At 47.2% G+C, this 137,949-nt stretch overlaps 38 protein-coding genes across 38 annotated transcripts; 22 read left to right on the top strand and 16 right to left on the bottom strand.

Moving 5' to 3' along the window:
* Nucleotides 1–14,617: 14,617 nt before the first annotated feature.
* Nucleotides 14,618–15,522, top strand: INS49_004709 (uncharacterized protein; the record flags this gene model as incomplete). The annotated part of the gene is made up of 3 exons (XM_043165497.1): nt 14,618–15,002; nt 15,067–15,276; nt 15,356–15,522. The coding sequence occupies 3 exons, from the start codon at nt 14,618–14,620 to the stop codon at nt 15,520–15,522; spliced, it is 762 nt and encodes a 253-aa protein (XP_043018212.1).
* A 379-nt stretch (nt 15,523–15,901) lies between these two features.
* Nucleotides 15,902–19,088, top strand: INS49_004708 (uncharacterized protein; the record flags this gene model as incomplete). Its single annotated transcript, XM_043165496.1, has 4 exons — nt 15,902–16,379; nt 16,554–16,829; nt 18,041–18,171; nt 18,357–19,088. 4 exons carry the CDS (start codon nt 15,902–15,904, stop codon nt 19,086–19,088), a joined length of 1,617 nt encoding a protein of 538 aa, XP_043018211.1.
* Nucleotides 19,089–20,037: 949 nt separating this feature from the next.
* INS49_004707 (uncharacterized protein) lies at nt 20,038–20,984 on the top strand (the record flags this gene model as incomplete). The annotated part of the gene is made up of 2 exons (XM_043165495.1): nt 20,038–20,281; nt 20,347–20,984. The coding sequence occupies 2 exons, from the start codon at nt 20,038–20,040 to the stop codon at nt 20,982–20,984; spliced, it is 882 nt and encodes a 293-aa protein (XP_043018210.1).
* Nucleotides 20,985–21,389: 405 nt separating this feature from the next.
* On the top strand, nt 21,390–22,669 carry INS49_004706 (uncharacterized protein; the record flags this gene model as incomplete). The annotated part of the gene is made up of 2 exons (XM_043165494.1): nt 21,390–21,702; nt 21,762–22,669. The coding sequence occupies 2 exons, from the start codon at nt 21,390–21,392 to the stop codon at nt 22,667–22,669; spliced, it is 1,221 nt and encodes a 406-aa protein (XP_043018209.1).
* An 843-nt stretch (nt 22,670–23,512) lies between these two features.
* On the bottom strand, nt 23,513–24,144 carry INS49_004705 (uncharacterized protein; the record flags this gene model as incomplete). Its single annotated transcript, XM_043165493.1, has 2 exons — nt 23,513–23,746; nt 23,827–24,144. The coding sequence occupies 2 exons, from the start codon at nt 24,142–24,144 to the stop codon at nt 23,513–23,515; spliced, it is 552 nt and encodes a 183-aa protein (XP_043018208.1).
* An 884-nt stretch (nt 24,145–25,028) lies between these two features.
* Nucleotides 25,029–26,003, bottom strand: INS49_004704 (uncharacterized protein; the record flags this gene model as incomplete). The annotated part of the gene is made up of 1 exon (XM_043165492.1): nt 25,029–26,003. The coding sequence occupies one exon, from the start codon at nt 26,001–26,003 to the stop codon at nt 25,029–25,031; it is 975 nt and encodes a 324-aa protein (XP_043018207.1).
* Nucleotides 26,004–27,175: 1,172 nt separating this feature from the next.
* INS49_004703 (uncharacterized protein) lies at nt 27,176–28,267 on the top strand (the record flags this gene model as incomplete). Its single annotated transcript, XM_043165491.1, has 1 exon — nt 27,176–28,267. One exon carries the CDS (start codon nt 27,176–27,178, stop codon nt 28,265–28,267), a length of 1,092 nt encoding a protein of 363 aa, XP_043018206.1.
* A 606-nt stretch (nt 28,268–28,873) lies between these two features.
* INS49_004702 (uncharacterized protein) lies at nt 28,874–30,189 on the bottom strand (the record flags this gene model as incomplete). Its single annotated transcript, XM_043165490.1, has 2 exons — nt 28,874–29,727; nt 29,811–30,189. The coding sequence occupies 2 exons, from the start codon at nt 30,187–30,189 to the stop codon at nt 28,874–28,876; spliced, it is 1,233 nt and encodes a 410-aa protein (XP_043018205.1).
* A 600-nt stretch (nt 30,190–30,789) lies between these two features.
* Nucleotides 30,790–33,514, top strand: INS49_004701 (uncharacterized protein; the record flags this gene model as incomplete). Its single annotated transcript, XM_043165489.1, has 6 exons — nt 30,790–30,929; nt 31,024–31,413; nt 31,601–31,866; nt 32,110–32,584; nt 32,659–32,818; nt 32,927–33,514. The coding sequence occupies 6 exons, from the start codon at nt 30,790–30,792 to the stop codon at nt 33,512–33,514; spliced, it is 2,019 nt and encodes a 672-aa protein (XP_043018204.1).
* Nucleotides 33,515–35,606: 2,092 nt separating this feature from the next.
* On the top strand, nt 35,607–36,976 carry INS49_004700 (uncharacterized protein; the record flags this gene model as incomplete). Its single annotated transcript, XM_043165488.1, has 3 exons — nt 35,607–35,718; nt 35,781–36,099; nt 36,214–36,976. The coding sequence occupies 3 exons, from the start codon at nt 35,607–35,609 to the stop codon at nt 36,974–36,976; spliced, it is 1,194 nt and encodes a 397-aa protein (XP_043018203.1).
* A 677-nt stretch (nt 36,977–37,653) lies between these two features.
* INS49_004699 (uncharacterized protein) lies at nt 37,654–37,994 on the top strand (the record flags this gene model as incomplete). Its single annotated transcript, XM_043165487.1, has 2 exons — nt 37,654–37,892; nt 37,991–37,994. The coding sequence occupies 2 exons, from the start codon at nt 37,654–37,656 to the stop codon at nt 37,992–37,994; spliced, it is 243 nt and encodes an 80-aa protein (XP_043018202.1).
* Nucleotides 37,995–38,635: 641 nt separating this feature from the next.
* On the bottom strand, nt 38,636–42,558 carry INS49_004698 (uncharacterized protein; the record flags this gene model as incomplete). The annotated part of the gene is made up of 3 exons (XM_043165486.1): nt 38,636–42,024; nt 42,093–42,391; nt 42,479–42,558. 3 exons carry the CDS (start codon nt 42,556–42,558, stop codon nt 38,636–38,638), a joined length of 3,768 nt encoding a protein of 1,255 aa, XP_043018201.1.
* A 670-nt stretch (nt 42,559–43,228) lies between these two features.
* Nucleotides 43,229–44,271, top strand: INS49_004697 (uncharacterized protein; the record flags this gene model as incomplete). The annotated part of the gene is made up of 2 exons (XM_043165485.1): nt 43,229–43,334; nt 44,105–44,271. The coding sequence occupies 2 exons, from the start codon at nt 43,229–43,231 to the stop codon at nt 44,269–44,271; spliced, it is 273 nt and encodes a 90-aa protein (XP_043018200.1).
* A 661-nt stretch (nt 44,272–44,932) lies between these two features.
* INS49_004696 (uncharacterized protein) lies at nt 44,933–46,232 on the top strand (the record flags this gene model as incomplete). Its single annotated transcript, XM_043165484.1, has 2 exons — nt 44,933–45,035; nt 45,109–46,232. The coding sequence occupies 2 exons, from the start codon at nt 44,933–44,935 to the stop codon at nt 46,230–46,232; spliced, it is 1,227 nt and encodes a 408-aa protein (XP_043018199.1).
* A 2,873-nt stretch (nt 46,233–49,105) lies between these two features.
* INS49_004695 (uncharacterized protein) lies at nt 49,106–49,369 on the bottom strand (the record flags this gene model as incomplete). The annotated part of the gene is made up of 1 exon (XM_043165483.1): nt 49,106–49,369. The coding sequence occupies one exon, from the start codon at nt 49,367–49,369 to the stop codon at nt 49,106–49,108; it is 264 nt and encodes an 87-aa protein (XP_043018198.1).
* A 2,513-nt stretch (nt 49,370–51,882) lies between these two features.
* Nucleotides 51,883–53,114, bottom strand: INS49_004694 (uncharacterized protein; the record flags this gene model as incomplete). Its single annotated transcript, XM_043165482.1, has 4 exons — nt 51,883–52,107; nt 52,188–52,313; nt 52,382–52,626; nt 53,036–53,114. 4 exons carry the CDS (start codon nt 53,112–53,114, stop codon nt 51,883–51,885), a joined length of 675 nt encoding a protein of 224 aa, XP_043018197.1.
* Nucleotides 53,115–54,236: 1,122 nt separating this feature from the next.
* Nucleotides 54,237–55,430, bottom strand: INS49_004693 (uncharacterized protein; the record flags this gene model as incomplete). Its single annotated transcript, XM_043165481.1, has 1 exon — nt 54,237–55,430. One exon carries the CDS (start codon nt 55,428–55,430, stop codon nt 54,237–54,239), a length of 1,194 nt encoding a protein of 397 aa, XP_043018196.1.
* Nucleotides 55,431–56,950: 1,520 nt separating this feature from the next.
* INS49_004692 (uncharacterized protein) lies at nt 56,951–57,615 on the top strand (the record flags this gene model as incomplete). The annotated part of the gene is made up of 3 exons (XM_043165480.1): nt 56,951–57,206; nt 57,264–57,479; nt 57,554–57,615. 3 exons carry the CDS (start codon nt 56,951–56,953, stop codon nt 57,613–57,615), a joined length of 534 nt encoding a protein of 177 aa, XP_043018195.1.
* Nucleotides 57,616–59,792: 2,177 nt separating this feature from the next.
* Nucleotides 59,793–63,025, bottom strand: INS49_004691 (uncharacterized protein; the record flags this gene model as incomplete). Its single annotated transcript, XM_043165479.1, has 6 exons — nt 59,793–60,169; nt 60,251–60,328; nt 60,530–61,291; nt 61,368–61,797; nt 61,851–62,405; nt 62,504–63,025. The coding sequence occupies 6 exons, from the start codon at nt 63,023–63,025 to the stop codon at nt 59,793–59,795; spliced, it is 2,724 nt and encodes a 907-aa protein (XP_043018194.1).
* A 4,370-nt stretch (nt 63,026–67,395) lies between these two features.
* Nucleotides 67,396–68,477, bottom strand: INS49_004690 (uncharacterized protein; the record flags this gene model as incomplete). The annotated part of the gene is made up of 3 exons (XM_043165478.1): nt 67,396–67,810; nt 67,920–67,936; nt 68,094–68,477. The coding sequence occupies 3 exons, from the start codon at nt 68,475–68,477 to the stop codon at nt 67,396–67,398; spliced, it is 816 nt and encodes a 271-aa protein (XP_043018193.1).
* A 3,132-nt stretch (nt 68,478–71,609) lies between these two features.
* Nucleotides 71,610–72,650, bottom strand: INS49_004689 (uncharacterized protein; the record flags this gene model as incomplete). Its single annotated transcript, XM_043165477.1, has 2 exons — nt 71,610–72,240; nt 72,355–72,650. The coding sequence occupies 2 exons, from the start codon at nt 72,648–72,650 to the stop codon at nt 71,610–71,612; spliced, it is 927 nt and encodes a 308-aa protein (XP_043018192.1).
* Nucleotides 72,651–76,455: 3,805 nt separating this feature from the next.
* Nucleotides 76,456–79,595, top strand: INS49_004688 (uncharacterized protein; the record flags this gene model as incomplete). The annotated part of the gene is made up of 2 exons (XM_043165476.1): nt 76,456–76,648; nt 76,753–79,595. The coding sequence occupies 2 exons, from the start codon at nt 76,456–76,458 to the stop codon at nt 79,593–79,595; spliced, it is 3,036 nt and encodes a 1,011-aa protein (XP_043018191.1).
* Nucleotides 79,596–80,559: 964 nt separating this feature from the next.
* On the bottom strand, nt 80,560–81,210 carry INS49_004687 (uncharacterized protein; the record flags this gene model as incomplete). The annotated part of the gene is made up of 1 exon (XM_043165475.1): nt 80,560–81,210. One exon carries the CDS (start codon nt 81,208–81,210, stop codon nt 80,560–80,562), a length of 651 nt encoding a protein of 216 aa, XP_043018190.1.
* A 1,491-nt stretch (nt 81,211–82,701) lies between these two features.
* Nucleotides 82,702–83,349, top strand: INS49_004686 (uncharacterized protein; the record flags this gene model as incomplete). Its single annotated transcript, XM_043165474.1, has 3 exons — nt 82,702–83,009; nt 83,118–83,276; nt 83,343–83,349. 3 exons carry the CDS (start codon nt 82,702–82,704, stop codon nt 83,347–83,349), a joined length of 474 nt encoding a protein of 157 aa, XP_043018189.1.
* Nucleotides 83,350–84,005: 656 nt separating this feature from the next.
* On the bottom strand, nt 84,006–85,315 carry INS49_004685 (uncharacterized protein; the record flags this gene model as incomplete). Its single annotated transcript, XM_043165473.1, has 3 exons — nt 84,006–84,188; nt 84,246–84,306; nt 84,357–85,315. The coding sequence occupies 3 exons, from the start codon at nt 85,313–85,315 to the stop codon at nt 84,006–84,008; spliced, it is 1,203 nt and encodes a 400-aa protein (XP_043018188.1).
* A 3,079-nt stretch (nt 85,316–88,394) lies between these two features.
* INS49_004684 (uncharacterized protein) lies at nt 88,395–88,820 on the top strand (the record flags this gene model as incomplete). The annotated part of the gene is made up of 1 exon (XM_043165472.1): nt 88,395–88,820. One exon carries the CDS (start codon nt 88,395–88,397, stop codon nt 88,818–88,820), a length of 426 nt encoding a protein of 141 aa, XP_043018187.1.
* Nucleotides 88,821–89,132: 312 nt separating this feature from the next.
* On the top strand, nt 89,133–89,957 carry INS49_004683 (uncharacterized protein; the record flags this gene model as incomplete). The annotated part of the gene is made up of 1 exon (XM_043165471.1): nt 89,133–89,957. The coding sequence occupies one exon, from the start codon at nt 89,133–89,135 to the stop codon at nt 89,955–89,957; it is 825 nt and encodes a 274-aa protein (XP_043018186.1).
* Nucleotides 89,958–91,318: 1,361 nt separating this feature from the next.
* On the top strand, nt 91,319–92,991 carry INS49_004682 (uncharacterized protein; the record flags this gene model as incomplete). The annotated part of the gene is made up of 2 exons (XM_043165470.1): nt 91,319–91,454; nt 91,502–92,991. The coding sequence occupies 2 exons, from the start codon at nt 91,319–91,321 to the stop codon at nt 92,989–92,991; spliced, it is 1,626 nt and encodes a 541-aa protein (XP_043018185.1).
* Nucleotides 92,992–93,508: 517 nt separating this feature from the next.
* On the bottom strand, nt 93,509–95,301 carry INS49_004681 (uncharacterized protein; the record flags this gene model as incomplete). Its single annotated transcript, XM_043165469.1, has 3 exons — nt 93,509–94,651; nt 94,727–95,012; nt 95,090–95,301. The coding sequence occupies 3 exons, from the start codon at nt 95,299–95,301 to the stop codon at nt 93,509–93,511; spliced, it is 1,641 nt and encodes a 546-aa protein (XP_043018184.1).
* Nucleotides 95,302–96,768: 1,467 nt separating this feature from the next.
* INS49_004680 (uncharacterized protein) lies at nt 96,769–97,980 on the bottom strand (the record flags this gene model as incomplete). The annotated part of the gene is made up of 3 exons (XM_043165468.1): nt 96,769–97,131; nt 97,205–97,861; nt 97,933–97,980. The coding sequence occupies 3 exons, from the start codon at nt 97,978–97,980 to the stop codon at nt 96,769–96,771; spliced, it is 1,068 nt and encodes a 355-aa protein (XP_043018183.1).
* A 562-nt stretch (nt 97,981–98,542) lies between these two features.
* Nucleotides 98,543–100,960, top strand: INS49_004679 (uncharacterized protein; the record flags this gene model as incomplete). The annotated part of the gene is made up of 7 exons (XM_043165467.1): nt 98,543–98,595; nt 98,683–98,702; nt 98,779–98,937; nt 99,002–99,573; nt 99,656–100,331; nt 100,405–100,600; nt 100,702–100,960. The coding sequence occupies 7 exons, from the start codon at nt 98,543–98,545 to the stop codon at nt 100,958–100,960; spliced, it is 1,935 nt and encodes a 644-aa protein (XP_043018182.1).
* A 508-nt stretch (nt 100,961–101,468) lies between these two features.
* Nucleotides 101,469–103,258, top strand: INS49_004678 (uncharacterized protein; the record flags this gene model as incomplete). The annotated part of the gene is made up of 2 exons (XM_043165466.1): nt 101,469–102,035; nt 102,164–103,258. The coding sequence occupies 2 exons, from the start codon at nt 101,469–101,471 to the stop codon at nt 103,256–103,258; spliced, it is 1,662 nt and encodes a 553-aa protein (XP_043018181.1).
* A 1,021-nt stretch (nt 103,259–104,279) lies between these two features.
* Nucleotides 104,280–104,825, top strand: INS49_004677 (uncharacterized protein; the record flags this gene model as incomplete). Its single annotated transcript, XM_043165465.1, has 2 exons — nt 104,280–104,438; nt 104,496–104,825. The coding sequence occupies 2 exons, from the start codon at nt 104,280–104,282 to the stop codon at nt 104,823–104,825; spliced, it is 489 nt and encodes a 162-aa protein (XP_043018180.1).
* A 263-nt stretch (nt 104,826–105,088) lies between these two features.
* Nucleotides 105,089–106,672, bottom strand: INS49_004676 (uncharacterized protein; the record flags this gene model as incomplete). Its single annotated transcript, XM_043165464.1, has 1 exon — nt 105,089–106,672. One exon carries the CDS (start codon nt 106,670–106,672, stop codon nt 105,089–105,091), a length of 1,584 nt encoding a protein of 527 aa, XP_043018179.1.
* A 647-nt stretch (nt 106,673–107,319) lies between these two features.
* On the bottom strand, nt 107,320–108,369 carry INS49_004675 (uncharacterized protein; the record flags this gene model as incomplete). Its single annotated transcript, XM_043165463.1, has 1 exon — nt 107,320–108,369. One exon carries the CDS (start codon nt 108,367–108,369, stop codon nt 107,320–107,322), a length of 1,050 nt encoding a protein of 349 aa, XP_043018178.1.
* Nucleotides 108,370–123,465: 15,096 nt separating this feature from the next.
* On the top strand, nt 123,466–126,355 carry INS49_004674 (uncharacterized protein; the record flags this gene model as incomplete). The annotated part of the gene is made up of 2 exons (XM_043165462.1): nt 123,466–124,549; nt 124,722–126,355. 2 exons carry the CDS (start codon nt 123,466–123,468, stop codon nt 126,353–126,355), a joined length of 2,718 nt encoding a protein of 905 aa, XP_043018177.1.
* Nucleotides 126,356–126,655: 300 nt separating this feature from the next.
* Nucleotides 126,656–127,363, top strand: INS49_004673 (uncharacterized protein; the record flags this gene model as incomplete). Its single annotated transcript, XM_043165461.1, has 3 exons — nt 126,656–126,952; nt 127,014–127,177; nt 127,237–127,363. 3 exons carry the CDS (start codon nt 126,656–126,658, stop codon nt 127,361–127,363), a joined length of 588 nt encoding a protein of 195 aa, XP_043018176.1.
* A 965-nt stretch (nt 127,364–128,328) lies between these two features.
* On the top strand, nt 128,329–128,913 carry INS49_004672 (uncharacterized protein; the record flags this gene model as incomplete). Its single annotated transcript, XM_043165460.1, has 1 exon — nt 128,329–128,913. The coding sequence occupies one exon, from the start codon at nt 128,329–128,331 to the stop codon at nt 128,911–128,913; it is 585 nt and encodes a 194-aa protein (XP_043018175.1).
* Nucleotides 128,914–137,949: the final 9,036 nt, after the last annotated feature.

Raw genomic sequence — 137,949 nt, 5'->3', positions numbered from 1 at the left:
ATTTTATATTAAATAATGCTAATTATATTATTAAAAATATAATTTATTATAAATTATTAAAATAAATATATTTATATTATTTAATATTAATTAAGCTAGATTTATTATAATATAATTAAAATTTAATTAATTTAATTTTTCTTTATCTTTCTTATAAGTTTTTACATTATATTTAATCTTATTATAATTGCTATATTATTATTTAATTAATTTATTATAAATTGCCTCCTTAGCATTACTATTTATTTTATTAATTAATTGCTTCCCCTTTTATTTTTCTTAAATAAAAGCTTAAGATTCCTTAATAATAAGTACTTTTTTAAGCTATACTTAAGTTTTTTTTAGCTTTTTAGCATTTAATAAATATTATATTAATATTCTTAAAAATATAAACTTAATCTTTTAAAATACTAAGTTTATATATTATTATTTATATATTCTTTATTATTTAATTAATAGCCTTTATAATTAATATAAGAAAGCTTTCTTAATAAATAAAAATTTTACCTTTAATAAAGCTTAATTACTTAATAATTTATTAAGCATTAAATAATATTTAAAACTTTTAATGCTAAGGAGAAATAAAAAGGATTTATATAAAAGTTTATAGGCATACATTAAGCTTAAAAATAATAAAATTTAAGTTTTAAGGCAAGATTCCAGCTTTTTTAAATACTACCTTAATATTATCCTTTATAAAAATCTTATTATAAGCTATTATAAATATAAAAAAGAACTTAAATTTAATAATATAATTAATAAATGCTTAAATAAAGAGGTTAATTTAATTATTATATATATACTTTAAAGGCAAGTATAATATAATATTTAATAGCTAAAGTAAATAAAAAGAATATTGCAATATGCTAATAAAAATAATATTATTATTTTTATAATATTAATTAAACTTAGCTAATATATAATTATTAAGCCCATAGCACACCACCATAATATAGTGGTCCACCATAGTATGGTAAATAGCTAGTTTGGAGAAAGCATGGAGATTTCCCCATTATACTTTAATAATATAAATTACCATATCATAATAATACTTTCTTTAATACCTTTTTAAAAAGAAAGCAACTTTTTACTCTTAACTTATAATAAATATTAATAATTAATAGCTATAACTTATTTACGCTTTATATAAATAACTTTTAATAAAAGATTTTCTTTATAATTAAAAAATGCTCTTTATAATTAAAAAATAAGCTTTATAATTAAAGTAATAAGCAATTAAAATAGCTTTTATACTTATAAATTACTATTATATTATATATTAATAATTTTTACTTATTAATAGCCACCTTAAAATCTTTTATAAAACTATTATTATTATATAAAATAACGCAATTATTTTAAATTAAATAAGCACTTTAAAACTATTTTAATATCTTTTAGCTATATTTAAGCATATAAGAAACCTTATTATTATAAGCTGCTTATTTATTTATTAAGCATTAAGTTTATATAAAGAAACTTTTTAAAATATAATAATAGCTTTAATTTAAAAATGCTATATATACTTAAAATAAATAAATTTTATACTTAATTAAAAATTATATATTTAAATTTAATCTTATTAATTATAAAGTAAAGAAAGCTATTAAAAAATATTAAAACATATATTATATTTCCTTATTTTAATTATAATATCTTAAATGCATTAAAACTATTATTAACTTTTAATTAAACTTTAATGCTCTTTAAATTTAACTTTAAAACTAAGCATTATTAATAATATTATAATAAATATAAATAAAAGCTAAAGCAACTTATAATATTTTACTTAATAAAATATTAAAAAAACTTAAAATAAAGAAGCTATTAAAGTTTAATGGCTTTAAAGGAAAGGAATAAAATATTAAGAATATTAAAATTATTCTTTAATTATAATATAAGAATTCCCTAAATAATAAAGAAAAACCATTAGCATAAAAATTAAAGTTTATAAGCTATTAAGCTAAAAATGCTTTTTAAGCATAATAAGTATAAGCTTAATATTACGCTAAATATTTATTAAGGTTATTAAAATAAGCTTAAAATAATAATTTATTAAATAATAATAATTTAAATAATAATAATAATAATTATAAAAGTTTAAACTTATATTATAAATATAGCAACCTTTTTTAATATAATAAAAGTTATAAAAAAAGAGCATTAAATATTATATTATTCTTTTATAATCTTTATATATTATTAAATTTAACTAATTATAATAAGTTTAATATTAAAGAAATAAAGTATTTTAACTTATTATTAAGATAATAACTTTATTTAATAAAGAAAGAAGTTAATAAAAATAATATTTAAATTTAAAAAAATATATTCTTATTTATATATACTTATATTATATAAATAAAGAATAATAAGGAATAAGTAAATTTATTAATTAAATAAATGCATTTATTTTTATAAGAATTAACTTAAGATTATTAAAGCTTAAGCCTTAATAAAAAATAATAAGATAGCTTATAAATACTTAATATTAAATAGCTAGTATAATAAATAGCCTTAAAGAAAACCTTTTATATGCCTTATAAGGTAGCTTTAAATTAACTTAATAAGTAATATTATAATATTAAGCAACTTTTAAAATAATATAATATAGGCCATTTTTATAAAAATATATAAAAATATGCTTAAAATGCAAACTTTTATAAAGATTAAGTAGCTGCATTAATATATAATTAAATTAATTTATTATTTATAATGTATAAGTTTAATTATTTTAGCTTAAAAATTATATTTAAGGACTTTAAATAAAAACTTAAATTTGTTATTTTAAAATAATATAAACTTATAGCTAATAATTTTTTATTATATGCTTAATAAATTAAGGCTAATTATTTAAATTAAAATACTACTTTTATAAAAAGATTCCCTTTTAATATACCTTAATTATTATAAGCTTATAAATAATAAACTAAAAGAGATATTTAATAACGTTTTAAATAATAATTTATACCTTTATAATAAGTTCTTTTATTAGCTTTTAAAGGTAATTTAATTTAGCCTTATTATAAAGTAATTAAATATAATAAACTATAAATCCTTAAAGCTAAGTTTTAATAATAATTAAAAGAATAATATAATGTTAATATATTAAATTTATAGCTAATTAATAAGGTTTTCCTTTATTATTAAGGCCATAGCAAGGTATTAATATAATATAAAATACTTTATAATTAAAAATAAAAGGTATAAATACTTACCTTACTTCCTACTTTTTATATAAGTAAGGAATTAAAAAATAGCAATATTATATACTTAGAAATATTAATTATTACATTATAAAAAATAAAATCTATTACTTTTATATAAAAAATAATACTTAAGAAAGAAATTAAAAATACTTTTAATTCCTTATTAATAAGGAATATACTCTTATAAATAAAGAAATAATTATAATAAGTAATTAAGTAATACTTGCTTTAAAGATAAGAAATAGCTAAGAAACTTTAAAAATTATCACATCCTTAAAATAAATAAAAAAACTTTTTCCTTTTTTATTATTTATTAATAGCTTAAATAATAAAAGCTATCTTTATTTCTTTAATATTATATTATTATATAAGAAAAATCCCTTATTTATAAATACTTAATATTAAGATATTTACTTTATAATAAATAAGTACTTAAGTTATAATATAATAATATAAATTATTAATTAATTAAGAAAGCATAAATATTTAATGCTTAATAAGAAACCCTTAAATTATAAAGATTTATTATTAAATAAGGTATTATTAATAATAAATTTTAACTTAAATATGCTTAATATATATATATATATATAAGTATTAATAATACTTACTTTTAAAGAATTAATTATATTAACTTGTTTTAATATAAGAGCTAATTATTTTATAATTTCCTTAATATTATTAAATTATTTTTTAAGCATAAAAGTTAATTAATATATTTAAAATTACCTTAAGGATATAGAAATAATAATAGCTAAAGGATAGGCTATATTTTCCCTATATTTTTATAATATAATAAATAAAAATTAACATTTTCTTAAAATTTAAATTAAAGCTTAAGTTTTTAAAAGTTTAAATATTAAAATCCTTATTAAATAAGAAATTATAATTTTATATAAAATAAATATCTTAAATTTAAAGAAGGCTATTAAAATTATATTTCTTTAAAATATAATAATCCCTATTAAAATTTATTTCAAAGGACTTATAATTAACTATTATATTAAGATAATAGTTATTATTATTATTTTACTTAAATTACATTATTTTATCCTTATATATATAAAGGTATACTTAAATAAGCTACCTTTTTATTTAAGCTTAAGCTAAAGGGGTATATTTATAATTTAATAAAGTTAATTATTTATTATATCTTAATTATTAATAAAATCTTTATACTTAAATGCTATTAAAAAGAATTATAAATTAAAACCCTTATATATTTAAAATATAATAAATAAGCTAAAGTAAATTAAAATTTTATAATATAAGTAATATAAAATACTTATTCTTAATTTTTTAGTAAACTATTTAATATTTTAATAGAGTTTTTAATAAATAATCTTATTAAAAACTTTAATGCCTTTCTTTTTTTAATTATTAACTTTATAAGAATTACTTAAACTAATAATATTTAAGAAAAGGCAATATATTTTAATAAAGATAATATAAATTCCTTAAAAACTAAGCCATTTTTACTTTATAAATACATTATATTAAAAATAAAACTTAATATTAATAAATTATTAAATATACTTAAAATAAAACTTCCTTATAAAGTTATAACTTATAATAAATCTTTATCTTTTATTTAATAAGTTTAAAGGTTAATAAAGATATATTCAACCTTATAAATAAATATTAATTTAATTAATATCTTAAAAAAAATATATATTTTATTAACAAATAGTTAATAAAACCAAAAGGTAGCGTAATAATTATACTTAATAAGTATAAAAGAGTAAGTAATTATTAATAAAGTATTAAATAAATTATATTATAAGGGTTAAGCTAAATGGGTTATTATTTAATTTCCTTTTAACTTATTAATATTTATAATATAATAAGTAATAAATAATAAGTAAAAAAAATAAATAATTATAAACCTAAGGGTACTTAATAAAATTATAATACTTAATGCTTACTCTTTATTACTTTAATTTAAAATTATTTATAAAATATATAAAAAAGGCTTCCTTATAATTATAAATGCCCAATCCTTTTTTTATTAGTTTTTAATTTACCCATTATATTATAATTAATTTATAATAATTACTTTAAGAAAATAAAAACATTTAAATATTACCATTATAAAATATTAAAATTTATTATAATATGCTTAATATTTCGTAAATAAACTCTTAAAAAATTATTAAAGCATAGCTTTTACTTTTATAAATAATATTATTATTTACTTAAATATAGCTAATTAACATATTAAAAACCTTAATATTATTATAACATTACTTTAAGAATATAATATTATAATCTTAAGCTTAAAATCCTTTATAAAATACTTATTTATTAAGCTACTTAACTTTAAAGTAAATAATTTAACCCTTTATATAATTAATATAAAGATATAAGCTTTATAAAATATAAGATTCTTAAAAACGCTAATAGCCTTAGAAAAGTTTATTAGCATAACTAACTTTTTATAATACCTTATATTATAATTTAATAAATGCATTAACTCATTATAGCATTATAAAATTAAAATGCTAATATATATATAAATATAAAGCAAATTATTATTAAAAAGTAATTAAAAACAATTTATTAAATATTTAAGCTTTAACTTAACTCCTTAAGAAATTACAGCTTTTAAAGATATATAATATACCCTTACTTAATTAAACGCTTTCTTTTATTATAATCCATATAAAATGCTATTCCTATAAATTAACGCTTTTAAGGTAAATAAATTCTTTAAACTTATATTTTAACTTAAGAACTTTATAAAATAAAATCTTAAATAATTAATTTTATAAATAGCTATATAACCTTTTATATATTTTAGCAAAATGCTTATAATAATAAAAATAAAATACTAGCTTATAAAGTTAAAAGTAATATACTTAATTTAGCTTATTAAAAAGGCAAGAATTATCATTTAATTTAATATAATAAAACCAATCTATATCCTTATAAATTACTTAGCAATAATAAGCATTATTAATTAAATAAACCTTAATAAAATAAACAAAACTAAGATAAATATAAAACTTATATTAGCATTTAAGTTTTTTAGCTAATATTAATTAAATATTTAATATATCTTAAAATATATTAATATAATTATAAATACACTCTTAAGAATTCCATCTTATTAATGCAACTTAAGAAAATAAGGAATGTTAAAAAAGCTATAAAAAAAAGGTACATTTTATATTATTTTAAAAATACATATTAATTAAGCATATATTAAAGAAATAAAAAAAATATATATATAAACTTTAAAGTAAAGGAATATTATTAATTAAATTATAATAAACCCATTATTATAAATATAAATTCCTTTTACCCTTATAATTAGCTTGCTATATTTAAAGAACTTAAGTAATTATAATAAATTAATAATGCTATTATTAATAAATAAAAATATTATAGCTTAAATATATAATAATTATCATTACTTTAATATTTAAAAAATTTAATATAATTTATTTAATAAATTTATTATTTATAAACTTTAAAAAAAAATTAAAGAATATATTAAATATTACTTAATATGCATTATAAATTAATATAATAATTAAGCCTTATTAAGTAAACTTAAGTTAATTATTATACTTAATATACCCTTTTATATATATATTATAAACTTTATTATAATATTATTAAATATATTATTAGTTAGAATATTATAATAATTAAATATTATATTATTCTTTAATACTCTCTTAATTATTATAAATAAATACATTAAATTATCATTACTTATATTAAAAATAATACTTTATATAACTTAAGATTAAGTAAAAGCTATACTTATATAGCTATATTTAATTAATTAAAGCATATTTATTTAAATAATCTTAAATAAAGATTTAAAATTTACATTAAATATATAAAAATCTTTATAAGAATAATTAAGTATTAAACTCTTATTTTTAATAATATATTACTTATAAATAAATAAATTATTAAAGCATAAAAATATAATAATAAAACTAGCTATTTAAATATTTATATAAAAAAACCCCATTAAACTATAAATAAAAGTAATCTTATTATTTTAATTTAACCTTAATAATGCATATAACGTTATTATTAAATGCTTAGCTAATAAAATAATATATAGCATAAATACCATCATTATATCATAAGCCAGCTTATAATACAAAGCTATTTATAAAGATATATTTTAAAAGAAAGCAAACCTTAATATTATAATAATTTAAATATAAATAAAGCAAAGATATAACTAATAATATAAGCTTATTACCTTTAAGATAAGAAATTAAATATAGGTTTAAATTAATTATAGCTATTATTTACTAAGCAATCCATTAAAGAAATACTCTTAAAGGTAAATAAAACCTTTTAAGGTTTAAAAAAAAGTAAGCAACTTAGTATATAAACTTAAACTATTATTAAATATAAATATACATTTAATAATATTAATTATTTAACTTATATTAATATATAAATTAAGAAGCAATTTATATAAATATAACTTTTTATTAATTAAATTAATAAAGATAGAAAAGGAAGAAAATAAAGAATAGAAATACTTAAAGAACTATTATTATTATAAATTAAAAAGAATTTTAAATAAAAGAATAATATAAAGAAGGAAGGCAAAGAAAACTTAATATTTTATAAAATAAAAAAATTATTTATATTATTATAATATTTAAATATTAAAAGTTTATTAAATGCTTTAAAACTTATATAAGAGTTTAATTATTAAAAGAACCTTATAAATAACTTATATAGAAAAATATATAAGCAATGTTAACTAAAGCTAACTTTATTAAAACCTAGCAAGGTATAAAAGCAATTGCAATGATAATTAAGCAAATTAAGGTAAAATCATTAAATAATAGCTAAGCAGCTTTATAAAAGTAAATTAGCTATTATAAAGCATAAATTAAAAAGATTAATAGCTTAATATAAGGAAGCTTAGCTATAACTTACTTAATTATTATAAATTAATAATTAAATAAATAAACTATTATGCTTATATATTCCTTATATAAACCACCTTTATAACTATTACTTTATTATAAATAATACTTATTAATTATATTTATATATATTATATCTTTAAAAATATTGCTATAAATACCCTTATTACATTTTATATTAATAAATTATCTTAACTTAATTATTATTATTTTATTATTTAATATATATTAAATATTATTATATATTAATAGCTTAAAATTACTTTTTTAAATAAATATAATAATATTATATATACTCCTCTTTTTAATAAAAACTATTATTAACTCCCTTATCTTATTCTTATATTATAATAAATTAGCTTAAAATACTTTATTTTAATTATTATTAATAATTATAAATATATTGCTATTATAATAATCTTTATTAAGCCCTTTATATTAGCTTCCTTTCTTAATATTATAATTTCCATAATATTATTATTTTATATAAAGGCTTTATTAACCTTATTTATAAAATTAACTTAATTAAGCTTAAAATTAAAAGATTTTAAGAAACTTATTATAATATAATTAAGTATTAACTTTCTTTTTTTTAAAAAAAAGGGTATTTTTAATGTTAAAAAATGCATTTAAGAGTTTATTATTTAAGTTTTTAAAATAAAGCTTCTTAAGATTAATAACTTTATAGCTATTAATAAGAAAAAAGCTTAATACCTTTTAACTAAATACTTATAATTACCTTAAATTTATTATAAATAATATAAAAATATTATAAGCTTTTACTTATATTTAATAATTTAAATAAATAACTTAAAAATTAATAAAAAGGCTATAAAAAGCATAAATATTATAAATCTACTTAATTCCTTTATTAACTCTTAATATATACTATTAATATACTTAATATATAATTAAAATAATAAACTTTTATTATCCCCCATACCTTTTAATATTATAAGCAATTACTCCTTAAATAATAATGCCTAAGCTATATATACTTATTATAAAAATAAAGCCTTACTTTTAATTACTTTTATATACTTTAATAATAATAATAATAATTATCTTATTAAAACCTTATTATACTTTTATTATAAAGATATTTACTACTTTATAATAAAAAGTTTACTTAATATTAATTTTAATAAATAGCTTAATTTAAAGGTTCTTAATTGCATTAAAAACAATTTATATAACTTTAGCAATAATATTATATTATTAAGCTGCAAATTTACCTTAAATTAAAGCTATAATATTATTAATTAATTTATTTAAGAAAAAAAAACCTTAAGTAATAACTTAAAAGTTATAATTAATAATATTAAGCTTAACTAAATTAAGATAATAGCTATTAATTATAATATATTGCTTTTTATTAAAAACTACTTACTTTATTTAAAAGAGCATGCTAGCTAATCCTTATTTATATAAAAGAACTCCCTTTTTAATTATGCTATTAATTTCCTACTTATAATATATAATTACTTTCCTTATATTAAGGTACTTTAAGTTAAGCTTAAGTTTCTTATAAAATTACTAAATCTTATTATTAATATTAACTTAATTATTTTAAATAAGAATAAATTGCATTAAGCTAAGAGCATTTATTATTATAAGCTATTAAAGGTTAATTATAATTAATTAATTAAAAACCTTATTAAGTATAAAAAGCTTATTAATTATTAAGTTATTTAAATCTTTAAATTAAAGAAAGCTTAAAATAAGTATAAATAGCTTATTTATATTTTTTATAGCTTAAAAAATAAAAATATCCTTATTAAGGTAAAAATTATTTATAATATTATAAATAAAATAATAAATATATAATATATATTTAGCTATCTTATTAACTTTTTAATTACTTAATTTATTTTATTTATATTTATCCTTATTATTTAAATTATTTTTAATAAGCTTCTTTTAAATATTAATTAAGAAAAGTTTTGCATTATTAACTTTAATTTTATTATTATTATATTAAGCATTTATAACTAATTCCACCCCTTTATTTATAACCTTATTATAATAAATAAAATTATTATTAAGAAATAAATAATTAAGGCAAAAGATATTTATTACTAGCTAATTAATATAACTACCTTTTAACTTACTATTATATATTATACCATTAAGAAGCAATTAATTCATTACTTTATAACAATAAGAATTAATAATTATCTTATTAAATAAAACTTAATTATTATAAAAATATAATTTATTATTAATAATATATAAATTTAAATAATTAATAATAAGTTTAATATAGCTAAGTATTTCCTTTATTATAAAGGCTCCTTTAATAATAATTATAATCTTACTTATATCTTATTAAAGTAATAATATTTATTAATTAATAATAGTAATATTGCTAATAATAATAAAGAAAAGGAATAGTTTAATAATTATAATAAGGAGGAAAGCATTATATTGCTATTTAATTTAATAAAATAAATAAGCATTAAAAAGCATGCTAAGAAAGAAAAGGCTAAGTAATATAAAAAGCATTAATATAATAACTATTAAATAATAAGCTAAGCATAAATATTATTATTATATTATATTAATAAAACTATAAACTTTAAATGCATTAATATTATATAACTTTTTTATTATATAAATAAAATAATACTTATATTTAAGCAACTTAATGCAATCCACCATTAATATACTTAATATAATTTATATTATCATTCCTTATATTACTATATTATAAATTATTACTATAATATAAAAAACTTTTCATAAATTCCCTAGTTTTTATTAATGCATATATATAAAAATAAACCTTATTATTAACTTACTTAAATTATATTTATATTATAATTAATATAATGCATATTTAAAATATATAAACTTAATAACTTTATTATTATAAGCATATTGCATTAACGCGCCTCCATTAAATGCAAATAGCAACACCTTACTAAGCTTCTCTTATTATAATAAACATAATGCATAGCTACTTATATATTATAAATATATTTAATATATAATATTACATTTTAATATTAATTATATAAGGTATTTAACTACCTTAGCATAATAAATGCACTTTTCTTTAATTTCTTAAAGGAAAATACTTTTATTTAAAGGAGGAATTATTAAGCTTATAATACACCATTATAATATAATAATCCACTATAACATAATAAATAGCTAGTTTAGAGAAAGCATAAAGATTTCCCCATCATACTTTAATAATATAAACTATTATATCATAGTAGTAATTTCTCCAATACCTCTTTAAAAAGAAAGCAACTTTTTACTCTTAACCTATAGCAAGTATTAATAATAACTCTTATAACCATTTAATATTAATATTTAATATATACTTTTTATTTATTATTTAATATACTTATTAAAATGCTAAATTTATTTTAAACTTATTTTATTATTTATTTATTTATTTAAAGTAAGTTTAATAACTTAATTAATTAAGAAACTTAACTTTATAACTTAACTTATAAGGTAATAAATGCTTTAAATAATTATAAATAATAAGATATATTAACCCTTTATATTAATATATTTAACAATTATAGCTTATTTTTAATTATTAAGCTAAATTAATTTAGCTTTTTTATGCTTATTAATGCATATAATTATTATTAATGTAGTAATTATACTTATTATAAAACTAATTTTATTAAAGTTATAAAGATTATTATTTATAATTTTATACTTAGCTATTATATTATAAAGCAGCTTAAATTAATTGTTAATAATCTTTAAATCTTTATAAAAAGCCCTTTAATAATTATAAAAATAATTAAACTTAATTTTAAGGATAGGTTATAAATTTATAAAATATTAAGCTTAATACTTATTAATAAGTTTAGTATTATATAATGTTAATAAAAAATTAATTATATTTTTTATATTAAAAAGTTATAAGGAAAATTTTTAAATATTTTGCTTAATAATATATTAAATAAATATTTACTCTTTAATTTAATTAAATTTATATATATTAATATATAATTCTTTATAAAAATATTATTAATTTATTTTATAATAAAGTATAGTTTTAAGAATATAAAAAATCTTAGCAGCTTAAGTTATAAGCAAGGGTTTTGCGTTATTTTTTTAAATTTTTAAATTACTTAAATAATTAAAAGGATTTTATCTTTTTTAAATAAAGAATATATTAATAATTGCTAATTTTTAATATATTAAATACTTAAGTAAGTGGATTAAAGCAAGATTAATGTAAAAAACTAAAATATAATTAACATTAAAATAAAACCTTTTTATTAAAAGTTAATTACTTTAAACTTTAATATAATTACTCTTAATTACTTTAAATTAATTAAATTAATTAAAAATAAGGAATTAAAAGTAGTTAGCATTAATTAATGCTAACGTTTTATTTATTTATTAGCCTTAAGGTAATATTAATATTGGCTAAAGTTAAGTAAAGTTATAAAGATCCGCTACTTATTAATATTTATTACTTATTAATAAATTATATTAATATATTATAATAATAATTATAAATTACTTATAAATTATTAATAAATTATTAATAAATTATTGTGTATGGTAAATTCATGATGAATTGACCGTAAATTCGTTAAGGAGCCATTATTTATAATATATTTACCGCTCATAAGATCTAACAGGTTCCTTTGATTCCTACCTCGATTCGACCAAGCACCCCTCTCCTTCTAGTAAGGCGTCGCACGGGTGGCTTAGGTCTGAATTTAGACTTACCGGGCAACCCGACTTCCCCAACTCCAACTGCATCGGGACGATCACGTGGGGGCCCTCCAGACGACGACACAGGGTTCACTCGCGCAAGACATTTGCAACCTGATGGAGGGGGTTCAATCCTTCTCACCACCTGCCTAAGCCAACAGTGCTCCAAATGCCTCTTTATTCGCGGCCTCTGCGAAAACGACCCCGGGTCTCTCTAGCCTGTACAAATTGCAGAAAGAGGAAAAGCCGCGTGAGGATTGCTCTCGATCGGCAATTGAAATACGGTGGCTGACCAATGTCGCGCAAACGCAGTGTGATGGCAACAGACCGGACTGTTCTCCGTGCCAGGAGCTTCACGTTCAATGCGTCTACGAGTCGCTTTCAGGAGGCGACAAACAAGCGTAAATTACTACTTCATGTTGACTTACCCATTCACCGAGTCTCCATGGAACTGACAACTTGAAGGCCAAGAGAAGCATTCCTTCGAAAAATAGCAGAGCTGGAAGCTCAGCTTAAAGCACAGCGCTCTGAAGGCACCGAGAGCACGACACATGATTCTGAATTCAGTTCTTCCTCGATACATGTCGGCAGCCACTCAAAGAGGGGTCAAAGCGGCACGGCGATAACTGAAGGTGATCCCATCGGTGTGGATGCGCTGGCGTCCGGCGCATTTGATGAAGCACCGGCCTCTGACATAGGCTTCTTCGGTACGCCATCCATCGCAGTCATTTTGCCTTCCAAGTTTTGACCGAGATACAGGCTCGAGCTCAAACCACGCCCTTTTTCGAAACGTATCCCACGCCTTTTCGCAGCTTGCTCGGCGCTCACGGATGACTGACCCCGGTCAGCCTAGGGATACCGTCGAAGACTCTAGGTCGGAACAAGCGACCTCTGAGCGCCACAGGCCATCACCAGCACCACACGCCTACTTACTACCAGCTGAGGATGAGCTCATGAGGCTGTTGGAAAGATTCTTCAGCACCGTTGGCGCCGTCATTCCCTGTGTCAACGAAGCGGCCATCCTCGATACTTGGAGGGGGTTATCTAAAGACAAAGCCAGATTCATCCCCCGCATAGCATATGCTCTCGTAGATATTATCATGGCTCATGCTTGTGCAACTATGCCTGATGGGAACCCGATGCTATACTATCGCCGATCTTTAGATCTTTTGGATATGCAAACTGTGCAAAGGACAGATATATACACAGGCAAGCTGCTGGTCCAAGCCAGATTGCAGCGTTAAGCTTATGGCTAACAGTATTAGCAGTCCAGACTTTGTTACTTCTTTCAATTTTTCAGCAAAACCATCAGCGGTCTATAGAGAGCTGGACTACACACAGTTTGGTCGTCAAAACCGCTCTTCAACTTGGAATACACTCGCCAGCGTATTATGAAGGCGCTGGAGAGCGCCAGGCACAAAAAAAGTTATGGTATTGCATAATCAATCAAGACAGGTAAGAGGTTGCCCATCTAGTGTCTCACAACTAGCTAAGCGTAGATCAAGACTACTTGCAGCTCTTCTAGGTCGACCTTTCCTGATACCGCCGCAATGTATTCGACTTGGCTCGCCAGAAAACTTGGTCACTACTTTGAACCTAGTTTCTCGGAGTTCATCAGCGCGCATTTCAAGTCAAAGCGAGTTTTTCAAGAATTCAATGTCAGTCTGAAAGTCAAGTCTTCACAAGTGTTCCTACTTACAGCCAGTCAGCTCTATACATACAATCCAAGGCTTGGCAGTGGAGATATTGTACGATTACAACATCGATGGACCAAGCCGCGGTTCCCCCAGAGAAGCCATGACCGCCAGGCTAGATCTTGCAATGCAACTGGATGAGTGGTGCCAAAACCTCGATCACTCGATGCAAGTTCTGCACCACTTCAACACCATAGCGTGGCCGCCGGAAACACTGGATTCGATGCGCTGGAGCATCATTCTCTCCATACATTACTACTTCACTTTCCTCCTGATCAATGCTCCTGTCTTAACAATAGCTCTGGCCGAATCCAAAAAGCACTGGCCATTGGATGCTCCATCTTCGACGTTCCAGGATGCCACCAAACACGTTCTACGGAGCGACTTCGAGGCTGCCAAGAAGCTACAAACCCTCATCCACGGATTGCATTCATTCGGGGGACCTTTCATCGACAGTAACGCCATTTGGTTCCTTTGCAACTATTCTAGTATGTGCCACTGCTGAACAATGACCACATGCATACCTTCTCTGACGGATCGTGCCCCTTGTAGCATTTACGATTTCACTCCACGCCTTCGGCCTTTTACTGTATCTTACAAGTCTAAAGCACAGTGCAGCTGGAGTCGACCTCAGTACTGAAGAGGTTAGAAAATTGCTAAATGACAGCCTTGAGAGTCTCCGGCTCGTCGGACGCACTAGCCTGATGAGCCAAAAAGCTCGCAAGTGTCTGTTGCGTTTTTTGGACTTTTTCGACTCGATGAGTACGTACGCTCGTGGTCTCACTCACCCACCATCGACTGCTTTGCAGTGGAGCTTGAGGCTGATTCAATACTTCACTAGCTTTCGAAGAGGATGTTTTCAACCAGCAGACAAGGCCGAGTAACTTCTCGGGCGATGACATGAACATGGGGTCAGGGAGTCTCACGTTGCCTGTCGAAGAGCACCTGCCTGATTTTGACTTTTCCCAATTCATCACTGATGCGGCTGACGAGTTTCTTTTCCAATGACAATGCGTGCCTCGGCAGCCGCTGTTGTGTGGAATACGAGGGATATTGTGACAGCAGAACAAAAGCTCCTGGCGGTACACAACCGGGTTGCGGCCAGAACAATGCAGGAGTGACGGGAGAAGAGACAGATCAGACCAATCAAGAATTAACATTACAAGAATTGAAAAGGACAATCAGTGAGCCTAAACAAAGCCATTATACTCAAACAATGTTTTCCTATGAGTACTATGCACATTATAAATGTGATCCTCATCTTCGTGCTATCAATCTTTTGCTTCTATCACCCACATCAAGCCTGTAGTTCAGCTATTGGTCAGGGACGCCACATCATACACCGCAATCTCCTACCTGTTCCAGTGATCATCGAAAGCTGCTCAGCATGTCTGAAACGAGACCTATCACTTTCGGAGTCGAGTTCGAGTTCATTGTCCCGCAAGCAGCGGGGGATGATTCGCACCCGCATGATCAGCGCTGGTATGAGACGAAGAAGTATGACCGAAACTATCTTGATGCTATGTGCCCCAGAGTTGTGGATTTCTTGAGGGGCACTGTCCCGATTGTTGAAGACGAAAACTACAAGACTTCATTATACACCGCACAACAGCGAGGAATCACTCTCCAGCCGGGGCATGCGATCCCGTATTCATACTTCTGGAAAACCTCGTTTGATGGATCTGTCCAAGCAAGGCCGGAAGAGGATGTCGTTGGGAACTACAGCTATAGGCAGCACTCTGTAGAAGTGTCTTCCCGTGTCCTGCGCGAGGACGAGTTCGATGAGGTTGCTTCGGTCTACCGCCAGCTTCGCGCATCCATGCGGATCAACTTGAACAGTTCTTGCAGCTTCCACGTCCACGTTGGTACGTCGCACCTGGACCTAAATGGCTACAAGCGGCTAGCTACCCTGGTAATGGTCTGCGAGCCCTTCCTCTGGAGGTGCTGTGAAACCTTCAGGCGCGACTCCTGGTGGGCTCTCTCAATTTCCTCCTATTCCAAAACGGCCCGCGTCTGTAGCTCACGTGCGTCGAATCCAGTAATGCACTCTTTCCTTCCATCCGGCGTTCTTTCGGATGGCCTCCAGGGTTCCCTGAGAGGAATCTGGAGCGCCACCTCGGTCCTTGACCTCCGAGAGCAGCTCCTCGTGCAATGGGGCGGCGACGATGGTGACTATTACGTGCGCGGCGCCTTCAATGTTCGTGAAATCGATGAAGAAGACATACTCGGCGAGCCGTGTGTCACAAGCACTGCTGAGTTCCGCTATTCCCACGCTTCGGGGGACGCAGAGCGGGACCATTGTTTCGTGCGCATTTGTATTGCACTCGTCAGGGCTGCCGAGCTCGATGCTCCTGCATTCAAGGCTATGATTGCCTCGTTCGCAAAAAGTGGCGACTTTAACAATTTTCCTCGATCCGCTCGGCCTGCAAGACCTCCATGCATACTGCACAGCTTCCGAGGGCGAGTACATTCGTAGGGGCAGAACCTCTGAGACCTGCCACTGAGTTTCTTCCAAGAATCGAGGATATCTAGCCCAAGGGACATGCTAGGTCAGGTAAGCACACATAGAATGATATTGTTGCTTTTGGAGTTTGATTATAGAATCAAGCTGCACCTCATACAAAAATAACCATAATAATTAACAAGCATGAGCTAAACTTAAAGGGCATCTCGTCTCTATTCATGGTAAATAAGCGTGATAATCTGTGCCAGAAGAGGAGATCCTTCAGATTCTGCAAGCTATCGGAGGAATTTACTATAGGAGGCGCTACCACAGTTGTTCTCACAACTTTCTGAATACACCTCACCATGTGACCAGCGACGATCATAAGATCCAGCACCTTTGAGCGCAAATGTGATATTTTGTCATACATTTCCCGAAACTGGCGGCATTGGGCGAGAGGACAGGCTCGCGCCGAACCGATTCCAGGCCCCTGAAAAGGGCGAAAGACCATCCAACGCATCAAATGTCCCTTAGTCTATTCTGGAATTCTGGTTTGTGTAATTCGCTTGCCAATCGAAGGCTTGGCAGTGCTCTGTTGGGCAGAATGCTGATTCGACGAAATGCTGCCCCCGCTACTGGCTCATTTCTGGGGAGCGAGCCACTTAGGCAGTACTATGGAAGAAGCCTTTTGAGGCGAGCGGGGTTTAGAATTTTGTTCCGCCCGGTCGTGAACGTACATGAGGAGATTTTCGTCAATATAAGGATCCGCACATGTGTCGCGGATAAAGAATCACTGCACTAGTACTGTTGCTTTCGTGGGACTGATGCAGCAGAATTTCATATTCCGTACGCCTTATGAGGCGTAGTGCGGCCTCAGGAGAAAGTGTTGAGTGCAACCACTGGGTCGAACACCATTTGCTCAATGACAAGTCATGATGTGGAAAAATACACGATTATAAAAAGATGTCGACGTCCCAGCCAAGGAGATAGAATGCTTGAAATTGCAGCGCACACTCACAAGTTTTCAATTGAGTAGCTCGGTGACCAACAACAACATGCATTCTTACGCCTTCTTCCTTCTAGCATCTATTGCCACAACTGTCTCGGCGGCATGTGACAGAGAGGACCTTAAGGAGTTGGCCATTCAGTATGTTGATGCCCAGGCGACCGGCAGCGGCGTTGAGGATATGCCGCCATTCATCGATGTTGCAACTGTGAGTATTTCACTAAGCCCCTCAAGTTCCTTGCGCCTTCTTCTGGACATTGATGGCTCGACGGAATTGGCCTGGTGAACTATATGCACATAAAATATGGTGAACGCACTACCTCGGCATTTTTCATTAAGCCTCTTCCTCTACTTGGCTTGTTTGAGGACCTAAAACTGACTGAATCTGTCCAGTACATGGAAAATGGCCAGCCAATGGACGTCCGGACCGGCATCCTGACCCAGTCCCTCAACATCGACCACAACAGAAGCATCCACGACACCGTCCAGTGTGCCACCTTCACGGAGCTCATCGTCAACGACCCCGATCACCCGTACGTCATCGGCACGAGGATCCTCTACACCGACGACGGCGAGATCTCGTACATGGAGTCGATCGTGACCGACCAGGGCGACTGGCTCTTCAACGCGACGGGCTACCTCTACTGGAACTCGATCGAGAACTGGGACCCCATCCCGGTGGAGCAGCAGGACACGCGCGCCGTGATCAAGGCCGGCGGCGACGCCTACTTCGACCGCTTCAACAACGTCAGCGTCGAGGTCCCCTGGGGCACGACGTGCGCGCGGCTCGAGGGCGGCGCCTACACCGGCGAGAGCAACCCCTCCGGCGAGACCTGCACCATCGGCGGCCTGCCCAGCAGCATCAAGATCCCCTACCGCCGCTACATCGTCGACGAGGAGTACGGGGCCGTGGATTTGTTTGTGGGCTTCCCCGGGCTGGACCGGACCATCCCAGACCAGGCGATGCCGGACAGTCACCTGTTTAGGGTCGAAGGTGGACGCATCAAGTACATCCACACTGTCTCTTCGTGTGTCAACGCGGGATGCGGGCTTAATTCGACCGGGAATGGGACGGCTCTGGGAAGGAGGAATGTGAACTACAATCACCGTCCCGTGCGGTTGTGAATGGCCCAGTGGCGCATTCGGGTGAGGCCGGCTCAAGATCTATTTTTCTCAGCCTCTCGATCTGATTGAGGCCGCTATTGATCGCCAGGTTGTGGCAAATTGATATCAAGCCCGTGTGATAGGCATGTAGTGAAGTGAATGGAAAAATAAGATGCCAGGCAATGTTATTAATGAAGTTCTTTCTGCGTCTCTTCCAATATAGTTCTTCAAGTATTTAGTACAAAGTCTGTTCTTACGTGAATTTCCCTCTGGACTGTACGTATCAGCCTACAGTACTACTTGATACGTTGATGTTGGCCATTCTAAGCAGCGAAGGGCTCATCTGCACGATTAGGGGTCGCCAGATTTTGATGTGGTGACATCCGAAAGCGCTAACGCTCGATATTGTCCACTAAGGGCTATCAGGACTCCTTAGCGAAGCCCGCGACATGATATCAACAAATGTTCATAGACGAATGGCCATTTTCTTCTTTTAAAACAAGGTTTAGTGTTTTGCACGGTCTTGGTCCGGTGGGTCCGTCCATTGGGACAAGACCAATTCGTTTAGATAAGTACCCGAGTGAACAAAGCTTTCAACTTTGACGTCATACAGAAAAGCATGGAAACCAAGTGGAACTTATTACCATTATTAGTATGAATATTAGGGGCGACTGGGTCTTCCTGTCTAATCTGAGTCAGACTTTTTCGATCTGTCCGTGCATGCAGATGCAGGTTGAGCCCATCGACCAGCATGAAAATGGAGAATATGAGTAAGGGGATGACTTAAAATTCTTGGAAATTCTTGCTGTCAAATGTTTAAAAGGGCGGGGCCCGTTGCTGTGCAATTTAGTTCACTCAAAGTCTTACGAGCGACTCGACCCAATGAATCCGTAGCTAGACAGCAACTGAAATGCATCTCACGCCCGTTCAACACTTTCAGACACGAGAATAAAGATTCAGCCTTTCGAACATGGAGTTTGACGATGAGGTCTTTCCATCACAGCTGGAGCAACTACTGCCGGAACTGCGGGAGGACGACCCATTCCAAGACGACTTTCAATACGATTCCTTCATATCAAGCCTTATAGGGGCCGGCACAGACACGTATAAAGAGAATATTCCCATCCATATTAGGCATCTCCTCGATGCAGTGTCGGAGGACGATCCACTTCATGATAACTCGAGCTCGAAGCCCCGCCTCCCAAGTCCCAAGGGTAAGAAGTTTGATCATTGCAAGGTTAAATCTCGTTAGTATCTCATCAGAATCAATAATGAGTAGGTCCGCCATTCACGATATGCGAGATACCAGGCAAAGGGCTGGGTGCAGTTGCTATCCGTCGTATTCCTGCCGGCAGCATTGTGCTCGATGATCCTTTCGCATTGTCCATCCAAGAGCCAGTGCAAGAGCCAGCCAGCGAGGAAGAAGCTATCGAGCTGCTAAGTGTAGTATTGATTCAGCTCCTCGGTCAATACATCCGGCTGCCAGTGGATTCCCGTCGACAGTTCGCAGGCCTACATCCCCATATCAAGCCAGGAACGCACGACTGGTTCCGATCGCAGATGAGAAAACAAGGCGTCAACTTTGATGAATCGGAGCTTGAGTTCGTTGTGAGGCTCTACTGCACATTCGAAACCAATGAGTTTTCCACGGCTATGCCTGGTGGTGGGTTGAATTGGAGGATCGGCAGGCTGTTCCTTACGACCAGTCGCATCAACCATGCATGCCAGCCAAATACGAGATCGAGACAGACTTCAGAGGGACACAAGGTCGTGATTTCCATACGAGACATAGAGGAGGGTGAGGAGCTGACGTTGCGGTATCTGGATCACACACTCTTCAGCCGCAGTGAATGGCAGGCAGAGACGGAACGTATTTGGGGCTTTGTTTGCAACTGCACAGGATGCAGCTCTAAATGAATCGGCAATTGAGAATTTACTTGTAATGGACGAATGTCATTTAGATGTGACACCAATCAGAGGTATGACATGGACAAACAAGCCTCCTTGTGAGACTGTGCTGAGTACGAAAACAGAGCCAACCGCGATCCGTCAAATTTTACCCGAATGTTCCAGAGAAGCGAAAGGGTTGTTGGGTGAGAATGAAGCTTGAGACTCAGACTCGAACAGTCGATGTCTCTCCTTAAGCGAATGTTGTCGAGATAGACCTGCGCCGAACACATGACAAGCGATCATCAGGACTGAACCCAAATCATTGTCTTAGGATTCCGATGTCCCAGAACGAATATAGCCTCTGAATATTTATATGAAGAGGTCCACACAGAATACTCTACTAGTTCGTCTATGGAATGGCTATCTCTCATAATGGCTTCTCAGCTCCCACGAGAAAATCTTCTTACTCTAATTGATTATATCAATGCTGCTACCAAGGCAGTGGACACACCTGAGGCATATGGGGCCTCCGATGCTCGGCGAAACCTTCTGCTTGAATGTAAGAGGCAAATCGCCTCTCTCGAAGACCCCGATGCAGAAGTCTGGCCCCGCGCATTCCAAGTCAACGTCGCGGTGGCCATCGACGTCGCGGCAACTCTCGGGGTCTGGGAGAAGCTGCGGACCGAGAAGTCCATCACCCTTTCGGATGTTGTGAAGGAAACGGGAGCAGATGTGGCGGCGGCCGGTCAGTTATCAATCAGTACAAATACTCAACCGATTCTGACTCCTCCATCCGTCCCGCAGTTCGAGTTATGCGGCAACTGATCGCTGCGGGACTGCTTTCTGATATATCGGACCCCGAAGAACCTAGCTACTCCCTCACGCATCTGGGAAAACCATACCTGGATCCAAACCACGTGTCATTTAATCGTTTTATTCTTCAGGAAGTGGTCCCAACTGTTCGCAGCTCAGTTGAACGGAGCTGCTTCCCGTCAACAAATTCCGACAGCTTGCCCCGAGATACGTGGTTTCGTCTCGCGCAGGATGCAGTCCGCACAGCAGATATGGTCCGAGGAATGAAGTCTCTGAGTTCCGGCGGCCTGGCGGCCACTGCTTACCCCTTCGGCAGGGAGCTTGAAAAGCTGGATATCAAAGAAGGTGACGTTGCCATCGTGGACGTGGCCGGCGGACAGGGACATATTATGGGTGATGTCCGCAAGCAAAACCCGGGACTGAAAGGCCGGATTGTCGTTCAGGATCTCCAATCAGTCCTCGATGCCGCCCCGGATGGTCCACCTGACGGCGTCGAGTTCATGGGCCACGACATATTCAAGCCGCAGCCAATCACAACTGCCCATGTCTACTACCTTCGGCACGTTATCCACGACTGGGACGATGACGCGGTGACCCTCATCCTCAACCAGCTAACCCCGATCATGAAGGCGCGGCCTCAAACCAAATTGCTTCTGGCGGACTTGGTACTCCCCACGACTAACATCGGTATGCAGGAGGCGGTGAGAGACTTTACCATGTTCCGCATCGGTGGGTTGGAGCGAACCGAGGCTCAGTGGCGGCAGCTGCTGGCGAGAAGTGGGCTTGGTGTCAAAAGGATTTGGAGAGGCACCGAGCCTGAAGCATGTATAGAATGCATTTTGATCAGCGGCAATGGAGATGGCGAAGCTGTGTTGGAGTCGAGGTCCATGATAAAGTGAGAAAAGTTCATGAGTCTATATTGACTTGGTTTGTCGGGTCTTCTGCTTTAGTGCAATGCTACGCTCAACGGCGTCCTGACACTGAGAGGCAGCGCATGGAGACTGCCAATTCAGTGTGTACATATTTTCTTGTAGCGCAGAATGGGCTTTGAACATTGTCCCTGATCTTCCACAAGGTGCGTAGTTGAAACAGAGGGAATTGAGGAAGGCGTCCCAATTCAATCAGATAGGAAATATTTATGCCCTACAATTGCCCATCATTTGGGTGAGTTCCTCGGCGTGCTACCCTACTCTCTAGGAGTCACATACAAATTAAGCTCCCCCTTTAGCCACAAAGTGTAAACCTCGTCTTGCTCTTGCCACTTCCTCGAGTCCTCTGCTATTGTAAGATCAAAGTTCCACAAGACTCTAGCCAGGATTACTCGCATCTCGACATACGCCAGGCTACACAACGTTAACTCAAAGTGCCCGAATTTATGCTTCCAGTACAGAGGAGGGACCGCATGAACAGTCCGTGGATTCGACTCAGGGATACTTACTTTTTACCAATGCAATTGCGCGGTCCGTAAGAAAATGACTGGAGAACATCTTTCTTATCGTTCGCAAAACGTGGATCACGAAGCCATCGCTCCGGGATGAAGGAATCAGGAAAGGAGAAGTTCCTGGGGTCGCGGAAAATAGCGTAGTGCCAGACACCGATACTGGTCTATCGTCATTATTATTAGTATCTCTGTCAAGGCTGTGTGGGATGGGGTTACTAACTCCATGAGGAACAAACTGGCCGCAGATTACGTCTCCACCGTCACATACGCGCCTTAGGTTTGCATTAGGCGACGGAGGATGTCATCGCAAAGCCTCATCCAACACAGCCAGCATGCAATCCAACTTCTGGACGCTGACGAAATCGATCTGGCTCTCTGACGAGAACGATTCGCGGACCTCAGTAACCAGCCTAGCCAGGGCATCGGGGTTCACCGCCAATAGATACGTCGCGGCGGAGAGGGCGGTCGCGGTCGTCTCAGAACCGGCTCCGATGAGGAGGTTGGCGTTGTCGTAGATTTCCGCTCGGCTCATAGTCTGCACGTGGTTAGACACCGGAGCTTCCGCCATCGAAAGGCAGGGTGAGACCAGGCCGGGGGGAATTTGGAATCACTAACAAGGTCTCCTTTCATCGTCATAGAATCCATAAAATCCGGCCTCGGTGTCGGCAGTGCAAGCCTCTTGTCAACCTTTGCGTGGGTCAATTCCAAGTGCTCCTGCGCCCTTCTTCTCACCGACTGCGGGATCAACAGCTGCAACAAGGGCGTGAGCAACGCATATCTCCCAAGGAGACCCATCAGCGCGTTCTGCTTTACAGCGCCAAAGATGGCTGCAACCCACCGGTGGTAGGCGCTGTTTTGCAAGCATCCAAAGGGCTCCCCAAAGGCGAGGTCGGAGATGATGTCAAACGTACACCAGTTGTACCAGCTTGTCATGTCAAGCTTGCGCGAGCCCCCTTCACAGTTCTCATGCAGCCGCTGGATGGGAAGGTCGACATACTAAGTAATAAGGGGTTGCTGGTTCACCATCGCCTGCGCCGAAAAGCCATGCGACAACAGTCGTCGAAAGCGGCGGTGGTCGTCGAGCTCGGCGCCAATAATGTTACCGCGGAAGGGGGCATGGAAGATTGGGTCCTTCGGGTGTTCCGGCTGGCCTTGTTTGCGATGCCCAAAAATGTCTTTCCAGGAGGACGGGTCGGTGAAGGATAACTGGGTTGGGGAGATGCGAACTACCGGGCCGTATCTTGCGTGCAGTGCGGCGATGCGTTCGTGTGGTCGACCGGTGACTATCATCCAGGCATAATATAAATCACTGGCAGCTGCTAGCTTCGGGCCTGGGTAGCGGCGGAGTGGGTGGAAGAAGAGGTTGTAAGCCAGTCGTGCGGTGCCATATCCAATAATCTAGTCACGGCATGTGTCAGACAGTCTTTAGCAGGGGGTATCATAGGCCATGGCATACGAGGAGAATAGAACTGATCAAGAAAGATTTCGCTGTAAGTCTAGGCTGATGTCATTCCCAAAAACAAGGTTGATAGAAGGCATGATGACAACGATCGATAGTCTTTTCGCAAAGATTTAACTTCAAAGTCTATGATCTGGCTCGTCTGCACAGTTGCATTTATACCCTCTGATGATACTCAGACTTGAAATCCCAAAGTGGTAGGCGCGGTGCTGGGCATCACAGCCATTGCTTCACTAGCTTCTGGACACATTACTAACACCTTTATTTGATAAAGTGGTGAATTCTAAACTCCACGCTGATTGCACACATGTTCCTGGAGATTGAAGTTATCACTCTGACGAGATATAATGAGCAGCACTCAAGCCTTCACATCAACTTTCAACAGCGTCGCTGCGTTCTTCCACCGTATGCCCTCCAGCTCCTCCTTGCTTACCAAGCCACTGCCTTCGAGCTCTTCCAGCCACTTCAGCCCATCTTCATTGCTCGCGAACGGGTAGTCCACGCTGTACATGATCCTATCCTTCTTCGTATTCCTCAAGATGCACGCCAAGGGGTCCAAGGCCCAGTTCCCGCTCGTCGTCAACCATACGTTCTCGTCCCAGACCTGCCGGAACGATCTCGTCTTCCCCCAGTGACCTGCAATCCGTTCGATGCGCTGGAGCATGAAGGGGATCATCTCACCAAAATGGCCAATCACAATCTTAAGGTTCGGGAACCGGTCGAAGACTCCCCCAGCATAGAGCCGCAGCACGTGTACGGCGACATCGCTGTGCCAGCCGAACCCAAATGCGGATATTGCTGCAGATACCTGCTCCGGGATCGCCTTCGACCTGTAGGTGCTGAACAGATTCTCGGAGGGCCACGTAGGATGAATATAAATCGGCACGTCCAGCTCGGACGCAGCCTCCCACAGGACATCATACTCGGGGCCCTCGTAATAAGTCCCCGCCTCGGTGTGGCTGTCGACGAGGGCGCCCAGGAACCTTATCTCGGAGCACGTGCGCCGCAGCTCTGTCGCCGCCTCCGCTGGGCGTTCCATCGGCAGCGCGGCAAAGCCTGCGAACCGCCCCGGGTGGGCCTGGACCGCCTGGGCGAGCTGGGCGTTGGCCGCCCGGCACTGGTCTGGAGTCAGGTCTCCTGGTCCGTGTGAGATCACCTGGAGGGTCACCTGGCCCGCGTCCATGGCCTGTAGGCGGAGCGGCCCGAGTTCGGTGAATTTCTCCCAGAGCTCGGGGATCTGCTTGAACGCTTCATCTGTCTTGTGCGTGCTGGCCTCCGCAACCGAGGACATGAAGTGTTCCTCGAGGGTGATGATTGGGGTTCTCGTCGCCATTATAGTGGGCCTTCACGTGTTCTGTACGTGTGTAACGCTGTCGGCATTGAAGTCAATAAAGTTCTATGAGAGACACCCGACTATCCGAAGCCCCGCAATATTCACTGTGACATCCATTTTTATACACCGGCTTGCTCGGAAGCAGCATCTCCAACTACCGGTGATAGCGGCAATACGCCAAGACCTCAGGACGGTGCGGGCTTGTGATTACCTTTCTGGGCAGTGTTAACTCCGATACGGACTTTGCACCGGCGTGCGTGCGGGCCCGTCCATCAGTGCGGCTCGTCTCGCTCTCCCGGCAAGGACTGCATTGCCGCACTTATTCTTAGTCGGTTTCGGGCCGCCGTCGAAATTTCCGGTGACCAGCGGCCAGAACACGCCCAGGTGTCGTCACTCCTCACGTGGTTGGCTGTGGTCTGTTTCTCTGGCAAGTGGCGTGAGTTTGCACATCACCAAGGCTGGTCCTCGCCGGGATGAATAGCCCCTTATTTGCCTCGGCCTCATGCGCCCCCCCCCTTATACTCGGACGCGTCGGGGGGCCTGCGCACTATCAGCCCACCTGCACCCGCTGCACCGCCAAGAGCTTGGTCATCGAACGCGAGCAGCCACAAATTTTACCTGGGATGCGCATGTCTAACGCCTGAACACAGACACGTTCATGAAACCTGGGGTGCATTCTTGGCATCCGCAGTCACCTATGAGCAGCCGCAAAACTGTATTCTGAGGCGCAGTGCGTAACTTGGATGTTCTCGACGCTTTGCATGAAGCCGCAATATAAGGCTGTCATTACTGACCACGTGTGCCCCTGACCAGGGTGATCCTCCTTTTCGTCCCTGCTGCTGCTGCTGCTAGTAATATCTCGATCTCGCTGGGCGATGTAACGTGTTCGCGTCTCCGACTGTATTTGAGGACAATTCGACGACAACAACAACAACAACAACAATAATCTGGTTCACTAACCGACCAAGAAAGCAAAAAAACCCACACAGCACTGCGGGATGAGATGACTGCAGCTGTAGAATCAAATCCGCCTCAGCTCCCCTCATATAATGAGGCTCTGCAGTGGGGGCTTCACACCCCCGCCGCGAGTAACATGGGCGCCGCCGAGAGAGGATTCAGAGAGCCCACGCCCGCGGACACGGACGAGTGCCGTGAGGCTGAGGCCATTCTCCATGTCAACCGTCGACGAATCAGCCATGAACCATGACGGTCGCAGGCCTTCAACATCATCCGGCGGGCCATTACCCATCATTGGCCTCGACAATACCCTTCTAGATGCTCTCAGCAGATCACCACGCACCAACAGAGGACCGCTCTCTCCGGCATCACCCATCTCGCCCGTCCGGCCCTCGACGGCACAGCCCGTCTCATCCGGCAACTTCCTCACAGTGCCGTCACCATCACCATATGACCTTCCGGAGCCTCGGTCGCCAGCTTACTCTCCAACACAAGAAGAATTCATCCCGGAGCCTGTACCGCTTCATCCGAGGCCGCCGATCCCACCTGGCTACTCACGGCATGACCCCACCGCGGCAACGTTTCTGATGCACTCACCACTCATCTACTCATCCTCGGGCTCCTCACCACAGACGCCAACCTACCAGCTCGACAACCGCCTCAGCAAGGCGGGCCGCCCATACCAACTGCGGATCCGGCAACTGGACCACCTCGAGAGCCGCACGCTGGCATTCAGCCGCGACCACCGCACCTCGGGCCGCTTCCTCCGCTACGAGGAGGAGCACACCCTGTACCTGCTGCAGGTGATGCAGCTGATCGGCGGGTTCGGCGTCCCCGGGCTGGGCTTCGGCCCCTCGTGGCGCGTCGAGATGCACCGCGACCCGAACCACGACCACGGCCGGGGCAGAGGGTTCATCCGCTTCGAGGGCGGGGGGTTCCTCGGCATGGGGAAGGGGTTCATGCGCAAGAGCGGGTGCAAGTTCTGGTACATGACGCGCAAGAGCGACCGCGAGCGCGAGGCGCAGGGCGAGTCGAAGCTGTCCGGGAGGTACGGCTACCAGCCCGAGTTCGAGTGGAACCGGCGGCTCATGTTCTCGGTCGAGAAGAGGCGCGGCGCGATGGGGCTTGGCGGGAGGAGCAAGGGGTATGAGTGGAAGGATGGCAAGGGCCGGGTCGTGGCTGTCGAGAGCGCCGAGGGCAGGCTGGACTTATCCCGTGTCGCCGCGAGCATGAGCCCGCAGTCCAGAGAGTCGTTGCTTGCCTGTTGGGTTGGCAAGTGTTGGGCCTCGGGGGCGTTGGAGCTGTGATGCCGAGGGGCGGCTTGATGACGGACATGACGATGCGTATTATGTGACAACCATGACCGAATTGTAATGTGTGAAAGCAGCCTGTGTATGAAGTTTTTGGGAAGGAAGCAAGCATATCATATACCTAGTTTAGTTCCGACGTAGCGTAGTTCGTTTCTCTCTTCTCTTCAAATCACTCTAAGTTCTGGTAAATTAGATTGTGAACTTGGCCGAACTTGAAGACGTTGTGCTCCAGGTATCTTCGCGAAGCTGCCGGTCCGGACCGTTGGGCGTGGACGGCGCATGTTGTAATGAACGATGTTACGATGCCAAGAGGAATAATATTCATTGTCCTCAGTCATGCGTCAATTCACAAGTTCACCGAATTATGGACGTGCTGCGCCTTGGAGAGGATGGCGGAATTCAATGTCTCGTAGTGACCACGGAAATCAACTTCTGCCCAGGCTGGAATGCTTGAAGGCATGTGCTCTTCACACCATCCAAAATGACAACCTGCAAGAGAATTTTCCAAGGAGCTTCCCACGTGGAGATTCTGCGCTTCGCCGAGCATTCGCGCGTCCATCTCACAGCACTGCCGGGTCCTCTCCGCCAGGGCTCTCGTTGGTGTCAACTTCCCCCTCCCGGGTTGCCATGTTCCCCCTGCTGCGACTCATCGCGGACCTCTTCAGGCCCAAAAACTGGCCTGCCTTGAGATTGAACCCCATTCGGGACCTCGAGGTTTGTGGCTCTCAATTTCCTGTACTGCATATAACAAGCATTGGCCGTACGCCCAGGAAACTGTGCCGCGACTCTGGCCCAATCACGAGCTTTGGCGGGCTGCGAACAACACTGCGCAAACTTCTGCACTTCTTCTGCGGACCAGCGTGTCTTGGAAGAACCAGAATGCCGCGTCCCAGAACTGCCAGCGGTCTTCCTCTTGCGCGGTCCATGTTTCATTTCCATCCACTTCATGAAGCAGGCCCTTTGTGTACGCCCAGGGATTTGGGAAGACACATCTTGCCAAAAGCGGGAGATGTATTGGTCAAGAGCCCCGTCCTTTCCGTGGCAAAGCTTTCTGAGGGTGGCGCACTCTTCTGGGCTCCAGTGACGGGCACGGGACGAGGACGTCTTCGTTGAAGTTTCCCGGCTGGTAGGAGCTTGTCGTTCATTCGTCCATGTCGACTCATGCATTGGAGGGACAGCAAGACTCTCCTGAGCCTTGACTCTCCTATGCTTCGAAATTGTGACCTTTGAAATAGAGAGAATATCCTTTTCGCCTTCCTCATATTCTGTGAGTTCGTCTCTGGCCATGCCAGCCTCGGAAAATGCTATCGATGACGGGTGGCCCGAGGGCTCTGCGATTTGGTTCGATGATGGAGTAGGCGGAGAACAGCCTTTGCTTGTTGATCGAGTAGTTCGTGCAAGCTTTCCCGCCCGTGGTGGTGAAGGCGCAGCAGCGTCTTCGGCATGTTGTTGGAGCACTGGGTCATGACAGTTGATCGTCAGTGGTCGGTTGACTATCAGATCATTGGCTTGCATGGTCCGCACGCTTTTGTAGACTCACGTATTCTCCACGAGGTGTCGGACATTGAAGCATCCGAACAGCTCCAAGTCAACAAGGAATTTGTGCTCGATGTGTGCACCTCAGAGAAATTCATCTCTACGGCAAAGTCCTCGCTTGAAAGCAGTTGTGTGGCAACAGTGGATCTCACGCTGCTCGGAAGGTCATGAACCCGTGTCGTACAGTACTCGATGAATTGCTGTCGTTTCTCGTTTTGAGTTTTCATAAAAGAGTCGTTGTACTTTGCAAGCTTCTTGTCGATGCCGTCTCTTGAACTTTGCAACTCGTTCATGATTTCCACCACCACTTCTTCGGGGTCAAGGAGTACAGTCCATCGCTTTCGTTTGGACTTTTTCCGAGCTGGAAATTCGGGATCAGCCATTGTTCGAGGTTCACCGATTCGATCATGTGTTGCAATCATAGACGCCTTCCCATGCGAATTCAGAGGGGTCGAGTGATGTAGGCTTCGGATTCAATGCTGAAGATGTTGTCAGGAGGACGTTTGGGGAAGGGGGACATTGACTGCATTGAAATGGCAAACCAAACGGAAGCTCTGCAGGTTTACTTGGTCATGCATCTTGTCTGCTAGACGTTTGATATGTGACGAATCAAATGATAAGCCTTGAGAGGCCCTTGCAAGCATGAAGGCTTCGGCCAATCTTTTCCCAAGAACTTGACGGGCAACTACGTCAGGCACGTGGTCGTCTGTTTGAGTTTGTCTTGGAGTCTTTGTCCCAGCTGCAGCCTATCGGTGCGGCTTGCGGACTGACCGCCTGAGAGCAAACACTAGGGCTGGCTTCAGCCTGAGGCCATGGCTACTTTCTTCTGGCATATCTGGTCTGCTGTGGGCAGTCTCATGCGAGGGCTCTGACTTTGAGACTTAATTCCTTCCCCAGGCACAGTGTCCGCCTTTCAAGCGCCTGCATCTCGATTGTGTCGAGCGATTTTCTCTTCTTCTCTGGCATTTACCCGAAAGGTCGTCATGGCTTCTCTAGATGATTATGTTCTCCGTCCGTTGTTGGACCTTCGGAGTGAGAGGAACCCGCAGATGAGTGTTCATCCTCATCGATTGGAGCTGTCGCCTACGGATAGTGAAGAGCTCGAGGGTGGTACACGAGAAGGGTAGGTGAGCTCCAGCAGCGGCTTAATCCGTGATAGATCCCATTTTTCTCATTTTGCTATGGAAAATCCGGAGCTTACAAGAACATGTCCTCAGATATGCCGCGATCGATCCGGGAAGTACTGGCACCCGTGCCGTTATAGCAGTTGCGGAAATCGACAAGGTCACAGGGAAACGGAATGTGGTCAACATTCTTCGCATCCAAGACTTCAGAGAAGATGATGACCGGGACAGACGAACCACGAGGGGCGAGTGGCCATCGAAGTGCTGCCCGTTTGACGGCCCTCCCTATCATGTTGGCTACGATGCCGACTCTCAAGTCAAAAAGAGGACAATCTCGATCAAAGCGATCCCTTACTTCAGAGCACAAGACGACGATGGCCATCCGTTCACGAAAGCTCTTTACGACCACTCCAAATCACTGCCTTCCGAGAACGCAAGACAGGACTTCGATGATGCACTGGATGCTATTCTGTTTAATTTCCTGTATGAATTTTCCGTTTGCTCACTCCGGACTTCACGCCCTAACCTGGGTCTCTTCGTTCTATCTCACCGCCCCTGAAACCCCAACTTCTCCATCAGCGTCCCTTCACTACAAGCTGCAAATTTTCATATTTGACTGCCAACCCTGAATCCTATTGACTATTTCGAGCGCTGACACGAACGCACCGAGAAGCAACAAAGTCGTCCAGCGCATCCTCGGCAAGTGCAAAGCGACTGGCGTCAAGCTTCGCTCCCTTGCTCTGTGCGTCCCTCAGACGTGGTCGAGGCGCGAGACGCCCATCCAGGAGTATCTGGGCCCCATACTCGACGAGACAGTGTCCACAGAACGCGTCGAGACCATGTTTGCCCTCGAGGCCCAGTGTCAGGCTCAGCATCTCATCTCCAAATACCCTCGGGAATTGAGAGACTGCAATGAGATCATGGTCCTTGACTTTGGTGGACACTCCATGGTACTTCGTTCGAGCTGCCCAAGCCCGCCATTTCTTTGAAGCTAATTATGCCTGAGCTAGGGAGGCTCTGACAGCCAGCTCCACTGGGGCTCTGCTGACGGCAGGCCCAGATTCCATGCTCCACCAGGAAGCGACTTCGGTAAGCTTATAATGGCGAGGGCTGACCTGATCTGCCTTTGTCCTCCCCTGGTTCTTTACTCACCAAGTGGCTTTCTGACGATTAATACAGGCGTCCGAGGAGGCTATGAGCTCTGGGAGATTGGGATTGGCCACTGTATCGACAAGGCCATGGTCAGGAACTCAAAACGGTTCCCGCAGAGCAGGCGCCACGTGATAAGGTCGAAACTCCTGGACGGCTTCTTCAACTCGAAGGCCAGGATCAACTTCGACAATCCACACCGACTCCATGCCGACTTAGTGACTTACTACAACGATTCTAAGGCGTCATATACCGTCTCAATCACAGCCGAGCAACTCAAGCAGCAGTGGGAGTCGGCGTTCCGCGAATCTATCGACCTGGCAACCCAGAACATCAGGCGCGTGGCCAGGACAGGGAGAAGGCTCAAGATCCTGCTCACGGGAGGAAGCGCGAACAGCCAGAATCTGAGAAGTGAGATACAGAATGTGTGCAACAAGCTTTGCGAGCAAGGCTTCGATGTCACCTGTATTGTCGTTGCGAAGCAACTAGACGTCGTCTTAGCGCCGTGCGTATTCCCAAGTGTCGTGGCTCACTCCTTTCCGCCGCGGTCATAGATCTGGCTGACACGATTTCGATTAGTAAATGGAGCATCGCGGAAGGGGCGGCATGTTGCCATGCCACCACTATGGACGTTGAAGAGTTCTTCGACCTCGGCGCAGCTTTTGGCCTGCAAACTCGGATGGCCACCGCCGATGAAGGAGAGTGGACCTCAGAAACTGGTCAACTTCTATTTTTCAAGGTTGGTTTAATTTTCTCCGGTCTTTATCATCCCTTCAGAAACGCTACCAACTCGACGACTGTGAGAGGAGAGCAGCCAATTCTGACTCGGACGCATTGTTGCAAACAGGAAAACGGCGTCGAGCGGCACCACAGCGTCGATGTGGAGATTGACGGGACCAAGAGGAAGTTCAGGATCATTGCTAACCCCTTCCAGATGGTTTCTCGGTACCAAGAGCACAGGAGGAGTGTCCCGGTACAGGATTCCTACGACGTCTGGGACCTGGTGCTCGAGTACCTCCCAAGCTCTGGAGGAGAACCGTTATCCATCCCAAACGGCAGACACATCCTCGAGGTCGCAGAAATGGTGTGCAACGGCCGCGAGGCGATCCTGGTCCTCCGGATGCGGCCTAATCTCTCTTCCTACGGTGCTCGAAGATCGGAGAGAATCCTGAAGAAGCTCGCCATCGACGACGTTTGTGACTGGAGTCTGCTTTTCGACCTCCCCCTGACATCGTGCGGACCCAGCAACCTGGTCGAGCTTGACATTGACCGTATCCGTGGCCGCTTTTGGAAACTGGAGGGTGATGCGGACAGCTGCCCGCCTACGGGACACCGCGAGTTGAGTGTGGAGCTGGGTACTCCATCCTCGCCGCCGGCCAAGCGCAGGAGGACCGATGGCCTGTTCGCGGCCGGACCGGATTCGCAAGGAGACTGACTCTGTACTGCGCTGTGAGGGATCGCAGTGGACTGAGTGCCAGTTGTCAACCTCGTGGCAGCGTTCACAAAAATAGATCCATGTTCAGACGAAGGAAGGGGACTGTGCACAGTGAACGGCTTGAGAGTGTCAATAGCCACATCCAGCAACAAAATTGACCCGAGTACGCGAGGACCAGAATATGTTCCAAACACTGATGTTGCCCTTCTCCACGTGCGATTCGTTCTTTCTGATCCTTGCGTGGCTCCGAAGCAGCATCACACGGAGCTTGATGGGCAGACGTCAGCGAGCGACTGCCAATATTTCTGCCCACGACCTCGCTCGAGTTCTAATTGACCAGATTTGGCAATTTAGGATCGATGCTGCGCAGCAGAGGGATTACAGACCCGATACCGGGCTTCACCGAATATCAAACTCGGCTCTTAGCTCATCACTGGAAGAGTGACGCAGCGATATTGTTTCTTGTCTACTCTTTCCCAATTCCACTGAGACAGGCACAGCTGCAGAGGCATTTAGGTCTTCCCCAACCTTCCCCGTACGCACGCATGGAGAGCAGTCGACCGGTCCGAGAGTGTAGGTCTGCCACAGTCCGCGTATATATCCCGTCTGCCTCGACGCGCGTTGTTTCTCTTCCTGCAAATTGCGTCGTATATATAGCTCCATGCACACCAGCGAATGGACGACCGAGTCTACTACCGGACTGACTGCGGGCTTTTGGATCAGATAGCGCGTCATCGGCTGATGGGACGAAGTTGAGATCCGTGTAGACAGCCGCCCCGACGAGACGCCAAGGCCAGGTGACAAGACGAAACTAGTTCTCTGATCAGACGAGTACGGGAAGGGAAACTGGCTCCACAGACGGAGGGGCTCAGGATGGAAGCCCGACGGCACCTGAGGACCTCGGTGGCCAATCTGGCAACGCAGAGGTATGGATCCGATGCTCTGACAGCATTGAACGGATGGATACTGCTAAACTCCTACACGGAGTAATTATTGCGGCTCCGTACGCCCGATCAGTTGAATGCCAAGAGGACGTTCCTGGGAAGCTTGCAACTCAACTCTGTTCCGTATGGCGAGACAGGGCTAGGGGGTTTCGTATCCTCCTATTAGGAATCAAGTTCGGCATCTACCGGTATTTACGACGTGTTGGCGACTACAGCGTTGCCCTGTTGGCTTGGCTGTATGCACGTAGTCGAAAGTCCGGAACCGAGGGGCCCCTGTCTCACATCGAAGGAAATCACCTGTTCGTAAAAATGCTCCGTGCAGGGGGTGCAAGGCTTGTAGGGCCGTGGCAGGGCAGTCAAGCACCGGCGATCGGCCTTGGGATTCGCAAGTGTGTTTGCAACGACAGATCATGATTTTCCCTTCCCGCCGGCGGGTGGCAGCGATGTTCGCCATGGGTCCTGGGCGGGACAGGGCAGCAAGGGAGGGTGGTAGCCGAGAAATGTCCGCGACAGGACGTAGGCCAAACCAAAACGAACCCACTGGCATGATTTCATCTCGTCTCAATGCCGGCTTCAAGTTCGTTTCTGACTCTGTTCATTGACTCTGTCAGTGTACCCTGCACATAAGCTTTCCCACAAACGAACCGTGGGCGGCTGCGCTCGCCTGGGCAGAGCTCGCCTGTGCAGCCCTATCCACTTACACCTCCCCACGCCCCCCTTGGCGCTCCCGCGCTGGCCCCTGTCCCACTGCCCACGCCCCACTCAGGGGGTTCGACTTGCGGCTCACTTGCGACGGCTGCCGTAGCAGACTACCAAGGCATGGTGGCTATACGGCCCTTTGCAGCAATCCATGCCTGTGTCACTTGGCGCGTTTGTATGCCTGCAACTTGATCATCCCAAAATCGCAAAAGCGGCGTGGCTGCCGCTGTCAATCTTGGGGTGAATAAGCCTACACTCCAATCTCATCAACTGGCTCTCACTCAGGTTTTCCTTTCTCTCATTTTTTTCTGTCTGTTCAATCTTCAACCAGCAGGTCTGTTATTCTCCTCCGAACGCCGGGTTTTATATCTTTTTTGAGCAGTACCATTCATTTGTCCTATCGTAATATTTTCTTTCTTTGGGAGGAATAGGGAAACAGGCGGAACAAGATGCGTTCAGTAACTCGAGTCCTCTTCACCTCGGCCATGCTGGCTGTGGCCAACGCCCAGGGCGTTATCGTCAAGGCAGTCGGTGACAAGGGGACTAGTACTGGTCTTCAAGGTTTGACTTTCCATGGCAACTTATCCCTCAATGATATCCGAGCCCAAGCTGACCAGCCATAGTCAACCCTGATGATCCTGCCGATGCCAACTTCATCTCCGCCGCTGAACTGTCCGCCAACGTCGTCAACGAGTGTGGTCGTACCATGGTCGGAGGCAACATCGATATCGGCGAAAACACCGAGAATGCCCTGGCAGCCAACCAGGTCACTCAGGTGACCAAGGGCAGCAAGGTGACCATGACTATCAACACTGTCAACGAGACCGGCCAAGGTCCATTCACTTGTGACCTGGACCCAACCTCGAACGCCCTCGGCACAAGTGGCCAGACTCCATTGGATGTTCAGCAGGGTAATGCCCAGGGCAATGGGCAGCAGCAAATGTGAGCATTCCTATGTTGTTTTGGAGACAGTCTTCTAGAGCCAGAAGATATATCTGCGGGGCTATATGACGACAGACATATAATACAGCCACTAACAAGTATTTTCTCCCACAGAGAGGTCACCCTGCCACAGGACATGGCCTGCACAGGCTCATCCCAAGGAAACGTGTGCACCGTCCGCTGCAAGAACGCCCAGGACTTCGGCGGCTGCATCGCCGTCCAGCAGACAGACACCAAGGCGCTGCCGGCAGACAACGACCCGGCCAACATCCAGTCGGCCCAGACGCTGGAGGGCATCATGGCCCAGATCGCCCAGAACAAGCAGGACCTCCCCGCCGCCATCCAGGGCAACGAGAACGCCGCCACCGTCCCCGAGCAGGGGCCCGAGATCGCCCAGGCCATCCTGGACTCGGACCCGCAGATCACCCAGGACACCAACACGGAGATCGCCAAGCAGGTCAAGGAGGCCGACGCCGGCGGGAACAACAACGGCGGAAATGGAAATGCCAACACGGGCAACGGTAATGCCAACACGGGCAACGGAAAAGGCAAGAAGGGAGGAAACCGAGGAGGCGCCAACGCCGGGAACAACGCCGGAGGTGACACCAACAACGCGGGCGGTGCTGCCACCGGAGCTGCGACGGGAGGCAACGGACGTGGAGGCAACGGAGCCGGTCGCGGTCAAGGAAACCAAGCCGGCGGCGGTGCGACGGGTGGAAATGGAAATGGTGGTGGAAACGGTGCCGGACGTGGCGGTGGCCTGGCTTCACTCTTTGGCGGTGGCAAGAACAACAACAACAAACGCATGGCACCCAGCGAGCGCCGGGCGAAGAGGTACATCGATGTTGGCCCGGACTTCCAGATCGGAGGTAACTAAGTGGGGCTTCCTTTAGTTGGCGAGAGTGGACGAGATGGTTTTGGGTTGTTGTAATGTGCCCTTTTCTTTTTTGGAGACTCTAGTACTGTCTTAGATAGACAGGAAGATTTATCGAGGTGATTATTGACATTTGGCCGCTGGATCGATAGAGTGTAGCATAGTTGATGAGACTCCCTAGACTGCATGAATGTCACGAGAACCCGTAGTACCCTTACTCAGATATGGCGCTCACGAGCCTCCTGCAATTATCTCGGCGGAGTCAAGGACAGGCAGAAAGTGCCTGGACCGGAACAGCAGCACGTCAAGACAGAAATCTTTATCACAGGATCAAGTCCTCGCGGTCCTTGAAGCAACTCAGACTGAAGCCAGTCATCGAAATCACTGTTGATTGAAGCCTGGCAGTGTGACAAGCCTTCAGTTTATGATTTTTGGTAGCACCCATTCGCAATGACTGCTCTTCCAACGCAAGTCACCCGTGGGAACTCCAAAGCAACATCACAATGCGTTGTTCTACCACCTTCTGGCCCGGATATAAATAGCCGGCATTCTGTCCAATGGTTTCCCAATTTCTCAACCCAACTCAACGCTCTACTGTAGACGCAGAGTAAGCAAAAGACACAAGTCATCAACAGAAAAATAATCAACATCTAATAATTCCACACCAAAAGTAAGCAACCATGCCTTCTTCCCATAGTAGCTCATGGTCAACGATGTCCGGCAACGGGTACCGGGACAACGGCTGGGGCCGTAGCTACGGAGGCTACGACCCCCGGCTCTTCAACAACAACTATCAGGGGCCCTATCGTATCAACCCGCAGCAGCAATACTGGGGCAACTCCAGAATCATGAACTGGATCCCGCGTCCGGCTACCGGCAGCTGGACTCCCTACTACGCTCCTGACTACCGTGGATGGAGGTAGGTAGGCTGCTTGAACGGCAGTCTCTTTTTTTCTCTTTTTGTAGCTCGGCAGCTAGGTTTTTTTGATTAATAGACAGTCAACATGCCTCACATAGGTAGATTAATTCAAATTTAATTCTTTATTTAAAATATTTGCCCTCTCAATGACACTAAGTGAAACCAATGAGTGCAATTTTGAGCCGGTCCCTTCCTTGAATCGATGGGACATGCACAAGTGTGCTGTGTAACATGGGGTTCCACTAATATTGTAATTCATGCCTCGTACTCGCAGTCAGCCGTTCAGCAAAACTTCAATCTGGGCCAAGACATACTAGCAGATGACCTGGCCACTTAGACCATCCAACAACCTGCTGAGCTGGACAGCCAGGATACCTCCACAAGAAGTGATTGTCTTTGGACTGTCTGCGTGAGGCAGGCACAATGCATTACAGACAAGCCTGAGTGATGGAGACTGGCTCGATATTTCATGTTACGGACATCCAGGCATGGGAATTGACAGCGGAAGGCTGGTGGCAGGTATGTGAATTATTAGTACAACCATCAGATCAAGCTGGACAGTTCACGCCGCGAAGAAAGCATAGTAGAGATACTTGAACCATTCTTCGATTCGTCTATGTCCTCGCAGGGTGCCGACTCAGGGCAGGGTATCTAGTCAAACAATTGAATAAACAACAGAAACAACAGAAAAACAAACATTCTCGTCATCATCGTCAGCCTCCTCCTCCCCCTCTTCGTCCCCCTCAGGTCCTCGCACTCCCCCTTCGCTTGGCAGCCGGGGTCCCCAGCCGCGCCCCCAAGGCGCCCGACCTCCTCGTGGGTGTGGGCGTCACCCGCGAAGGGGTCGCGGCCGCCTTCGGCTTGGGCGTCTTCGCCGTCTTCGGTGTCGTCGCCGTCTTCGTCACGGCGGCCGGCAGCCTCGAGGGGCGCGGTCGAAGCGCCTTCTTCTTCTCCGACTCGGGCGGAGCAGAGGCAGGAACAGAGGAAGTGGCCGGGGCAGTGACCGGTACAGGGCCAGGAGTAGTGGCCTCCTCGACGACTGCCGGAACCGCAGTCGCAGCGGTTCCAGCGGTAGTAGCAGCGACAGCAGCAGGAGGGTTGCCGCCGTCATCACCTTGGAATCTAGCCAAGGTCTCATCCCAGCGGACAGACTTCCCGCGCCGGGAGGCCCGGAGCCCAGCAGCCTTGTCCGGGGAGACGAAGGGATCGGCGGCGGCGTCTGCTGGCAGGGAGAGGCCAGCGAGACGGGCAGGGACCGGAAGAGCGGGCCCCTTGTTTCGGCGAGTGTTAGTACGCGTCAACGTGGCGAGGTCCTTCTCCGTCTTTCGCTGCATGAGGCCGGCGGTCGAGATGGCGGGCATGTCCGCATCGAAGGAACCCGGAAGCCTGACAGGAATGTGGGATGGTGTGACGGGCTCAGCGGGCTTGGTAGTAGCAACCCGCTTGGAGCGGCGCGGGCCTCCGGAAGATCCCCTCTGTGTGAGGCTCTGTGACATGGCCATGTCTGGGTTGAAAATTTCATCTGGAGAGTCGTTCTCTGATCCCTTTCTGCGCCTCTTGCGCAAGGGTTGTGGCATAGTATCTTCGAGATCGGGCTTGACGAGACGGCTGGTCTTCGTCATGTCCAAGGGAGCTTCTTCGACCTCCTTTAGCTTGCGCTTCTTGCCTGGGCTCGGACTCATGTTGGCGTCCTTCTGTCCCAGCGGCTGCCGAGGGCTCTTGAGAGCTATGCTCGGGTCGACGTGAGCCTTTGGCGAGCCGGTGAACAATGTCATGGATTCCCTCCGCTTTGGCTTCATTTGAGCACGGCGAACGAAGCTGTGTAGCATCTCGAGCTGCGAGTCATCGTTGGGGTCACCATCCTGTGCCTCGACGGTCTGTGGCTGGGCCGTGGGCATAGCAGCTTCGCCTGCATGGGACGCGCGATCTCCCGCTTCATCAGATTGGGATGTGGTCACGGGCTGATCAGAAGTAGATGCAATTGGCATCGGCTCGTCCGGTGTGGCTCCGTCCAAGTTCTGATATGGCGCCTCGGCGGATTGTGGAATGGCCGGGGGCTCGTCAGGTATGGATGTGTCGCCTATGGCCGTATGCTCGATAATGGTGGCCGCATGAGAACCGTCATCCGAGACTGCAAGAGGCTGCGACGTGGCCCCGAGCTCTTCGGGAACGGGTGTATCAATCATGGCGGCGGACTCAACAGTGGTGGTAGCAACATCGTGTTCCGAGGCTTCAACGGGCTGTGGCAGGGCCGCGAGCTCTTCGGAAACATGCACATCAGCCATGGCGGTGTTGGATACTTCGTCAACACTCATTTCCATGGCTGTGGGCAGATCGGCTAATGGTGAGTCAAGCACTGGTGAATCGGCGGCAGGTGAATCGCCGACAGGCGAGTCAGCCATGAATGGACCGGCTGCAGGTGGGTTGGCGACGTGCAGTTTGGGCGCAAGAGTGTCGAAGTCAGGGCCTCCCATTGTGATATCTTCGTCTTCATCAGACTCGAGGACACTCATGATACGGTTGAGAACACTCTCCTCGAAGGGCTGCGTCTCATCTCCGTCCGACAAAAGAGTGTCTCCGTCATCATCTTTGCCAACAGGTATATCCTTGTTGAACACTAGGTCGGCCTTACGATCGAGAAGATCTCTAATCTTATCATCGACGTTCGTAATGGCGTTCCAGTCTATGCCGACCGTCTTCTTGACATGAGGGGTTGCTGAGTCCTCCAGCGGAGCTGCTGTCTCTTGGTGGCTCGCATTCCGTGCCATGGAAAACTCAGTGTCCACCTCCGAGAGGGAATCCTCTTGGGCTGCAAGGGTGACCGTACCACTGAGACGGTTGCCCATTCCGTCATCAATGTTCTTGGCGGCACCGGAGCCGATTGAGGTGGTTCCATTCTCGATCGGAGATGTTGGTGCATCCTCGGCCTGCGTCTCTGTCTGTGTGATGGGACCAGGGAGTGTAGTCTGAGGGGCTGTGGAACGTAGGGCATCGCTGCGAGGAAGAAGCTCTTGCTCACGGCCAGCTGTCTGTCCGAATATGTCTGGGTTTCTACCCACGTCGACGTCGAGCGTATGTCGGCGTCTCGTACGGGGTCGCTTGTCCTGCTCCTCCTGCTCCTCCATAACCTCCGCAAAACTGCGACGACGACCGGTGAACGTACTGGCGGCCCAGGTGCGGACTTTCTTAAAGGCCGTCATCTGGAGTGGTCTGTCACTGCGTCGTGCGTTGTCGAGAGAGACACGTCTCTTAGTCTCGTGCTCTGGCTCGGTGTGCACTTTGGGCGTGGGCTGGTCAAACACAGCGACAGCAGTGCTATCGGTGGTAGGTCTGGTCGGCGAGGGCGAGGATTCGCGGGCCAAGGATCGGCGGCGGACCGGGCATCGCTGGTCGATGTCGTCGTTCTGGGCCCTGCGCTTGCGATTGGAAGCAGTGGTGGAGGCGGACCGGGAAGACAAAGGTGACGAGGGGACACGGAATCGGCCGCGCTCGTTGGTGACCTCGACAGGGCCTTGAGTGTCACGATTGGAAGCAGCGGTGGTGGCGGATCGAGAGGACAGAGGGGACGAAGGGACACGGAACTGGCCGCGGTGGTTGGTGATCTCAATCTCTGAAGACTCGCTGGAGCTTTCGTCTCCCTCTGCGTCGTCGACGGTGACTCCTGTCGGCGTGGCCGTAATGGTGAAATACTTCTCTGCGGCAGCAGCCCACCTCTTTGAAGGTGCGCTGTACATTGGGCGATACTTGGCTGGCACTCCCGAGGGCTCCTTACGCTCCTCCGAGATGGTGCTCAGCGAGGGACGCTGCACAATGCTGCGACGTTTCTTGGACCGCTTTCCAGTGAGTCGTTGCACGTTCTGCTCGTGCTGTTGCAGGGCCATTGCATTCTCCTGCTCCCAGAATGCAGGGTCGTCAATTTCGGAAATGTCAATCTCGAAGACGATGAGTGGTTGCCACTCCGCGATCATGGCCTCCCACGTAGGAGGGGTGACAGGCCAGCGACTATTGTGTCGCTTTCGGGGCGTGCACATCAACGAGGATGGATCGTAGGTGGACCGCTTCGCAGGGCGCGCATTCTTGCGGATGGTGTCGTTGTCCTGAGCAATCTGCTTGTAGGCACTCTTCACCTGGTCTAGCCCAATGCTTAGCAATACATCGCGTGACATGGGAAATTGAGGGCATGCTCTCCAAATAACCTACCTCTGGCCTTTTCAATCTCATCCTGAACGTTCATTGCCGTCTCATACCTGGGGTCGAAGCTGTGCAAGCCCCAGGCGCTCTTGTGGTTCGTCATCCTCACACGCTTTCTCATGTCGAAGCCTTGGCTGTCGAGCTCGGCCGCGACAACATTGTATTTGACGTCCACACTTCTGCCAGGGACGCGCTTGTATATGCGTCCCCTTCCGTGGCTCGAGGTCGCAGGAGGGACGGCAATTCGCTCCCAGGTGTGGGGCTGGTAGTTGCTTGGAGGCAGGAAACAGTCGGCCGCAACAAAGGCCCTAGACGGCGGCGCGAGGCGTGAGCAATTGCGCGTGACGAATAGTGAATCAATTGACGCGCGAAGGGAAGGAAAACGACAAACTTACGTGTCTTTGAGCCAGTTCATCTCGCCTCGAGAGGCGGAGTCCTCCCAGGCCTCGTTGGCCCCGGTGGTCTTGCGCGTCATGTTGGCGCGCACAAGTTTGGTTGGTGCTGCGATCAGCTGGTCGGTTCAAAGTAAACAAAGTCTTGGAGGGGGTAAACGACTCGGGAAACCCGGTCGAGAAACGAGTATTTGATCGATTGGAAGTGCTTCGAGTCAAAGAATAGCCTTCTGGTGAAGTTTTGTATTCGATTCGCAAAGATGCAGTTTGTTGTCGCGATGCGCGATGGTCGGGTCGGGTCGAGTCGCGCTTGGTGGTGCTGGGATTGTCACACCTGTGAAGTCAGATCGGCCTTGGGGAGCGGGTGGTGGTCCAGGAAACCGGTCGGGGATTTTCAATGTTTACTTGGGGGCCAGCGCCAATGAGCAAGCAGACAGCTGGCCGGCCTGTGTGGGGCAATTGAGCGCATGGGCGGGGGCAGGCAAAGCGTGCCAGGAGCAGTGCGTGCACGGGCCATCTAAAACTTTGGCTGTCAATTCAATCAGAAGCTCGACATCTAAGCTCCAACCTCGACACGACGACCACTCCGAGCGCGCATCCTGACGACCACCTTGCCATTCCCGAGGCGCTCCTCACAAGACGTACGATCCGGTCCTCGACTGCTACAAAGGACCGCTACATACCCAACTGCGAGCCACATCCACCCGAAATTGACGCCCTCGCCGGGCAAAGTCGCAGTCGGTCGCATCCATCATGGTCAAAAAGCCCATCCGCTTGCCCCCCGTGAGGGTTCTGCGAGTGAGGAATCCGAATAAACAGGAGGGCAACCCATGTGTGCCGATCATGTCTTCAGTGCTGGGTAAGTGATCAAGACTGGAGAATCCGCGCATACTGCTTTCTGGATTTGCCCGGCCCTTCGGCAGTGGACTCGAAGTCGAGTGGCAATACAATTTGGGCGGACCTTCTGGTGGCGAGACGCCATGGCCTGGGCACAACGAGTTCCGGCTGGGATAGGAGAGCAGAAGAAAAGAAGCACGGGAAACGTCGGGTCGATTATTTACACCACCGGCGCAAGATTGCATGGGAGATGGGCAAACGATGGCAGAAGACTGGAGGGCAATGGACTTGAAACCCGGACTTCAAAATGGCAATTCCAGCGCCTGCGCCTGTTCAGCTTTTGAAGCGCATATCCCGAAGCAGGGCTCGAAGTCAGAAAGTCATGGCACAAGTGGTACTGCCGGTGGAGGGCAGGATGGAGCGCTGTCCAGGCTCTTACGCGCACGGAGTTTCCACAGCCAGCCCTGCGCTGGATCTCTCAGGAGGCATCTTTGGGCAGGCCGAAGGGGTCCGCTCGGTATGACATCGCTAGGAACAACGGCTATCCGACGCGCAGTCGTTTCAGGCGGAGGAGCTGGCCACAACACATTGTTCCAGTGGTCAAAACCTTAGAACATCCGAGCAGGTCATGCCAAGTAGCAAATGGAGACGTCTTGGTGGCCAGCAAGGCTGCAGAGGCTTCAATGAACACTGCCGAAGAAGCAAGGGACTCTCGGACAAGTGTCCGGCTGTATTTGGTACTGAAGCTGCATCTCAGTCAAAGCCACTCTGCTAACGATGGTCATCTTATAGCGTGCTGGGCGTCAGCAGGATATGCAGCGGCCGGGTGCGCTGTCATCGAGCAAGCATTACGCGAATGCATGGACGGACCAAAGCCACCGCCTAAGAAGCAGAACAACATCAACTACCATCTTTCAAGATTCAAGAAGTACCTCGAGGGCAACACGAAGAAGAAATAAACAACACGCGCAAGTCCTTGCGCAGATTCGGGCATTGGTTCGACGGCTGGCTTCGCAAGAATCGGCTGGAAGAAGAGGAATCACAAGCGGACGGCGTCCACGACGAAGAAGAGCCCAATGGGTCTTGTGCCCCGGGGTATCGCAATGCGACTTCTTCGACGGCCAAGCCGCCACGTGCCAGGAAGCATTCGCTCTGACGGAGGAGGGATCAGGTCAACATCGGTTGGAGTCCGGCGTGGCACACTATGGACAAATGAAATGGGACTGCGTCTGGCACTTCTCAACGAAGAGCAGAAGGCCAGAAAGCATCCTTGCATTACGGCTGGCGTTCACTAGGAGGCACTTGAGGGGCACAGACCCAATGCTTTACAATCATGGAATTGTAACGATATGTACAAACAATCACAACATGCAGACACATCTCTCAACTACCGGAGGACTTCTTTAATTGCTCCACAATGTGCACATTCCGGATTAAGAATAGCTGCTTTCGATGCACATTCCGAGGAGTATTACGGCCTAGCGGACCGACATTTCCGCACATCGACGTCCCGTCACACAACGAACCATCATCACTTACGCCCAATAGAATTAGAGTCAGCTCACCTCGCTCGGTGTCCACAACATAGGACGTCACCTGCAACATAGCCGAGACTTCAGGATGGAGAAGCTAGACGAAATCCTCGACGCCTGCGTAGCAGAGGGGGCTAAGACAACGAAGGATGAGCTCCTCGGCGCGGCCTTCGTCGTCGTAAACAAGGACGGTGAGGACCCCATCCCCTCCCACTACATCCGCTCTAGGCTCGAGTCCGCATTCACTGACAGGAAGCACCCCAGGAATAATCTACCAAGGCTCAGCAGGGCGCACAGCCCCACCCCGAGACTCGCCCAGGTTCTCACCATCATCCTTCACCTGGGTCGCGTCCATGACCAAGCTCGCCACGGCCGCGGCCGCGATGCAGCTCGTGGAGCGCGGGCAAGTCGGGCTGGACGACGACGTGCGGCCCCTGGTGCCGGCGCTGGGCCGGCTCCCCGTGCTCCGCGGCTTCGTGGGCGCGGACATACCCTTCCTCGAGGACAACACCGCGCCCATCACGCTGCGGCACCTCCTCACGCACACGGCCGGGCTCGGGTACGCGGGCGGGGACCCGGACTACGCGCGGTGGGCCAGGCACGCCGGCCGCGCGCCCGGCGAGGAGCTCCGCGGCACCGTGGGCGCGTGGGAGGTGCCGCTCAAGTTCCCGCCGGGGGGCGGGTGGTACTACGGCACCGCGGTCGACTGGGCCGGGCAGGTCGTCGAGAGCGTCTCGGGCAGGGCGCTTGGGGGCTACATGGCGGAGAACCTCTTCGGGCCGCTGGGCATGGGGGACTCCACGTTCCGGAGGGACGCGCTGCCTCACGTGCGGGACAGGACCGTGCCGTCGTCGCGGCGGGACGCCGGCACGGGGGAGCTGGCTGCTGGGGAGGACCCGTTCCCCGCGCTCAAGGACGGGGACGTCGAGAGCGGCGGCGGCGGGCTGTACACCACGGCTGCGGACTACGCGAAGCTGCTCCAGGCCCTGCTGGGGTCTCTGGCTGGCGGCGAAGAGGGTGCGCTCCTGAAGAAGGCGACCGTGGAGGAGATGGTGAGACCGCAGCTGACGGAGGAGCAGAGGCGGTGGCTGAAGTTCCTGACGGATTCGTTCCACGACGGCCTGGTGCCCGACTTCAGCAAGGGCATGGCGTTGGATCATGGCATTAGCGGTGTCATCAACATGGAAGACGAGCCTGGCAAGAGGAAGAAGGGCAGCATGATGTGGGCAGGGCTCTGCAACGGGCACTGGTTCATCGACCCAGTGTCCGGAATTGCGGCGACCTTGTTCACCAACATCCTGCCACATCCGGACGCCGCCGTGTCAAGAGTGTGGGACGAGCTGGAGCGGGCAGTCTACGGCGACTTGCTGCCATCTCTTGGGCTGTGATTGTCCTCCCGAGTTACAGCCCCCGGATCGTCAAAGCTGCATCCGTGTGGTCCAGTGATCTCGATTCATGCATGGCCTTGCGTGTCTCCTAGAGCGGCATTTCTCCTAACAGGTGTCCTGCAAGAATCGTGAGAACATACGAGAAGGCGCATAATGGTGTGCTCGGGGGGGGGGGGGGGGGGCAGACGGGCAACTCGCCCAACTCTGCGACGAAGAGCTCGCAGCCAACCGTGTTCCGGCCGACGATGTGGGGTCTTTCCTTCACTCTCACCCTTACAGGGTTCACAGCAGCAGCATAGACTTTATCAGCACCGACGATCACGTCCTACAATAGCTCTGGGATCTGCCACACGAGGTCAATACCAAGAGGTCTGGGAGGTCTAGAAAGCCTCGCATGACACCCTGCTGTGGGGAGGGAGTATGGGGCGGGCGGCTCCCTTACAGGCGGGCGGGCAGGCGGGCGGGCGGCCAGGATACAGCATAACCCCTCCACCGCCCTGCCTGTGGCCGCGGTGGGGCCCTGAAACGACTCACGCAGCAACGGGGCAGCGGGGAGAGCTGGCTGCAGGTGCATGTGTGCCTGCAGGTGAGGAAGCTCTGAGGCTCTCTCTCTCTCTCTCTCTCTCTCTCGAGCAAGCTCTCTCAAAACGGCAAGCCGGGCGGGCCTGGCGGAACCCCGCGCATGGGGAGCCCCACTGTAGCAAACACGAAGGAGAGAGCCCAGACCTTCATGCCTGCATGCATGCTTCCTTTTTTCTGTTGAGCTGTCGTACTTGCCGCTCCACTTCACGATGGTTGGAGACTGGCGGGTCGCTGACCGGTCAAGGCAGCCTGGCTGCTCGAGCCGCTGTTCGGATTCGCCAGGCAACTGTCTACCATGCCAGGTTGCGCTTCCTCCCCACCACCCTTGGCACCTAGTGCTACTGTGTAGCTGCTCGATACTGCCACCCTTTGGCAGACACAGGAAGACAAGAAAAGAATAGACATGAGTTGACCGATGTCGAGGGCTAGAGGAAGACTAGGACACTTTGTTATGTACGGTCTATGAGGTTGAATGAGAAGTTGACGCCAATGACATGGAGTCAATATTGACTGGTAAACGCTTCAAGAGTTGCGGCAATCAGTGTCCAGCGACTCTCCAGCGCCTGCCGAGATGCCTCAAGAGTCCTCGAAAGCTTAGATAAAAAGTCAAGTAAGTAGCAAGTATGGTTGCTTCTCTAAGCTGGTAAGTGTTCTTGGTGTGGGTGGCCGAGACACAACATTGAAGAGAACGTGACTTAGTGTCTTGTCTAAACCGACACTTCTCCAACTCTACATAACCCTCGGTTGCGGTTTCAAAAAGAAGCAAGGGCTTTATTAGCTTGGTTGAGACGGGTCTACCATTTTGAGCGCAGTTGCTCCTTCGACAATTTACAATACTGCGCCCGGAGTCTACAGGTGATTGCCTGTAGCAGACGCTGGTAGGGTTAAAGAACGTGCGTGTGTGTGTGTGTGTATGTGTGTGTGTGGAGTGCTTGGGATTGCGAGCGTCCTCAGTGTTGGCAAGTCAATGAAAGAGTAGTCTAGAGTCATTAGAGTCTGGACTCCTGCCAAAGGTCAACCGCCATGTCTTCTCTTACCCACAACTCTACTCAAGCTGCAGATCGGAAAAGACGACCCAGGCTTCTCATTCTTCGAAACGTTGGGTCCGGAAGCACTAAGAGCAGCAACAGCATCACAACAATCCGGTTCTGATGGTTCAGACGATCAAATCGCGTGTTGCAAGGACGGCAGGTGTGCATGATGCAGTAGCATCCTGCAACGGGGAGACATCTGGCTTCACCATGATCTGGGCCGACATTACGCGGCCCTCGCCCTACCTCGACCAAGTCCAAACAGCCCACAAGTAGGTGGCTGTGTGCTCAGCAGCAAAGCTCACACGTATGCACGGTCAACAGGGGACACTCATGCAGCAAGCAGCAGAGAGCACATTACTCGGTCGACGATCAGCGCGGGGAGAGCTGTCGCCCGCCCACACCTAGCCCGCACGGCCTCGCCTCGCCTCACAGATTTGTTTCGACGCAGGCGAGGGCCGAGGCATACCGGGCAATGCAACAGCAGTGCTGATCGGGGGGGGGGGGGGTGGTATCGAGATGAGGTTCCCAGCTGGGGAGCTCCGGATCAGCGCAGAGCCCGGTTTTTTCTGTGCTTGTGGTCGTGGTTCACTCTCATAGATCATTAGCAGGTCAGGATCGGCAGCAATTTAGAATAGAAACGGGACACGTCACGCAGGCTCTGAGGACATTTGGGTCTGGAACTGAGATGATGATTGAATGGTTGTATCATTTCTGATTTGATTGTGTGGTGTTATGCTTGGTGCAGCAAAGCCTCGCTCAGACGTTTTGCACGTCACGATTTGCCATCTATCTAGAATCTAAATGTTCAGGCAATTGTGCATTGCCTTGCTCCCCCACTCAAATGGTACTCGCCCCTGGTGGCGAGCCCGGAGCCATGCCCCGACGATGCGATGTCACCGCTGTGTGTCGGCGCAGTTGGTTCCTCCCTTCTCGAATTGCCCAATTGTTTTCTGGCCCCTGTCGTGCCTCCTGTTGTCCTCTCTCTTGGACTCAGGACGCCAGTAGCTGACGGCGGGGTGGTTTTTCCCATTGGCGAAGCTCATGCTGTGATGAATGATGATTGCTTGCCATGGTGCGTTTTGAAGCAGCACAAAGACGGAGAATGCTCACGTCCGGCTGGGGTTGGCGTCGAGCCTATTGAGTTTGAATCGTCTCCCCCGGACGGGGACGATTCACTCACTCGACGCGGCGCGCGTAGTTCGTGTTTCTCATGGCCACCATGAAGGAATTTGATGGCCATATGCTGGTGTGGTTTGTTCAACCGCAGACGGCGCCGGGCATGCGGCCCTGCCTGAAGGAAGGGTACTCGAAGTTGCCCGGGCGCAGGGTGCCGCCGCGGCGGCGCATCGGGGTGCGGGCGACCTCGAAGGCGCTCACGGGGTCCGAGTCCTCGAGGACGGCGAAGTCCTCGGCGAGCTGTGCCAGCGCTGCCTGGGCCTGGGTGCGCAGGGCGGCGTTGGGGGTGATGGCAGCTGCGGCAGGGACGCCGGCGATCTGCATGGTGGAGTACGGGGAAGCCATTGAGTACTTCTGGAAGACTGGGAACTGGGAAGTTGGTGGGACTGGTGTAAGGTCGATAGGCCGGACTAGAGGCTGGAGTGCAGCTGGTGTGGAGCCTGGGGGAGTCTGGAGGGCGAGCAGCTTGGGGTTGTTGTCTTGTTTATTTGTTGGTTGGTTTTGTGTGTGTTGATGTTTGGTCTGTTGGTATATGGGCTGAGGATGAGGATTTCACAGACAGACAGAGAGGGAGACGGGAGGCGCGGGCTAAATAGGTGAGTGCCCGTCAAAGGCATTACCCAAGGGAATCACGATGTCTGGAATCTAGATTCGAGCCGAGCTCGACGAGATTCCACTGTTCGGGCGCCTGTCACCCGCCCCACCCGATGCATTGCTGAGCCGGACACGTCGCGGAATGAAACCAGCGAGCCGCTATCGATCATACGATGGAGCTCCCCTCAGACGACACCCACTAGGAGGGCGTCTGCACCCCTCGTCGCCCCATGAGATGTGCGCGAACTCGGACGGCCTAGAACACACCATCTGGTCTGTCACGACTCACCGGCCGCAGAGACTTCTGTTGTTGTTGTGGTCGTGACCAGAGGGAGCCCGGCAGTCCGGACAGAACCAGGTCGGCGTTTGAGGACGGAGCACATCAGCCAAGCAGCCAGCCAAGCAAGCCGGCCCATGGAGAAGTCCGCTTGGCGCCGATTCAAATCTGGTCACCCCCGTGGTGCCAGAACACAGGGAGCCGTCCGCGCGACAGGGTTCCCGGTGGCGACTTTGTCACGGTGCACACTCGCACGAAAGAAAATCTGATGAGGCTGGAGCTCACGATGCCTGCGGACGGTGGACGCACGACCGAGTTTTTTTTTTTTTGGAGGTGGTGTGCAGGTGCAGAAACCTTCTGCTCGCCCCGTCCTCCCACAATTCGTGCACGCTAACACGAGAAGCGTCTTGACTCATTCGCCGCCTTCTCGTTGCTCCTCGAGTGGTGCCTCCCTCTCCTCCCACCAGCACACGCCCCCTTTTCCCTCCTGGCGCCCACCAGTCGCCCTGGCACCTGGAGTTGCCCGCAATTGCATTTCCACAAATATTGGGCAGATGCCTGCTGCGAGTTCACCTGATCACGCCAGTGCTCTGTTCCCCACGATGGCTTGTCCCTCCAGGCCCGTGCCTCATCACACTGTCGTCTGCGAAAATACAGTGGTGCAGCAGCACGGCAGTTACCATCGACTAGCCTGATCTCTTTCGTGGCGCGTCGACATATTTACGTCAGGCACTCGCCGCACGGATCGATCGACAACTCGGGGCGTCATAGCCTCATGACTCTCACCTGACGGCCGGGACTCAGCAGCGAGGGAGTCATACAAGTGAGTAGAGTGAGGCTTGCACGGCAGCCTCTGCTCCAGATGGGCCCTCCGGCCCCAGCCAACTCGTTCACCACGGTCGAGCTTAGATAATCTCGAGCTGTCACGCTGATGTTTTACGGTGGAGCGTCTTGCTGTGGTGGGTATATTCAGAGGAGCCCCTCGGCCAGATCATGCAGGGACTTCTGGAAACCTCAGAAGACTTCTACTGGTGGGACATGAATGGTAAGCTCTCGGCCAAAACTCCACCCGGCGCTGGAGATGGCAACATTTTGGTCGGAGAATAATTGGACGAGGTCGAAGCCCGCCGAAACCCATCAAATCCGCTCGAGAATGCAACTTCACAGAAATTCCCTCCGTTTCTCTGCGACCCACAGTTTGCCGGCTGAGCCACGAAACTCGTCGGGGTGCCTTCCATGTCCTCAGGGAAGATGGCAATCTGGGAAAAAGATGGCTTGTGACTAGCAGTGGCTTGCAAGACGATTTGAATCAGGAGCCCGCTTGCAGTGAAAAATCTGACTCAACCTAGGATCAAATCGCCTTTCCTGCCATTTCATTCGGGCTAGAAAAAGAAGGAAAAAGTGGCTCAACTCGTTTAGCCGCACTCGAGAGAATTGTGCACATGTCAGATGAATGACACAAGAAAGTTTCATAGTGCATGCACTAAGGTGCGAGTACGATCGATACTATAGACTTTGGCTTATGCATCAAGCACGCCGAGGCGAATAGCAGCTCCGTGAGAAATCAGGTTAGTATTCGACATGTTGGCACATGAGCTTTCAGGCCGGCCAAGAGGAAGTCTGGTGCTGTCGCCGGGGATCGGTACCAGGAGCAAAGGGAAGAGCGACAAGAGGGCAGTCGTGCACATGCACTGTCTCGTTAGGTCGCTGTTTTGCTGCCATTATCTGTACCTCGAGATGCCTGAGACAGCCCGTGATGCTCTCGATCCAGACTTGCTTCTATCGGCGTGTTTGGAAGAGAGGAAACACTGTCGTAAGAGAATCCGGGACTAATGTGTCACTATATGCAGTATCACAAAACGCTTTGATCATGCGTATGGCTCTCCGCTGAAATCGTTATAGTCGGAGCTTCATTACGGCGGGTATTTGATGCTCACAAGTCAGGAGGTTGCTTGGTCTCCCCAACTCCTCCCAAATTTTTGATGAATCACTTGCGTCCAACGAGGCTTGACCTAGAATCTGAACCCTCCACCACATCTCGCCGGGTCTGTAGTGTCGCATGGTCTCGACTGAGCCGCTGCCGGAACCACCAGAACCAGAGAAACATCACCAGCCCGGTCAGAGGAGCAGCAGTCAGAGGCAGGATCCACCACCAGCTGGAGATGGCAAACACGTTGCCGTCGTAGCTGAAGAAAGTGGTGCTGAGTACGGACTAGTGGAAGGCCGTGAGTGTTTTACCCTACCATCAAGCGAACGGAAATGGAGCTGGGGAAGGGGTGTCCATACACAGACAAAGGTTCCCGGAAGGAACACGGCCGTCACCATGGCCAGTGTGAACATCGATACGCTGTCTCGCTGGGTCTGGAGTGCCACATCGGTCGCCAGGGTGCTTGTGTTTTGGGCGGCGAGATGATGCATCTGAGGAAGGGAGGGTCAGTTAGTTAACTACTCCATTTGGTTGGTTTATATTGGCTCTTCGAGCTCACCAGGTTGATCCTTATGTTCGTCCTCTCGAGATACGTCGTCACCCACCGCGACCAGAACGTGCATGTGGACTCCAGTGCTTTCAATGCGTCGACGGCATCGGGGCTCTTCAGCATCCCAGTGATCTCCTTGGCAGTGAAGGTCTTGCCCTCGGCAATAGCCCGCAGGTGCACAATGTGCTCTTCGATATCGGACAGGTCTTTCCGGATAGTGTGCCACTTGATAGCAATCTTGTGGAGCTGTTCAGCTCGGCGGTCAAGGCAAGATTGATCTTGGTCTTTCTCCTGCGTAGCGTTACGATCAATGCCCTTCCGAAGTTAATGCTCGGGTCCGAGGACAGACACACAATTCGCAGCAACGATGTCCTTTGATCTTCAACCGCATTGCGATACGACTTGAGAAGTCCATCCGCGACCATCGTGTCCAGGAAGAAAGGCTTGTATATTTCAGGGCGGTTTTCCTTCGCGACCTGGATTATGCTTGTTTTCAAGTCGACCGGGAAGTTGATACAGAAGTAGGTGAGGCCCTCAGCACTTGCAACCAGCTGTGTGAATGCGTGTGTGGAGCTGTCTCTCCAGAACCAGAATCCATACTGCAATGCTATATTGTTTGCCAACTTGTCAGGAACGTATAGATACAACTTGGAGAGAACGTACCAATTGAGGATTGGTTGGGTTCGGTAGACGACACGGTCGGAAACACGGTCCAGTCAGGGCTCTCGTAGACGTCGGTCATGAAACCGGCCGTGAGGCCAGCTCTTTCATGTAGTAGCTTCAACACAGCTTGGTTGATATGAGTGTGTAGCTGGTCGTCACCAAGAGTGGGCTTGATGAAGCTGATTGCCGAATTCCATGTGAGATGCCGTGCAACTGAATATGCGGCCAGCGAGGGAGCTCACAATACTCTGAGCGACGTTGGCTTGGCCGCCTTGTTTGCCTGTGCCTCGCTTGCAGTGCTTTGGCTTGATTCAAGGTATTCGCTAAGCTCTTTCTCGCCCAGTCCTTCCAATAGATCTACGGTGCCTAGATCAGCCAAGGAACTGCACGTATGGTTGATTTGCCGCCTTTTGAGCTTACCCGGTTTCTGTCCTTTGACTTCCAGAACCGTGACTGGTGTCGGGCTCGAACAACAGTCGGATACTCCGAGGAGCAGCTTATCCAGCCGGCTCTTCTGTATAGATCCAAGAAACCCCGCCATATTAGGATCCATTATGTTGACTACCGATTTGATTCGGAGTGTTGACTTTGTAATTGAAGGGAGAATCTGCATGCATTCAGCTCATCAGCCCCGCTTTCTGGCGACATGTCGGCTGAAAGACTAGGGATTGCAAACGCACAACCAATCATTTGTTTTTCCTTGGCACCGTGAGGCCGTCGATGAATAGTGTAGTAAGCAACAGGTGCGCCTTCGGGCTACACTAAGTAGTCTCAAGTCCTGCCACAACCTCACAGGACAGGCCCTCCGGTAGACAGTAACCATAGCTGAATCTTTCACACACCACCGACGTAACCATCAATTTCCACCATCGACTTCCTCAACAATTACAAAGTATATGGCTTTTCATGTTGTTAGATCACCCAGCTCAGAATGCCCAGTTATCTCACAGAGCACGTGGGCAACGGATCGTTAGGGTCAACCGCTTCGGTGTGTGTGAAAATGGCTGCCCAGCTGAAGGTTTGCGCTGGTCGGAAAGAAACCGCTACAAGCTCAGAAGCTTCACCAGCAGTTCACATTTAGGACGGAGATGAGCCATTATGAGCTGCCCAAACCGAGGAGGAGTCCGGATATACACAACGACTCATTTCATCAGATGGTTGTAACCTGAAAATTGAAATGCTCCTATCTAATTTATGCACCTCAGAACTGGCTCTCCATTTCAGTCCCCATGATCATATTCCGGATATTATTCCTGGCACTCCACACGATATTCTCCGTCGTCCCCTTCTCACGCACATCATCCCCACCCCCGCCCTGGATGTCGCTGTCCCCAGAGACCCGGCCCCGGGCCTTGTGGTGGAAGAAGACGGGCGGCGTGACGGACACGCACCTCGCGTCGAGCCCGCGGTCCCCCTCGGCGCCCTCCTCGCCCGCGGCCGCGACCGAGCGGCGGCAGAGACCCGCGAGCGCGTTGTCGAAGGCGCCCGCGAGGCGGTCCACGCTCAGGTCGAAGAGGACCTTGCGGGCTCCCTGCTGCGAGAGGGCGTACGCGAAGGTGCAGATGGGCGCGGCGGTGATGTGGACCCACCTCGTGTGCGGGTAGGCGTGGAAGTCGACGAGCCCGGTGGTATGCTCCGGCGGCGGGACGGTCTCGTCGTTCTCGATGACGTACTTGTGCTTCATGTACTGGAGCCCCGGGTGGTCGAGCGGCTTGTCCCTGTTCTCCTCCAGGAACTCGGGGAACGGCTCCCCGCAGTGCCCTATCCACAGGACATCCCAGTTGTCGCCGTACGGCGAGTGCGGGTCCGAGCCGTGGCCCAGCAGCTCGCGGGAGCCCTTGGCGACTTCCTCCAGTTGGGAGCGCAGCCGGACGTCCCAGTCCATGTCGTCCTCCATGATCAGAGCGGATTCAAGGTCCTCCTCGACTATCCTCCGGATCACGTTCATGTGGCCTCTCCAGCTCCCCAGGTTGGTCTCCATGAGCGCGTGCCTGTCGATGCCGAGCGGGACTGCCTTGTCGGGGATCGATTCCCCCCTGACTCCCTCGACAAAGTCCACGTGAAACCCCGTCAAGGCCGCCGTCAGGCTTAACGCATCACGCTTGTCCGTCCGCTCTGGCAGGCCGACGACGAAGATCTTTGAAAACCCGAGCGTGTCATTGGTGACTCGGTTGATGTCGTCAGGCTGGGAACGCCCTTTATACCCTTTCCCCCAAAGCTTCTGGGCCGGACGAGGTACGTCATGGTTATCTGATGCCTTTGTTGTTGGTGGGTAGGTCGATGCGCTATTCCCTATGCAGTAGACCAGTATTATGATGAAGAGGGCTCCAAGGATAGTGAATATCTGGCGAGTCCGTTGCGGCAGATTGGCCACAAACTGAGTGACGGAATTCATGCTGTGCTGAGCCGACAAAGCGTGTGACCGAGCTTAAGAAAGGGAAGACGCACAATGCTTTAACGTGGGCACCGGACGAGGTCCTCCCTCATGTACAGCGGGAGTGCAGAAACAAGGGGCCGTTCCTTTGTTTGTCACCTTGTCGGGAGCAGCAGAGACACTCTGTTTGCTTCCAAAGACGAGACTCCACAAACTGACGGAGCTGACAGATTCGCCATCGGGTGTACCGCAAAACTAATATGCACCGCTTTGCACCAAATGCGTGGGGCTGTGTAGATAGCTGAGCGGTATGCGCTGTGGATATCGTGTTAGTTGGCTCCCACTAGGAGAGGCACAGGAGTTGTCCCGGTGGCACAGCAGAGCAGAGCGCTTCGGCTGTGACCATGTGCGGCGAATCACGAGACATCTCCAATCCCAACAGTGTGGTACAGTATTACAACTTCTATCGTATGAAAACAGCTTGTGCCGTTGGAGGCTGCACCAAGAGCGGCACGGGTTTGGCGGTGATTAAATGAGAATAGGAGTCAATCCTGCGTGAGCAGCAAGTTGTTTTCCGATTTGAGGTACCAACAAGAAGCGGCATTGCAAGCGAGGACATGATGGTCCAAACAAAAGAGTCTGCAAATGGACCCTGCAAGTTCGAGTGGGCCCGCTTGTCACAAAAAGGCTTGTTGGGTGCAGATTTGACAATTCCAAGCCGGCAGTATCGGAGCCCAATTTGACTCTTTTCTCCACCCGCTCGCGATGCTTCGCTCGCTGGCGAAGTCTTGGCTGTCTTCGACAGAGCGAAGCTCTTTCTCACACATGCTCTGAATCAGACCTGATACCTCAACGACGCCTTGGACCTCCTGAACCATCTCAATTAGCAGATTAACTGTCACTAAAAAAGGTGCGGCTGAACCTGTGAATTTTGCACCAGTAGAACAGGTCAATTTATATCAGCACGACAGGTCAGTTCGTATAATTTCAGCAGGTCACATTGTATCAGTAGATTAGGTCAGTCTGTAGCAGTAGAACAGGTCAGTTTGCATCAGTAGAATTGGTCAGCATCATCTCTTTTAGGCGTTGTGTACCTATCGCGGTGGTATTAAACTGGGTTTTGACAGGAATCCACAAAAGCGCGCGCGTGGGCATAATGACATGGTAGCTTGAGCTCTTCTCAGAGCTGATCTCGTTTTGGTCGAAGAAGCAGTGCTGAATGCAAATTATATACATTTTGATGCGCCGCTTTATGAGGATGCCGCTCTGCGGCACAATCAGGTGTCCCCATGCTCATCCGGACGCGCGATCACCGGAGCCTGGCTGGAGAGAGACGTAGGCAGAGCTGATGCTCGTCCTTTGATGTGGCTATATTACGTCTCGGAAGGGTTGATGACATTCCCCCTTCTCGTTTCTCCGAACAAGACCACACCGTCAGCGTACCTTTGCCAGACATTTCCCGAGGCTTTGCGTTTTGTGCTGAAGGCATCGTATGTGCTGCTTGTTTTCATGCACATATCTTGCTTGATGCTGTGCCCAAGATGCTGAAATTTCGCATTTCGTCTCTGATCTTTGGCTTATGCATCACTTTGTCGCACCAATCCGGTTTCAGCAGTCCCGATTATGTCGTGAAATATGCCACTGGACAGTACGAAAGCAACGTGTTGTGGTACGTTGGGGAGACTAGGGACGTCGTTTACGACATCAGTGATCTCGATGGGTTCGACACATACACCGTGGCACTATGGCAGCAGAGCGTGACTGGCGGTGGTGCTGTTTTGGGTCCGGTGGCGAACAGTACGTCTATATGGCTTCCTAGGACAGTCAACTCGGCTAATTGTACGATGTCACCAGGCATGGCCCTCCCAGATGACCAGAGCTCTTTCACATGGACGGTTAAGCTGTACAACTTTGACATCGCTCTGTCTAATGTCTTCTTTTTCTGGATCTTCAATGGCTCGTCATCAAACCAGGGGGACATGAGCGTGCCCAACGTGTCATCAGCCTACTTCAACATCACTACCGACGACCCACCGAATCTTTCTTCCTCGACAATCACCTCCACAACTGGTACGACAATTTCGACATCAACTTCCACCTCAAGTACTGAATCTGAGACAGAAATCAATACTCAGTCCCCACAGGCGGCATCCGGCTCGCCTTCCACCGAACCCACATCCGAAGTGTCAAAGCCTTCCTCTGCTGAAGAAGAAAGTAGTGGAGGCATCTCTACCGGGGCTGGAATTGGCATCGGTGTCGGTGTTGGGTTGGTCGGTGTCTCAGCAGTTGTCTGTGCTGGCATTATTGTCTGGTGCAAGCGGAAGAAACGAGATTCCAACCGGGGAGGCACACAGTCTGGAGACACGCACAAGATGCCTTCCAGGGATAACAGACAACTGTCACCAAAGGCTTGGTATACCTCTCAAACACTCTCCGCGTACGATGCTTTGCCGAGGTGCGGGAACGAGACTGGCAGCTGCACACAATATGGTAGCCCGATGTCTCAGTCAATCAATCACGGACACCCCGCTGAGCTGACTTCAGGGCGAGGCTGGCTTGTCAAACTAGACGGGGATGGAAGATATGGGCCACGAGTACGATAAGCACTATGTATTATCTATCATACATCCATGAAGTGCAATATCTTGTCATGATGGTCAGGTATGAGAGTATATCCAGTAGAGTAACCTATAGTAGAGTACCCCATTGGAGATTTAGAGTTTATCCCTACAAGAGGTACATTCATCACTTGCGATTCGCAGCAATTCGAAGGAAATATCAAAACTTGATATTAAATTACCGCCTAGTCAATGTAAACAGAGTAGATATGCCAAGCTCCAACCTCACCTCGCTCTATGCCGCTCTCGATTACACAGCACCCCCCTCCCACAGGACAACAACCAACACAACAACAGCTACAACGCACAAGAAGCACATGCAAGACATGATGAGCATCAGAGTACTTGTAATTGCGCCACACCGTTTAACACTAGCGCCGTGATCCCATGTCTTTTCCCCTCCCCCCTCTCGAAAGATGAAGTCAAAAAGCCGGGCCGAGCAAACCATGCTTGCAATGAGATGATATCAACCAACCAGACCCGGATCATAAACCCCCCCGTCTGCAATAGACACCCGACAAAGCACAGTGCAGTTGATGAAGCAAAGGAAAACAAGAAGAATAAATGCAAGTCCGCGGGCCCGCGGCTTGTTTGGTATCATTGATGTTGGTGATGATGTGGCCCTTTCCCTTCCAATTTAATCTGGCTAAGCCGAAATGCCGGGACAAGTCGCCTCGCTGTCACCGCTTCCATGGGTCTCTCGTCCAGCACAGCAGGCCGCATGGCATCCTCCGCCGCCCCGGCCCACCACGTCCGCAACCCAAGTCCCTCTTCCACCACCGGAACATGCTTTGCCGTCCAACAGCACTGCTGAACCTGATCAACTTCGGCTGTCATGCAACATAAGAATCGACATCGAAAGGTTCGCAAAGAAACACAAGCAGAAAAGGTATCTATAATCATGAAAAGAACGGTTTGTCGGTTGGTCTCCAAGGAAAGCTGGTATATGGGGTATAAAGGAGTGTGTGGTATCAAAATAGATCTGTGCTCCGACTCATCCAATAGAAGCAAGAAAAGAAGAAGGGGAAAAAGCATCCGTCATCCATCATGAAGAACAAACACGAATTCGTTGTATGCTGAAGTCAACCCAGACACTGTTATGATAGGGTTCAGTGAAGAAGAGCAAACGCTGAGGAGTAAACGCTGTGCGGCCAACGCTGGAGCCAACTAAACATAGCTTGCAGACTCGAGCAGTTCCCAGTACTGTTATGCTAGGAAGATGGCGATGCGATGTCATATGCCGACTGCTCAACTTGAGAAAAGGTTGGACCTGGGCTCTGTCTCTATTCGTGCGACCCATCTGATTGGGACGGGGGTGAGGGCCCGAGCCGCCAGCTTTCGTTGGTCTTTGTTTTTGGTATCGATGTGGTCATGTTGAACATCCCGATTCCCGTGCGCCAGTGAAATGCCGTAAGAAAAAATTATGGGGTAACGATAAGGTGAGCTTTTTGTCATCCCGATGAGGACCGGTTCTGCGGGTTCTGGACGGCGCACACCTGGTTGTTGGTGGTGGAGCAAGGGACAGGTCCGCGTGAAACGAGCGCGCTGTTGGATGGCGCCGGTTCGCCGAAGGCTCATCGAGGTCTCCTAGTGCTTGGTCATCCGCTGCAAGCATGCCCTCCCACCAAACCGTGCTACGGTGGGAGGCTAACGTGAATGAGGACCTGTCGGTGTCAGACTCCCAATGGCTTCTGCCAGCGCCGCAAGATGATCGACAGGAAGGCGGAGTGGGCGGAAGGGATTCAACGGCCGTGCAGTGGTCATTCTAAGCCATGTCACCCACACAGAAGAGCTCTATCTCTCCCATACCACCACTATACATGCTGCGAATGTTCTCGCGCCAGTCTGAGAAGGCGATTTGGATGTCCTCGTCGCTCTCGATGTTGACGAAGTCGCCGTCCTCGTCGCGGTATCGCAACCTCAGATTTCCCTTACCAATACTGGAGTTGGTGAACCGCGAGAGCTTGGCATCGATACGATCGGTAAGGCTTTGGTACGTAATGTTGAAGGCCGCCACGAGGGTGACGTAGTTGCCGCTGTCGCAGTTGACCTTGACCTTGAGTTGGGATTGGAAGGGCGCGTCATTCGGGTTAGGGCTGGCCAAGGGGTTCGAGGTGGGAGGGGCACCCGCGGTGTTTAGTCCTGGAGACACTGTCCTTGATGAGTCGAGGTTCAATGGTGCAGGCATGAGGCCATTTTTATTGGGACCAGGGGTAAGCTGACGATGAACAGGCTGAGCCGGGAACTGGGCCATTTGGCCTCCCCCGCCATACTGTTGCTGCAGGCGATCCCTCTGGACGCCTGGACTCTGGGTGTTAGCCCGAATCGGAAGCTCTTGCCTAGGGCTGCCCGTGTTGCTCCTCGGGATGTTGCCGTCATGTGCTGGGTGCAGATGCGCAGGGATGCCAGGCACGGCCGGGACGCCTTGGCTGCCTCCTCGCTCGGTTCTCCTCACCGGTTGCTGTGGCTGGCCATTGATATCAGGAGTTGAGTAAGACCTACTTCTTTGTTGCGCGGCGTTAGACTGCGATGAGGACGTTGCCATTGCTGGCAACGAGGGTCCACGGGGGTTGCGGCCGTTCACCATTCCGTACGCATTCGCTGGGGAGGGTCCGTCGCGGGAAGGGGCTCGAGGCATGGCCGGGGCTGTATACCGATTATTGTCTTCTGACCAACCGGTCTGTGGCATTCCATTCTTGGGTAGTATGTAGCTGGAACTCGGACCAAAGAAACTCGATGTGGTGCTCGTCCTTGATGAAGCAGGTGATTCGGCAACGGGGGAAAAGTACGACTCTCCTCCGCGTGGGCCGGGTGAATGCTGTGGCTGCGCTCCGGTTTGCAGCGAAAGGGCCGTTGGCGGCTGTGGCATCGGGAAGCTGGGCGGGGGCTGTCGGCGCACCATGCTCGCCAACGACATCGTGCTCTCCTGTGTTCCTGACCGTTGCCGCAGGCTCGTGCTGGAAGCCGTCCTTGGCATGGCTCCCTGCATGGGGTTATAGGACGACGCTGATGATGGAGGTGGGAAGTCGTCCTCGTCCTCGTCGTGTTCCGCGTAGGGGTTTACCAGGTCGCTGCCTTGTGCCTCCATCCACCTGAAGTTCGCCGTCGACTGGTCCGGACTTGTCGCGCTCTGAGGCGCGTTCTCCTTCCGTTGTTTGTCGAGACCAGTAGCCCACTTCTTCATCATCTCCTCGTTCGAGAACTTTATGACAAAGTTCTCCACGCCGGGGTCGCCCTTCCACCAGATCTGCACGGTGTATGATCCTGGAAACGTCAGTCGAAGAACCGTGCGCATTTTGACAGAGATCTGCAGGAAATATGCTTGTTAGTATGTGCTTACCGGGCTTTGAGAAACTCAACACTTCTGTGACGTTTGTCATGAAAATACGTCCCTTGAGCTGCAGCTTGTTGTTCTTATTTCGCATCTTGGGGCCTGTCGACTTGGTCTTGTCCTTCTTGTCCTTGCTCTTGTTTGGCGTGATTTCCTTGCAGCACAGCAATATGCACTCAAAAAGGTAGATCTCATAGTCCTTCTCCTGTTCAGTCTTGCCGGTGATGACCGTGTACACGCCATGGAGCAGTAGCTTTCCGAAATGCTCCACGCGGTGATTCTTCCAGTCGTCCACGCGGCCGACCAGCTCTTCCAGTGCCTCGTCTAGCAGGTCCCGGTCGACGGCCTCGTTTGCTTTCTTCAGGACATGTTCTGCTGCTTCAATACCTGCCGCCAAGTCTTGTTTGATGGTCTCGTCTTCGCTCTTCTTCATCAAGTCCTACGAGACACATCAGCAAATATCAACACAAATAGGAGTATAACATGACGAACCTTCAGGAGCAGGGGATACTTGACGAGTCGCTGCATAGGTTTAAGCAGAAACCCGTCCAAGGTATTGTAATCGCAGGCCACAGGGTGTTGGATAGTTTGGATCTTATCAAAGACCTGGCTCGCGATCAGGGCCGCTTTCCTCTGGTTGGCAATGAAAGGTTGGTACGTAGCGTTGAACGAATCTTCGTATGCCACAAACGGACTGCCCCATTCCTGTCGAAGCTCGGGCATTGAATTCGTTGTCTCGACGCGGATCAGGAAGCGGCGCTGGAAGTCGAGGATGGAGTTGATGTTCAGGAAAATCGAGTGCGCAACGTCGCCGCTGATCGCGCCCTTTTGCTCCAGCGCCTTCTTCAGATCATGCAAATTTTCTAGATCTTGGACATATTTGCGCTCGGTATCGACAAGCTCGCGGATAATGTGGTCACGGTAGCTCAATTTTGGAACGCCTGCAGGGGCCGAGGCATCGATGTCGCCGTATGGAACTTGTTGCGGTTGTCTCAAGAGACCTCGTTGCTGAGCAATATCGAGAACCATGTTGATGACAGTCAGGACCTACGTGCTGGTCAGATCATGCAAGCCATCCAGACAGCCCCGAATGCCTCGGCAGGGGGACACCAGGCCAATGTCCCAGTCTTGTCTCGTTATCTTACCTTGCTGAACCCCGAGGTGTCAGTGCCCAGTAGATCCGCAACAATGAACATTTCCTGAGGCGGTATCTTCAGTTCTTTCGAACATCCCTGTACGAATTTGGCAATCGCGAGCTTTCCCTTCTTCGCGTCGGTTGCGTTCGGTACATTTACGGTGAGGGGATCGTCGGGATCGGTCGCATTGTAGATGGCCAGGAGAGGAACACCTGTCCTCAGCAGGCCCCAGAGGCCTTCGACAGGTCCGCCGGCATCTCCTCCTTCCTGTTCCCGCTCCTCGAGCTGCGCCATGTACTCATCGAAGCCGGAAGCGAGGCTCAGCCGGCTCTTGATGGCGACGCATATTTGGTAGAGCGACCGCGAAGCGTCTGCTTTCTGGTTGATGATGTTTGTGGTGGCCACGACCTGACCGGCAGAGGGCGGTGAGACGACTGTGCTTGCATTTGCCAGGGAGTTCAGGCTGGCAGTTGAAGGATAGACAGTCGAGCCTGAAAGCTGGCTCGCCCGTGGCGCGCTGCTCATACTCATTTTGGCTAATCTCGCTACGCCGTCAGTCGAGTGTTGGAAGACGGGAGCCGTACTGGTTCTTAGTAGAGGAGCATGTGATGCCATTACAACCTACTCCATGAACGTGATTGCGTGTGTGGTGTAGTCGACTCGGGTGCTCCTGGGCCTGCAACTTGGGACAGCGAAGCCCGCAAGTCAAGAGTCGAGGAGGATAAAAAGGGGTGGGGAGGGGTTGTTGAGGGCTGGACTGTTTTGTCTCGGCTCCGGCAGGATTGAGGGGCCAGAGGCGGTTCGTTGATGACGAAGAAAAGGGATGCAGTCGAAGAATGCAGACAGGAGAGGAATCCGCGCGAGCGATGGCTAGCAGGACGCGGGGTCCAAGCTGACTCAGTTGGCGGGCTGTAGGCGAGGCCGGGCGAGTTGTGAAAAGTGACTTCACCGAGGCCAGACCAGACAAAGTCGTGACTTTGGGGTCTCGAAATCGATGATGTCTGGCGTGCGGTCAATCCTATGTGGTCGATGCGCTGGCGGTCGAGGTGATGCAGTGACGGGGCCAAGGCAAGTGAATGCGAATGCCCGATCGAAAGTGGCGAGAGGATGAAATGTGACCCGATATGGGGCCGGCGTGGAGTGTGAAAGCGAGAATGTATTGTTCCTGTTCTCTCTGGGTTGCGTCTCTTTCAAGGGCCCATCAATGAACCCAGGGTCCGTCTCTCCGTCTCAGGTGTGGAGCAGTCTCCAGTCTGTGCCGGTGAGGGAGAGAGGGTGGGGGGAGATTGTGAGTGAGTGCGTGTGTCGCCTCGGCGAAGAGGCGATGGGCGGGCAGCAGGATGGCGATGATGGTCCAAATGAATGGCTTGTATCGTGCCGTCGTGATGCGAAGGGCGAAGTGTGGTCGTGTGATTTCTCTCTATCTTGTCTCTTGCTCGCTGTCTGAGGTGAGAAGTGGACGTTTCGAGGGGCGCGGATTGGGGGTGTTGAGTCGACTTGAAACAGGCCGTCGTGGGAATGGCCGTTCTGGGCAGCGGGTGGGCGACAGGCACTGTTTGTCTGTTGCTGCAAGTGGGTGGGCGACCGTACGGTGTCTGCGTGTGTGCAGTTACCGTGTTGTTGTCGATGCCAGATCGAATCGATGGACGATGATCAATCGAGAGAGACCCGCCCGGTTCAGTTGGCGGCGACTTGTCTTGCCTCGTGGGTGGTTAACGGCGAGTCGGTCGGAGGGGAATTGGAGGAAAAAAGGAGAGTGCCTTCCTTTCCTTCCTTGTCTTCCCTTGTCTTGCCTTGCCCAGCTTGCCTGCCTTGTCTTGGCTTGGCTTCGATTTGGAGCGGGAAGGAGCAGGGGGGAGGGGTTTGTGGCTGCACTGTGCTCTCCACGGGTACTATGCAATGCAATCTACGGATGGACTATACATAGGAGGGAAACCATGACTGTCCAATGTCCGGGGAGGGGGCATGGTTGCAGGTATTGCTGCTCTGATACTTTATGGTGGGCAGCACACCACACAGCACGGCGGGCACGCGGGCACGGTGGAAGCAGCAGGCGCGGGAGGAAGGCATGAACGAACGAACGGCAGTGGGCATTGGGCATTGGGCATTGGGCATTCACACAGAACCCAGACGGCCCCAGCATGGTGATTTTGGGAAGGGAAGGGGAAGGTGCGCGCGCGAGTCGTTCAAGCGGCAGCAGGGTTGCTCCTGTGTCGAATCAGGCGGGCCGACAAGGAAGTGTCGTGTATCAGCAGCCCATACTGGCGGCTGCTGCTTCCTGTTAAGTGGCTACCCCACCTCTCCCGCCTGCCGTTCCATGGTACTGTAGTACATTGCACACAGTCTGCCCGCAGCGCCGAGGCAATCTACATATTGTGCGTTGCGTCTGTATTGTATGAGGCGATGGGTTGGTGCCGGTACGCGGTACACGGTACGCGACGGTACGCGGTACAAGCACGCACCCAGCTGGGCGGAACAGCCTGAAAGAACTCCCCGGTTGGGATCCAGCAACAGAGCAAAACTGCCCTGTCCCTGGCTGCCCAGGTGGACACGCCCGATGGGGCCAGGCGATGGAACAGGCACGGCAAGCATGGAACTGGTAAGACACATGCGATAGCAGTTCTAGGGTCCATCCATCCTCGAATCCAAGGCCATCAAGGGTCTTCTCTCCCCGTGCCGGACAAATGTCAGACGAGCCCAGACCAAGTGGTGCACACGGAATTGTCAGCCTCATGGGGCCATGGGCTATGGCATGGCTGCTGCATGGCTGCATGGACACAGTCTGGTTGTCGGGCTGATCGAAGACAATGGGAGCGGAGCTGTTGAAAGGCCGGCCCGAGGGTCGATGATGTCGCCAACGGTAGCCTGCATATCCTATTCCGCGGTCCTGCTGGCCCTGTATCCGTATCTTGATCCGATGGATGGACAAATGCCGGACTCTCATACATACACAGTGCACTCAACTCGCTCGTCCAGCATTCTGTCGGGCCAGACCAGTCTGAACCACGGGCACTAGACCACCCAATATGTTGAGATGCACGTAGGTACTCCATGTACCCAGACAGCCAGACACGCCCCAAGGATGACCTCACAATTAACCTTCTCCTTTTATTAAATCGCCACGTGTCTAGCACAGTCTCTGCCCGTATCCGTGTCCATCTTCTATCTATCTCCATCTCCCCTCCTGCCCTTCAATCCTTATATCTGGAATACATGGACTCTTGCGTGATGGCATTGAGGTGTGGATTGCCTTTGGATGCACTTTCCCTGCCGCTCCCTGCTGCTCCTGCCTTTTCCAGGTCCCCGTCGTTTCAAAATCCGTTGCTTGCCCACGCTATCCTCAATGCAGCTCGATCCCGCCCCATCCAGACAAGGGACCTCCCCTCCACCCTTCCCCCCCTCACCTTGACCCCTTTCCATCAAGCCGATTGCTATCGGCTCAGGAGCACCAGAAGGAAGGAAACCATGCCAGCTTGCCCTCTTGTTGGGCAGAGACCACAAAAATGAAGACAGGCGTCGCCCAATGACAAATGCCGCCCGTTGCTCTTCTGCAGCTCACCATCTGCCCTCCTGCCCGCCCTGCATGCTTTTCTGCTTCTAGAATCAATCTAGAAGATTGGGAGACGATCCTGATCTCGATCTCGACCATGGCCCTCTGCTAATAATGGACCTAGCCCTCAGTTGTCGGCCTCATCACGGGCGCTCGTCGTCGCTAGTCTACCTGTGTGTGGTAATGTATCGATGCACGGTGCTCGCTGTGTTGTGCTGCGTGTGTCGCGTCGCGATGCGATGCGATGCGATGCCGACCCGAACCAGAAAGAAGCTCGCAGCAGGGCCTGGCAGTCTCTACGCTGTCGCGAAACACCGTCACACGTTATCTAGAGCACCTGTGGCGTTGAAAGCTCGACAAGCTTCGCGAGCTTCCCTGCCCGCCGCACGTCAGCCACTGCTGCTCGACAGCCCAAACTGAGCATACCTAAGCAAGCATACACAGTACCTGAGCATATCGTCCTGATTGTCCCTTGCGCTCCACGGCATCACCGACGTCGACTACCTGGCAACAAGCAGCTCATGGTTTCAATATCGGAAAATTACTTAGCTTCCGACAGGTCGATAGCTTCCTCTTGAAACATGGGCCGCCTTCATCCCAACGCCGGCTCTGCGTCGGAGAACAGGAGTGCCCCACTCTGTCTTGGTGTGCTTGTCTGTCTGCAGCCGGGCCCTGTTCGTCGAAATCCTCTCGTCGACACGCCCCTCTGCTCCGATCGTCCATCCTGACTTGCAGTGCAGATCTGGTCTTACAGGAACGTGGGCAAAAAGTCTACCGTGTGTCTGCACGGCAGGAGTTATCTGTTCGACACGAGGTTGAGGCCGTCGGGATGCAATGTACCCCTCCACTCTTTTCCCGCCTGGCCTAGGTCTGAAGCTCCCCGCCCTGCAACAGCGTGGACTGCAGACTTGCTTGTCTCTTTGAGAATTGATCTGTCAGATGCAGTCGTCATGCAGCCCCGGTAGCATCTGATACGGGACTCGAGTCTGCAACACGCATATCGATCGCTCTGGCGGCCGGCTGTTGCCAACGGAGGGGTACCATCTCCACACCACCTCCTCGTGCTGTTTGTGGCCAAGCGCCGCCTTCCTTTTCTTGTTCCGGGCGAAGCTTTGCGCCATGTTTGGGGTTCCAAGTTGCAGACCAGAGCAGATCTTTGCCTTTCACATCACCGCGGTCACGTCGAAGTCGGCGGTCTCGCGCGCGCAAATGGAGGAATGTCTTCGGCTTCACCCGGTCTCCCGGTTCCCTAATCCTTGTATTGCTGTCTTACGACGGCCCCGCGACCGTTCACTCATCCTTGCCGGGATGCCCTCACTATCCTTCACAGTCTCGTCCTCTTGCGTAGCTGTCAAGATGGCTTCCTCCCGCTGGCAACGATAGACACCCAAGTCAATGTCCATTTTCCATCCTCTCCGTACTTCTCCACCAGGTGCTTCTTGACAAACTCCTTGACCTCCTCCACCTTGCCCTTGTCATTCTCTAGATCCAGCCCCACTGTCAATTTTCCAGCGTATTCGATCATCAAGGCACTCGTTCTCATGAAGTGCTCAGGGCTTTTGATGGGAGTTAAGGTTGCCAGCACATCAACCTGAACATCCACCAGACCTTGGTCAGTGAGTGCCCCACGAAGCCAGTCGACATTGTCCCAGTGGCCATCGTCCGTCAGTTGCATTGGCATGTGGAAGTTGTAGTCAGGAGGGAGTAGCCTTGATGGAAGGGAATTGAAGGCTTCGCGGACGTCGCACACCCATGCGCCGTTCTGGCTGTGCCAAGTTGTGAGGGCAAGTGCGCCACCCGGCTGGAGGAGTCGGATGCTGTCTAGATTCAACCAAGTAAGCGATGTGCGACGAGAATATGGGAATGGCATTGAACTGTACCTTTGAGTGCGGCTAAGGAATTCGGGATAGTATGATATACAATATTGCCAACCACGTGTGTAAAGCTCTCAGAAGGAAGGCCCGAGTTCTATGTCCACTGCATCAGCTTCCATAGCTCACTCACTCACCATGGTCTTGCTCTCAAAGCACGCAACAGTAGAACACTGACCTGAGCATCAACGACCTGAGCCTCGCAGTTGACCCACCCCTCCTTCGCGATCCTCCCCTTCACAGCCTCAACCAGCGGGGCCGAAAAGTCCCCGCACAGCACGCTGCTCTTCTCCTGCACCTCCGCGGGCACCGTCTCGTGCAGCAGGGGCGCGACGACGCCCATCCCGCAGCCCTGCTCGAGCAGCCGGTACGGCTCGGGGGTCGTGCCCGCGCCGAGTCCGACCTGGGCGAGCGCCCTCTGTGCCAGCGGGGCCGAGATGGACCGCATCGTCTCGATCAGGAACTGCTGCCAGTCCTCGCCGTAGCTGCTCTCGAGGATCTTCTGCATCGCGCTGGCGCCTTCGGGGACCTTGGAGGGGGGCTTGGTTGTTGTTGTGGACATGTTGGTCTTGAGAATGTTTTGTTTTGTGCGTTTTGCGTTTGACGTGTGTAGTAGGCTTTGTGGTAGACGAGGTCGGAAGATGCGCATGTTGTGGGTTGCTACGGAGAAGCTATTCAGTGCTTTTATATACTGGTGAGCTATGGCGGATGGTGCACTTGTTTGGGGGCTTTTAAGGTCATATCCAACATAATCACCACTCCTCGGGGACATTTGCAAGTTTTCCGTCACATTTACATGCTCAGTTGGGGTCTGAAGGATTCACGACGGCTGGCGAGAAAGTGGCCGAAATGTGTCCGCCGAGCCACTGGCGTGCGGCGCTTAGCTGCATTGTCTCCGGGATAAGCCAATGAATCTATGATACTGCCTCAAATAGGTCTGATGGTGTTGTGAGCAAGTTTAAATCTTTCCTATCAAGGCCCCGATTGCGTTTTGCTGTTGAGGGCAAAGCAGGCATCACTATCATTGTGTGTGCAAATGTCGTTGCCTGTCAATCACCACATATGGTGAGTTTGGTTCTCCGTGTGATTTGGGGCCCGTAGTTACGCCATGGTACGTGGAAAGATATTCAATCTTGCAGAAAGATATTATTCACATCGGTGTACTGGGTTTACGTGCCTGACTGCTGTGCTTTGGAGAAGTTGGCCCTCTGGCGTTGCTCATACCTCAGTGTGCTGCACACGGCCATGGGCGTCCGTTATGCTATGTAGCCTATACCGGAATATGCTTGACGAAAAGTGGTCTTGTCTGTTTGATGCATTCGTGGGTTTTGACTCACTCTCTTCTGGATGCTATGCTTACACATGCTACTGAATGGGCACAACGTCGCAGACGACGCATACTCTCGCGTTGTCGTTCACACTCCTCACTCGGCATACCGGCCTGCTTCACCAACGAAAGCGACGCGATTCTGTCAAAGCCCCTAACCGGTCTGTCTCAGGATTGAGGGTGGGGGTTGGCACCTGCCAAATGGTGTGGCCTCATGCGATGATCCCAATTAGGGAGACGGACAGCGGAGTCCGAGGAACACATAAATGACCCGTCACATCGGAAGCTCAGACTCTATTATTCATGTCTTGACCAATCTATCTGGTCACTTATGCGAGAACAGAGCTCCGATGATCTTGTACATGGTGCATTCCTGTGCAGCTGTCTTTCAATGTTGTGTGTCAAGTTTATTCATGCCCGGTTTTAGCCAACTGGCCGCCGTACGAGGCAGCAAAACCGGTAATTGCAAAGTGGAAACGCAGCCAATATTTTACGCATTGCTTCTCAAATTATTCTCGAACCGGGAATTGAGATGTCACTGTCATGGGTCCTCGGCCAGTCACCCCAGCCAGGCCGAAATCTTTGAGCCGAGGCCATTGTCCGTGACTGCCGCAAATAGTATAGCTAGGTACACCGTCTGCGCCATATACCACCATGGCCAACGGTCAGCTCAGCCGGAGGGCCAGAGAACGCGGTGTACGTTGATGGTAATTGTGCACATGTACACAGCTCTGTTTGACCCCCAGATAAATTGTGTTCAAATCCTCAGAACGCTTGCTTTTCTTTCAGTGAGGATGGACCAAAGGTCTATTTACTGGTTCTCAGTGATGTCCTCCGATTCCCGGAGCGATACTAGTATCTTCGTACGAGCTGGAACAAACCACGTGCCACCGCTTCTGGGTCTCAATTGACGTCCTGTGTGGAGCGTCAACTTCCTTTCCGGGCCTCATCGTAGAGGTGACGAAGTTGGGCAAGCTCGAGCTGAAGCCGTGCTCACTCCTCAAGTTTTCGTTCACTGATATCTTTTCCCCTCATCACTTGGTCCAATCAAGTAGCCTAGATCAAATGTAGGGCAGTGAAGTCGACAGTCCCCTGTAGCTATTCCACTCTGGAATACTCCTATGCTCCATTACACCAGGTTCATATTCCCGCGAGAAGGTCATTCGGCGAGTTGCAACTAGGAGCTTACACGTGTCTCTCCCTCGTATAAGTGCTCGAAAGCTGTCAAGGGCTCTCAAGTAAATTTACCAACCTCGTCGAGGGTGGGAGTGTGAGCTTTCCCTGTAAATCAAATGGCGGAACACTCACCCGCATCTTGGATAAAGTAGAGAAATACAGATGGTGTCTAAACCTTCAACGAAGATTTTCACAATGTTTTCCACGAATGCTTTGGAAATTAACGACTCTTTTCTTGTGGTGGTATATCTTCACGACCAACACAAGTCCCTGCCAGTGACACCAAGGTGACGACCCAGCAGCAACGAGGCTTGAGAGTTCGATTCGGTACTTCGAAAATGCTGCCAGCCAGTGCATTGTCAGCTTTCTATTACAAAATATCAAGCACACACTTTAGTCATTGGAATTTAGACACAAGGTCGAATGCAGCAAACCACGCAGCTTCACGGACCTGGCGGCTTTCGACATCCATGCAAATTGACTCCGGCCCCTGGTTGTCCCGCCGACTGTGTCAGAGCTCTGAAGCCCCAAAGTGATCTTGTGTGCGCCGGTGTTGATTCAATTATATTTCTTTTTGGACATGTCCACGACCTGTACGTATCACCTCAATTTGCAGGTATTGTAAATATCAAGCAGCTAAAACTGCCTCCAACTGCATCTCCAGATGACAATTTCCGGTTGTTCCATAGCGAGTCAGCCGCGATGTTGCTCTGTTGCTATTAAGTCCCGCGAAGTCTTAAATCTGACAGACCAAAGGGGCAGAGGGACTTCGAAGGAACAGGGCCGCCTAACGTCCCACGCCAACTCACTTAGTACGCTTGCGTGACTTGGGGGCAGCGAAACGGCATAGCAGCTATATGCAAGGCGCCGCCTTGGTGGTTGATGGAGGATACTCATCGCAGTGAAATTGAGAAGCCGCGTTTGATTCGGCTTTTATCAGTAATAACTGTCAACACAGTCAAGTCTGCGTTCGCTGTGAACTCGCTGGTTGATGGTCCAGAGGATCGAGGCGTACTTTTGCGCATAATGTTTATTGTATGAGACCCCTGGATACCATAACCAGAATAACCTGCCTGCCTGTCCCCTCGGAGCCTGTTCCTTGCCCGCCACTTCCCAGAACGCCTCTATAAACCATGTTTGACCAAAAGGAAAACCACCTGCCCATCCTCGACCACGCCCGATCCCGGGGTATCATCCAAAACCATCCACTCGAAATTTCGGCCTCGTAACATGCCCATGCATCTCCACCTCCTCCGGCCCAGACTGCTGCCTGCTCAGCGGCGCCTCGTCATCAGCAACCATGAAGCGGCCGCCCTCCCGAGCTTTGAGAAACCCACCCGCGGGCATCGAAGTCTGCGAGAACCAGCCACCGGCCGTGAGCGCGGACGCGGCGCCCCACAGCCTGCCGAAGAGCAGGAACTTGACGGCAAAGGAGCCCATGACGGGGTCGAGGTTGGTGTCCTGGCGGTTGAAGGCGTAGATGCACATGTAGGACAGACGCCCCAGCCAGATGGGCATGGCGGCGACGCCGGCCCAGAGGAGGACGAGGGCGGCGCGGGCATTGGGGTGGTTGCCCGAGCGCCTGTAGTAGGTGATCTTCTTGTAGGTGGGCCACATCCAGCCGCAGACGGTGAAGAGCACGAAGAACATCAGGAGGTTGCCGATCCGGGAGAGCTCCTGGTTCGCCACGCCGCCCTTGCCCGCTGCGCTCGGGGCGCCGCCGTACGTCGCTACTGCGATGCCGCCTGTGTTGGCGAGGTGGGTAACGCCGAGGATTATCTTTTCGGTCCATTTCTTGGGCTGTTGGGGGAGGATTATGTTGCTGTTTTCGTGGATTTGATGTCAGTATTTCGTTTGGTCTGCTCTATTGCGAGGATATGATTTATCGAGGAAGTGTTGTCCCTCTTCTGAGGCAAAGGACTTGGTCAGTACGTACGCCTCATAAATAATGCCGATGATACCAGGTGATATGGTGGCGATCACAGAAGAGTCTGTCATTGTTGACACCGCGGTCGGCAATAATGGTTTCTCCTTGTTGACAATCAGGTATATGTTCGCGATGAGTTTTGCGACAAAGGCCATGATATAAATCTGCCAGCAGGTCATGCCCGCCTTCCCATGTTTCCACGCAATGAACCCGACGAGGGGGAGAAATACGGCCGACAGGACGATCTCGACGTAGGCGAGGTTGATCACATTTGATGACGGCGGGGGGAAGTCGGCGGCGGACATGATGAATGATGTACGCGAAGGCTAATAACGAGGCTCTCAAAGCCAGTGTTAGACAAGGGACTGAATTGGTGCCCGGGAGGTTGGCAGGTCGGCAGTCACAAGTCCAAAGGCACGGTGTCGTATTTAATCTGAGAATGAAGTCTTAACATAGGTTGATGGATGGACAGGAGAATCACACTCGTCACCTGGCAATTTGTCCAAAACGAAGTGATGATCTACCTGTTGGCCTTACAGAAGCCAACTACGGCGGTGGGGAGTTAGTGGGTGCAGTACCGTCGGATTATGGGATCCAGGAGCCGCATATGTTCCGCTCCTTCCTCACAAGCCGTTCCTTCCATTCACCTACAGCTCCTTCTGCTTTAAGCCGTTCAAAACCCCCCTGAGCGGCTTATTCATTAAGCAGCTTATTAAAAGAAGCTGTTGTTGAGCGGCTTATCGGTTATTTAAGCAGTGTGTACGCGGCTCGTTTCCCGTGAGTGGAATATATGCGGCTTGGGAAGGCATACATACCGCTCATGGAGACAGGCATGCGACCGTACTGTGGCCCTAAACTCCCCGAGCCTGCAGCTTCATCTCGAGAGCTCAGGGGCGGACGCGTGTGCAATGCAGCCATACAAGCTGCCAAAACCAAATGTCTTGCAGATCATTCAGAGCACAAGTCAGGTGTAAATGTACTGTGGCGTGGCTTTCGTGGCCGGGTATGTTTCATGTGTGCCATGCAAAGGGACGCAGGAGGACAGACGGGAAAGCTGGTTTCCAGAGGCGTCTTGGGGACGATTTCGAGTCAGCATTTCCGAAATTCCGAAGCCCCTTGGGCTTTGGAGAAGTAGTGACGCGGGAAGACTAGGCTGTCACGTGGACCGGCAGAGTGAGGTTGTCGTCGGGAGGTTGTCCTCTTCTGGACGACAGCGTCTGGCGGCCCGAAGACCGGAAGGAACCGAGTGCGTTCGGGGGAGATAGTGAAAAACCGTACGAGCGATTCTATAAATAGAGATTTGATAGGAAATCCAGTTGGTGGAGAGAGAGAATGACGCGTCCTCGTAGTCCTGGTGGGTGGAGTATCAGGATGGGATCCTCTTTGGATGCAGACTGACAGAAGTGTGTCGGGCCTCACCAAGTGTCGGTCATCAACGGAAAGTTTTCACAGCCATTACTATATGGCTCGGAGAATTATGCGAAGGTAATTTGGTCCAGAGCGTTTCCTATTTCATATGTTATTGACAGGCCACCTTGAAGATGCTGAGGGTGTGTCCAGTACCCAGAGAACCTGTCCGATCAATTAATAGTATCTTGAATATTTGGAAATTCCATTACATGTGAAGCTCAAAAACTATTGAGGGCATCGTGGCTATCGTAAAGAATATATCGAAAGTTCTCCATATTGCTGTGTCGCACTTGGGGTGCGCAGTAATGGGCGTGTCTTATTATAAAAAGATGTTACGCTCGTGTCATCTTGACTCTGCTTCCAGCTGCATGTGGGAGATTTGTTTTTGGTATCGTCGGAGAGTTCCTATGGTAGTCTTCCAAATCAGCATCGACATGTTAGACTTACCTTAGTGTTCACCGTCGGGCGGAGATTGCCACTACAGGGCGACCTGGAAAAGATTATCCATGTCGCTACAACGCCCCATAAAGAATGTAACAATCTTTAACCAATTACAGCTTATAATTTATCCTTTCCTTAATTAAACCTACATTATTATAGCACATTTAAGATATAATGCTATAATAAAGCTACCTTTTTCTCTCTTATTTTTCCCTTAAAAAGCTGGTATTATTTTTGTGGTAATGCATAGACAAGAAAGGAAAGTCAAGGGACCCTTCGCCAACGCCACGGAAGTTACGAATTAGGCTTCTTTGTCAGGTTTCCCTGTACATGAGCGTCATACAGCCAGCCTGCTTTCCAAAATTATTCGCACATGGCTTTTTGGAGACGTTACTGGATATCTGCAGATCAGTCGTGCAAGGCAGCTAGGGGGGGAGTAGAATGGATCTGAATGGCAGCATATGCCAAATCGCCGCCACGATGGAGAGGTTCGGAATTCTTGGCTGGGCCACGATCCCAATGCAGAAGCAAGCGGCAGACGTGGGCGCCGCTCCGTCCCACTGGCAGCCGGACGGCAGCCGGGCCCCTGCGGCAGGATTGCCGGGCGCAATCAAGCACGTTGGGCTGGGATGACATGATTGCTGAGAAGAGCTGCGTGAGGTGGTCCAGAGCTCGAGCAGGTTCCAGGCACCGTGGAACCTGATTCCTGGATGGCCATGACAGTCTGGACTCTGGACGTGCCGGGTTGCAAGCCCAGAAAAACCGGAGCGCGAAGCTTGGTAGTATCCATGTCCAGTTCGCGGGGCGTAGTGCTGGAACGGACTCAAGTAATCAGGGTAGCCAGGTAGTCTAGGCTGTGGGGAGCCTGGTGGGCTCGGCCGGTGCTGGCGTCGGCCGGGAAATAACCTGGAAGAGGCGGCGCGGATGACGTGCAGGTCCCCCAGGGATTTGCATGTGAGCTCATTTAGGGCAGATCAATCCTGGCCTGGCGGAAGGCATGAGTTTGTGAGCTGGAAAGATCAGTCAGTCAATACAGGTTTTGAGGACCATTCCATGCAGAGCCATGGGGGAGGTCGTGGCATGAGCACATGCTGTCGTCGATCTGGACGTTGCTGGGCGATGATGGGCGGTCGAGCCTCAGCAGAACCAGGCTTGGGAGGCATAGACTGCTGATTATATGTAGGTCATGGGCATGGGCCTGACAAGCTATTGATCCAACGGTGGGGATAACGGTGCATCGATGGGCATGCGGATACTGGCTCATTGTACTGTATGCAGTATACCTGCTGGCATCTGGTCTCGATGTTGCAGTGTGCATGACGGCATCTAGAAGAGATGCACAACTGGCAGGCTGGGCTGAGTAGCAGTGACAGCATCGGATGCTGCAAGCCAAAACTCAATAGCAGGCCAGATCTGGAAATGGTTGAAGAACAATCTAATCTGGCCTGGGCAGATTGTGTGGATGGGATGGATGAATGGATTGGGGGAGGAGGGATGCATGAATTATGAATTGAGTTGATGAGCGTCTCTCTCTCTGCCTCTGCAGGGATGGGCCCCTCTTGGCTGCACCCCAGATTCCCAATCAAATCAGGCTTGGGCAGGCAGAAGCCAAAAACGGCTGAAGAGAAGGGGGGCAGGGAGGCCGACCTCAACCTGAGTGGCCCCTGCCACTCCAAAGTCCCAGGTCCAGGCCCATTGCCACTGCCACTGCCACTGCCAGGCTTAGGCTCCTGGGAGAACAACAACATTACGGCATCAACCACCACCAACTCATTGTGTTGTCGCCGCCTTCGCCTCTCTTCCAAGGTTGTTCCAAGGCTGACGGGCTGACTCCCCCCTCTGTATACCCACCCTCCCTTACTTTACATATATCCAATTGCATTCCAACCTTAATCTACAGTACTCGCAGTCGACATACAATCGACTCACCAGACAACTCCATCACCCCGAACCGGCCCACAATCCCCAACCCCATCTCGGCGGCAGCAGCAGCACACAAGCACAGTCATCCTCAACCCGCCCGACACGCCCACCACGCCTTGTCCTACCTGCACCAGGTCCCGACCTGCCTGGTCATTCTCGGCGGTCTAATCCAACAGCTGCCTCGGGCGCTTCCATCCAAGCAGTGTTCTAATCTATAGCCAGCCATCCCCTCTGCAGAATCCCCCGTCGAGAATACGGATCCCCGTTCATCGCCCAAGACACCAACCCGAACACTGCATGCGGCATCGCGAACCGCCCGCTGCCCAACCCACCACCATGGAAGGCTACGGCGTTTCACAGCAAACAGACGAGGGCTATTCCGAAGACCCCCTGAACCCGCCGTCGCCTGCCAACCTGCCTCTTTCTTCCAATGTCAAACAGTTGGAATCCGGAACAGGCGCCTCCCCGCTCCAAATCAAAGGATGGCTGTCGGCGCACATAGCAAGCCTGCCCGCAGAGCTGAGGACTCGTACGTAGCAGCCACTGCTTACCGCCCGCTGCCTGCCTCTCAATGTGGTGTTACACACGCCATGCCGGCCCTCCGTGATTGCTAATATCGCCTCAACCTCGCAGAACTGACCCTCGAGCTCCTCGATAACCTGCCCACCAGCCTTGTTGCCGAGATCGTCGAGAAGATGAGCCCGCGCCTGTACATCGACTTCATCAGATACCTGCCCGCCGAAATATGCCTCAAGATCCTCGGATATCTTGACCCCGTCTCCTTGCTGTCCGTCGCCCAGACATGCCGCCCCTGGTTCAGCCTAGCCCTCGACCGTACGCTATGGCAACGTCTGTACCATATGGAGGGATGGAAGGTCATTGCTTCCGAGATAGAAGCCGCAGAGGAGCTTGCCAACAGGAGGACCTCGCCCGGCTCTATGCACCGCCAGAAGTCGGAGGAGGATGGCCACACCCACAAGAAGCGGGCCGTGTCCCTGGACGAGGACGAGGACCACCTTATGATGGACGCCGACCACCTCCTGACCGCCGAGCCCAAGACCCTCGAGGTCGACGAGTCCCTATTTGGCGGCAGCTCCACCCGGACGAACATGACGCCAGCCTTGAGGGACCTCAACATGCAGGGATCTGGGTCGAGCGCTGGCTCCTTCATGAGGGTGAAGACGCTCGACAAGGGCAAGGGCAAGGCAGTACCGCGCACCCCGACTGTTGCGCTCTCTCCGCCCGCCTCCTCATTCAAATCGAAATTATGGATCTACGACGCGTCGTCTGGCAAGCAGAAGATCAACTGGCAGTACCTCTACTCGATGCGGATGAAGCTCGAGACCAACTGGGAGCAGGGCAATTTCAAGAACTTCCAGCTGCCCCATCCGGACCACCTGGACGAGGGCCACAACAATGAGTGCATATATAGTCTACAGTACAACGAAGAATACCTGGTGAGCGGAAGTCGCGACCGTACGCTGCGGATATGGAATCTCGCCACGAGGCGGCTGGTCCGGAAACCGCTCGTCGGTCATATCGGCTCTGTCCTTTGTCTCCAGTTCGACTCGGACCCGGAGGAAGATATTATTGTCTCGGGTAGCAGTGACTCGGATGTGATTGTCTGGCGCTTCTCCACCGGGGAGATCATTCAACGACTGACACACGCACATCGAGAGTCAGTTTTGAATGTCAAATTTGACAAGCGCATCCTCGCCACATGTTCCAAGGACAGGACCATCAAGATCTTCAACCGCCGTGCCCTGAAGGCAGGCGACGCGGGCTACGGCATGGTCAACCCGGTACCTACCACTGTGAAGAGGTATGGGTACGAGTCCTCGCCGCTGGATCAGCTCCCGACAATCCCACCGTTTACCATGATAGGCGTCCTTGAGGGCCACAGCGCGGCAGTCAATGCGGTACAGATAGTAGACAATGAGATCGTCTCAGCCAGTGGCGATCGTCAGATAAAGGTCTGGGACTGGCAGACCGGTGCTTGCAAGAGGACGTTTGTCGGCCACAACAAGGGTATTGCCTGTGTGCAGTATGACGGCAAGCGCATCGTCTCTGGTAGTAGCGATAACGAGGTGAAGGTCTTCTGTCGGGAGACGGGTATAGAAGTCGCCAGCCTTAGGGACCACACCGATCTGGTCCGGACAGTACAGGCTGGCTTCGGCGACCTCCCATGGAGTGTTGAAGAGGACGCAGCTGAGGCCAGACGAGTAGACCAGGCGTACATGAAGGCGGTAGAGGATGGCGAGGTCTCCTCGTCGCCGCGTCGTGGCCGTCCTGGGAACGCCGGAAGCACGGATCCCGAGGAGATAACGGCTTATGGAGCCAAGCTGCCGCCCGGGGGTGGTGGCGGGAGACGATGGGGCAGGATTGTTTCCGGGTCTTACGACAAGTCAATAATCATCTGGAGGCGGGACAAGACGGGCAAATGGAAGCCGCAGCATCACTTGAAGCAAGAGGAGGCTGCATCCAGGGCGCTGCACTCGCATCCCCGCCCACCGACCGATCCTCCAGCACCCGGCAACAACCCCGGAGGAGCAGGGAATGCCGGCTCCGGTGCCAACCCGAGAAGACAACAGCCTCCCACAGACTGGGCTCCGGCACCCATCCTCCGACCGCGTGCCGCAAGGGCAAGCGCTTCCAGTTCGATGGTTGCCAACCCGTCGGCTTCTTCTGCAGCATCAGGTTCCTGGACGCCGGCCGGTTCATCGAGAACACAGCCCGAACAATCCGGCAGCTCAACGCAGGCGAACACAAGCGCGTCCAGGCCGCGATTCTCGCACCCTGTCATCCCGCGAAACCTCCCTCCTGTGCCTTCGGACCAGATCACTCATGTCACCTCGCCAGTCATGGCAACCATAACACCCTCATCGCAGCGCTCCTTCGCGCAGCTGATCGATCTCATCGTCCCACAGGGCGTCCATGCCCTCCAGCAGGCCTTGTCAAACTACCCCACTATGCTCACCCTGCAAAGCCACCTCCAAACAGCCATCGACCGAGAGCAGAGCCCATTTGTACGATCACAGCTGAGGCAGGTAGTCAGCGCCGCGACGGTCCGCACGCAGGTTGCGCAGGCGAGGGCCCGCCAGCAGGGGATGCAAGCTCTCCAAGCCGCCGATGCTACTGCCATTAGCGGCACAGATGACGACGCTGGGGCTGGCAGCTCCGCAAACGCCGCCGCCACTGCTGCCGCCGGGGGTTCCAACTCGCACTCGAACTCAGCCCCGGCCACCGCCGCGGCAACCCCAACCGACGTGGCCGGCGGACCACCTGCTGGTGGCCAGCACCGGCTCAACCACCATGGGGCGCCCGAGGTGGGGATGCCGACGAGGATCTACAAGCTGCAGTTCGACGCTCGCCGGATCATCTGTTGTAGCCAGACGAGCGTGATCGTGGGCTGGGACTTTTGCAACGGGGACCCCGAGCTGGAGGAGGTAGCGAGATTCTTTGCTACAATGGATTAAGAGGAAATCGGGATCACATCCTTATATAATTTCATGCCGTGTTCGTTGTCTTCTGCACTTCAGGAGCGCATAGGGATCATGAGGCAAGCGTGGGAAGTTTTGAGGATAAAAGAGCAAGCAGGCTTTCGTTTTGGCATTGTCTTTGGACCTGGTCGCAGGAAAAAGGCTGTTTTCCATCACTTGCTGTGCATATGGGCGTCTGGCTGTGGAGTGGCTGTAGCTAGGAGAAGCCCTTTTTTGGTTTCCTTTTTCGTTTTTCACTCAACTTTGGTCTTAATTCTTCAGCAGCATCAGCTGCAAGCTTCCGAAGAAGCATCCGAAGAGCAGAGAAGGGAAGAGGCCAAAAAAAGGATCGGGAAGGAAGTGAGAGGCAAGAGTAAGAAAAGAAAAGAAAAAGGGCAAAGGATGGTGGAGACAAAGCCGCCTTTTGCGCCGTATAATGACCCGTCATGATTATGTTGATGTGTATATGATTGTGTAGCACCCAATAGACATCTTTCTTGACCAGGTTTTGCATACTCTTGATTGATGGTGATGAGTGGTCAACACCCTAAGGGGTCATTCAGGTCAGGGGTGGCCCACGAGGCCCAGACTCCGGGTGTGCTCGGTGAAGCCAGGACAAGCGATGAGGATCAGGTCATTCCGGAACAGACACCGCAATGCAGCTGAAAAACCCACCGTTGAGATTATTGAGCATGGCTCAAGGGGACATGTTGTTGGAATGCAGCCATGCAAATAATAGATCAGATCATTATTGCTCCTGGTATAGTGCGCCGTTGGCGATGACGAAAACGAGCCTGTTGCCCTCCCAACTCCATCCAACTTGCTGCCGACAAATGCTTCTTCCCTTGAACGCCATAAACCCCATCCAATTTCCGCAGAACATACACCGCCCAAGGCCTCAGTCAGAAAGACGTGTGAGTGTATGTGCGTGTCGTATCACACGATAAAAGAACCCCCAAGATCAGCCAGCCGCCTCCTTGACGGCCTTTCCAGCCTCAGTCTGCGGCGGCTCGTCGATGAAATCAGGCACCTCGTCCTGCATGAAGCTGGGCAGGGCCTCCGCGCCGCCCCCAAGCTCACGCTCCATCTCGACCTCCGCGCCGAGGGCCTCGAGCTCGGCGTCGAGCTCAGCCTCGTCGACGTCCTCAGGAACATCATACCCGCGGCTGAGGGACTCCTGGATCTCATTCCCAACGTCGAGCAGGTCTGCCATCTCGTCCTGCATGCGCTCGATGCGGTCGATGTCGACCTTGCCGTACTGCTTCTTGAGCTCCTTCTGCGTCGTCTTCATGGCGTCCACCTGCGTCATGACGTTCTTGAGGTTGTCCTGCATCATCCCCGCCTGCTCCATGTTCCACACCTGCGACTGCAGCTGGTCCCGCTGCGCCTCGTACGCCTTGCGCCGCTGCAGCACTTTCAGGGCCTTTTGCTTGAGAGCCGTCTTGCCGGGGCCGTCGCGCATCCGCGACAGCTTCGTCTGGTACGTCTGCAGCTCCGCGTTGATGCTCGCCAGCTTGACGTCGATGCTGCTTATGCGGTCGTCTACGTTGCCGATTGCTGAGTTCAGCGTGGGCTTGGGGCCCTTGTTGGAGGAGCCGAAGAGGCGGTTCATCGTGGGCGGGTTGGGTTGGACGACGGTTGGGAGAGGGGTTGGGTTCGCTCCTTCGGTGTGGCGGCGGGGCTGTTGATAGGGCGCAAGGTTGTGAAGTGGTCTACTTTGGAGAGTGTGCCTTTGAATGTCTCGTAGAGCGTGATGGAGGCGTCGTGTTCGTCGTGGGGATGGTGGGGGCTGGCAGATGGTAGATGGCGCTTTACTTCCTCTTGGCCTCTGGGCAGATGCCTGGCAAGTGACGACTGCGGCGGGAGCTATTCCTCGTGAGGCCTGACGTGATAAGCCAATCAAAGGGGTCCTAGTGGGGTGTATTCGGGACCGAGCTCGGCCATTGTATTCTACCTACTGTAGGGACTAACCCCTACCGCTCAGCTGCAGTGGGCTATCAAATGCCCGTCTACCATGGTCGTGACCAACTCAACACACAGGCTCAGCTTGATCATGGAAATATCTCATTAGTGCAACGAGGGTTTTTTTTTTCTGCTTGGGGGAGGGAGGTGATTGAGGGGGGGGGGGGGGGGGCTTGGCTGTCCTCCTTTCAAGGCTCGCAGCAAATGGCGAACATTCCATTAAACTGCCAGCCACACTTGCAAATGGGCCAACAAGGACGGCACATTCGTGTACATCAAATACCACTTCCTTGCTAGACATCAAAAGCAGCTCAGCCCTGGAATTTATTGCACTTCAGAATTGATATCTGGGAACAATCGTGCACTTCCCAAAATCGGATTTCTGTACAGAAACAAAAGCCTTGCTCAGACCACAATCGCGCCACAAGCCCAGCAGGACTCAACTAAATAAGCCTTCTCAAGCTCCAGTGGAGGGTCGTAGCTTCATAGAGGCTCATTCCCAAACATGAAATATTGCAGAGGCTCTATCATATGTCAGATGTATGTTGGTCTGCAAAAGTACCCATCAGAAGTAATTCGGGACGACAACATTCTAGGTGAGACTTGGTTTGCCAAGCAGATGAATGTGACCATCATCCTGGGACAAATTATTATTTAGTTGCACTGCCTGCGTCAGCGTCTTTGAATACGTGATTTTAATCGTAGTTGATTAGTAAAGGAAACGGGGGAAGACACTTTTCGAGCTTGGATGAACGATGCATGAGAGACTTTGACTTTAGTACCGTGAGACGAGGGGAAGGTACTGGCGGATCTGACCTGCTAGTAGCATTCCTTGGAAGAGAACCTACCAATGTCGACGAGTAGAAGCGACAGAAAAAGGGAGAACAAGACTCAGAGTTTTGGAAGAAGTGCTCAGGTGTGGCTGGGTACGGTTGATTAGTGTTTTTAAAGACTACCTACAAGATGCTAGGGATGGGCAGAGAACATCAAAAATCTTAAGTTAATATTACCAGAATAAATTGGAAGGAACAAATTGTACATATAATCTTAGAGCCCACCATGTTGCTCGTCCTCGTGCGCACGACTCCACAGAAAATCTCCTTCAACGTCTTATTAAGCATCATCATCCAATAGATTCAACATGAAGCTGCAAATTGCCGCCCTATTCGCAGCCTGGGGACTTCGTGGTGCCTTGGGTACACCTATTGACGACGCCAATGTGGGCGTTTCCGAAGGCAAAGACGTGTCCTCCTTCGAAACTTATTCGCATCTCTCGAAGCGGTATTTTGGCGGTGATCCGAGCACGGGCGAGATCTGTCCCCAGACACAGGGTTTGTTCTATAAAACAAGCTCTGGAGCAACGTTCCAGATCGGGTGCTCCGTCGACACAGCCGGCGGGACCCTTCTCGCCGTATACAAGGACCAGAGTAACGTCCTGGCCTGTACCCAGTAAGTTCACGAGGGCGGCTTGCTCCACGGTGTCCTGCATCGCATCTTGTAGAACTTGATTACTATCACCATACAAGTCCTTCTCTGACCCTATGCCCACTCAACCAGGCAGTGTGACAGCTGGAATAAGAGCCCATCGGGTAAAGGTAGGCTTTGCGGCTCGGCGACCTATTACAAGACCCCGCCCAACGGTGTGCACAACTGTTATATCCGCCAGACCGACGTGTCGTGGCTGGCTACTGCACCGATTGCGAATGCAGAGTCAGGGTTCGCGTGGGGTTGCTAGTCAATATGAAAGCAATTATACCGAACAAGTATTCTCACACAGTGAAGTGAATAGAGCCGCGCGAGACACTTATTGCTTGGGCTGAATTGAACAGCGTGGGAGCTTCCTCTTGATCACATCTGAGTGACTGGGAAAGCACAATTGGAAGATGACAGTGATGTGAGTTCCAACATTGGCAAATGCACTCCAATTATTGGCGTCGCGTTCTCGAGCTGCCGTTGTCAATAAAGCAACTATTGCGAAACGATTCTGCTCGTACATGTATCAGTCGTTGTGGTAGCATGGCGAACCTCTGCCACAGATAGTGGCCCACACAACTCACCCAACTATATTCAAGCTTCTTGAAGAGGTTAGTAGTATGGGGTAAATAGGCGACGTAAGTGGCACAATACATATTGGCTGTCCTGCGGCTTAAGTATAAGCTCTCGGTACACCTTCTTCGGCTTCTGCTATAGAGCCTCCTGCCCCTGAAGTCTGGACCTACGCCAACCTATTTAAATACATACGCTCACTGAACGCTTCATCACTCTCTTGATAAAAAATGTTCTAGAAGTGTAGGAAGAGAAGGAGGGGGAAAAGCACAACAGCTTAATAGACATTGTGACAAACACGAGAAACTGATGGCCAATCAACTTCAAGTCATGGTAAGTGTGTTAGATTCGATGGAGAAGACCCGATACCATCAAAACTCTCTCGAATCGGCCATTAATTCAAGTCAGAAGGTTCGATAACCCGGCTTGGAAGATGTTCTCCTCCAGTGTCCCATTCAACAAGATGCCGAATGAGCCTCCTTCGAATGTGCAGAACGAATAATTGCCGGGCATCTCGCCGGTCTGGAAGTACTTGGCGATTTTTGAGAAGCCGCAGAGATTCTGCGTAGGATTTGTGGCGTGCTTTTGAAAATGTCAGAAAGCTGTCACGGATTTCTGTACAGGATTCAATGTACTCACGCCAAACCCATCAATGATGAGCACTTGGGCATCCTTGTAGTTTTGAGCCGAGGAAAGCGCACTGTTGCCGTGGTCAGATCGGGACGCTTGACGGGAGGAGAGCTAGCTCACTTATCAGAAGGGGTCACCGGATCGTAGGTGTTGCCGACGAAGAGGATAGGAGTCGCGGTGTCGCCACTGAATGGCCCTGTGAATATTTCCGTAGCCTTGATAGACCAGCCACTACATCCCAACAGAGTCTTGATCCAGACATCCCCGAGGATGCTTTGGCCCTCAAGCTCGGCCAAGAGAGGCCTGAAATCCTCCAACGTCTTGTTGTACCATTTGTTGTTCTGGTCAGAACACAACACGCCGAGAGCAAAAGGTGCATTCAAAAATCCATCGGGGGAAGGATCTCCGTAGAGATCCACCATGCCCTCGGTCCATTTCCTCAAATTTTGATCAGAGAGTGCACGCTCGAGGCCCAGCAGTACATCGGACAGCATGCTGAATTGCATGCTTGGTGCATATGCCGTCGCTAGGAGCCCGACTTTCAAATTGAGCAGTGCTGACTCGATGTCTGTGGCGTTCGGCCAGTTCTCTTCCTTGGCTTTCTCAGCGTCAAGCCGGGCGAACGATCGATGAAAACGCTTGTAGATGTCTTTGGCCGAGGAGCCTGTGTGATAGGAACACTCTGACGGTCCAGCTTGATGACAGTAGATGAAGAAGCCAGCGATAACGCCATCGAGACGGTCGACACTGTTGCGGGTTAGACTGTTGAGGTAGTCCTCCGGATCGACGACACCATCCAGAACCATGTTGCCCACTCTGTCAGGAAACATCGAAGCAAACGTCTGCCCGAGGAACGTCCCGTAGCTGATTCCGTAATAGTTCAGGAGATTGCTGGGCTTCGAGGATCTCTGACCGTTCTCTGTCGATGCGAAGGCGTCGACAATGCTGAGCATGTCCCTGGCAGTGGTGGCCGTGGACATGTGCGGCCCAGCATCGAGCTCTCCACCTGATTCCTTCGCACAGTCCGAGCCGAGGTCGGTTCCGTACCGGATGAAGCTGTCATAGAAATCGTCTGGCATCCTCGGGATTCTTCTCGAAAGCAGTTTTGTGTCTTGGGTCCTTGTGTCGGCCGAGCAGTTGGCTACCGGTTCGCTTAGGTACATGCCCCTGGGATCAAAGCCGACTATGTCCCAGTTGCTTCCTATTACAGTCTTTGCACCAAAATAAGTCATATTTTGCTCATTGGCTTATTAAAGACAGGGGAAAGGATCTGAATGAAGCGGGCAGAGAGTGAGACGCGCCATGAACACCGTGCCATACTGGACTCTTTCCAAAAGAGCGCCTTGTGAGTATCGCATTGACAAAGATCATTGCTGGGATCTCACCTGGATAGTCAAGCCGTAATCAAGAGCTTGTTCAATCCCTGAGGCCCCGGGGCCGCCAGGATTGATGAGAATCATACCCTGATACGGTCCAGATGTCGAGTTCGCGCGGGCGGGATACTTGATCAGAGGGACGGAAGCGCGGCCGAGCTCGGGATTCTGATGATCAAGGGGTACCTAAGAGGATGAATCAGCCTCAGTAGAGAGATAGAGAGAAAATTAATGAGGATGTGAAAGGACCAACATCCAGCCGGGCGCAGAGGAATTCGCCCTCGCATGGACACCAAGTAAGGTTCTTCGAAGCGACGATTGTAGACAGGGAGCAACCTGTGGAATTGCTTGCTTGGGCAAAGTGGAGCAGGCCCAGCAAGGCAAGTGAGAGCGCAGTGCCCATCGTTGTGGAGGCTCCCATTTTATGATTGAAGTGAGCGTGAAGTAAAGGAAAGATGGGCTAAGGAGCATCCAAGGGAGTCAGTGTGTTTAAATATTCGTGCTGTTGCACTTCTGGATGAGTTCCGGGGGTCCCGGCTTCCAAGAGCCAATATTTCTGGAGGGCAAGAGTTGCTTGATCTCGTAGCTATAATAACAAGCTGAAAGAGCAAGAGGAAAAGTAGCGAGAGCGATTTTCAATTTATTTCCAAGAGGGGTTTTGCTTCTACAATGGTTCCTCGCTAAACTCCTCTAAGTACTATGCTAGCTAGCCTAGCCTTATTACTACAAAAGTCTTCTAACTGTGCTAGCTATGTCACTACAATAAGTGAATTATAGGTATATATTATTTACCAATCCAGGTACGAAAAGGGGCATGTTCAACGTTTGCGGAGGAATAGATATGTAAAAGTGTGGTCCGAGCCGTGGAAGCGCACTCGCGTAGCTTAGGCACTTTCTCTTCTGCTATATCACCGACGCCAAGACTTCCTTCAAGCCCATCACTAAATCCTGCCGTGTGCAAGGCAGCCGATAGGCGCACGCTAAAACGACAGGGTCCTTACGAGCGAGCCAACCAGGCCAGCCAGGCAGCCGTTCTGGTCTTGCCGACAGGCCGTCTTGATGACATTCTTAATCTTTCACCACATTCTGGGATCGGGGTCTCCACGATTACGAGAGCCCACCTGCATCAGGGTCCCTACGAATACGACGACTAACGCCAATGCTCTCATCCAAGTCCTGTGAGTACTTAGGTTCTGGGGCTTGATGCTTGTCACCCTCTTCTCCGCAAAGAGCTCACAGGAAAGCATTTTGATCGCACGGCCGTCGACGGCGTTCAAGATCCCTAGCGAGCCACCTGGCTGCCTACCCTGAGAAGATAGCCGGATTGGTGGTGTTCTAGTGGTGTAGCAAATTACATCGGAGAGTTTTTCTGGTATTTCCCACCTTCTGCCTACGAATCTGCCAATGATGGCGAGGCGCGACGCTCACAATGTGTAAACCAGCTTTCTTTGCTGCATGTACCTGAGCCCGAGATGCCCAAGGTGGCGAAAGGCAGGAGGAAGCGAGCATACGGACCAAAGACAAGGTCCGGGTGTCTTACGTGCAAAGGTAAGTCCCAGCACAATGGTTCTGACCTTGGGCTGTCATCTGATGGATGCGCAGTTCGAAGAGTCAAATGTGATGAGACCAGACCAGAGTGCCTGAGATGTACAACAACGCGCCGCGTTTGTGATGGCTATCCTCATATTCAATGTGTCGACTCATCGGGGCTAAACATAGTCCCACTGGACTTCACGGTAGAGCCATCAGCTAACATCCATTCCTGCGCGATATCACAGCGGTCTTTTGAATTCTTCATTCGGGAAACTAGCCCACAGCTGGCAGGGTTTTTCGGTTCCGCTTTTTGGGAAAGACTTGTCCTTCAAGCGGCACATCACGAACCAGCTATCCGCCACGCCCTCACTGCCATAGGTTCATTACACGAACAAAAGGTCATAGGCAGAGATGTAGAAATGACTTTTGCTTTGCAGCAGTATAACCTCGCTATCGGAAGCTTGTTAGCTCATCCCGGGCTGCAAGAAAAGCGAGGTAGGAATGTATGCCTCATCTCGTGTATCCTTTTCACTTGCTTCGAGGTATGTTTCTATCAATCTATGGTTGAGCCATGTCACTGTATCCTCACTTTCCATGCTACAGAACATGCAAGGTCATCATAACGTGGCAGAATCTCATATACGGAGTGGTTCCAAATTGCTGCAAGAAATTGTAAATGACCAACAAAATAATGCGCTTCGGTCTCAGACGCCTGGGTCCAAGCGCCAGATCGATAGCTACTATGTTCCATTGCAAGACGTGACAGCAATATTTGCTGTTCTTGACAAGAAAGCTGCTAAGGTAAGTGATTTACTGACCTCTGCAAGTCCTTACCTGGCTGATAAATTTGGAACAGATATTACAATCCTACAAATCTACAACCTACCAGGAATATTTCACCCAAATCATGGACGGTGATACCCATTTCGAATTCTCAACTATCGCGGATGCCAGAAGTGTATTTGAATATGGCCTTTCCACAATCACCAGCAGACACTCGAATCGGATATCGTATGAAGCCGAAGGTTCCCCTGAGCTTCTCCAAGGGCACGTGGATTACTGCACGACACTGATGACACAGTTTTCGAATGCCCTACATGTACTTGTGAAGACAAGAGGACCGTCTCTAACTCCGAAAGAGAAAATTTCTGTGGCTGCGCTGCGGCTCCATTTACTGAATAGCTATGTCTCTTTCTTCGTGGAGTATCTACCCCCCGCTTACCGACCACCTACCGATACCCTGTTACCAAAGATGGAGGAGATGGTCTCTCTTTGCGAAGAGATCACATCATATATTTCAACTACATCAAACTTCCAGGACCAACGAACTTCGTTCTGCCTGGACATCGGATATATCATCCCGCTATACACTGTTGCAAGTCAATGCCAAGACATGGCAACTCGTCGGAGGGCGATCGCTCTTCTTCGCTCGACACCGCGTCAAGAGGGCCTCTGGAACAGCCTGGTCGTCGCCAGGGCCGCCGAGAGGATATTGGAGATCGAAGAGCGCGAAGGGGAGCAGTTGACGCCGTGTGCCCCTGTTGCAGAGCCACCAACAACACCGAGTCCCTCGACGGTCTTGCAACTGGATGGTAGGGGAGTCCGACTGCAATATGTCAAACCAGGAAAATACACTGCTGCACCTATCGCTGTGGTTGAGGAGGTGGTCACTTGGTAGATTCACTGGTTAATGAAATTGCTGTCGCCAACATACGCGGCCGGACGTCTATGTTGAATGAACCATTCCGCGTTTCGCACATGCAGAGACGTGACGAGAATTCTCCCTTGAACAAAAAGCATACTTGTAGTGTTGTCCTATATATTTTCAGCAAGGAAAGGTTATAAAGAAATAAGTTACTTGTATAAGTAACTTGCAAAAAGGCTTGAATCCAGAGATACTCTCGCCCCAAACTTCCCAGGAGATGGAACACTGGGATTGCCCGATGGAATTGGGCTCCCAGACTCATTTTTATGCAACTTCCACCCCAACATGAAGGGCCACGAGACCATCGCGGCGAGCACCCTCGAGGCGATCGGCTGGATGCTGGCCAAGATCCTCGGCAAGGAGTCGTGCCCGGTGACGGTGCAGGACGAGTTCAAGTGCTGGTCGTCGGACGGCATGGACTGGCCCCGGCCGTACGTGGGCTGGGAGCGGCTGGACAAGTCGTACAAGGAGTTCTGCGAGGGCCCACAGCCCCCTGCCGACACGGTCAACTGGCAGAGGGAGGAGAGCTACAACGAGGTCACGATCGAGGAGCACAAGTACAAGGTCAGCCTGAGCGACGGCGCCTCGCAGTTCGACAAGCACGAGTGCCTCGACTCCTTTAAGAAGCTCATCTTCAGCTGCGACACGGACACGGGCGGCGGCAGCAAAAACCCGATGGGCCGGAAGTACGGCGGGCGGTACGTCCGCGGCGACACGACGTGCGAGCTGAACCCCAGGTGGGAGCGGCCCACGCACACGCACACGCGCGCCGACGGCATGTGCAGCTACAAGAACGGCTGGCTCTACTGCGAGTACCGCATCATGGGCAAGGGCTGGGCCGGGTGGGACCACGGCGGGGAGACGCTGCTGCCGGCGCTCAAGGGGTGCAAGCTTCTGACCCCGACGGCGTTCCTGTTTGAGTACTGCGCGCCCCGCGGCGAGAAGTTTTGCGAGGGGCACGACTGGTATGCCGCGTTCCGCACCACCATAGGGGTCAACGGCCGCTGCATGGACAACCAGAACGTAGTCGCCAAGTCGGCCGGCGGGCACTTTCACAAGTACAAGGAGGATGGAGGCAGTTATGATGATGGTGGATGCACAGAGAAATGATAGAATAAGTCTCACCACGTTGACTGAAACGAGGCCGAGGTTTCGAGGAAGGATCCGGCATTTCCAGTATCCCGTAATATTATTATCGGTTCTAACACTGGGAATACTATTCACTCATATACTTTATAGCTCCCCGTGATGGCCACCTAGGCTTTATGCAGTGAATCTTGTAGCTCATAATGATAATAGCTTCAGAAACTTTATCCACTATGCTCATTACAGCAATAGTAAAATAATTCATAGGCAGAGCCATTGCCTTCTTCTAACTCCTGGGTAGGATATAGATGGGCAGGATTATATAGTGCTTGGGTGGATGATGGCATGTCCTCTTTAAATATCGAGAACAGGCTATCTGTGCTGTCCGGCCGGGGCCCTTCCGGGTGGCGCGATGCTGTGCTTGTTGGAGAATTGCAGGTTCTTGCTGGCAAGGACATGAACGCCCCAAGGACGACGACCGGCATCCAACCGGTGAATTGCTCGTGACCACTTGAAGCGTCCCAATCAGCTGCGTTTTGCTCTGCTGGTTGCGCTTACTTTTTGAGTAGGAGCCCGTGTGCAAAATGCAACACTGGAAAAGAAAAGGGTTGGTCGTCTCCTTTAAGCAGGTGGATGTCGACGTTGCAGCGCGGACCTTATTCTGATGACTTTCCAGGCGCTGTGACTGGCTCAACGGCTGGGCCGACCACGACCTAAAGATTAAGCATATCTCGTATGGATAGCAGTATCAGGGGGCCCCAGGCATCGCCAAGGTCACAGGCCCACACAGACTCGTCCCGCCGTCCTCGTTTCTATCCCAACGACTCTCTACCTACATCATCTGATTAGCAAATAAAGGCAATATTTACTACCTTTGTACGTGAAGAGAAGCCTGGGACTCATTGCACTCCTCATTGGCAGCATAGTGGACATCAAAAAGTGTGTGTACCACAGTAGAGGCTTGATTGTCCACCGCAAACGCTAATAGGTTGCCTGACTCTCCCTTAACAACCGCAATTGACAGGATGGGGTCTGGGCATGATCCACGGGCGGTTCGCATGGTGCGGGATACGGCCGGGACCACCCTTTTCGGTGAGTATGGCGACAGGAATAGCACCCGCCCGCAAGGAGTACGAGGGGCAGCATTAGCATCGAACTTCGGCTCCTGGGTGCCGCACAGCTTTCTCCGGACCTTCTCCTTACAGGGTGCCGAGGTCCCAAGGATCGCCCCCGTCCACCGTTGCACTGCCGGCTTCTGATGGGGGAGATAAATGGCGGCGTGTTGCCGGTGCAGGATGGGATGAACCAGAGCTTCTTGGACAGGCATCTTTGTCCGTCAGTCACTCGTTGTTCTTCTCGGCCGAAAGCTGCCGATCCCCCTCGCTATGAGGCAAAGCATCCTCCCCACGCTCGCTCTGGCGTCTTTGGCCGCATCCGAGTACGTGTGGCCGTCTCCCTACGATGAGATCGAGGACCACCTCTCGCTGCAAAGCGGCTACCTGCGTCGAGGTTTTATTGATGGTTGGTCCTCCCCCACGGTCCTTCACTTCAAAGCTGACAATGTCCAGGCGTCATGAACTGTGGCTTTGGCACCAATGTTCAGGGCCGCCAGAACTCGGCCGAGTGGATCCGGGCCGCCTTTCACGATATGGCAACGCACGATGCCGACGCTGGCACTGGCGGCCTCGATGCCTCCATCTTCTTTGAGCTGGACCGACCAGAAAACCCAGGCGGCGCCTTTAACAACACGTTTGCCTTCTTCAGCAGCTTCTACTCTGCCAGAGCATCCGCCTCGGACCTACTTGCCATGAGTGCCGTCGTGGCCAGCTTCTCATGCAACGGGCTCAAGATCCCGTTCCGCGCCGGACGTATTGACGCCCAAGAGGCCGGAGCTGCCGGCGTCCCTGAACCCAGCACCGACCTCAACACGACTCAGCAGACATTCACCAAGGCTGGATTCTCTACTGAGGATATGATTACCATGGTTGCTTGTGGGCATAGCCTCGGTGGTGTGCACAGCACAGACTTCCCTGAGATCGTGGGTGTCGAGGCGGACCCCAACAACGACACCGTTGCGCACTTCGACACCGAGTTTGCCGACTTCGACAATGGCGTCGTGACTGAGTACCTTAGCGGGACAACGAAGAATCCGCTGGTGGCTGGAACAAATGACACCTTGAACTCGGACAAGCGCATCTTCGGTGCTGACGGCAATGCTACCATGGCCAAGCTGGCCGATCCCGCCACCTTTCAGACAATGTGCGCCGACATTTTCACTCGCATGATCGACACGGTCCCCGTCAGCGTTAACCTCACCGAGCCACTCGAGGCAACCGACATCAAGCCCTATATCGAAGGACTGTCCCTCAACGCCGATGGAAAGCTAGAGTTCAGCGGCCGCATCCGCGTCCGCACGACCTCCGGATCAGGTCGTGACCCTCAAGACCTGGCGGTCCAGCTGACTTATGCCGACCGCATGGGAAACACAAATAACTCAACAGTCATCCCGACCAAGATGGCCACCTTCCAGGGCGGTTCCTCCTCCGGCCTGTGGGGCGAGAACTTCAAGTGGTTCGAGTTCAGCGCGACCCTCGACGCCGGCGCGGGGATCAGCAAGTTCTACATCGACGTCACGAAGCCCTCAAGGAGCGAGAAGGTCACCTACGACAACGCGGGCGGCGGCTACCCCATGAGCGACGCGCTGCTGTACGAGCAGTCCCAGTCCTGCCTCGACACCAACGCGCAGGCCGGCGGCAAGTTCCCGCTCTCGGTGGTCGCCCTCGTCCGGAAGGACAAGGCGCCCGCGGACGGCGGTCTGACGCTCGACCTCGTGCACAAGGTCGCGCGCCAGGGCGTCATTGTCCCCCAGCTGGTGACCAGGCCGTTCGCGTTCAAGCCTACGGGCGAGGACAGGAGCCAGTGGTCCGTCTATAAGGCTAGCGCGCAGCTTGAGGTGGACAGCTGGAGCACGAGCTTTGATATCAAGCTGGCTGGGGACGAGGCCCACGAGGTCGCTTTCCAGAAGACGGGCTCGCTGACCGGGAACACCTGCGCGTAGAAGCGTTGATTAATAGCCAGTTAAAATTCAAAGCGTAATGTCTTTCTTGTCTCAATTCTGCCAAGTGTGAACTTGGTGTACTGGCCACTATATGAAGAAGCCCTACTGTTCAATAATTAACTCCCACAATCTCTCAAGATCACGAACACCCGTTCGCTCGCGACTCGTGATCGCTCATGTGTGAGAGACAGAATGGGGCGCCTAGAGACGGTAAGCCTAAGAGCTAGGCTTATAATTGTAATGAATAGAAGGGGACTCGAAGGGCGAAGGCTTTAAATCTTGGTATTCTATCTCCAGACGGGGGGCCGCCCCTAAATACATCATTATAATCCGGGATATCACCGAATTCGCCATGACAAGACCTAGAACGAGCACAATTCTGTTTTCACACGATCAGGCATTGTATGTGCAGCCTTCTGCCAAATATTTCATATTGCTATTCGCTCACTATATGCAAACAAAGAAAGGGATCCCGCGTCACTATAGAAGGTGGTGAGTCGTATCCAAGTCTACCCGTTTAAGCCGAGTCGTACTTTTGGCCCTCGTGCAAGGCTGCATCAGCCATGATCTCAGCCCTGATGATTTCCTTCTCTTCCTGTGCTGCCGTGTCCTTGAACAGCTCATCCATCTGCTCCAACGTCTTGCCTTTTGTCTCGGGGACCAAGAAGATGGCCCAGAAGCCGGAAATGATACAGAAGGAGCCGAAGAAAATATAGGTCCCGAAGCCGATCTGCTCAAGCATGGGCGGAGTGGCCACTCCCACGATAAAGTTGCAGAGCCACACTGTGGCTGTAGACAGGGCAACACCCTTGGCACGCGTGGCGTTGGTGAAGACCTCGGCGGGGAGGCACCAACCCAGGCAGGAGAAGGTGCCCCCGTAGCAGAGGATGAACAGGAAGGCCATGGCCACGGCGGCCCAGCCGGCCGCGGGGTTGGCGGACCAGTCCTTGGAGAAGACGCCGACGAGGGCGGCCATGATCATCCAGGTGATTCCCGAGCTGAAGCCGCCGAAGATGGCGAGGGGCTTGCGGCCGACCTTGTCGATGACGAGGAAGCACATGCCGACGGCGACCCACTGCAGGATGTTGAAGATGCCCGACATGATGAGGGCCATCTCCGGGTCCTGGCCCAGGGACTCGAACAGCGTCGGCGCGTAGTAGATGAAGGCGTTGATTCCCGAGAACTGCTGGAAGAAGGCGACGCCCACGCCGACGACGGTGCGGCGCCACAGCCTGAGGACGTCGAGCCACTCGACGACCTCGAGCCTGATCCCCCCCAGGCCCGGGTGCTTCTTGTGCTGGATCTTCTTCTGGATCGCCACCTCGGTCAGGATCCCGCGGTGCTCCGCCTGCACGCGCGAGTCCGACGCCGGCAGCCTGCGCAGGCGCGACAGGCTCGAGAGCGCCTCGTCGGGGCGGTCGACCAGGGCGAGCCAGCGGGGCGAGTAGGGGAAGGCGAGGATGCCGAGCCCGAGCAGGGTCGAGGACACCATCTGCAGGCCGAAGGGGACGCGGAACGAGGCCTCGCCGTCGATGTGGCGGGTCCCGTAGGTGATCCAGAAGGAGATGACGACGCCGCCCACGATCGAGATGGACTCGAGCACCAGGAGCGTGCCTCTGAGGTTGGGCGGTGAGATTTCAGAGATGTAGATGGGCGCTCCCTGTAACAGAGCGAGTCAGTCATCAGGCGCTCCCGTTGCCACTGCTGGAGTGCGTGTCAGGGTTGTTGTACTTACCATAGCCAGCGTGCCGACTCCTATACCGCCAATTGTTCGTCCGGCTACCAGAACGGCGTAGCTCCGGGAGGCTGTCTGCATGATGGCACCGATGTTGAAGATGATGACGACGAAGGCGATGGCACGTTTCCGCGATATCCTGTCCGCGAGCGCAGGCATGAAGAAGCATCCGATGAAGGCACCAAACTCGAGCATACCGGTCATGAGGCCTTTGCCAAATGCAGTTTCAGCTCGGGGGTACACGGCGTGAAACTGCGGCATCACGTTGATGATGGAAATGACACCCCTGTGAAGAAAATGTGGTCAGCGAGCTGGCTCATCACTTCAGGCTGTCACACAAGAGAAGGGAGGAGTGGACGCAACTGGTCGTAGCCGAATGAGAAACCTCCCATCGATGCAAGCAGTGCTGCTCCAAAGATGTAGGGGGAGCTGATCAGGCCCCTGATTCCCTGCTTTCCGTACGAGACGGTTTCTGATGGGTTGAGTGAGGCATCGAGGATAGGGGCACCGCCCTTGGCCTGATTCTCGACCTGCTCGACGTTGGCCTCGCCGGCCGAGACGAATTTGGAGCCCATGTTTTAGCCTCGGATGACAAGACAAGGCTGAGGCTTCGAAGAAAGAGGAAGGAGTGCCAGATCCTATCGTAGAGTCTGCGGGACTTGTCAAGGTAGCATTTCAAATCTGCGAGAGGGGATAGGCTCTGCGAATATATACTGCGGTCAATGCCCAGGTGTGGAGTCTAGACCTGGGGGGGGGTTGTAACATTGGGTCCCGGCGCCTTGGAATTTTCTAGCAGAGAGCTAATAAGCGCAGAGAGCCCCATTCCCCACGGGGGAGTTGTGCACGTGCCGAGACATAGGCACAACGGTATGGACCGAATTCCTGGGGTAAAATCGCCGGGATATCGGGTTAGCCCCGGCGTCGTCATAGTTCCACGCGCGGACTGCCAGGCCAGCCCCCGGCCGTGTCTCAAAATTACCCCATCAGGAACCCATCGGCGATGGATCCTTGGCGATTTTCAGCTGACCAACGTCACTGAGTCGGGCTGCCTTTCCTTGTTTTCCCCCTTGAGTTTGAAACCGCGTCTCCTCCGTCATCATGCACGTGGCAGCTTGACGCCGATTCCATCCTATCTCGACAAAATCTGGGGGATGTGCCATGTTCATTGGGATGCTCTCGGCGCATCTTCCTAAGTAGAGCCGCCAGGTTCCAATGGCAACAATGCGCTATATTTACGGTTGTTGTCGGCGGCATACCTGTAGCTGATCCACTGGTTTGCAGTGAACAAACAATTCGCTCAATCTTGCCACCACGTCAGACATATTCGGGCCGTATGAAGTTGAAGAGTGCATATCTTGTCAAAACCCGGGCTCACAATCATCTGGGTGCCTGCCCTCGATCACGACTAGGTGTTTACCCAAAACTGTAAACGGTTCATTAAAGAGCGATACGAACAAAGAGTCCTGATCGAAACGGGCGAGCGAATCGCTCGTAATTCATCTTAAGATTTATTCATCTCCTCTGCATAGAATTATGGTTTGCGAAGGATGGGCCAGTGAGGGGACGACCAGGATGTAGGTGTGCGCATACATGGTTACAACACCAACCACCCAATGGATGCGATGAAATGCACCAGGGGGTGAAGTATCAGGCTTAACGGGATAACAGTGCACTGGACTGGTGGAGATCAAGGCGCTTGTAATTGGCTGACACTACTGTGGCCGCAGAGATGCCCTGGCTGAGTGATCTACAAGAATATGTGGATGTGGTAGAAGGGCACGTAGTGTGAGGCTGCAAGAAGACTCCACGTATATAGGCCGCGCCAACCTGCGCCAGTCAGGTGGTCGCCATTACCCCTGGCTAAGATCCAAGATCTGCTTTCAGTGATGCTTGACCTTCTACCGGGATCATCATTTCGGTACCAAGCCCTGGAGCACATGTCACAAAATCTCTGTGACGTATGACGATAGGAAAAAGGCTCTTGAATCTTTGTCTATATCTATGACTGATATTTGATATAATAGAGCTCAAAGTCCCCAGGCCTACAGCCTTGCCCGCTCAGGCGATTCGATCCTCTTTCCACTCTCGTCGAACTCGATCTTCTTCCCTGTGATCAAGCTCTCTTGCAAGGCACATCCGATCCTGACTGCGTTCACCGCGCCCTCCAGCTTCAATGGTGGTGGCGTGTTGTTCAGGCAGCTCTCCGTGAACTCGTTGGCCTCGGTAATGAACGCTTCCCTGAAACGGCCGTAATAGTCGGAAGGAATCTCACGGCGGATGCCATTGGGCTCAAACAGGTTGACCAGGTTGAGCTGAGGTTGTGTGTTAACAGCGATCTTGCCAGCTGTGCCGAAGATCTCGGTCGTGTCCTCCTGACCAGCAGCCATCATGCGGGAGCAGAATAGCTGAGCGATTTTTCCGCCCTGACAAGAGATTAGCTGATGAACATCATAGAATAATGTTGATAAGGGAGCGTACATAGAACTCGACAACAGCGACGGCGTTGTCTCGGTCGTTGTGCTTCCTCAGATCGGGTTGCACAGCCGTGATGCCCACGGCAGACACGCTCTTCACCTTGCTGTCCTCGCCGAAGAACCACAGCGCCAGGTCAATGTCGTGGATGGAGCAGTCGACGAAGATGCCACCGCTGAACTCGGCATAGGCGACGAAGAAGCCCGAGGGGTCCAGCTTGTCGGCAGTCTGCGAGCGGAAGACGGACGGCGTGCCGATGGACCCTGACTGGAGGCGCTTGTAGGCGTCCCGGTACGAGGCGTCGAACCTGCGCGAGAAGCCGCAGATGACCTTTTGTGCCGGGTTCTTCTTCAGCGACTTGTTGTACGCGTCGACGACGGACTGGGAGACCTCGACGCTCGTGCTGAGGGGCTTCTCGCACAGCACGTGCAGGCCCTTCTCGATGGCCTTGATGGCCTGCTCCGCGTGCACCGTCGTCGCGCTCGAGACGACCACGGCCTGCAGCGTGGACTCCTTCCTGAGCATCTCATCGTAGTCCAGGTACGTCCTCAGGGGCCCGAACTCGGCCACCGCCGCGTCCAGTTCCGCTTGGACTGGTGAGCTGACGGCGATCAGGTTGGCCTTTGGTGTGAGGGTTGCAAAGTGGCGAGCATGTCGCAGGCCCTAGATCGATGATGTGAGTGAGGTGCTCATGCGGGCGAAATGTTGCTGCTATTCCCCGGGCGAGGACTCACCATGCGGCCGAGGCCGGCTACTGCCACGTTTAATTTGTTGCCCGACATTGTGTATGTGTGTAGGGTGTTGGAGGAGGGGTGAGTGGGGTCGGCGAGGTCTTGAGATGAGATCAAGAGGGTAGGTGATGAGGGCGCTGGTGATGCTGTTTCTAGTATCCGCTCTCTCCCATATATACGCTTTCAACCTGCGGGTTCCCGATACAGCGGTCAACAGTCGACCCAACCAACTAGTCGTCGGTTGTCCGACCCCCTCATCCGGCCGGCTACGTGCTGCATTAGCGGCATGCGCAGAGGACAGATCCTGACGCCCAGTTTGATGATCAGCCGCCAAGGGCTGCCTTAGTCAAGGCGGAGCTTGTTCTCATCGGCGAAAGCTGCCGAATCGGGCTCAGTGTGGGGGCAGTCCCCGCGCATTTGCACCTTGTTCGTCGTTTGAGATGGGAAAGTGGGCGCGATTGGCCCCGTTGTGGATTGCGGGGACAGAGTTCCCCGGATTTCAAATTGCTTTTCTCGGGATTCTTCGCCGATGACCTCGCCTTGTCACCTCCCTGATTTCATCCACTCACTTTACTTCGTGCGTCACCCCGTATTGCAACACGACCATTGCAGCATGGGCATCAAGAGACGCGGCAATGCCCAGTGCAAAAAGGCCGTGCTTGAGATGTAAAGGTACGTACTCTTGTTACCAAACGACCGGATTTTCACCGGGTTGCTGCACGTGCAGTATGCCAACTGGTGCTGACCACATAGTGCAGAAAGGCACGAGAAGTGTAAGTAAAATCATCCTCGATCCAACCCACTGACTATTCCTTCACATTGCCCGTCTAACGCCAGAACATCTCGTAGGTGATGAACAGCAGCCGGCTTGTGGAAGATGTGAGAAGCGTGGTGTGGAATGCCAATATCCAGAGCGAAAATGGAAATCGTTCCGGCGTGGATCGCCGACAACACATGAGGCCAATTTCCCAAGCGACCAGTCTTGGGTGAATAGTAGACCTCGTGCCTGTGAGTCCCCTCTGTGCAAAAGTCGTGCTGCAATAGCAATATTAACACCGGGTTCGCTACACAGTTCGTCATGTCGGCCAGAACAGCACCTCCACAACACCAATCTCCAATGTCTGGGTTCACAGCCCACCGGGTGAGACATCGAGAACGACGGGTGTAAATACTACTGCTGGCTTTGCAAATGAGGCGGACTATGAACATTCCGTAAGGGGTCTCCAAGCGCAGAATGATGCCAGGCTGCTGGGAACATCCCCGGCTGGAGACGAACGGTTCTTTATTGCTGGGAAAGATCTCCTCAACGCGTCCACCCCAGGGTCTTCCAGCCAGGTCGCCAACTACAACTCTCCATACGATGGCTCTTCAACGCAGATGTCACAGTACGGCCCAAGCCCTGACTATCATACTCCTTCACATTCGACCGTTCCGTCCGCGAGTTCGCCTGGAGTCTTCCGATCCCCCGCTGCATCGGCCCCGAATCAACCTGAATACACGCAAGAATCGCCTCGTGATTCGTATGGTACCGTGCAGGAGCAATCAGCAAAGCGGAGCAAGCATTTTTCGAAGAGTAATTATCCTCTTGATGACGTGCAAGAAGCCTGTCTCTTGCGCCACTTTGTGGAAGTGATTGCTCACTGGGTAGGTCGGTCGAATCGCCTCTGCGCCTTGTCCAAAGCCATATTCGGGGTGGACAAGCTCACAGTGCTGACAACTGTACCAGTTTGATCACTGCGATAGCCAACGCCACTTTCACACCATCGTCCCCAGACGGGCGCGTCACTGCGAGCCACTGCTGAATGCAATCTTCGCAGTCGCAGCCAGGCACCTGGTGCGAGTTCCTCGGTACAGGACTGGACCGGGGGGCACAATCGAATACCTTGGCCAGCCCCTCCCAAATCTGACAGCTCACACTGCGTTTGAGTACATGCTTCGGTGCATTCCTGCACTACACGATGTTCCTCAGATCCAGGATGAGGAGTACCGCGAGAACCTAGCGGCCGCGGCTGTAATTCTTCGCCAGTTCGAGGAAATGGACCAGGATCAAGACAGCGGGGAGAAGGACACGGCCAGACCCAGTGCGCCCGGTGATACCGTTTCTTCCGCGCATTTGGAAACGAGAGAGTCATCTCACAGCTCTGACCACGGCGTCAACTTCCTAGACATAGCGAAGGCCATTCTTCGTACCACGACCACGAGTGGGTCCAATGGCCTCACAGATGCCGCGGGATGGCTGGCATTACGACAGGAAATCTATTACGCCTTCTCCCTTGGGCGGTCTCCTCAAATCAGTCTACCCCGGGAGCAGGAGCGGGAAGCGTCACCTGTCAACAAGCTCATCCTGCATACATACCAGGTGGCCAAGTGGAACTACGGCGACAAGACTGTCCAAGAATGGGGTAGGTGGTGCACCGGCTATGCTGTGGACACGAGTGCCTATGAGGCCAAGACCGCTGACTTGGACGGCATCAGACAGGCTCAAGGCCCAGGAAGAGACACTGGAGACGGACTGCTGCAGCCAATTCACCCCAGTGATTAAGCGCGAGGCCGACAAGTCAAGGGGCGAGGTATTTCCACTAGTCTGGTATGCTTCTGACGCCGAAGTCACGGCGACTCAGCACTTCATCCTGGCCAAGACAGTCCTGACAGCCGAGAACCCAAGCCTCAAGTAAGTTGTCCCGCGCCGCGATACTTTCACACACCCCCTGGTCGTTTAGATCCATGATGATAGACGGAGCCTGAGCTAAGGCGCCGCCGCAAAAGACACAGTCCCGACCGCGGGGTGTCCCGAGAAGCCGAGCACCAGGTCAGGTCCCACATCCTCCAGCTGTGTGGCCTAGCGATGCATCACCTCGGGTCGACTCCCAATCTCGTGACTGCCGCAGCCGGCATCACGCTGTATGGGGACTACTTCCAGGACCCGTGGGAGCGTGCGGCGCTGCTGCGTGTGCTCGACGAGTGGAAGGGCAAGCACGCTTGGCCCGTGAGGAAGGCATATCAAATGATGGGGGTGCAGGTGGCACCGTAAATGTAGATGAAAACGATCTGCTTGTCGATACATACAGACATTATATTTGAACACAATAAATCAATGGCCTTTCCCAGCGTTGTTTGTTTGTTGGGAATATTGCGAGGACGTGTTACTGCTTTTCTGGGGAGAGGCCGCAACGCCACATTTCCATCTATCCCAAGCTTTCTGCGAGAAGAGTATTGCACAGCGAGCAAGTCATTCAGCCTCTGACGCTTTCCCTGTCACTAGCTCAGTGCATTAATGGTGGGATTCGAGTTCCTCTCTATCCTCATGAATTACACCGAACAACTGGATTAGGCGGAGTCAACGTTCCATCTGATCGTTGATCTCATTTTCGGTGCGGGGATGCAAAAAACCGGGATGACGATGGGGGACGGTGTCATTGATGCCAATCGTCCCCGCGTTTCTCCAGGTACTCAGACAACCATTCTGTTCGCGTTTACTCGATGCTGGATGGTATTGTGCGTGCTCTCTATCAGGTGCAATGAAATCTTCAGCATCAGCAATGCTTCTGCAAATTCTTTTGCTGGCGCGAGTGGCCACCCCTCGAGCAGTCAACATATCCGTGGATGTCTCCAAGACCCTTGGCCTGTGGACGTCAATTAACCGATTCTTCGGCTGTGACGAGCCCAACTTTGCGTATTACCCCCACGGCTCAGCTCTGATCAAGGAGCTTGGGGCCCTGGGCCAGCGCCAGACCTATTTCCGAACCCACAACCTGTTGACGACTGGCGACAGTTCTAAGGATCTGGTCGGCGTGCCTGGGCTGAAATGGGGAAGCACGAACGCCTACACCGAAAACATTGACGGCAGTCCCATCTACAACTTTACCATCATCGACAGGATATTTGATGCATATCTTGCTGGTAACGTCAGGCCATATGTGCAGATAGGGTTCATGCCACAAGCACTTGCATCTAATCCCGAGCCATACTTCTTCGAATTTGATCCAGCCGCTGGGCCAGACAGCATTTACACTGGGTGGAGTCACACGCCGACGGATTACGGAAAATGGGAGGAACTTGTTTACCAGTGGGCACAGCACTCAGTAGAGCGATATGGCCTCGAAGAGGTAAACTCATGGTACTGGGAGGTGTGGAACGAACCGAACATCGCCTGCAAGTCGCCCCTCGATGCATTGGCACCCCAGGCTCTTGACTTCTAACAAACCTTGTAGATTGGAACGGCACAAAAGAACAGTTCTACGAGCTCCACGACCGCGCGATCGCCGCCGTCCTCCGCGCCGTGCCAACCGCCCGGGTCGGGGGCTGCGAGGTCGCGGGCGGAGCCGCAGGTTCCTACCTGGGCGACTTCCTCGCGCACTGCGCCAGCGGCACGAACTATGCCACCGGCGAGACAGGCACGCCGCTCGACTTTATCTCTTTCCACGCAAAAGGCGCTCCGCTGTGGATCAACTCGACCGCCAGCCCTGGTGGCGGGTATGTGCAGCTGAACATATCGACGCAGCTTAGACAGATCGATGAGGCGTTCGGGGCGGTCGCGTCGTTCCCTCAGTACAAGTCCACGCCCATCGTGATGGGCGAGTACGACCCCGATGGGTGTGCTGCGTGCACGTCGCCGGCGTATGGGTACCGCAATGGGCTTCTTTACCCTGCTTATTCAGCTGCTTCCTTCATGCGTGCTATAAGCCTCGCAATGCAAAGGGGTGTCAACCTGACAGGTGCGTTGACATGGGCTTTCGAGTATGAACAAACGGCACTGCTGCCGAACGAGACGGAGTTCTTCGACGGCTTTAGGGTCTTGAGTACGCAGGGCATCGACAAACCAGTCCTGAATGTCCATCGGATGTTGGGGATGATGGACGGCGATATGGTCGAGACGAACAGCTCAGGGCAGGTGCCGCTGGACGTGGTGCTTGATGAGGGCATCAGGGGTAGCGACACAGACGTGGGAGTTGTCGCGAGCTTCAACGGCAGCTCAGAGACCCTATACGTTTTTGTCTGGAACTACCACGATCGAGACCTCGGATTTCCGGACGCAGATATCGGCGTCGAGGTCCACGGTCTACCATCTACGTTCTTGAACAATACCGACGGCGTGAATTACACTCACTACCGAATCGACAACGACCACAGTAACTCGTACTCGCGATGGCAAGCCATGGGCTCGCCACAGGCGCCGTCGGACGAGCAATACCAAGAGCTGGTCCAAGCAGGAAGGCTAGAGGCTATTTCTCAGGCGACGAGGCCGGAGATGCCGATTGATGGGAAATTGTCGTTGACCATCTCCTTGCCAGTCAGAGCTACTTCACTCCTGGTGCTCAAGGCTGCATAACGACAAGAGCGACGATCTTGTGCAGGTTTCGCCAACGTTTTAGCATTAAGCCTCGAGATTGTCTGTCTACTGCACTTATTCTAGGGCTCTTGGTATGCTACCTTCATACTTTCGGCGTTATGCCGGACGAATGCTGCTGCAGTCAGGTAGAATAAGGGTGGCGAGAAACGGTCTTGAGGACGTTTGCTAATCACATGGGCAAAGAACCTGGTATACCTGTATATGCGTGTGGCTTAGGTCTCGCCCGTCGGCTGTACATTTTGATATCACATGTGAGCACCTATTCTATTCCACAAACTCTGTACATGCGGTATGTTCTCTGGGTGGTCACTTCTTTGATATGGTGACGGCCCCTCCTCCCTTCCCAAGCGGATAAAGCGGCAACTGGTGGGCGTATCCCGCACAGTCGCTTCCAGAACTCGCCTTCCTCATCTTAACATCGTAACTGCTCCGTAACAATTATCTCAACTCAATTCTCCTACCCAGGTACCTACGTAGGCTTCATTCGGACTCGTCCAGATTGTCAACGCAGCATCATTGCACGTGCATGAGGCCCTGCCGAAGGCAATTGACGCGCGTCGTCACGCAAATATTCGGATCAATGGCACGAGCATATATACTTCTATGCATGCAAGTGACTATAACGGATGGATTGCAATCGTCGCGGCATTCCAACTTTTACCATCGGGAAGCCGCCGTGCCGTCGCCGTCGGCATAGACAAAAGGCAGCATGCTGAGACACCAACCGTGCCTCCCCCTGTTGTGTTGCTTAGATCCCGACGGGGAAGTTGCCTTCTCGATGTTGTTCCATCTGAAAATCAACACGGACCCGGATTCCGGCTCCCCCATCTGATCTCCATCCCATATCCACTTCTTATGCCCAATAGCACCTCAGATCTCGGCGAAACAAGCATTGCTCCCAAGACCCGTCATCCGCTTTTATCTCAACACACACATACATGTGTGCAACCTACGTACGAGACCAACCTGCCATAGCTGGCCGCAAATAAGCTTGCCCACGATGAAGTCCATTCTCGCGTCGCTCGTTTCCTTCTTCCTGGCAGCAACCTTCTCCGACTCGGCCTCGTGCTTGCATGTCAGCGCCGCCGAAGTCCACACGCCCAACTCGGCCATCACCATCAACGGAATAATGGTGCGGGCCGAGGATCCCAACACCAGAGTCAACATCCCGCCCTCTATCCATAAGCCAAACATCACCAGCCCAAATGACACTTAGGAGGTCATGCATAACAATTGGAATGATTGCATGGGGTGGAGCATCAAGAACTACGACCAGACAAGTGGACCATGGCCCTGGGAAGATGCAGACAAAGACGGCATAGAGTGTGCCACCATCTCAGGCCGAGGAAAGTCAATGGAGGTCATCGCCGGGGAGTGCAGGGTCTTTGCCGCAACTGGTGACCCCGGCGAGCGCGGATGCGAGGCTGCACTGGATGAGGGCGACGAAGGTTGGATCACACCAGAGGAAGGCAGCCGGTGCATTGAGTTGTACCAAATTGAGCCGGCGAACTGGACTGGGATCTTCTATGTCGATTGTCCGAAGTAACCAAGAAAGGGAAACACAATGGCATTGGACGCACACGTATTGGAGGAACGGCTTGAGATTTCATTTGACCTGCCGGACAGATCAACCGTTGGGTCGAGTGTAGCCGTTGGGAGAGGAACATGACCTAAAGCCTCTACCTAAAGAAACACAAAGTCAAGAAGCTCACATAATTTCTATTCTTCAATGCTGAACATCTTCCTCAGTTTCATGCAATCCAAAAACGTTCCTCTCCCATGCTCCATCGTACTCTGTGCTCCATCCTATCATTCCTCCTCGACCCCCTGGTCCTCCATCCGGAGGTTGTCAGGAAGAAGCGTCCTGATGGAATTCTCCAGGACCTTCATCACCTGCTTCCGATACTGCACAGCGATCTCCTGGTTCCGCGTCTTCGGCTCCACATCGAATTCGACCACGTTGCCCTCCTCGTCCTCGCCAAACCTGGGATCCTCCATGAGGAACTTGTCGTACTCCATGCCCATTTTCGACAGCAGGAGTCGCCTGACGTCGGTCACCAATGATTCGATTTGTTCGGAAGACGCTGACGAGCTGGAAAGAATCTTTCGCAGTGCTGCTTGCTCATGCTCGCTCTGGTACTCTGGAGTTGGTGGCCGTTCCTCTCCTGCTGTACTGAGGACACTTCCAATGAAGCTGTTCTTCTTGTCGGGGCCGGGGATCGACAGGCACATGTCCCAGACGAGGTTGTCTTCGACGTGGGAGAACTCAGGGCGAATATCGAAGCCGGCCTCCCTCGCGACCCAGTTCCGGTTCTGCCCGACGAACGAGCTTTGGTGGTTGAACGGGCGCAGTGATACGAGGAAGTCCCTGGGTGGTTTTTTGCTTGCCCGAGAAGCACCTGCTTCATCGGGTGTCTCCACCCCTGTCTGCTCGTTCGCCGCCGAGGCCTTTTCCTTCTTGCGCAGGTGCACATAGTCGTTGTGGAAACCTTCGCTCTCCGGCAGCATGAAGCCGTACGACAGCAAGAGCTCGCTGTTGGTCTTCTTTCCGTATGTGTTGAACACCTGCTCGCCGGGCTTGTAGCTGTCGAAGGTGATGAAATGACACGCCTCTGGGGCACCGCTGTGGTCATCCACCGCCCATCGTACATTGGCCTTGGGGTGATGGTTGATGACATCGTACACGGGAAGCAGCATGGCGAAGTCGTCTATGCCGACGTTCTCGGGCAGCTCGCGCTCCTGGACGGCCGCGGGGGTGACGAGCGACGGGCGGAAGCTGCGGGAGGCGAAGATCGCAAAGGCCCAGTTGAAGAGGTGCCGGGTGTAATCCTGCCAGTTTTCGAAACCCTCCTCCTTGAGAATCTTCCTCGCCTGCCTGTAGTCTCTTTTCACATTGGCCTGGATCTCCTGGGCCGCCACGGCGGCGTTCGTCCCTCCCAGAAACCGGAAGTCCTCTTCAGGCCAAAAAGGGGGAAGGCTCCATGACGAGATGGAGTCTGGTTGGGGGAGAGTGCTGATATATGGGTGCCAGAATGAGTCTTTTCCCATCAAATATTGCTTCATAAGGAAGAAGTGCCCAATCACGTGTGGTTGGGTCTCCATGAACCGTGTGGGGAAGACGGGACGCGCCTCAGCACGCTCAGACTGCCGTGATAGAATTGGTCCACCCCTCGTTGCATTGAGGAACGACAGACTGGTGCGGAAGGGACAGGCCAGAATCTCTTCGCCGGATGTGATAGTCGCGTCAGTCCCACCAGTCGATGAAGGCTTGACTCGCATCGAAAAGCCAGTCACATCATCTTTGTAGACCTCCAGGGTCGGGTGAACAGTGCCGCCATGTGCTTTGCTCCACTCCAAAAGGGCGTTGAAGCGCGCCTGGTCGGTATCGTTCATCACTGCGTAAGCCTCTGGTCCCAGCGACCGAGCGACAAATAAATTGATGCGTCTTAAGTTAGGAAGTTGGAAAGTGCTGAATTGAATTGAGATGGGTTGACGTCATACGGAGGAATGGAATCAGAGATTGAAGGATGGGCGTGAAATGCTCGATAGGCAAGGTGGTCTCAGCAAACTGTTGACCGGCAAAGATGGCTCGATTCGAGCGATTCCAGCGATTCCAGAACCCACAGCTGATGTTTGTTTTGTTTCGATCGTGCTGGACTGGCAAGTCAAATTTTAGAGTGACCGAGATTAGTCATGAAAGCAAGCCAGAAGGGGGGGTTCCTTCCCCCAACCCTCAAACGACCTCTGTTTGAAAGCTTCAAGTGTGCTTTGGCGCGGGGCATTTCACCTCGCAACCTTGAAACATTGAGTTTGTTTGATAGCCTGTGGCCATATGTAAACTCTCGGACAGCCATGTTTGTCTGCTTCTAGCCTTGGATGGCTGGTTTTGAAACATCTGCAAGGTGCTGCGATTTATCTAATTCGGCTTCAAGTCTACCGTGTGTTTAGTCCATCCTTTCATTGAGATTCCACGTCAATTGTACTACCGGAAGTAAAGTGAGTAATGCTCGCTCCGGCCGCTATCGAAGGTACCAATCAGATCAGACCAGCTTGGTGATCAGCTTGCCAGTGTTTGCACCTTCGAACAATTTGAGCCAAGTCCCCGGCACATCCTCGAACGTTGTCTCGACGACATGCTCGCCCTCCGTAATGTCCAATTTGCCATCCTCTAGCGCCTTGTGAAGGGTCTTCTGAGCCTCCTCAATCCTCCACGGGAAGTCATAGACGATAAAGCCCCGAATTCGCAACCTCATACAGACGATTTGGAACCAGTTCGTAAGCCTGTCTCCTCCATCATCCTCCTTCGCGTTGTACAGTGAGATTGCACCGCACACGGCAATTCTTCCGTCCCGTGCCATCCGGGTAAGCACAAAGTCCAGGATGTCACCGCCGACGTTGTCGAAGTAAACATTCGCGTACTCTGTAGTAGCCTTGGAAAGCTGCTGCTTAAAGTCGGCGGCCTTGTAGTCGACGCACTCGTCCGCCCCCAGCTTCTTCACCCAGTCGCACTTCTTCTGCCCGCCCGCGATGCCAATGACCCTCCTGCAGCCCACGATCTTCTTCGCGATCTGCACCACCATGGAGCCGGTAGCGCCAGCAGCGCCGGAGACGACGACAATGTCGTCCTTGGTCGCCTGCGCCACCTCCAGCAGGCCCATGTATGCCGTCAGCCCGGTGAGGCCGAGGGCGCCTAGGTAGTGCGTGGGCGGCGCATTCTTGGGCAACGGGCTGCAAACCTGGACATCTTTCGCGTCGAGCACGCTGTATTCCGTCCAGTTGAGAATTGCGCGCACTAGGTCGCCCTTCTTGACCTTGTCGGATTGGGATTCAACGACCTCGGCCAGGCCAGAGGCGCGCATGACGTCGCCGATGTGGACGGGCGGGACGTACAGGCGGCTCTCATCGGGGTATTGGTCGATCCATCCGCGCTGGGCTGGGTCGTTGGAATAATACTTGGATTTTACGAGGACCTGGTCGGCTTTGATAGCAGGGAGATCCTTCTCTGTTTTCTTAAATGTTGGGTTGGAGCCACTGTAGGTCGGGAATCCCTGTGGGTGGGCGTTGAGAAGCCATTGCTGTGTTTTGACCATATTGATGATTGTGTCTGATAAGATGGGAGCAGTGTGTGTTGAATAGTTGTGGTGATAGTGCTTTCAAAGGAGCAGCAAGCAGCGATACGTCTGTATATTTGTATGTCTACCTGTCGCACAACCGAGCAGCGTGGTGGAATCGAATAGATTGAAGAGAAGAGAATAGCGCAGCCGAGAGGGTGCTCCGAAGCGCTATTTAAAAAAGGGGCAAAATAGTAAGCCCTCAATGTGACACACCCCCTTACGCTTCATCGGCTCGGCAAGCATAATAAGCCTTTTTATAATGCTTAATCTATATATAAATGCGCTTTTAATATAATATTCTTCATTATTATGCTTAATGCTTATTACTTTTTAAATAAAGCACCTTTTAAATAAGAGAAATATATAAAATAAATATATTAGCTATATTTTTAAGCTTTAATTATATAATTAAGCCGTAAATTTTATAATGCTTATTTAATTATTATATTATAACTTTAATAAGGCATTATTATACCTAATATTTAAGATTTTAAGGCAGTAAATACATCTTTTAAATATTTATTTTCTTTTTTTTTAACTTATTTATATTATTAATTTATTTAAAAATAAGCTTTTAATGCTTTTATTCCTTATTAATATATATATTTTCTTAGCTTAAAGCTTAATATAAAAGTTATAATAATAATCTTTTTAAAAAAGTTTATAAATTTATTTATTATTATTTTAAATATCTTTATAATGCTTTTTTATTATGGTTTGGGCTTTGCTTATTATAATTAGTTAGTAGGCTTTAACCCTATAAGAATAGGCTTTAACGCGGATGCAAACAGGAAGCAAACCTTTTCCTTTGCACTTTAAATATAAACCCTATTTAAATACCTTATAGCAAATAACTTAAGGCTAGCTTATAATATATATTTAAAGTCTTTTTATATTATAAACTTATAATATAATTATATAAAACCTAATATAATAAGACTTAAAAAGAATAATAATAGCTTATTAAGCTCTTTCTTATCTTAAGAAATTCTTATTTTAAGAATATTTAATAATTTAATTAATAAAGATAAGGGCTAAATTTATAATAAATAAAGAAGTAATTAATGTTAAAGGGGCTTAATTCTTTTATATATTTAATTAATTAAGAACTTTTTATAATTAATTTTTATCTTATATTAATTTTATAAAAATATTTAAAGGATAGCTAAAAAGTTTTTTAAAAAAGGTTTACCTTATGCTTAAGAACTTTTTTAAGCAAAGATATATTAAGCTTAGCTTAATTACATTATAATAATATTATAAAAAGGGAATAGCAGGATTTCTTACTTAATTTAATTAATTAATTTATATAATAAAGGCTTAAAGTTAGCTAAATAAATATAAAATATTATTAATAATTAATAACTTAATTTTTATAATAAAAGCTTAGCTTAATTATAAAAAATAGCTAAATATATTTAAGGCCTTTTACTTTACCTTATAATAATATAAGGGTATTTTTAATATTATAATAAAGAAAGATAATACTTAACCTTAAAATAATAAAGTAATAAATATTAATATTATAATAGTTTTAATAAGCAAAATTAAGTATTTTGCATATAATTAACTTAATTATTATAAGTATAATTATTTAAATTATTATAAAAAAATAAATATATAGCTTTTATTAATTAAGATTAGTAAAGGGAAGGAGTTTATTTAAAGGAATATAAAAGTTTTTTAATAAAGTGGAATTTAAAAGCATTATTAGCTTAATGCTAGCTTAAGCTTAAAGTAAGCTAGCTATATATTAGCTAATTTAGCATTATAAAAATATTTAAAATTTAAAAATTTTTTATTAATAAAGTAAATTACTTATAATTAAGCATTAATTAATTATAAATTATATAATAAATTTATAATTTTAAGGTTTTAAGTAAAAAAGCTTATATAAAAGGCTTGCATTAAAGGATTATAAAAATATTATTAATTTAACTATTAACTTATATTTAAATAATTATTTCTTATTAGCTTACTTTAATTAATATATTAAATTATAAGAGTTAAAGATGCGTTAATTATAAAAAATAAGCTAGGCTTTTAATATATTTAAAAGGCGCTAAGGTATAATTAAATAGTTAAGCAAAGAGTAATATTTAATTTATAATTAAATTATAATATCCTTTGTTTTTATTATATAGCTGCTCTTTAAGGCTTATATAGGGATTTAAAGAAGGAAGATATATTATGGGTTGGGCTTTGCCCATTATAATTAATTAGCAAGCTTTAGCTTTATAAGAATAGGCTTTAATGTAGGTGTAAATAGGGAGCGGATTTCTTTCTTTGCACTTTAAATATAAACCTCATTTAAGCACTTTACGGCAAACAACCCAAGGCTAACCCATAACATAAAAATATAAATATAACGTAATGCACCACCCAGCGGGACAAATCACCCAGCGGAATACTTTTTGCTAGTTTGCCAACTTTTATTAACCCTAGCACTTACTTAATATAATTAATTTAATAAAAGTTAGCATTAATTAATGCTAACTATTTTTAACTCCTTATTTTTAATTAATTTTATTAATTTAAAGTAATAATAAGGTTGCAATGTAAGTTTAAAAACTTAAGATTTTAATAAGCAAGTTTATATTTAATAAAGATCGCGTCCTTATTTTTTGCATTAATTTTATATTACTTTATTTATTTAATTATTTAATACTTTAAAAATTAATATTTATTATATTAATTTACTTAAAAAAAGATAGAATTATTTTAGCCCTTTAAGTAATTAAGAAATTTAAAATAAATTATAAAAAACCTATAAGTATATATAAAGTTATATAAATCTTTTCTATCCCTTATAATATATTATTAATTAAAATAAATAATTAACCCTGTTATAAGAAAATATGTATTAATAATTATAAACTTAAGCTAATTAAGAAATAAATACTTATTTAATATATTATTAATTAAAATATATAAGGTTTTTGTGGGAATAATGGGTGTCGTTTGAGGACTGTTTGGGACTAGGTAGCTTTGGCTCGTTAGGATGCTTGGCAGGCAGCAGCCCTAGCGCTGCATATAAAATAGCTAGCACAGTTAGGCCTTTTGCCTTCCTTCCTTTTATAGTTAATAATAATTAACTACTATATTACTAAACGTTATATTATAATATATAACTTAGCTAATATTAATTAATAATTATAAGGGTAATTATAAATTAGCAAGGCTTAAAAAGATAACCTTTTAATTATGCTAATTGGCATTATTAACATCGCAAATTTACATAGCGCAGTTTATAATAATAATAATATTTAATATATAAAAAGGTAATTATTATGGTAAGAAATCACGGTAAACTTTCTTACCCTTAACGTATATATATTAATTACGCCTTAAATAATCTTAATAATAACTTTTAAATTTAATAGCCATAATTAAAAGAATTAAATTAATATTTATTTTTATTAATAATATATTTACTTATATCTTATTATATAAATAAATATAAAGAAAGGAATTAATTTACCTTTTAATAGCCAAGTTATAAAAGTAACCTTTAACTTTTTTATTTTTCCTTAATATTACCTATTTTCCCATCTTACTACTTTCTTTCCTAAATTAAATATACTCTTATTATTACTTTATTAAAATAATAAGATAATAAATATAATAAGCAATGCTGCTAACTAAAATAGTTTATTAATATTAATTATAATAAATTATACTTTTATATTTAAAAGCATTATTAAGATACTTAATCCCTTAATATAAATAAATTCCTTAAGATCTTTTAGCAATAAATAATACTTAAATATTTATATTTAGGGCTAAATTTAAGCTATAGTATATATATTAAGTAATAAGGCATATAAAGCGTTTATTAAGGACTTTTATAGCTAAATTAAGTTAATATTTATATAAGTTAATAAAAACTTATTATATATTATTAAGAAAACTTTTTGAGTTAAGGGCATTTATACTTAGGAAATAAATATCTTAAAGGAATTAATATATATTCTTAAAGCATTAAATTAATTTAAATAATTAGCAAATTAAAAGCGAAAATATTGCATTATATTTAAAATTAATTAAATTTAAAATTATAATTTAGGTATTTATATTATTCTTAACTTTAATTATGCCTTAATAAAAGATAAAAAACTACTTAATAATAATAATTCTCTTAATCTTAAATTACTTAAATTACTTAGCTTATTTAATAATAGTAGCAAAGGTAATGGTAGCTTTTTAAAACCTTTTAATTTATTAAGAGGAGGTAATAACCTTCCTTTAGCTAATAACTTTTATATAGTATATAATTATTATATTCTTTTACCTTTAATAAAGATAAAGAACTTCTTACTTAACTTAAATATAGTAGTTAACTTAAGCAAATATTATTATAAAGATAAGATGTTTATTAAAGAATTATATAATATTTTTAATAATAAGATTTGTTATGGGCTAGCCTTGGGTTGTCTGCCGTAAAGTATTTAAATGGGGTTTATATTTAAAGTATAAAGGAGAAGGTTTACTCCCCGTTTGCATCCACGCCAAAGCTTATTCTTATAGGGCCAAAGCCTATTAATTAATCATAATAAGCAAAGCCTAAACCGTAATATATCCTTTTTTTTTAAGTTCTTATGGCAAGCCCTAAAGGGCAACTATATAATAAAAAATAAAGGATATTATAATTTAATTGCAAATTAAATATTGCTCTTTGCTTAGCTATTTAATTATATCTTAGCGCCTCTTAACTATACTAAAGGCCTAGCTTATTATCTATAATTAATATATCCTAGCCTTTATAATTTAATATATTAGCTAAAGCAAGCTAATAAAAAATAATTATTTAAGCGCAAGCTAGCGGCTAAATTAACAGCATTCTTATAATCCTTTAATATAAGCCTTTTATATAAGCTTCTTTATTTAAAACCTTAAAACCATGAATTTATTATATAATTTATAATTAATTAGCGCTTAATTATAAGTAATTTACTTTATTAATAAAAATTTCTTAAATTTTAAGCATTTTTATAGGGTTAAATTAATTAACATATAGCTAATTTGCTTTAAGTTTAAGTTAATATTAAGCTAATATTACTTTTAAGCCCTACCTTATAAAAAAAACTTTACGCCCCCTTAAATAAACTTTTCCCCCTTACTAACCTTAATTAATAAAAGTTATATTCTTATTCTTTTATAGCAATTAAGATAATTATGCTTATAATAACTAAATTAACTATATATAAAATACTTAACTTTACTTATTAAAATTATTATAATATTAATATTTATTACTTTGCCATTTTAAGGTTAAATATTATCCTTCCTTGCTATAGCGCTAAAAACGCCCTTATATTACTATAAAGCAAAGCAAAAGGCCTTAAATATATTTAATTATTCTTTATAATTAAGCTAAGCTTTTGCTATAAAAGTTAAGCTATTAACTATTAATAATATTTTATACTTATTTAGCTAACTTTAAGTCTTTATTATATAAGCTAATTAATTAAATTAAGCAAGAAATTCTACCATCCCCTCTTTATAGCATTGCTATAATATAATTAAGCTAAGCCTAATATATCTTTGCTTAAAAGAATCCTTAAGCATAAGGCAAACCTTCTTTAAAAAATTCTTTAATTACTCCTTAAATATCTTTATAAAATTAATATAAAGCAAAAATTAATTATAAAAAGTTCTTAATTAACTAAATATATAAAAGAATTAAGCCCCTTTAATATTAATTACCTTTTTATTTATTATAAACTTAACCCTTATCTTTATTAATTAAATTATTAAATATTCTTAAAATAAAAATTTCTTTAAATAAGAAAGAGCTTAATAAGCTATTATTATTTTTTCTAAATCTTATTATATTAAGTTTTATATACTTATATTATAGGTTTATAATGCAAAAGGACTTTAAATATATATTATAAGCTAGCCTTAGGTTATTTATTATAAAGTATTTAAATAAGGTTTATATTTAAAGTATAAAGAAAAAGGTTTACTTCCTGTTTATATCCGCGCTAAAGCCTATTTTTATAGGGTTAAAGCTCATTAATTAATCATAATAAGCAAAGCCTAAACTATAATAAGATCTTTCTTTTTTATAAAGCTTATAGCAATTTATAAATTTAGCCTTAATAATTTAAGGCAATTTTTTTATATATACTTAAGGGATTAATAAAAATATATTATACTTAAGTTATTAATTAAAAGGACTTATTTATTTAAGCATATAAGAAATTTAAGAATTAATTTAATATAAATAATAATTATTATAACTATTTTATAAATTAAAATACTTTAACTTTCTTTACTTTTTAATAAAGAAACTTAAATAAGAGCTATATAAATATTCTTTAAATGCTTATTAATAAAATGCAGCTTTATTATAAAGTACTTAAGTATATTATTTATAGGGATAACCTTTTATAAGATATAATTTTATAAGTAATATAAGGCATTTTTAAATTTTACTATGCTATTTTAATAGCGCTAATAAATATTAAGCAACTTTACTTTATCTTATAATAATATATTAAGGCATTAAAAGCTTAAAACCTTATATTATAATATATAATTATAAAAGATAATTAATAAGCTTATAAATAAAGCTATGCTAATAATTATAATAATTAAGATAATAATAATTTAGTTATTATAAATATTAAAAAGTAATATTATTTTAATAAGCGGTATAATAATAATAATTAATGCTTAAGGTATTCTTAACTTTATTTTAAAGATAATAACTTTTAATTAAACTTTTGCTTAAGCTAGCCTTATTAATTTAAAGGCAATGGCTATAATAAAGAACCTTATAAAAGTAGCTATAATAGCAAATATTGGCTTAATAAAGGCAATAATAATAATATATAATGTAAAAAGAAGAAGTATTTTATATGCTATAAAAAGGGATATTAATTAATAAATTATTTACTTAAAGATTAATAGCATATTAAAGCTATATATATTTATATATATAAAATAATAAGTTAATAATAATAAGTTTAATATATTTCTTATTAGCTTTAAAGATTTTAACTTTAAAGCTATTAGCATTATGATAACTTTAGCTATTAATAATAATAAAAAGGGGTATACTTATTATATCTTTTTAATAAATTAAGCCTTTCTTTATAACTTTTTTAATAATATAAGTAGCTTTAATATTTATATTAACTTTAAAGATTATTTATTAGTAAAAATATTTATTATTTAAGATTAATACTTTTATTAATAATATTAAGGCATTATATTAAATATAAATATAATAACGTTTTTAATAATTAAATATAAACAATTTTAAGCTTTATAATATTAAGTATTTTCTATATATTTAAATATTATATAAATTAGCAAAGCATAAGTATAATTTAACCTAAGCTTATTTATTAAATTACTTAATATAATATAAGTTAATACTTTAATAAGATTATTAATATTTTATATTATAAATAAGCTTATTTCCTTCCTTTTTTATATTTAGGATATAAATAAAAACTCTTTCTTTCTTTAAAATATTATTAATAAAATAGTTTAATAAAAAGATAAGTATTTAGAGAAAACTTTTTTAATTATCTAAAAGTAGAAATACTTATAAATTTTCCTTAATATAGAAAGTAATAATATATTAATAATGTTCTTAATAAAAATAAAGCTTTAGCAACTTTATTATAAGTTTAAATATCCTTTAATTAATTATTTTTTACGCCTTCTTATTAATATTAATTATAATAATATTAATCCTTTTATTTTAAAAATAATTTTTAAGTTTTATTATTATTATTAACTTTATTTTATGGCATTATAATATTTTAAGTTTAACCTTTAGAATAATATTAACTTTAATTATAAGATTATTATAAATATTATATATTTGCTTAGTTTATTTATTTTATAAGTTATTAATTTAATAACCTTTTTTTAAGCTAGGTAATTTCTTATCTTTCTTTTTATAAAGGATATATAAAAGGTTATTTAGCAATGCTAAATAAATATTTATTTAAGACTTTTAAACTATATTATTTATAATACTAAAATTAACTTTGCCTTAATAAAATTTTAAAGCATTGCATAAATTATAAGCATTACTTATAAATAAATATTAATAAAAATATATTAATTTATTAATAAAGTTAAAGGTATTATATTTTGCTTTAATAAGCTTTTAATATCCTTTATATTAACCTTTTAAGAACTTATATTAAGGAAGCTATCTTATAAATAGCTATTAAGATAATAAATAATATAATTAACTTTAATAGCATTATTTTAATATTCCTTATCTTTAATATATATTTAAAACTTATAAAAGACTTTGCATTAACTTTTTTAACTCTTAAAAAAGCAATAGCTATTTAAAAAGCTATAAGAAAGTTATATAAGGTTTATATTAAATAATAAGTTAATATAGCTTTAAATACTTATAATGGCTTAAATATTATAAAAATATTAAATCTTTTATTATAAAGTAATATATAAATATAATAAGAAAAGCATAATTAATAAGGATTATATAAATTGCTTAGCATTAATAAATATAACCTTATATTAAACTTTTTAAACGGCCTAATAATTTTTTAATTAATATTAATTTAGTTATATTATTAGGATAAAAATGATAAAGATAATATTTAGCTGGTTTTTAACTTAAATAATGCTCTTAATAAACTTATTTAATTTAAGCCAAATTTAGTTCTAGCGATATTAAAATCATTATAACCTTAATAATATAAATAGCTTAAAGGATTAAAGAATAAGCTAAAAAAAATATATTTTACTTAATAAAAAGTTAAGAATTATAATCTTTCTTTAAAGCTTTAATATAATGATATAATTAATACCTTAAATAATTTATTTAAAAAGTTTAATTATAAAGAGATTATAAAGTTAATTAGTAATAGCATTTTTTACTTTAAATGCTTTAATCTTAAAATGCATAAAGATATTTAGCTTTTTAAGTTATATATTATTTATAAAATTAAAGGTAAAATTAAAAAGCTATATAAGAAATCATAGCTTATTATTGCTAAATATAATAATAAAAATAAGCATAATATCCTTATATAATCTTTAATTATTTAAAAAGCTAGCTAAAGGCTTTTAATTACTTTAACTCTATTCTTTTTAATATAAAGCTTTTAATTAAAGCTTTAAGATATTATTTAAGCATACCCTTAATTAAAGTTTAAGCTTAAGTAACTTATTTTATATTACTTACCCCTTAAAATTTAAGATAAATACCCTCTTAAAATTATTATATAAGTTATTAAACTACTTTATAATATTACTAAATTTAATATATATTAATAAGCAACTTATTATAAATTTTATTATAATGATTTAAGTATAGTTATTTTAGCATATAACTCATGCCTTTTAATTATAAATTAAGGAAATGATATTTTTATTATTACTATTATATAAATTAATAATACTTTATCCCTTAATACTTTAACATTCTTAAAGTTAAAAGAATAAAAGATTAAGGAAGTAAATATTTAATATAAGTTAAAAGAAATACTTACTTTTAATAAGTTACTTATTTTTAATAATATAATTATAAATATTTTTAATAAAGATACTTTATATCTTTATTAAAAGGGCTAAGGTAAAAAGATTATGCTTATTAATAATAAGGTTAATAATTATACTTAATAATATATAAAGTAATGTATATAAGGAGTATACCTTATTTTTATTTATTAACTTAAAGTAGTATTTAATTTATTAATAATAGCTTAAATTTAAGAGCCTTTTTATAAGAATTATAATAAGCTAAATTGCTAGCTATAATAGCAAGCTAATAACTTAAAACGTAAACTTAAATATATGCCCTTAAATTTATCTTAAGTTAAATTAATAGTTTTTATTAATAGCTTATTTATTAATAATAAGGACCTTAGCTTATAAATTAATTTCATTATTATACTTATAAATAAAATATAAACCTTATAAGCTTTTAAGTAGGATATTAAAGGCAATATTATTTATTAATTTTTAATAAAGTATTAAAAAGTAACTTAAAGCGTTTTGGCTTTAGAAATTTATGGCATAATTAATAGCTTTAATATAGCTATAATGTTAACGGCTACTTTACGCTAAATTACTATATATTTAAATATTGTAATAATTCCTCTTATAATATGCATTAATTTATACTTTTTATATAAGTGCTTAATTAAGCTTAATATAATAAAAAAAAAGTACCTTATGATTAATATTATAGCTTTTTAGTAATTATATAAAAAGCATAAGGTTTTTAAAATTTATTAAATTGCTAAAGATTATAATTTAGCTAATGCCTTTATAAAAAGTACCCTTAATAGCACTCTTTAGCACTTTATAAATATAAATAATATTATAATTAAGGTATAAGGCTATATAAATTATAATTAAAAAGATAAGGTAATTATTTAAATATAGTAAAAAGTTGGGAAAATTATAATATATTAAGGCTTAAATTTAAATCGCTAAAGCATAATTTAATAACTTATTAATAAATTATATTAATATAACTTTAAATATTATTATTATACTATATATTATAAGATTATTATATATAATATTAATATAATTAACTTAAGTATATATATTACGTAATTGCAAAAATAAAAAGATTATTAAAGATTTTTAATAAGGAATAATAAAATAACTTTTTTAATTAAAGGCAATGCATAGTAAAAGTATAAAAGTTTAATTTATATTTATTAATTATTTGCAAATTACTTTATAATGTAATATAGTTAGCTAACTTTAAATTATATTCCTTTTAAGGGTAAACTTTATATTTAAGATTTTTATAGTAATGCTTATGCATTAAGGGTTTAAGTAATAAGGGTTATTATTATCCTATAAGCACTTAAGTTATTAGCTTATATTTAATAAGCGTTCTTAGTTAAATTTCATAATTTAATACTTATATATTAAAATTAAGAGTATTGCTATTTATTAACTTAATTAATAATCTTTATTTTACACCTTACTTTTCCCTTTATTTAAATACTTTATTTACTAATTTTTATAACTTATTAACTTTATTTACTTAACCTTTATTTTAACAACCTATCCTTTAATTATACTTCTTAATTTCTTTATTTAATAAGCGGCATTAAGCATAATGAAGCTTAAGCTAAGTTAAAACGGGAAATTTTAATTATTTAAAGATTAAATAATTATGTTAATAGTTTAAGGGTTTAATTTAATCCTTATTTAACTTAGGCGCTATAAGTAATAAAAGCATAAGTTTATAAAATATATTATAAATAAAATGTTTATATAGTAATCGCAACCTTTTAAGCTTTTTAACTTTATATGATTAAAACATTTTAATGTATATATATACTTAATTAACCTCTTTTTATTAATTGCATACTTTAATGAATTAATTAATCTTTAACCCTTTAATAATAACCCAGGCCTTTTTATATGCTTGCCTTTTATAATAATATGGCGTAGCGAAATGATAGCGTACTTGCAATTTAACTTATATACGTAATTAATTAATTGTCTTTTAACCTTAAGTTTAATTTAACTTAATACCTTTCTTTCTTTTATACTTTTTGGAAGTAATACGCACTTATAAAATAGAGATTGCTAGTGTGGGAATAATGAGTATTGTTTAAGGACTGTTTAGGATTAAGCAGCTTTGGCCCGTTAGGATGCCTAGCAGGCAGCAGCCTTGACGCTGCATATAAAATAGCTAACATAATTAAGCTTTTTTGCCTTCCTTCCTTTTATAGTTAATAACGATCAACTACTACACTACTAAACGTTATATTACAATACGTAACCCAGCCAATAGTTTTTTAATATATCTTTTTAATATAAAAAGATATAGTTAACCTTATATTATTATTACATAATAATAAGCTTATTAATAAGCATTAAACTTAATGCTTTATAAATATATAACTTAACTTAAAGATTTAATTTAATTATTCTTATAATTATTAAAGGGCGCTTTGCAAAGATTTAAAAATCATTAAGAATTAATTTAAGCTTTTTTACAATATAATAGCTAAGTATAGGATTATAAATAATAACTTATATAACTTTAACAAAACTAACTTTATAATAAGCATATTAATTATATTAATAATTATTATATATATTAATAAATATAAAAAGGTTAAATTAATATAAGTTAAAAATTAAAAATAAATAATAATTATTAAATGCATTAATATAAAGAGCTAATATATCTCGCTATTTTTAATTATTTAAGGAGCTTATTACCTTATAAGCTAAGCTATAAAATTAAATTTCTTAAAGAATTAAATTATTAAGCTTACTTTAAATAAATAAATAAATAATTAAATTAATTGAAAATAAGCTTAGCACTTTAAAAAGCATATAAGATAATAAATAAAGGGTAGATATTAAATACTTATTTTAAATAAATATAAAAACTATATATTAATAGATTTTAAGAATTATTATAAGATAAATAATATTATTATTATTAATATATCATTGCATTTATCTTACTTACTTTAATTATTAAATATTGCATTATATTCGCTCTTAAAGTATATATATAGCAATTAAATTAATCTCTTTATTTATGCATTCATTAATTATATTATTAAATTAAAGTTGTTTTTTATCTTTAAGATAACTTATAATAAAACTTTTATAAAGATAAACATTAAGTTTATATTTAAGGAAGCTGGAATTACCCCTTAAAACTTAAATTTTATTATTTTTAAGCTTAATATTTACTTATAAACGCTAAACCAATCTCTTTTTATTTTTCCCTAAAAATAAAAGTTATAAATATCGTTTAATATTTAGCAAATTATTTAATAATTAAGTTTTATTAAAGGCAGGATCTTAATATATTAAGAAAGCTTCCTTATATTAATTATTTTAATTATTAATTAGCTATTAAAGGGTTTATAAGTAATAATATATAAAATTATAATTTTAAAGGATTAAGTTTATATACTTAAGAATGCTAATATAATATTTATTAAGCATAAAAGGGCTAAAAAGAGTTAAATATAGCTTAAAGGGGCATTTATTATTAAAGATTCCTAAGCGATAATTAAGGAAAAATAAAAAGGGAAGCGGTTAGCTAGTAAAATAAGTGGTAAGATAAAGAAGGCGATCCGCAGCGAATTAAGCAAATGATGCTATAAGAATTACGGCAAAACTAAGCATAATGTAAAAATATATAAAAAAAAGAAAAAAGGGTTTAATGAATTAAATTTTAATTATATTATAATAAATCCAGCTTAATTAATATTAATTAATGCAAATATATTTATTTTAATAGTTTATAATAAATTGCGTTTTTAATAATATAATTAGCATTATTTAATATAAAATGCATGTTTTTTATTAAAAGTAACTTAATTTAAACTTATATTATACTTATGCTAACTACTTTAAATTAATTAAATTAATTAAAAATAAGTAATTTAAAGTAATTAGCATTAATTAATGCTAACTTTTATTAAATTAATTGCATTAAGTAGGTGCTAAGATTAATAAAAGTTAGTAAATTAATAAAAAGTATTCCGTTAAGTGATTTATCCCCCTAGGTGGTGCACCACGTTAAATATAAATATAAATATAAATATAAATATAAATATAAATATATATATATAAATAAATAAATATAAATATAAATATAAATATAAATAAATATAAATATAAATATAAATATAAATATAAATATAAATATAAATATAAATATAAATATAAATATAAATATAAATATAAATATAAATATAAATATAAATATAAATATAAATATAAATATAAATATAAATATAAATATAAATATAAATATAAATTATAATTTAACTTTAATAAAAAATATATAAGCCTTATATAAGTTATATCATAAGCATTTTTTAAAAAGTTTTTTAAAATATATATATAATAAAAAGGTTAAATTAATAATAATAACCTTATTAAAAATTAATAATTAAGAGCTTAAATTAAAGCTTATTAAAAAAAGGTTTAAATTTATTTAAATTTAACTTTTATTAATATTAAGGCTATGTATTATACTTAAATAAAAATAAAAAAAATAAAAAAAATAATGCCTTTAAAGAATTAAAAATGTTAATAAAAGAGGGATTGTACATTACTATGGCGGGTAATTAAGGGCGATGATAAGGATGTTTATGGGTGCCGAGGGCGGCCGGGAAGCGGGGGCGGCCGGAATCGGGGCCGGGGATGTTACGCTTAGACTGCTGGCATGAATATCCGAGTCAGTCTTCGAAAGTGTGACGACATCATGGACTGCATTCAAGCCCTTTAAGCCCAAGCGAGTCATGAAATGCAGCTCATATCAAGCTACACCACATCATTCCCTCATGGCCTCATGGCTTCCACAGCCGTTTTGGCTACGGAAGCAACCGAGGTGCGTGGATCTCGTTGCTAGGAAGCCCTCGCAAGGCATGGGTTTTTAGATCCATCCGGCGTCGGATCTTCGAGCTAGGCACCTGGGCACTAAAATGCTGACCAAACGGTGAGACTAACTACTCACTGGATGCAGAAGCACCCAATAGAATGCCTCGTTCCTCCTAAGCAAGTCGTGCATGTAGATTATGACATTTGGGTGTTGTGGTGCCCTACTTTGATGCACGCGCCGATGGAGGCCGTGAAGTCTCTGGACGCAGCTGCCGAGGTATCCGAGTCTGTTCAAATGTTGCCCGCACACCTCAACCAATTGCTAGTCAGCACTTTTGTAATCCAGAAATATTCCCATGATTCGAGGAAGAGAATTTCGGTATCTTAGACCAGATACAGCTCTCAACAAGGGAGACTCTACACATTTTCAAATAACATATTTCTCGAGGACTGTTTCCTCAGAAAATGCAACACCGACCCCTGTCACAGATCAACTCGCAGGCACGCGTCCAGTATCTCAACGCGCCGAGTAGATGCCGTCTGCGCGTTCAAAACTCTCAGCGTTGCATGCTACATCCAGCCGGGTTTACTAGACCACACATCACGCGTCGCAGATGCTCTGTTCAAATTTACCTTAAGGTTCGCATCACCCAACGTCGAAAATTCTCATCTACCCATCAATTAAACCACAGAAGAAATTCGTTTCCCACATTCAGCTGACCACATTAAGCATCGAGGATGGAATCAAGTACCAAATTCCGCGGCGGCACGTGGCAGCGCTACAAGCTTGGACAGGCACAGTTCACAAAGTGGCTCAGGCAAACGGCAGATAAATTTACTTCCGCAACAAGCACAACAGGCGGCGTGGCTTCATCTTCAAGCCCACACAAGAAAGCACTGAAGGCGGCATCTAAGGCAGCCATCGACAGCGATGTCGTTGTGCACTGGCGTGAGCTGGAGACGATGGCGTCTAACATCGTCGAACTCGCCAAGCCCGAGGACATCCCCAGTGCACCTGTCAACATCTTACGGGATGTCATCGGGCTGAGGAAGAAGAGCGCCAGGTTTTTCCGTCGCAGCACTGAAGACGACAATGAGAGTGCGCGGGAGAAGAATGCCACGCATGAGCATGTCATCAAGGTTCTGGAGAGAGTCTTGGGCAAGTTCGAAGCCCTGATGGCCAAGGGAACCAAATCAGCGGATGCGAGGTCAAGCGATCGTATCAAAATGGATCTGGCTGATCTCAACAACATGTTTGAGAATCTCGAGCTGCAAACATCGCCGGCTGACGACGATGTGGCCTCCGACATCGAGAATCAGCCTGAAAGTTCTGTCCCAACCCGGAAGACCACGAAGAAGTCAAAGAAGGGAGGCAAGAAGCTACAGAAGGGCGGTAAGCCCAAGAAGCAACAAAAGCCGCAATCACAGCCTCAAGAGCCACGGGACGCATTCTGGCTCGATGGTTCAGAGTTCGATCTGGACTACGACGATGGAGATAAGGAGTTCGACTACTACATGATGATGTACTGTTTCTTCGAAGACTTCAACATCATCCGTTCCTACATCTGCGAGCGGTGGTGCGACTACTTCTACGACCGGTCCATCTCTCTCAACACCCTCGCGGTTATTACCAACGCTGCCTTCGAGCTCTTCCACCAGATGGAACACCACCTCCTCCTGGACATGCAGCGAATGGGAACGCGGGGCCGCACTTTCGGATCGTATGAGTTCATGATGATGGGGCTATTCACCGAGTCTGGGCTAGAACACGTCGATTATGATTCTTACAGGAACTTGTCCAAAGAGGACTCCGACGCACGCAGTAAGCATCCATCCGTATCCGTCATCTTCGCAGCCAATTTCAACATTAGCTTCCGAGCCATCCGCTAGACTGCGGCTTTCGAGGCAAGCTGTGAGCGAATAGTGTATTCCTCCAACCATGCTTTGGTTCATACTTCCTTGATGCTGTGATAGCTAATTTCTGAATTACGCAGTGTGGACCGACGAATGGGACTGGCTGGCCAGTCCGGCGTTTGTCGCCATCCGAGGCATCCTAAGCCACATCCTACCTGGCAAAACGCCAATGATGAGGAAGGCTGACAAGACCCCGCCGACTTACGGTGTGACCAACACCGATGACTTGGCCCGCTTCAACGAGACCTGTATCAACGAACTCTTGTTTGATGTTGTATGCGTCAAAGCGCTCAAGACAAAGGGCCTGGCACCAGCCTTGCTGCCGGCTGAGTCGGAGCTCCTGCTGGGCTTCCAGGATGCCCTCCGGAACAATAATTTCACCTCTGCGTTCATCTTCTCGGTGCAGCTTTACTGCGATATCCGATACATCCTGGAGGACCGCGTCTCCCACCCGTTTGAACAGCTGCAGAAGACCACGCAGCAGTTTGACCAGGGCTTTGACCTGGTCTACACGAGGGCAGTTGGTCCAAGATCCAGCCTCCGCTGGGAACTTCGGCAACGGAGGAAGGAGTTCGACCGGTTTATTCTGTCAGACGTCGTCCTGGAGGACAAGCTGCCACGCTATATCATCGCTGGTCTGGACAGGGAGGATCTTGATGATTTCTTTCTGCTCAAGCACGAGCCGGTCTGGGCTGGTCTGCTTGACCTCAGGGTCAGACTTGTCACGAACGAGCTGGGCCACGAATTTGTGCACCTGTCATTCATCGTCGAGGCTGCTGCCTACCTGTATGCTGCTGCGCGTGCGGCGTCAAAGCAATTTTCCGAGCAGCAGGAATTCCCTGTTTGGGACCACATGGAAATGTTCCTCGATACCTACGTCGACGACAGCCCCTTCAAGCGGGGCATCTTGGACGGCGGAGACGACCCCGTCAAAATCATCAAGAATTTCAAGGCCATCATGCCTGCCAACGTCTTGGTGCCCAAGCCGGACAATTGTCCCTTGGACGATGGAAGCGACCGAACTCCAGACTTCAAGCAGGCCGTCCGCGTCCGCCAGCTGCTTTCGAAGCGGTATACGAGCTCTGACAGGGAGAACATGTTTTTCATGGAATACATGCAAGGCCTCATCCGCGAACGCCTCGAGCACGAGGTGGAGAACATAGAGTCTGAAGAAGACCTGTCTACGGTACTGCAAGACATCAGTGCTAACAAGTTCGGCGGCCAGCCCCATTCTCAGGGAGTTCTCCCCAAGGAGCGACGTGAGCTGGCCCGGGAGAGGATTAAGCTGAAGCAGATGCAGCATAAGCGCAAGGCGATGCTGGCGCAGCTCTCTCCTATCCAGCAGATCCATATCCTGGAGAATATTGTCGAAGAACAGGTGGAAGACTTGCTGGCGCTTGACTTCATGACGCTTTTCGACATGAGTTGGGTTGTCTTGTATTTCGTCGCTAGGAACCAGCGCAGGTCTATGAGAGACAAATGCGGGTTCACTACCAGCTCCATCGCAAGCTTTGAGACGGCGGCCAACTTGCCTCTAATCATTGGTGATCATTTGACAGCTAAACCGGCAAGAAACGCGAAGCTGCTGTGGAACCTGGCACAGGACGTCAGAGGGATCCTCGAGAAGCCTGAGGGGGCGGAGGCTTTGTTTGGACTACCGGATGATGAATTTGCCGAACTGATTGAGGACAGGGCACCACTAGGTCGGCAATAATCAATCGTGGCTCGAGAGTCTCAAAACCAAGCTTGCGCACTTGGTCAGCAATTGGTGTCAATTCGACATGCGGGCAAGAGACCAAGCCTTGCTTTGGTTGGTCGGTCTGTACGAGCTGCACTACAGGTGTGATCGATGGTACCCGGGTATTACAATGATTGTACTAGCTGAGAACAACTGTCAATACAATCAATTTAATTAAACACAATGGAAACCCCAGGGCGAGAGCTCCCGGGAAACAAACCTTCTCCTGCAATACCTAGGTAAGAAGGGAAATCGAGTTGATCACAGAGAGAAGCCATGAGCTCCCTACCTGCACCACGCCGTATTGTGACCTCCAACCTCGCGGTTCCGGAGGGTCTCAGCAAAGTTGAAGACTCAGAACCGGCGGTTGAAGTCGTCACCGAGGACCTGCCTCTTGTCTCAGAATTAGACGGGCGATGGTCCGGACGGCCCGTCTTCACCCACGACCGCGTACCAACATCCAACGCTGGCTCCGATATCAGCGTAAAACCAATCCCCGGTGGCAGTATTCGCTTGCCCCGTGGAGCAAACATCAGGTTCAACGAGGTCCCGCCCGGTGGTGGAACCCCCATGGTAGGTTGACGAAGGGCCCCTTCTGTGGCGCGGCTTGCCGAATACTGACAGCGCGACCCAGCACCGGACCAGCACAACTGATTACAACATATTTCTGACGGGCTCCGTGGTGCTCATAACGCCAGCGGAGGCCTACGATCCAGCCAATGCCGACTCGGAGGGCAAGCTGCAGGAGTCGGTCTGTCGTCCTGGTGATGTGGTCGTTCAGCGTGGCACGATGCATGCGTAAGTTTAAACCCTAGTTCAGTCAATACCTTGAACAGTATCTTACAATGAATCGACAGGTGGGAGAATCGGTCAGGAGAGTGGGCGAGGTTTATCTCGGTCATCCTTGGGGCGGAAGACACGACGGTGGAGCGTGCGGAGGGAATGTCACAGAAGCTGGCTGATGTTTTCAATGTTGTCCTTTAGACTTGTGGCCTGACCGGAATGTGTTTTGTCTCAATGCTGAACTCTTCACAGACTAGTCAACTTTATTTCAATTTTCTTTCCTCAAATCAATGTCGATGCTGCTAGTCTTGTCTCACCTGTGACGACATTGATAGTCGAATAATAAACCAATGTGCCTTCATAACGGCATACATTCAATGATGTATTGCTTAAGCTTAGAAAGATGTAAAAACTCTTCAGGCTAGAAACCCAAGACATACGAGGGGTGATTACAATCCACTGTCTGCAAGCTGTCTTCGAGCAACTCTTAACTAGGAATAGCAAATGCCCACATGTTGTTCCCACTTAGCAAAAAGAATCTGATCCACATACGTAGCAAAGGAATCAATCCTACGCTGTGATATCCACTGTTGAGAACTGACCTGTGTGGGCATGAAGCGAGATCACAATGCTGATATTCTGATTCGTCCGCCTGCCTCACAAAATTTTGGGAGAGGTCGCACTCTCCTGATCATACTCTATGGGCGACTGCATTTTCTTAGCAAGGAAACTCACATCGTTGCCAATAATTCTAGTGATGAAACACGGGCCCGTTTTCTACCATATTTCCGGTCAGCCTGATCGGATTAAGAGGAAAACAATACGTAAGTGCCTGCATTTAGTGTGTTTGACGTTCCTCCAACTGCTTAATAGGATCAATGCCTTGACCAACATGCCCTGGTTAATATGACTTCTCGCGAGGCTGCTTATTGTGATTGGCAACCGTGTGTTGGCTATTGATCCTTCCGAGACCTGCCCCCACAAATCCATCTGACCACCACCCACTCCATGGCGCGGCACGGACACGTCCAGCAAACCTTAATCAGACCTCATTTCCACCAAGCACCGTCACTCCCAGCCAGCCACAGGCCCACGCAAGGCAACGAAACTAGTCCTCTTGGACCCCCCTCACGCGAATTCGCATCCCCCCAACCCAACCGCAGATCATGGGCTCCAGCGACGTGGCGCCACCCCACGTCCCGGACTGGGTCGTGCCGCTGTCGACGATCGCGCTCGGCGTCGGGGTGCTGCTCTGGGACGCGACGTACGTCCTCATGACGCTCCGCAGCCTCCGCACCAGGTCCTACGGCATGCCGCTCCTGGGGCTCGCCCTCAACGTCTCGTGGGAGGTCGTCTACGCCCTCTACGTGTGCGAGGCGCCCATCGAGACGGCCGGCTTCACCTTCTGGCTGGTCCTCGACGTCGGGCTGGTCTACACGACGGTCAAGTTCGCGCCGCACGAGTGGGAGGGCACCAGCGGCTGGGTCGGGCGGCACGTGGCGCCCATCCTGGCCGCCATGACGGCCGTTGGGTGCGCGGGCCACCTCGCGTTTGTGAGCTGGTGGTTGAGCCGTCCTGGGATCGGCCACGGCGACAAGACGGGCAAGTGGTATTTTGGCCGGGACGAGTACGACACGACCGAGCTGGCGTACTGGTCTGCTGGGGTGGCCCAGATGGTCGCCAGTGCAGGGTCCCTCGCGATGTTGCTGGTCAGAGGTCACTCTGGAGGCGCGAGCTACGCCATCTGGTAAGTCAAAACTTTGGACTTTTGTGTTCTATACCGCCCGGCTTCATAGCAGTAGCTTCATAGGCGAGCTATCTGATCAGTGGCCTTCCATATCAGTCTGGGACTAGATATGATGGCTCTTGTTCGCCCACTTGGCTAGAATTCTTGCCCAGAGAGACACGGTTTGTGAAAGAAGCTCGGCATATCTGTCGTCTATACGAGACAAATCCTCACGCTCGGTTGGGAAATGACCGTGACGATACATGCATGATGGATCAAGACTCATTAGTCTGTCTTGCCAAAACCACGTCAGGCATCAGGGAAGCCTGGGGGGTGGTGATATGAGACACTCACGACTGGTCTCTCGTACCTCGGGTCAGCTTTGTCTGCCATCCACAGACGTTGCGTTCTGCCCTTATGCAATGGCAACTCGGTGTACTGATCGACGTTTCAAACAGGCTCTGTAGAACCATTGGTACAATTTCTGGGATGGGCGTATGCAACGCTATACTCTGGCACTACTGGCCTGAGGCGCATGGTTACTTTGTCAATCCACTTGGCATGTTCATCAACGGTACATCGCTTTTCTGCGATCTGATCTACCCCTTGGCCTTGTGGCAAGTCCGAAAGACAGAAGTGGCCCTCCCAGACGGCAGGCTCGTTAGCCGAGAGAAATTTGGTCATATGCAGACGGTGGGCAAGAAGCGACTCTGAAAAAAGCAAAGACGAATGCTAGCCTAGTCTCTAGCCCCGGGCGAGATTCACAAGTAGTGGGGGCAGGTTCTTCTCCTGGCCGAAGCAGGGAGATCATCAGTTTTGGTAGCACCGATTGTGTGGAGGTTCTCGAGGCGGTGTACGCACTTCCTACTTTGGCACTGTACATACACACACATATGCCCGGAACTACTGCACACCCAACGGCGCGTATGGCATCGGGGTGGCGCCTGCAAGCGACGTATCGAGCACATGAAGGCCCTCCGTTTCTTCCCTCGCGGCTCTACCCGAGCCCAGAAGTGAGTGACAGGTCAGCTGCAAGAGCACGCACGGATGGCGCTGACCATCTTGAACCCTGGTCGGACGCCCGCCGCGTCTTCCCACCCCGTCGCCTGCGGCCACTGTCGTACAAGATCTGAGGACGGAGGCGCTGCCTAGGGCGCAGGGTCATCCCCTGGAGGGGTACACCGTAATCACGCAGCCGTTTCCGCCCGTCTCGAGGAGCGTCGTCGGAGGTCCTGTCGCGTGGTGTGTGTGTCTTGGCGGTGGGCGGACTGCCGGCGACGACGCGGTCTGCCCTGTTGCATTAGCGGGCTTTCCTGTTTTGTCCACCGAGATTAGCGAGATCAGAAGTAGGAAGCCCTTTTGATAGAGGAAAAATGAATTCTCAACTGCAGCTGGGGTTTGCTGGGGCTAACCAGACACTCGGGACCAGCTGAGAATCTGGCCAAGCCAGCGGGAAAAGTGCAAGTGATAGCTCAACCCAGATCATGCAGTGACAAGCGTATGGGGTTAGATACTAAATTTCTAATTTTCTCAACGCAGAGAGGTCCCCGATTGGGAGACTAACTCGAAAATTGTCGTCGGTGAGGCTCGGCAATCATTGGGGGAGTAGCTAAGGGGCACGGGCGATGAGAGAGAACTCCGATCAACATGCCCAAGAGCTCAAAACGAGCCTCCAAGGGATTATTAGCAGGGGACTTTCTTTTGCCAATACCGGGTATTGAACGGACACAGATCGATGGCCCCTCGCCCACGGATACATGTACCCATCGTGGGGGGCTGCAGTTTGGGCGACGGGATTCCGTAACCGCTCAACATGCCATTTGCAAAGGATGTCTTAGACACGAGCCGCCCGCAATGCCTCCTGAGCGCCAGACGAGGCGGAATTCGTTCCTCACGTGGAACGGGACTCGCGTATTCCTGCCCTTGTCTCACAAGGTTAGCTGTCGACGGCCGGAGGAAGAGTCCCGGGAAGAGCAGGATAGCGGTACCAGAACCGAGCCTTTTTGGGTGATATGAAGTACGAGGCGGGTGAAGACGAGAAACCACAATGCCTGTGGACGATGACGGAGTTCTACGACTCAACGGACTCCGAGCGCAGCGCATCGGCGAAACCCCCCTCGTGTCGTTAATGACCGAGATCCTCTGGCGTATTTCCGATCCGAGCCAAGAGATGACGCATCGGGTAGCAGTTTTCTCTTCAGCGGCGCAACCCCACAGGCACTGAATTGTCGAACCACTGGCGTCAACTATTCTACTTTTGCTGGGCTCGGCCGCGCTCATGGACGTTTGTCGGAAGTACAGTCCCGAGGCCAGAAGAGGATCTCACCGCATGCACTCGGTCCAACCCGCCCTTGCGAGGAGAACATCGTAGCCTAAAGGGTGGGCGTGGCCTGAAAACCCCAGGGAAAAGATGGTGTGAAGCACATCGTAATGACAAAATTACATGCACGCCTAGTTTATTAGTTGATGAGAGGTCCGAGACTGGCTGCCCGCATAGGGGCTGGTCGCCGAACTTGGGTGCTCGAAAACGCGTGGCATGGTGGGTGGTCTGGTGAGCGACGTACCCCCACGCGTGACCACGCACAGTGACCTGTCAGTTTTATCAAAAGCATCTTGCCGCAAGGCCAAGGCGTTGGACATCCACGGTGCCAAGTGATCGGGTGGAAGGGTCAGTCAACGTGCTTTGCCCTGCCTGTCGGCCCGTAAAGCCAAGGCCTTTTTTTTCAAATAACGTTCTTGCCGTCTACTACGTATCTACGCAGAAGGGGGGCTCACCGCCTGCGATACGGTCCTCCGTTTTGAGGGTGGTTTTTCTGGCCGTACAGTATACATAGAATGAGCCCGGAGGCGCCGGGTTGCAGGGCTGGGCGAATGCCGTCTCGTCTCGGAGATATACCGGTCTCTGAGCCTGTTCGAGAATGCAGGGCTAGTTCACCGGCGTGGAGACGTCGATTCCTTCTCCTGCATGGGTGCGCGGTCGCCAGCCATGCCCGTCAAGGGCGGCACCTCGGACGAAACCCATATGCTAGCGACCCACGTGCACGAGGCTGCCCGGTTGGGGTTGTTTTTAATTGTGAGGGACGGCATGGTGCTTTGCCGATCGCCGTGGATGGTTACCGTGTCACTCGTTCTCGCCTGGACGGGCGGCCGCAGAGACAAAGGACCGGTCAGAGGTCGCACGGAATAGCGGCTGCAGCGTACACAAGCATCTCGTGACTTATCGTGCGACATCAGGCGGTGAGTCTTCAAAAGCACAGCCCTGGGTAATGAGCAGCAGTTCATTCTTTGATTCTGTGCCGTGTACGCGTGGGGCTCCAGGTGTTCAGCCGACGGGCTTGACACGGTCTGTTTTCGTCCACCCTGCCTGCGATATTACTTACCCTCCTTGAAACCGGTGGAGAGGACGGGGGTGGGGGGTGCCAGGCCTCGTCGGCGGAGGGTCGATCTCGCAACACCATGATGTTGTAATCATGGTGCTACGACCATGGTGTTGCGAGACGACACCCCTCCGACAAGGGCATAACCATGATCAATGGGCTGGGAAGGGCGCCGTCGGAGTCCAGACCAAGCACATGACCGACCGTTGGTGCACAGTACCTGCAGACCGGTCAATACTTGCGAAACGTCGGCAATAAAAGACGTGCCATCAGTTTTCGAGACAGCCGCATTATGCCAACCGAACTTGATCGACGCGTCCCCAAGAATGGGTGCTTCCTATGTGAGGACCAACATGGGGTGATATCGAGGATCGCAATCCCTGCCGCTGTGCTGCCCCGACTGTGAGGAAAGTTCAAGGGTTTGTCCTCAGCTCCGAAACTCTAAATTCTGAACCCACCCAGCAGCTGGTGATGCCTGCGAGGATCCAGCAGCCCACGAAGAAAGTGCGACGGCAACATGACGGTGCTCTCGCTTGATTCCAACGCCCACGAGAATTTGCCATGTGGCTCCCGTACGATGGGAAATCGCCAAATCGATCGAAATCGCGACCCAGATCGATTAACAAGATGCAGAAGGGTTCAACCCCGTGGAACAGCACTGGCAGTGGAGTCGAACCTGCATCGCAGCCCAGGAGGGCTGAAAGGACCGGCAGAGGTGAGCGCTCACTTGATCGCGCCGCAGCCCGGGTCCACCTGGCGCCCATCAGCCCCCACCTATCCGCTGGACACCCCGTTGGCGTGGTTGTTGTTCGGTCTCGGTACCCAGTGAAAGCAGCGCCCACGGGCGTCATTGGTATCCAGGGCCCCAGGGGAGAAGAGCTGATGGCGTGTCGGTGAGCCAGAGCAGCAGAGGCAGCCCAGTTGAATGCCGAAGAGGGTGGCGACCACGATGTTTAGTCTCCCACCACACTCGCGAAAATGTCCCATTGAAGTACAGCGTAATGCTGACTCGTCTCGAAGCGGCAGTCTTATGGTGAGGAGTCTGTTTGTTATATGTAATAACAGGTCATTTTTGTGCCGGCGGGGACTTTGGGTGAGTACCGAAAGCAACGGTAGTAGTCGCGTATCTTGAGACGCTTGCCTATCGGAGATGAGATCTCGAGCTTGTCACTGCGAATACGTGTACAGTACGCGAGGGCTGCTGGCGTAATGGTTTCCGACGGTTGAAAGGTCTTCCGTAGCCAAGGGCAGTGTCTTAGTGTAGTTGACACAAATCATGCGCAATGTTAATCAGCATTACACTTCTCCCACGCCGTACATACCGAGAAGTGAATAAAGGATTTCATTAAGTTGGCTGTGGGAAGTTACGAAATGTTACTGCCCACAGACCCCCGGGGCCATGACAAATTGGGCTGCCCAAGAGTCCGTCGATGGAGGCCTGGGAAGGGTCGAGACCTGGGGCCACAGCATATGCGATGAGCAAGTAAGGACCCATATGACTGTGGCCTGGGCCTGGGGCTGGCTGGGCCCCTGGGATCAATCTCCATCCCGCCTGCGTCCCAGACGGGGAGCATGCATCCAGACCGCCTTGATGAAGGGGGGCTGAAGCCCGCTCAAAAAAGAAAGAGAATGGATGGGTGATGGGCGCGCGATGAAACCTGGCTCCCCCACATCCTTGCTGCTCGTCCCTGGGCGAGATTGGAGAGAGACACTGCGATGGTGTGTTCATCGCAAAGCTTGTTACACTCCATCATCAAGGCCAGGGGCTGTGGTGACAGAACCCAGGTTGCTATCTCTGTTCGAAACGGCCATTTCCCACCTGCCTGCCCACCATGCGCCTGATACAATTCTGCATGCACGCGTGTCTGGACACGGAAATAGCCTTCAGCAGAAATCCGGCCAAGTACGGTATGGAGCAATGTGGCGTAGCACCAGACCCCCCCAGAGCCCAACTCAGCCCCCCGTCGACGGAGCCGCAGCCCGAAACAAACAACCTCGCAGCACCCTGAAAGAGCACAACGGACGAGCTGGCCATCCGGGTTCTTGACCTCGGTGTAGTGTGCGTGAGGGGGCTCAAGCACGACCCCTGATATCAGATAACTCTCGGGAGAGAGGTCGAGCATGATCCCAGCTGACAAGAGGGGTAACCCTGCCGCCCATGGGGTAGACGGGGATGGGTGTGGAGGAGCACAAATCAAGGTTCAAGACAATGCTAGGCCGGAGGCCGTAGGAGGCACGACAGCGTAGGCCCTGTGCTACTGTGGCATGTGGGCAAGTTTCCTGCCCGCTGCAAACTCTAATCTGATAATCGTCAATCAGCGGAGGGATGTGCGGAACTCTGTGGGCCGCCGCGGGAAGAGCGTGCGCAAGTGCGTCTTCTGATACCGCGTTCCGAGGGTCGGAAAGCCAATCGAGGTGCAACAGGGTATGGTGAAATCTCGGAGGAGGGGGTGGAGGTGGAGGGGAGGAGGAGGAAGGAGGAGCACACGACGGAAGACTTGCAACAGTATCGGCTGCTGGACATTGGACGAGGGCGAAAAGGGCATCAAGGTTTTGCCCTCTGCCATTGGTGACGGAATGCCCAAAGCAAAACTTGGGAGACGGGATTGGGCATGGCCTGAACAAGATTTCCGACATCACTGCGCGGACATCGGGATTATCCTCGCAGAGCCAGCCCGATCCGACTGAGGGCACGGATGTTTGACTGGTGACAGCTGCCCTAGGGGGCGAACGCCAGCGAGCCCTCCGATGTCCGAAGCCTAAGCCGACGCACAAGCCCAAGTCTCAGCCCAAGCGAGCACCTCAGTCTTGTGCCTAGGTGGTGCTCCGCCCACGTGGTGATTTCCTCTTTTGCCCGTGGGAGAGCGGTCTGAAGAATGAGGTGTTTTGGATAGAAAACCGCGCAGGAGCCGAGCTGGGCTGGGGGGGGGGGTGACTTCAGGGCGGGGCGGTAACTCTGTCCGGCCCTCTGTCACCTTTGTACACACGGTAGCCTACATGATCTAACATGAGCGTACGTGTTTCACGCCCATCGCTGGGTGCCTGTGTGAGGGCCTGACAAACCCGGCGTTACATTGCAGCCAACACGTGCATCCCACGTACATAATGCAATCGCAGTCCATAGTCTACCGCACATAAGAGCATGTGCCTGGCACCGGCCACGCTCCTGTCAGGTGCAAAGCATGTGTCGGCCCAGGGTGTGGCAGCTCGCTAAGGTGGTTGGTTCCCCCGGTGGGGGCTGTCTGGGCTGTGCTGAGGAAAAACGATTACGCTTATCATCACACACAGTATGACTCGGCTGGCAACCTGCCAGCTCATCAGGCCTCGAGCTTACCTGTTGTTCAGCCGCGCGTAGTGAGATTTATGTAGAAGTGGAGTGTCAATCCTCTAGTAATCCGAGTGTGACTGTCAACGTGGTATAAAAAAGGAAAAAAAAAAAAAAACGCACACATGTTGGGCAGCGAAGGCGCAAACGCCCGGCCACGGCCCCAGCGTGATGCGTATAGCGACTGCAGCGCATGTGGGAGTGGGTGTGGGCGTCTATTTTGCCTCCAGACCCCATGGGACCTACCACGCCGCGGTGTGTGCCCTGCTTTACCCGCCCAAAGCGACGGCAGATTACACGTGCGACGGTGACGGCGTGCCTGAAAATCCCGAGCCACGGGCGCTACACAATACATGTGTGCACATGTGTGCACAAAAAACACAACAAATACTACTACCTACGTGCTGGAATGGCCGTCACGCGACATGGATTCGAATTTAAGGTTTACACGGCCAAGCCCACAATTGGGGTTTGATAAGGTAGTGTCTGCCCCCCCCCCTCTCAGGGGCCGCGCTACACGGTACGAGGGGAGATCTGGAAATTCGGTTGACGGGAGGAGCTCGCTTTGCTTTTTCACTCTCGGCCGGGTCGAGCCAGTCAGGAACTGCCTTGTAGTCAATGCAACCCACCCTCCGCACGCCTCAGGCACTGCTGTACGCCCCCATCCCGTCGAGTAAGGTGACACAATATCCCGCAGATGTACCGCGGGCGAGCGCCCCTCCCCGGGTTGATTTGCTGGCTGTGCTACTCGCGGGAAGGGCGTCGTACGGCAGGAAGGCATGGCGTTGCAAATCTCCTTGTGGGAATGCCAGCCACCGGCTGTGTTCGCGTCTAAGTGACTAAGTGCTGGCACACACACGCACCAGCAGCTCCAGCTCGCCTCGGCCTCGGCAATGCTGACGGCGGTGGTGCCCGGCAACAACACAAGTGCGAGTGACACCTCGTTACAGCTCATGTCGGTCATCATGGGGCGAGAAATGAGATGTGAGCATGTGAAGTGTTTGAAGTGATTCATATTGCTGTTCGTGTGGTATCTAGAAGAGAGACCGTCCTGGACAAGCGCCGACCATACAAACACCAAGTACAAAAAGATTCCCAATGTCAATCCAATGCTCATCTGCTCAGCCCCCCTCCCCCATTCCAAAAGCTGTTGAACACCAATCGCTAGATGCTCGCAATGCAATAGTGACACAAGAAAAACGGTGAAAGAAAACAAGAAACCGATTACGGCTGAGACCGAAAAGAAAAGAAAAAACAACCAGGGGGCTAAGAAAAGGGAGATGACGTCTCGATGTGGACCTCTTCTTCTTTCTCCCGGGAAGCTTTTTGATCCTTTTCATGTAACACCTGCCCCCCCCCCCTCCTTTCTGCGCCTCGAAATGATTCTCGCCGAGGCCGCAGAATGGGCCCCACACACTCCAGCAAAGGAGGACGACGAAGAAGAAAAAAAAAATAAAAAGGGTTCAGCACAAGTGCTGCGTGTACGAGCTGTAGAGTGTGGGAATACTACTGCAAGACACAGGCCCATCCCGCACACACGCGCGCGCGCGCGCGCACCCTTATTCAGCCCAAAACCCACCAAACGGGTTCCTGAACGTGGCTGCAGCCACGCCAAGCAGGGCCACCAGGTGGCTGCGAGGCTCAAGGGCGCCCCACCCCCCCTTGTCTGTTTGCTGCCGTGCTATGCCACACCCTTTCTCTTGTGTCGAGGCGGTTCCCGGTGGGTGGGTGGGTGGCTTATTGAACGGTAGGCGCCTGAGGAGGGTTGTGTTTTTTTTCTTCTTCTTTCCTTCGGGGGAAGTGAGTTGGGGGGGGGGGGGTCGGCATGGGCCAACTTGTGGGTTGCCTCCCTCCCTTCTCCATTGTGTGCAACACCAGAAAATTGGTTCAAGGGTGGGTGGATGGATGGATGGATGGATGGATGGACGGATGTGAGGTGTGAAGCCGGGGAGTCCCGCCAGATCAGATACGGAATTTCCATGCCCCGGGCGTTGCAGGTCGCGTCGCCAGGGGCCGGGCCCAAAGGTTGCGTTTCCATCGTGGCGTTCGGGTTTTCCCTTTCTCGAGTGCCTTTTTTGTTCTTGTCGTGGTGGTGGTCGCTCGATCGTTGCCGCGGCTGGCTGGCTGGCTGGCTGGCTGGCTGGCTGGCTGGCTGGCTGGCTAGCTGGCTGACTGTGCCGTTGGTTTGCGTCGGTCTCGGCAGTTTCCCATCCCCACATCATGTCGATTCAGGGCATGTGGGTATCCCGTCCGCGATGTGCCTCGCGCATCCATCCTCGTTCTGGTCATGGTCCAGCCCCACCCATGCCAAATGCCGCGTTACCACTCGCGGAGCAGAAGTAGCTCGAACACGGCCGTG

This window comes from Diaporthe citri (assembly GCF_014595645.1).
Source record: "Diaporthe citri strain NFHF-8-4 chromosome Unknown scaffold_12, whole genome shotgun sequence".
In the NCBI taxonomy this organism is placed as follows: Eukaryota; Fungi; Ascomycota; class Sordariomycetes; order Diaporthales; family Diaporthaceae; genus Diaporthe; species Diaporthe citri.
The sequence above is the reverse complement of the archived record's forward strand: the minus strand, read 5'-3'. Positions and strand labels throughout refer to the sequence as shown.